The sequence below is a fragment of the Mytilus edulis genome, chromosome 14 (genome assembly GCF_963676685.1).
Source record: "Mytilus edulis chromosome 14, xbMytEdul2.2, whole genome shotgun sequence".
Classification (NCBI taxonomy): Eukaryota; Metazoa; Mollusca; class Bivalvia; order Mytilida; family Mytilidae; genus Mytilus; species Mytilus edulis.
The window spans coordinates 60,851,648-60,995,826 of NC_092357.1; the positions used below are offsets into that span (position 1 = coordinate 60,851,648).

Consider the following 144,179-nt stretch of genomic DNA (forward strand, 5'->3'; position numbering starts at 1 on the left):
AACTTCTGAAGGATTTGCCTTCAACTGCAATTATATTGTATGCTGGCGAAACAAAACTATCCATAGCCGCTGCATGTGTATGCACCTGTCCTGATTGATTGAGGGGCCTGTCGTTCAGCAGTTATTGTTTGTTGCTGACTGCTGTTGTTCATTGGTATTTTCCCGTTTGGATATACATGATATATAAATTAGATCGTTGGTTTTCCTGTTCGAATTGTGTACGCTAATATTTTTGGGGTCCTTTATAGCCTGCTGTTTGGTCTGTATCAAAGCCCTGTGTAAAAGGTCGTACTTTGACCTGTGTTTGTTATTATCAGGTTGAGAACAACCCTCCCTCAGACAAGGGGTCAGTTTACTGATGTAGAAAAGAAAATAGAAATACCAAGGATTTGTATAGTTCTTCTATACAAAATATTTGAAAACTGAGAATTTTGTACTCAAAAAGAGGAGAGTTACATCATATTTTAAACAACTTTTTCTAAAAGAGGGGTCCACTTATTTTGAATAATATTAAACTGTTAAAGTAAATGTGTTAACTTGGTTAAAGTCCAGGAATATTACAAAATTCTTGGACATATTTGACCATTTAATAAAAGATAGATATATAGTTCTTTGAGAAAATATGAGCCCTTTTGTACAAACAAATATATTATAACTTATATTGATCCCTCATAAAACATGTAAAAGGGATATTTATAACATTAAGGGGTTGTCCCCAAACTGATTATGACTTGGATGGAGAACTGTCTCATTGTCGGTCACACATACATAGACCAGATTTAATTATTTCTTGGTGAACAGGGAAAAAATACTTCAGAAATTAAAGAAATGTCAAAGTACAAGTGATAAATCAAGCTTTAATATTGTCAAAACCTACTATTTTATGTTTACAAAAAAAATTTACAATCGCTAGCCTTTACTTTTCAAGCTTCGCCTCAAAAATTTGCAAATTAAATATTTTTTTATTAAAATTTTCAAATCGCTCGCTCGCCCCAAATTTTGGAGTCCAAAAATCCGTAGAACAAGAAATTAAATTGGTGTGGCCTAAAAATAAGGTTTATTAGCTGATAGAAAAAACACTGTCAACCAATCAGAAGACACGTTACACCCCAAATTAAATTATATAAAAGTAGAAAGTCATTCTTGATTACGTGGTCAGTGCTGCATAGTATATATATGAGTTAATCAAAGGTATGGATTTTACTCATTATTTAAGGCCGTATGGTGACCTATAGCTGTTAATGTTTGTGTCAGTTGGTATCTTGCGAAGTGTTGTCTTATTGGCAATCATACCACATCTCCTTATTTCGGGTTTCAAATAGTGTAGAAATTGTATAATATTATATAGTGTCCCAAAAGCCGTCGTTGGCTGGGTATATGTTTGTCTTATTTCGTGACTGCCTATATGATATATATATAATGTAATTCATACGTTAGTTTTGTAGACAAATATATGGCACCTTGATAATATAAACATACTGCTCTTGGAGGTATCTTATGTGATATTTACTCAGGAAGGGGAAAATATCCCCCAAGAGGAAGTTCTTTTTACACCTACTTATACGTACTGGTCACCTTGCTGTTCTTGTGTGTCGGTTTTCTCCTTGAACCGGGGAGTTGGTGTGTACGGCCATTGTCCTGGTCAAATGAAAGACATTACAATTATTGTTGCTGCTCCTTTACGCTGAGCAAAGGCTGTATTTAGATGTATAATCATAAAGAGCGACACCATTGTAGGTCGAGTGATAAGCATCTCATAGCATGTTCTCTCGTGACACATTGAAAGTGTTTGTTCGAAACAATGCAGGGTTCGTATATTAATTTCACATGTTTTTATTCTGATAATGGCTTGTAAATTCCCCGCTGGACATCGATAAACAGTCACACTGACATAGGATAAATTGCTATTGAATATCATACTATATAAATGTGATTATTTTTTTTCATATCAACTAGTGATCTTAACAATTAATTCGAAACAACGAACTTCTAATCATCCCTGACTAAATCAGCAGAGACAATTTGTCATTTTTTTGCTACTAATTTATATTTCCACGTTATGCTGATAACGTTAAAAGATGATTAGAATAAAACTGTCTTTGTATTGTTTAACGATCACAGGGACTTTGTTTATTTATAAATATTCTATTGAAGTAAACTGATTCTGATAATTTCGTCGTGACTTACAATGTAGCCGTAGCCGAAGTGGCACGACGTGGCAAATAATTAAAATCAAGTTCAAGTTTAAAAGCTTTAAAATTATTCATAAATGAAAACACTCATCATAGATAACAGGATTAACATTTTGTTCGTCAAACACGCGTTTCGTCTGCAGAAGACTCATCAATTGCACATTCCAAAAATTAAAAAAAGTAACACTTCTTAGATCTGACCGGTCGGAAGCTAGTTTCTGGGCCTCCCTTCACAAGAACGCTCAATTCAAAATATTTGAATGCCAAGAATAAAATTGAGAATGGAAATGGGGAATATGTCAAAGAGACAACAACCCGACTAAAGAGCAGACAACAGCCGAAGGCTATCAATGGGACTTCAATACAGCGAGAAAATCCTGCACCCGGAGGCGTTCGTCAGCTAGCCCTTAAGAAATTTAATACACCTTTTTAAGCCCTCTCAATCTTTGATTTTTCTATAACAATGTTAAGCGGTCAACGGCGGGGTTTTATAGTGCAATAACTAGAATATAATCAGCTAATACATTCCTCTAAAATAAATTTCTGACTTTCAGGGAGAAAAAAAACACAACTACCCCACATAACCCTTTGACGTTAATTGGTTGCTCACAAAATAAAAATCTTAATTCAATAGAACTTCTAAATTTGTTCACCATTTGTATTGTTACGATTTCCTTATGGCACCCCACCACACTTAAAGAACACAATATAAATGTATACAAGTTTTAGCTTTCTTAAAAGCTGTGGAGTGCTTCGCTCTATCCTAACTTAATGTAATATGTGTGCATATGGTAATTTCTAGACAGTTGATAGAAATAAAATGGATTCAATTTGAGAGTGTGCGTTATGTGCCTCTCCTAGATAAGAAGAAGTTATAAAATACAGGTATTGCTTTTTTGAAAACGTTGTATAGGAACATTGTTTAGCAAAATAAATCGTGCATATTGAAGATTGACAAAGCAATTAAAAGTGTATTAATAATTGATATTTCAATATTGAATTTCAGTGTGCAATATATGCATAATAAAACGAACATGAATTAAAGACAGTTGATCGGAACTGATATACACATAGTTAATTTTCCGGCTCTATAATGACTTATCCTGAACGAGAAAAGTCTGTAAAGGCTGTTGCTGATTCTCGGCCACATCATAAAGGTGTAACACCACTAATTCGGGCCCGGCCAGAAAGCACATACCAGAAAGTAGTACATATTTAACACAAAATAGTTCCTACGCATGAGTGTAACTTTCAAAATATGTAGAATATTTAGGTATTTTTGGTATCAAATGAAAGCTGAAGGACTGGTGATCATTGTAGAACACTTTTTGACTTTTAATTTTGAATATTAAAAAAACTGCATCAAATTTTAAAAAGAGGGTACATTTTGTCTGTTTGTCAGATCTGAAGTATCTGTTTGGGTACATTCGAAGTTCTGGGAACCAGTTTTTTCTTATATGCAATTAAAGGTATGTTGATTTTGTCAGTACAAGACACCATAAAGTGTTGCTTTGCAATGCAATGATTGCCACTTTATTTGAACTTAAAACAAAAGAGGTGTGCCTGCTTGAAACGGAGGAATTTAAAATAGAAAGCAATGGGACCATGAATTAGTGGTGTACTTACTAAAGTAACCAATCAGTGATCAGTAATAATTTCAAGATGGCGTGTATGTCTTCTTCAACTAATAGCTCCACACCGTGATGCGAAGCAAACAGTGTGGGTGCCATATGGAACTCTTTCCTTTTTTTGGTTGCAGAGTTTTATTTCATTTTCTAACAATCTCAAATAATCATATAATTGAAAAGCTTATGATAAAAACGAAAAACAATTTTATACAATGTTTTATTCTTAATCTTAAATCAATGCGCTTAAAAACGAATAAATTTCCATCAAATGTTTTTTAAATTTAGAGTCAAAACTGGAATATAAAAACGGATTAGCTACATTGTTTATCATATAAAGTCTTAATCCTATTAAATAAACAGCATGTTCTACAGTAGTCATACTTTTCTCATAAGACTCATCCGCACTATATAATATCAGTATTACAATGTAAGGCAGAAAACTAACAATAAACAAAACTGTGATTGTAAAAAGCACTATAGTGATGCGTTTTTCTCGGTCAGGAACACTCTTTTCCGGTTTAGATAATAATGGATTCGCCCCGGCCGGGCGACCAGTTACGTTTTTAAAAGCTTTTTTTAATCCTTTCATGTCGCGGGTTTGTAATTTGTTCTGTCCTTTCCAGTTAAGACTTGTTTTTGGTATATGGTTTGGTGATGTGTTCCCAGACGATGTTGGTGCATCCGAGTTTTGTTTTATATTTATAATAGGTAACTCAAGTTTTCTTGCTTTTTTGTTTAACTTATTGTGTTTCATTTCATCTTTTGTAGCAGCCGTACCATTTTCGTTACTTTGCTTAATCGAACGGAAAGAGTCCCGTGCCCTTCGGATCTGGTCGGCAGTTTCCTCTTCTATGACATCGAGTTTTATCGGTTCCTTCATTTGATACTTTGTGCGCATGTTTTTTGACATTTTGTGAGCATGGTCCCACAAATATTTCCCAACTATGCTATAGATCACAACAAGAGCGATCATACACCCAATGACCGTCATCAATGTTTCACCATAGAAAATATATCCAACGTATACTTCAATATGATCGCCCCATGTGCATTCTGTTCCAACAGAATCATATCCCGGTATCTGCGTAGTCTTTATTCCGTATACGTACAACGCCGGAAGTGATGCACCGGAAGCACATATGATGATTCCTATCATTGCATAAATTGATTGTTTCTCTGTTAACTGACTTCCAAATGGTCGACATATTCGTCGATATCTTTCGGATGATATTACCACCAGCATTAATCCTGTTGCAATAGCTAGTGTAAAATTTATAAACCGGAAAACCTTACAAGCAACGTTTGCTTGGAACAGATAAGGATATAATTCATCGTATATTTCAAATGGCATAGAAATTGTACAACTGACGATATCAATGGCCGCTAACGTTAACACAAAATTCCTGTAAGTTGAACGATTAAACTTCCGGTAGTAAATATAAAGCACGTGTAAATTTCCAATTGTTCCCATAAGTATCAAAATGGAAATAAAAACAATTACAGGCAGACGTTTGAATACTTCCTGTGAATTTAGTTCCGAGAGTGAAAGCGATTCTGTTAAATTACTGTCCACACTTTTCAATGATGAATTCAAATATAAAATCGAATAATTCATTTTCTTCGTTATTTCATAAAGTCAACATCACACTGGAACTGTCACGAGAACTGTTAGGATAATTGTCCCGAGAACTGTCACTTATATTTGTTTTTGTTTAATCACACAGATAACAGTTATATCCACTGATGAATTCTATCAATATCACATTATGCAACATAACCAATATAGTTCGTACGCCAATGTCATTAGTAGCAATTGTTTAGACTTTCAGTTGGTGAACAGATTGCATTGTCTGAATGAGATATTGTATTTCCGGTAGTTTTATAATCAGATGCAAAATGTTTTTGACGAACCAATCGCGATTGAACGTACACTTTGAATTGTTTACGTGATGTTCAATGACTTTAATATCTGGCAAAAACAACAACAATTACTTTAGCTGATTTACACATTTGAAGGGAACGTGGTTAGGTACTAATGTCTTTGTCCTTTGTACATCTATAGTTATTTTTGGAACCCTTTAACACAAACAAACAACAAAACATTACATAGAGAATATCGTCAGACGTTTTTGATGTATGCGAAATGATGAAAACAGTTGTAAGAATATTTAAACACATTCCAAAGTAGAAAATAAAGAGGTTGTGATTGCAGCTGCTATATATTCATTTTGTGTACGTCGAATTTACGTAAGTTGCTGGTTAATGAATGGCAATTTTGTACTTTAAGAGTTCAAACTAACTAAAATCTTCCTGGTTACTAATGTTTGAAAACTGTGTCCGGGTATGTTGTACACAATTTATGTCCTTTTCGTAGTATCTCATACTTCCGGTGCACGATGTGTGCCTAATCTGCAAAACAAAAACATATACTTTAATCCGAGTTTGACGATTTTAGTTTTCTTAACCCCGTTGTCACATAATTGTATATCGTGCATTCAATTCTATATAAAATGAAAAGGTAATTTATTTAAGAATATTGAAAACTAAAGACGGAATAACAAACCAATTTTTATAAATGATAAAATCCTTGTTTTTTTTTTTTTGTTGTTGCTTTTTTTGTTGTACATGACTTAATTTGAATAATGACAGGACGAACTGAGACGTAAAGGTGAAACATTTGTTTTTATATTGTATAATCCCCCGATATGAGTAAAATAATTTAGTCAAACATTAACCCATCAATTGTCGCCTTGTGAGTTTTAATAAATGATATTGAAATATTATGTGAAGCATAAACTATTTCCATTCTCAATCTTATCGCCATTATCGAGCCGTTTAGTTTTCAGTTGTTGATCAATTCTTTTTTTAAATTTTGTTGAAATGTATAAAATAAAACTGAGAATGGAAATTGGGAATGTGTCAAAGATCAGGGGCGGATCCAGCCATTTAAAAAAGGGGGGATCCCAACCCAGAGTAAAAGGGGTTAGGTTCCAACTATATGCTCCCATTCAAATGCATTGATCGGCCAAAAAAAGGGGGTTCCAACCCCTGGACCCCCCCCCCCCCTTGGATCCGCCAATGAAAATACAACAACCAAACCACAGAGCAGAAAACAACCGAAAGCTACCAATGAGTCACCAACACCGCACACGGAGGCGGGCTTCAGCTGGCTGTGATTTATCATTTATCTATGAAGATGATAATTATGTTTGTAGGTATTCATATGTCAGTTCGTCAGTAGCATTAAAGTACCAAGAAGGGTTGTGCTTTTGCCTATTCAAACATGTTTTGGCGTTGTCAGTTTATTTTCAATATATGAGTTTGACTATTCTTCTGGTATCTTTCGTCCCTCTTTTCTAGCAATGGTGATATGTCGACACATACTTTTGCTGGTCCTTTATTTATTTCTAATGACGTGATGGTCCCTTTTGAATTGTAACTGTGGTCATTATATTTTAATATAAGTTAATTATGGTAGGAGCAGTCATGTATAGATGTATAGTTATGCTCGGAATATTTCGGTTATAGGTATGATAATGATCTATAAAGCATTCCTGTTATGATTTTTTTAGCTTTCAGGTTGTAGGTTAGATTCATTCGGTCCTGTCGTAAGACTAATGTGAGTCTATGCTCTGAACACTCATGATGTATGTAATAAACTTGAGAATGGGAATGGGGAATGTGCCAAAGAGACAACAACCGGATCAAGAGCAGATAACAGCCGAAGGTCACCAATGGGTCTTCAACGTAGCGAGAAAATCCTGCACCTGGATGTCTTTTTTTATGCTCCATTCGATTCTGTTGAACAGCACGTTTACAATCTATATGTTATTCTTATTAAATAAAATGTAAATCATCTATGTGCCTAGTGTTCCTGTTGTATATAATATCTATTTGATTGCAATGAACATTGCTGTTGTATGTTAGGGACGACATCAAAAGTTCAATGAAGGATAAAAAAAAACTGACCCCCACAACCCCTTCTTAACTTGATTTTGGAAAAATTGATTGACCAATAGGGATATATGTAAAATCGATTTTAGATTAACAAAACTTGCAGCAATGTTGACCCCCCCACCCCCAAACTATTCTATTTAAGTTTTTGTTATCCTACATCGATCTTTTGATGTCGTCCCTTATATTTTTTTAGAAGATTTAGTATCATAGCCAGTGAGACAATTATCCACCAAAGTTCAAATAATGCAATTATAGGCACTTGTTCTGCTTTCAACAATCAGAAAAACCCCATACCGTATAGTCGGCCATAAAAGGCCGCGACAGGAAAAAATGAAACAGTTCAATTGAGAAAACCAACAGCCCAAGTTATAGTAAGGGAGCTACCATTTGATTTTTAGGGGAAGGAGGGGGGGGGGGGGCTAGGAGGAAAATTTTTGTCCTGTTTTTTTTTTACATAAATTGTCATCCTGCCTTTTTTTTTTTACCAATTTGCTCATCTTGCCTTTTCTTTTACTCAAAACCCCTGTCCTGCCTATAATTTTCAAATTTCATCCTAGCCCCCCCCCCCCCCCCCCCCCCCTCATCCACCCCGACCCATAAAAATCAAATGGTAGTTCCTTAAAACAACAAACGAAAAAACAATTATGACAGACATAGAGCAAAGACAATCACTGAATTAACCGAACTCCAGGCTCCTGACTTGGGACAGGCACATTACATTAAAATAAATGTACTCTGGTTGTTCTTTTTTTATGTTAGTATGTTATAAGTGTCCCTGTTGTTCTGAGCATAATTCCCTTCAACAGTGACACTTGCAGCATTATTTTTGTACGTTATTAACATTACTCGTATAGGTATTGTTCATTTAACGTTGCCCCGGGCCATTTGATTCGGTTTTAACATGTTAATGACTTTCGAACAGCGGATACTACTGTTGCCATTATTTATTCATGTAGTGATTTTATGTCATTAATAGATATAAGCATTATCTTTTTTGTACGACCATAGAATTCCTGGTATTGACTCCGTGTTGAAGGCCGTACATTGACCTATAATGGTTTACTTTTTTTAAATTGTTATTTGGATGGAGAGTTGTCTCATTGGCACTCACACCACATCTTCCTATATCTATTGGTATGGTTTATTTGATAAAAGATTGTTTCTTTGTGACTTTGAGATGAAGAACATCAATAAATGCGTTGCCCTTTTGACTCAATTTGTACACGCTCATGTAGTTATATTGTGTCATGAATAGATAAAATTATCTTTTTGTTTCCGCTTTATTTGACAAACTAACCACTTGCGAGAGTGTCATTGAACCCCATATGTCGGATATGATACTCAACATGTATAAGTACCCAGCCATGTCCTATCTGTGTTTTCATTAGATGTATTTCTATTTGTAACTATCTGATGAGTTATGCCTTTTCAACTGATTTTTATAGTTCGTTCTTCTGTTGTACTAGTACAACACTGTCCCAGGTTCAGGGGGATACGGATCCCGCTAACATGTTTAACCCCGACACACACTGTATGTATGTTCCTGTCCCTAATCAGGAGCCTGTCGTTTCGGTCATGTTTTTGTAAACTAATTAGGCCGTTACTTTTCTCGTTTAAATTTTGTGACATTTTTGATTTCGAGGCCTTTTTGTGGTATAGACTTTGCTCATCGTTGAAGACCGTACGCTGACATATAGCTTATATTTCTTTTGTCATTTGGTCTCTTATTGAGAGTTGTCTTATTGGCAATCATACCACTTCTTTTTATATGATTGTATATATTGTACGAATAATATCTAAAATACGCAACATGTAATTTATATCCTAAGAAAGTTGATTAAGTTTTATGAATTGGACAAATTGGATCTTATCTTGTCATATTTGGGAATTTATAAAATAAATGAATTTTATGTATTTGTTAAATGTCCAGTGGCTAATATTACATACATATTCAAACAATTACCATTTACCGAAAAAAAAGCAATAATATATTCTTGGTTTTAATTTTTGAGTGCACATTTTGTATTATACTTGTTAGTGGTAATGTGCGTTACTTATAAGTTTTAAATGTATAAACAATTTTAGTATAAAGTTTATATACTATCGCTTGTTTACCATTCGTCCTACGACGCCATACTGTCGTTTAGAATGTAGCATACACAGATAATGATCTTTACAAGAAAAGTGCGACAAAGAGTGTCATCGATGTAGAATTTTATCCAATTGTGATAAAGTGTTTCAATGGTATAAATCTAAAGTTTTTCATGAAATTATGACATACTTTTCATTGGTGAAAAATCACAAATTAGATTGTGTACTACACAAACCCTGTATAGGCTAGTATGGGATTCTTTTTTGATTCGAAGACAATAGATACAACTGAAGCGAAGAACTTCTGAGGAGATTGACCAATGGTATCATGCTGGGGAACACGATTCGAAAAAGGGGAAAAAGAAAAAAAGGGGGGGGGGGGTGTCACGATTACAATCAGAAAAAATTTCCAAAACATAAATTCAAGTTCATAAGGTGTATCTGGACCAGACTTCCGCTCGTTTTTAAGTTTTGTGAAAGACAGTCGGTCGGGTTGTTGTCTCTTTGACATATTCCCCATTTCCATTCTCAATTTTAGTCTTTTACAAAACCGTATTATTTTCTTTGGGTAGTCAGAAAGAGATAAGGTACTCTGTTCGATATAGATCAACATATGGATACAGACGGCTGATAATCCTAAATCATTACAAGTAAAAGTATCAACTGATATTGCGTTTAATTATGTTTGTACTAATTTGAGATGAATTGCCAGTAACTGGACTTTAGAAGAAGAAAACAAACGCAATTGAGACATTTACTACCAGGCTTACGCACTGAGGGGAGTGGACACAACGCCTGCATAAATATTACTGTTTTATCATTTATATATGATGTTTAATATGTTCATTTTTCCATTGTGTATATTGTATTGTATTGTTTGTATATGCCTTCAACCCCCAGGGGTATAAATGTGCATTTCATGAATAAATAAAGTTAATTATTTGAAAGATCGATCACTGAGTGCGAATTCGAATAAGCTGGTTACTTTGATTGTTTTTAAAAGTATAATTTTCAATGGAAAAGGGGAGTGGTATTTTTATCTGCTACATGTACATACAATCCCAAATGGTATCGGTTTTCAAAATATTGTTTTTTTTTATTGACCCCATTTAAGGGGCATAAGCTGCCACGTTCATGTAAATCGACTTGACTCAAATTCTAAAAAAAAAAGAATTTATAACATACTAAAACGTAAATCCAAATTATAAAAAGTCTAAAATAAACAATTAGAAATTCATTGACTCGGGTAGTATTTATTAGCATCTCGTGTGTATTTTAGTACAGATTTCATCTGAATAACCATTTAGATGACCTCCGAAGACTGCCGACGTTCATGTTAACAAAACATCAGCGATATTTCGGAGCCATATTGATTAGTTAAACTGATTGCTTATGGCGAACTATGATTTCAAAATAACGCTTTTATTTATACTGAAACAAAAATAATCGCATTTTATTTTCTTGTTTAGATCGTAGTTAATGCTCCTTCAACTTTATAATCTTATTCTTGACAGTTTTTCTTGTACAGTGTAATCTGCCTAATTCGACACCTGAGTATTCCAACATGCTGCTTTAACCGACACATTTCAATTGTCCAAATTATGCCTATCCTTGCAGAAAAAAACCTGAGTATTCAGACACCTGCTTAATCCGACATTTTTTCAGTAACCCCAGTGTGTCGGATTACACAGGTTACACTGTATTGGTTTTTAATTGTTAGTCTATGCTCCATAATATTTTTATGTGTATGATATTCCACATGTTCCAAACGTTTGGCAATAAGCCTGTCCGATGAAAGTTATTCACGCAACACGCGCTGTGCTTATCACCTTTACTATCAGATTATTACATGGCATTTTTCATATTGCATGTATTATCAGCCCAAGAGCCGCATGGCTCGAGGGCTGATATTGACCGAGGGCTGATTATACATGCGATATGAAAAATGACATGTTATGATCTTTTTATCATATGCTTCAACAGTAGAGAAAAATAACAGATTCACATATTGATCCTTTTACGTGGTTCCCGAAGTTTAAAGAGTAAAAAAGTTCACGGCCGAACCAAAATTTGATTGATTGATTATTGGTTGCTTTACGCCGCCCAAAATTTGATACATTCAATATGAAATCTTTCTATTATATGCCTCAACAGAGAGAAGTTTTTTTTTAATATGGACGAATCGACAAAAACATAATTCAACATTATACATAATGATCATTGTTTGGAAAAGTCAACTTTTTAAAAAAAATTTCTAAATTATGTTTCAGAAAATTTTTAAAAATGCATTTATTAAATAATTTGTTTGGTTTTTGTTTTAATTTTTTAATTTTTTTTATTATTTTAAACAATATATTTTCCAGTATTCAAATAATTGTTTTGTACACTACTTTGTGATGTTTTTCACTGAAAACGTAGCATTGAGGAGTATTTTCTGGAATTGGCCGAGTATTACCGGAATGCCATGTGATAACGTTACGGAAAGGCATGTGATAACAATCGAAGCATGTGATAAACTTTTCATATCAGCCCGCTAAGCACCAAATCGAAAAATATGGAATTTACGTCAATTTAATGCTATTATCATACGGTAAAATTTATATGTTATTTAGTCTAAGTATATGATAATATCGTTTAATAACGCTGTAGATGTATATCAAGTATGTTATTTTAGTTTACTGTCTTAAGATTCGATCTCAATGCATCCTTGTAGCTGTTCTTTAATTTGTTTCATTTTCCAGTTTAGACACATATGTTTATTACACTTTTCATGATTTGTTTATAGTTAAGGAGGGTGACATGGGGGTGCCTATTTTCAAAATCCAGCTTTTTTGGAATTTTTTTCCTACGTCCCATTTTTTTCATTTTTTTTATCAGCTAGATCCCATTTTTTGTATACCCTATATCCAAAGTATTACCTAGAGCTGAGCAGAGTGAAATAGACAGTTGGAAGACCGCAGTGGCGGATCCAGAACTTTTCCTACGGGGGGCCCGCTGACTGACCTAAGGTGGGGGGCCGCTCCAGTCATGCTTCAATGATTCCCTATATAATCAACCAAATTTTTCCCACGAAAGGGGGGGGGGGGGCGGGCCCCCAAGCTCCCCCTGGATCCGCCTATGAGACCGATAATATACGTTTAGCTGCTGCAGCGAGTATTTCATGGAAGTCATGCATTGTTATTTCTATTGTGTCTGAAACTAAGGGAGCAAACATTTAACTAAAAAAAAGGGGGGTATGTTTTTTTTTGTCTGTCAGAAATTGTTTTTTGCACAATACTTTTTTCATCAAATTGGGGATCAGATTTTTTGCAGGAAAAAAACATACCCCCCTTTATTGAAGTTAAATGGTGGTTCCCTTTATATCACATTAGTTACCATGGTTACTGCAAAAATAATAGTTGGAGTTGACTCAGATGGTCAATTTTAAATGAAGCTGACAGTAAGGTTGTTTTTTCTATAACCTATATATCTTGTTATCGACAACAACCATTTTTAAATAAATAACAAAAAAATAACAAATGAATTAATGACTATTAATAAGTAGATATGTAAATATTCTTTTTGATACTTGAAGAAGCATAAACTTTCAATGAAGTGGTTTTTGGTGAAGGTAATTTTTTGAAATATATAATGTATAAATAATGCAGCTCTTAAGAACTAGTTGAAAGATAAAAAAATACCTACATTTGTACGTACCTGCATGTATATCTATATCTATCTGACATTACACTCCCTCTTTCATGTTGTTTATTTCACACGTACATCCCACACATATCTTTCTAAATATCTCCTCGTGCGAAATCTACACCACTTAGACTTAAATTTAACACGATCTCAATAATTAGCAGCTAAAATGTGAAAATATTGATTTTTATCTCTGATTTTTCTTTGATGAAGATAGATTTAAGTTTAGTTAACATCCCATAATTATATTTTCATCGCCTATTTCACTGCTCTCTATAAAAACACGATGAAAGAATTTTCAGCGCCTAAAACTATTACACTGATTTTTATGAATTAACACATATATTGTTATATCGCCGCGTTGAATGAATCTGAACAACCATTAAACGATCATCATAGACAAACTAATGTTATTCCATCAATATTTGAAGTTTTAATCAAATTTCCATTTGTCGAATCAATTAATAATGGTTCTCGTTGTCTGCTGCTAAAGGCTCGCGCTCTAAAATGATAAATTGTATGCAGAACTTTGATCTGTAAACAAACTTTGTAGTAGGTCGATAGCTTTGTTTACATTGTTTGGCATCTTATGCAAATAACTTGAAAATTTTGGAAGAGCTACTATTGTCTGCTCATCTTTAATATCGTCTGCTAAGCTTCAATATCGTCTGCTCGTATTTAACCGGAGGTAGGCGACGGGATGTTCTTAATATACGCGATGCAATCGACCCTTATTCGCCCCCCTTTTGACACTATTCTGACAATAATTTGGATAACAAATTTTCTGAATCATATAGAAACGAAAATATGCCATTATTAATATCAATTCCATATTCCAATAATGAAAAATGAATTCAAAGGAAAACCCGGTATTCATTAAGTAATCTCTTCAGCTACATCTGCAATTATGAATCTATTGAAGTAAGTATACATGAGATAATTTTATAGAACATAGTCAACTCGGTCTCCCACCTGCTAATGAGACGTGAAGCAATAGGCCCAAGACCACAATTAATTACCCCGCTTTTCGTTGTATATAGTTCCCTTTAATTAGAGTGTATTTTTCCTTAATATATTCTTTCCCCTCCTCACTCATTTCTTAGATTTTTTTTGGTGGAAATGAAAGACGAGAGGTGAAATAAATTTTTGGATGTTGTATTTTAACTAATTTAATTTGGAATGAGTGATTAGGCCAAGTGCAAAAAGGTAATATTTACAGTTTTCGGAACATCTCTTGACTTGTCAATAGGGATATGGATGTGTATTGGCTAAATTTGTAGGATGTGTGACTGCAATCTTTCTGAATTTTGGATATATTTTTGGACTAGTACTGTACATTACACACACACAAAATTTGACAAAAAGATTCGGTGCAATTTTTTTAATGAGACAAAAAGTTATAAAGAACTGATAGAGGTATTAATTGTGGTCTGTGGCCAATAAATGCTGCTAATGTTAGGCAGAGTGTGTGGTTATCAGGTTTGCTTGACAGACAGGAACTAAAAATAGTTAGGATAGAACTCAAAAATACCAATGGTTTCGCGTTTTTATGTTAGACCTGTAGAATATTTTTTGATGGCTGGATGAATGACTAGCTGTTTAACGTCCAGTGGCAATTGCAAACTAAATGCATATTCGGGACGAGAACAATCATGATATGGAAATTCACTCTGCTTTGTATTCGAACGACAGGCTGATCGAACGTTCTATTTTACAAGTTATCAGTCCGCAGGAAGGCATATCATCTAATAAAATACATTATTCTGACTCCAAGCACATCAGCGTTTACTCTTACTTCAAAATACACGTGCTTAGCGACGAATTAGCAATACCAATTTCCAAGTACTAGTATTTGGTTTAACCAAGAACTATCGCACTCGAGATGAATACGCTACCACGACACCCCCGTTAATTTTTTTTTAAAGTCGATGATTAAATCCAGATGTAACTTTTAGCTCCAATCATTTTTATGGACGTTGATTTGTACTCGCATGTTCGACTTAAACTACGCTCAAATTAAGGTTAAAACTCTAAGGAAAGTTGACGTAGAACAGTACGGTCGTACTACAGAAGACGGTTAATTTCAGGGTGGAGTTTTATTTTCAAGCCGTAATAACGACTTATAGCTAAGTTGTTATAACGACTTAACATATTTATCTTGTTAAAACAACTTAGCTAACTCGTTATAACGAGTTAGATTAGCTAAGTCGTTATAACAACTTAAAATAAAACTCCACCCTGACACTAATCGGTTTCCGTTATGGCTGTTTGGTTTTGGTTTTTGGTGTTTCGTTCTGTCTAATGTTTTTATATCTAACCTCACTTGCGTCCTGTTTTCGTGATCTAGATACCAGGAAAGTAGTTTCATACATATATAATTATATTCCCGAGGATGACAGTTTGACTAAGTGCATGTGATTTGCATGGTGGGGGAAGTTTTCGACACATCAGATCTCACTGCCTTTGATGTTTATGCGATTTCTTCGATTTTTATTTTCTCCTTTGATTTGTCTTTTTAAGTCGATTTACGAAAAATTTTGCTTTAATTTTTCGTAGACGTAAATTATAATAAAAGCATTATTAGAAACACAGGGGCGGGTCCAGCAATTTTTAAAAGGGAGTTCCCAACCCAGGAGAAAAAAGGGAGGGAAGTTTCAACTATATGTCCCCATATAAATGCACTGATCGTCCAAAACAAGAAGGGTTCCAACCCCCGGACCCGCCACTGAAACACGTGGTAAGCTGGTACGATTTAAATGGTACACTTTGAATGTTAATTTGGAGTTATAAAATTAGGTCAGATGTTTCCAAAACTAGGCTGCAGCTCCCTAATGCAAAGTTAATATTGGTTAGACAGGTGCAAAATGTGAAACGAGAAGTGTTTACCCTCCCGGAGCACCGGGTTTTTGGTTGCATTGACGTTGATCAAATTTTCTCATTCTATGTAGTTTTCGTATTTGCTATTGCGAAGTCCGACTCCGACATATGATTTGTTTAATGTATACTTGATAAATAACGACTATTTAAAAAAAAAACATTTCTGCTGTTTGATGAATATTTGTAAAATAAAAGCAATCAATGGACAATCCACCAAAATTTGTAAAAAAATAGTGGTCTTCTGTTTGGATAATGGCACTTCCAAAATGATACTCTTTTCCACGTTCACTTTTTGGAAATATAAGACTCCCCTCTTGACCCTCGAATGACATACCTTTACATTTTCACTGCTTGCAGCACATTATATAATTACGCTTCATGTCAGACATATTGAAAAGTAATTAAAGGCATCTGCTCGCTATTAATGTAAATATTACAAACAGCCGATTCTACAAAGAATAAAAGATGGATTTTACCTTTTGGCGTTATAAAGCGTGAAATTTTGCAATTTCTTTTAACCTGGCACGCGGATGACCCCCTTGGCCTCTCCCGAAAAAAGCACGGGCGTAATAATTAGGAGACATTCAGGTAATTATCTCTAAATTGGGCGATTCTAATATTTTTATAATATAAAAGTATATGTACATTTTTAGTTCACCTGGCCCAAAGGGCCAAGTGAGCTTTTCCCATCACTTGGCGTCCGTCGTCCGTCGTCGTTAACTTTTACAAAAATCTTCTTCTCTGAAACTGCTGGGCCAAATTCAACCAAACTTGGCCAAAATCATCACTAGGGTATCTAGTTTAAAAATGTGTCCGTCGACCCGGCAAACCAACCAAGATGGCCGCCATGGCTAAACATAGAACATAGGGGTAAAATGTAGATTTTAGCATATAACTCTGAAACCAAAGCATTTAGAGCAAATCTGTTATTCAGGTCAAGATCTATCTGTCCTGAAATTTTCAGATGAATCGGACAACCGGTTAATGGGTTGCTGCCCCTGAATTGGTAATTTTAAGAGAATTTTGCCGTTTTTGGTTATTATCTTGAATATTATTATAAATAGAGATAAATTGTAACCAGCAAAAATGTTCAGCAAAGTAAGATCTACAAATAAGTTACATGACCAAAATGGTCAGTTGACCCCTAAAGGAGTTATTGCCCTTTATAATATGTTTTATCAATTTTTAATTTTTTGTTATCTTTTACAAAAATCTTCTCTGAAAGTACTGGGTCAAATTCAACCAAACTTAGCCAAAACCATTATTAGGGTATCTAGTTTAAAAAAAAATGTGTGCGGACGGTGACCCAGCCAACCAGTCCAGATGGCTGCCATGGATAAAAATAAAACACAGGGATAAAATGTAGATTTTGGATTATAACTCTGGAACCAAAGCATTTCGAGCAAATCTGACAAAGGGGTTAAATTGTTGATCAAGTCAATATCTCTCTGACCTGAAACTTTCAGATGAATTGGACAACTGGTTGTTGGGTTGCTGCCCCCAATTGGTAATTTTTAAAGAAATTTTGCCGTTTTTGGTTATTATCTTGAATACTACTATAGATGGTCAGTTGACCCCTTAAGGAGTTATTGCCTTTTATAGTCAATTTTTAACAATTTTCATTAATTTGGTAAATATTTGAAAATTTTTACAAAATATGTTCCTCTGTATCTAAAGGGCCAAGTTTATTTCAGAAAGAGAAAATTGTAAGTAGCAAGAATGTTCAGTAAAGTAAGATCTACAAACACATCACCATCACCAAAACAATATTTTGTCATTAATCCATCTGTGTCCTTTGTTTAATATGCACATAGACCAAGGTGAGCGACACAGGCTCTTTAGAGTCTCTAGTTATTTTCATACTGAAAAGGGTTTTATGCCCCATCTACGATAGTTCATTATTGTCTTTAACAGATTCATAAAAAATTCTGAGCCAAAACGTAGAATTTAAGCATTGTATTTAATTACTTGCTGTAATTTCAGTCATTGTCCTTTAAATTATCGATTTTTGATTGGTCTCGACGAGAGGGTAACATTAAAAAAAAATGTCACCTGCTCAGCCATGTGATAGAGTAAATTTACACCCTCGTATTAGCTAATCAAAAGATGGCATTTTAACGTGAAGTATAATAAATATAGTTACAAATGCATCCTTCTACTATTGTAAGTGAAATATTCACATGACAAAAATACTATTATTTCAAGCAGTCGTTGAACCATGAAAATCGAATCAAGAACAGTGGATATACCAGAGACGGGAAATTCTTAACATAAGGTATCAACATATCATCATATATACAAGGTATGTCTTCTGATTGATTCAAACATTTTCCATAGATATTTTATAGTGTGTCATTCTATGTTGTGATGAGAGTTAAGGGTGAAGGTTTGGTACCATTAAAACGTTTATACCCGCTGCAATTAATTGCACTTGTCCTAATTCAGGATTTTGATGTTCAATAGTTGTCGTTTGTTGATGTGGTTCATACGTGTTTCTCATTTCTCGTTTTTTGTTGTTGTTTTTTTTTTATAGAAAAGACCGTTGTTTTCACCGTTTGAATGATTTTACACTTGTCATTTTTTGGTCCTGTAAAGCTTGCTGTGCGGTGTGAGCCAAGGCTTCGTGTTGTATACCTATAATGGTTTATTTTGACTTGGATGGAGAGTTGTCTCATTGGCATATATAGCACATCTTCTTATATCTATGGTGCATCCGGGTCTTCTAAACGATAAAACTTTACACAATGAGTGTACGCTTCCGCCGCTGCTATCGCCGGGTAGTAATACCTATGACTTGCATATGACAGAGTGCATCAAACGACAACCATTGCATTACAGGCTATTAATTTTGCTTAGGTCAAAGAATGCGGCGAGGTTATGATAATCACTCAACGTTTCTTTTAATCATGCAGAGTGGTGTTATAGCACAACATAAGCACTGACTCTTAAGGAGGTCGACCTAGGTTAAGGGAAATAACTCTTAAAATCATCAGTACGTTTGTGTCAACCATTTTCATAAATATAGTCGAAGCTTCTAGGTTACTTAGAATATTTCCGATCTGTTTCACGTAAAACCTTAAAATACATTGATGAATTTTCCTTTTACAAAAGCATCACTGATGTAAAGAAAAAAGTAAAATAACAAAAATAGTTGTATCCCTGAACCAAGGTCTATCCCATTAAATGCAATGGAAAAGTCAAATAAAACAACGAAATGACACAGCAACATTATTTATTCAAAACACTGTTCAACTTGTCATCAAAAATCACATTTTATATGTTAACTTCGAAATCAGGTTTCGTTCTTGTTTTTCTCTCACTTTACTTTGACAATGGTCGCGAGCATGAATTGTCGTTGAACTAATACATCGGTTCCTCGACCAGTAAGGTATTGACGTAGCTGTAGAATAGCTGTTCTGATATATGAATGTGTGCACTTACTCTTATACTCCTTAATGTTTTATGTTTGTAATCAGTCATCTTAATATACAAAAAAAGTAATACCGTAAATGCATTCATATATATTCGATTACTGGTAACCGTTTTTCTGTCCTACTTACATCCCTTAAAATTGATTGCAGTACCAGAAGCATCGTAAATGCATATCACTTTCACACATAGACTGGTTTCCGTATCTTTGGTTCTACTTATATCGCTGAATAGATTTATTTACAGTAACAGTAGTGCCGTAAATGCATATCATGGATACATAAAGACTGGTTCCCATATCTGTTGGTTCTACTTATATCCCCTAAGATATTGAAGTCTTTCTCATTCTGGTGTTCTACGGTTGCTTCAAAAACACCATCACTTGGACTCAGTTGTAAAACTAATAAATAACGCTCCCGAGTATCGTCTTTTGGTTTGTAGAAAAAGTATAAAAGGGGTTTCTTGTTTTGAGTCTGTTGATCGTAAGTTAAGTGCGTGTGTACTCTCTTAGCTGCGAGAATTTTCTTTAATTTTAAATCTGCACAAATATCTTTCGGAAGTTGCTCGTTTATGTGGGATATAACGAACGAAGTAAGTTTTTGTATAACTGGCATTTTTGTTTCAACTTTTTCTGATGAATAACAGACACAGTTATGTTCGTCGATTCCTGCGTTTGCGCAAGATCTGTCTTCCGGTATTGGTCTAAAAAGGCTAATTCCTCTTGGATAAGGTTGTCCAACTTCCTTTGGTTGAAAGTTTTCGTTAAGAATATCAACCATTGTTTTATGAATGTCAAAAGGGGAAGTTAATCGATCTATATTAGTCTCCAAATTTTCATGCAAATTCGGATATTTTTGTTTTATATGTTCTGGAATAACAACAGACATCAATGGTAGTCGTTCTTCTAGCCTTCCGATTGGTGTATTTCTGATTTTATCGACACGTGACCCATGGTCGCTCATGAAGAATAGAAAAGAATCATCTAAAAATCCCTCTGTTTTCATAAAAATAAGAAGATCTAATAGGTCGTCATCTGCAAGTTTGATAAAATTAACATAATTATGACTTAGTTTGTTATTCCACACTTTCGCAAATTTAAAGTCATGACGATATGCTATTAAAAATCTTTTCAAATATTCAATGGCTAATACATGCATTGGGTTATCCCCGTAACACAAATACGAGTTGTCTCGAAGCTTAAAATTCTTATCTTCGAAAAACTGAAGCACGTCTGCTAGTGGAGCTTCAAATAATTTCATTTCGTTAATAGCTAGATAAAATGGTCTCATATAATGATTTGTTGGGGGCTTTGAAAAACCACCTCCACCACTGGTCTCTAAATTATATGTACATAATCGGGGCCAGTCTTCCGAAAAGAACGTGGCGGCACCTAGCGCTGAAAAATTTCGCCAAATGAATGGATGGTTGTCATAAGGCAGATTCGGTATAACTGGAAATTCCTTGGTAAAGGCATAATGTCCGGTCATGACCGGAGCAAGATTAGGTAACGTTGTATCAGCAACCTTCGTATAACCTTTTAAAACATAGCCGCTTAAATTGGTTTCGAGATATTTAAGAGTTTTCGGAAGCTCTCGAATTGCTGCTAACCTGGACACAGAATCTAATCCAAACATGAGAATATTATAATTTTTTCCGCCATTTTTCTTCTTTTTAATAGTTTTGTCTGATCGGTACACTTGTAGATGCAATCGACTGTATATTTTCTTCTTATTAATAAAACAATTCACATTTACAAAATCAGTTTTCACTATCACCGAATTATTAAACCAAACCTCATTTCCAAGTTCTAATGTTTTATCATCTTTATGCCTTTTAATTTCTTGGTAATTGCACGTGACAATCTTTCCACGTGTCCTTGTTTTGTTTATATGCAACGTTGCATTATAGTCGAAATAAACTAAGTCAGTTTCCTTAGAACACACAATTGGATCTGGTTTCCAGTAAAATTTCATAATTTCCTTATCGAATGGGTTAACTTGGGGTATCATACACTTTGCCCAAATATTTCCGTGTACGTAAGACATGTATCCGGGTCCCCAATACAAGTGGTAAATTGAATAACTACTTAACATAAATATTCCACCAATCAAAATTAAACGTTTTAAAAGATTATAGTTCCTTATTAACTGTGCTAGTCGACGTCGAACGACTCTCAATGGAAACATGTTTGATGATACTCAGTACCAGTATACGGATGAAGAATATTCTTGTCTTCCGCCGCCTGTGCAGATTTTTACCTCGACTTCGCCTCTGTGTATTTCTTTACTTTAATGTTAACTGGAAAATAAAATTATCAAATATAAGACATAAAAAAACGAGTGCAATATTATGATAAGATACGATACATCAACTTCGTACTTTATTTGGCCTTTTTAACTTTTTTGGATTCGAGCGTCACTGATGAGTCTTTTGTAGACGAAACACGCGTCTGGCGTATATACTAAATGTAGTCTTGTTTTCTATAATGAGTTTATTTATATACATTGTATTACCAATTAAGGGCCCACAAGGGGCATATATCATGCATATATATTTCAATAATTGTTATAATAATAATAAAAACTACTTGAAAAACAAGTCTTGAGACAATTTTTCCTAGTAAAATAAGTACCAGACATTTTACTAGCTATGGAATTATTTTCATAAGAAAATTTGTCCTAGGACTTACATTCCTAGTAAAATCATGGACATGAACTTTTAATTGCGTTTTGAACATCACCGTATCTAAACCCATTTATGTCTTAAAAGATCAATTTAAACATGCAGGGTCTAGACATGTTTGCTTCCTAATCATTTGACATCATAAACACTATAACGGTGATGTGTCACGACTTTGAATAACCGTGAGGGTCTCGTAAAGTCGGTTCTTAAACATAATCCAAAAGGCCTTGTATTGTAATATTGTCATTCCTTAACCTCCCTCTTTTCTGTAGTAAAAGCAATCATGTTAAAGCAGAACGCACGTTTGCCTCTGAGGGATAAATAAGTGCACACACATGTTAACTCTGATGCCCCGCGTATAGTGCGTGTCACGCTCTGAGTGGCCTTTAGCTTATGGAACAATCATTTAACTTCAAAAGGGGGGAGGGGTTATGTTTTTTTGTCTGAGTCAGAAATTTTTTTTTTTTTTGCGCACGCGAACATATTTCTTTTGAAGTTTTTTGACACTTTCGATCAATTTATTATTTTCAAAATTAAACACTATACGGTATGGGGGAAATCTTTATTTAGAAATTTGTTTGCTATCTGCTTGACCAGAGTACCGGGATAATTTGTTTAGGAAAAAAAAACATACTACCCACCCCCTTTAATTAGAAGTTAACCGTCCGTTCCCTAATCTATCAATAGGCAAGTGGTTTTCCTATCCATGCAACATACCATAATTTTCCAGTGCAACTTCATTTACCCCCCCCCCCCCCTTTTTTTTCCCTCTCTGTCGACTGACCATGCAGAACTTACACGTACATTTTTTATCTGGTAAAAAGATTTTTCCTTGAACCTTCATGATATATACTTGTCACTGGACGTTTAACAATAAGAACGGTCAATCAATCATTCATAGAAACGTTCAGAAATCAAATACAATATTCAAAAGACGAACAACTTGGATGTATACATACTTTATCCATTGAATGATCATGATAAATTGGAATTTAGAAAAAAAGACTGCAATACTAAAATATTTGATTAAAGTTGCAAATATTTACACAAAGCAACTGCGTTTTACATATTTCTGCATGAATCTGATTCCAATATTGAATTCAATGGATGAATGACTGTTAAACGTCCAGTGACAAGTTTTAATAGATATTCAGGACGAGAGTAAGATAATGTGATGTGAAATATAAACCTTGCTTGGAACCAACCCGACACGGTAAGTCTTATGTTTAACGTGTTAGGTATGTGAACTATATAGGTAACAATACGCAGAAAGACAAATCATCCTACCCGTTCTGAATCCCAGCCGACCAGTCTTTGTTCGAACCCACGACCCACCAAAACGGTTGAAAATATCGAATTGATCATAGGTTCTTGGGGAAATGACAATTCCAAGTCTCTGATATACAAATGTAGTGTAATATCTTTATAATGTATCAGTGACCACTGTGGTTAGTAAAGTTGGCATTGATTATAGCAAATATACTTTATTTCTTGTATATTTACAAGTTCATATTACACAATAAAATGGGAAAATAATTGAAATTAATGGAAAAAAAAACAAAAAAAAACTCAACGGATTTTGTAAAAAATGGGAGGGCTAAAATAAATGTGTCCTCTCCCCAAGTACCAAGCTCCAAATAAGCATACTAAAAAATATGATAATCATTCGTCTAGTTGTCTGCCAAATTTAGAGAAATAAATAAATATTTGTTCTGAAACAACCAAAAAACTACTGTTTGAAGTTGATTAAATTTGTTGAATTTATAACTTTATTTAAAATTTATGCCTAATTGTGTGTGACTGTGTTCGCCAACCGATCTACTTGCCTGTAACCGCGCCTATATGCATTTTATGTTTTCTATACTTGGTTATAAAAGATAAGTTTTAAAAATGTCTGTAAAATGAGGTTAAAAGTGTATATTGGATTATCCTTAACTTGTGTTGGCAGTTGATCGAGCCAACACAATTGCAGGTTTGAATATTTAAATCTAGCTTACATTGAAATTCACAATGTTTGCAAACCAAAATTAAATAATAATCTTTTTCATACACAAAATAGTTGTCCTATTGTATACCTAAGTGATTAGCGTACCTTTAAATAATGTGTGTGAATTCGTGGGTCAGACTTACGTTTTTAAACTTGATCAACTAACTGTGAAAGTAAATACGGGTATTTTGCGAGAGTTTTATACACAAAGGTGTATAGGATTTTGTATAGGAAAAAGTATTTGATTACAAAAGGGGGAGTTCAAATATCTTAAAATCTGTTTTCATAAAAAAAGTTCATTTTATTGTTTTAAAAAGTAACGACTATTCTGCGACAGTATGCACAGACGTGTATTTATATAAGATTTTGTATAGGGTAAGGTATTAAATTAGGGGGGGGTGAACTCTCTCTAAAAAAAAACTATTTTATATTATCAAATTATCAATTTCTTTCATATTTAAATTCACAGCGTTTGTTTTTTTGTTTTGCGATAGCTCACACAATCGTGTAAAAGTTTTTGTATAGTATAGAAAAAGGCTTTTGATAATAAAAAGGGGTGTATGTAAAATCTATAATAACATATAAAAACAGGTAAAAGGTCAGGGACAACGTTAGAAGTTATCATTAAGATATTCTAATGTATTTTTTTGTTGTTGTTTAGATTATTTGCTCTAAATGAGGGTCTGAATCGAGTTTACATAATAAAGAATAATGGGCCAAACGTGCAGGATAAAAGGGGGACTTTAGAATAGAGCTAAATAGGCAATTTAGTTAGATCTTTAACTGTACAGATGACATTCATAAGTACTGAATGTACCTTTTCTATGCTTTAACTTATCACACTAATTTAACTTTAATTTTACCTACATAAATATGTTAAGTATTTTAGTTTCAATAAGAATGTAAGTATTACATGTATCAAGAGAATCATAGAATTGAGAATGGAAAAGGGGAATGTGTCGAAAAGAGTGCAACCCAACTAGACCACAAAGAAAAAATCAGCCCAGGGTCACCAATGGGTCTTCAACACAACGAGAAAATCCCCAACCAGGAGGCGGGCTTCAGCTATCCTCTTAACAAAGATGTGTACTAGTTTAAAGAAAATGGACGTCACACTAAACTGCAAAACATATGAATGAACTAACATTAAAAATCATACAAGACTAACAAAGGTCAGAGGCTACTTACTGGCTTGGTACAGACATAAATATGCGGAGGGGTAAAACATGTTTTGTGAGATTTCTACCCTTCTCCTATACCTCTGGCCAATGTAGAATTAAAAACACATACAGCAATACGCACAAATATATAAATTGAAAGTAAATCAAATATTTACAAAACGACTGTTTTTAGACAATTCTTCCGATTTACTCTTGAATGATATACATGATATATAGATGTCGTTTGTGAAGAATGGAGGAAATAGGCATTTTTTGGTCCCTTTTCCCGACTTTTTTTTTAAATATTTTAGCCCAATAATTTCTATTCTAAAAACTAGTTGGGAACAACCCCCCAAATGAGGGTTACCCTTAAATGATGGACTGTCACTCGGACAAAGGGTCATTTTACTGTTGTAGAAAAGAAAAATGAAAAACTTAGATATTTTAACTTGAAAAGGGAAAATTTCATTATATTTGGAATAACTTTTCTAAAAGAGTAGTCACATTATTTTTAATAATAAAGAAGATATAAGGAATATTACAAAAATCTTAGACATTTTATAAGCATGTAATACCAGATAGATGTATAATTCTTTGGGAAAAGTTTCTTCAAATGATATACATATGTGCTCATTTGTACTAAAAAGTGTTTTGTACCAAAAAATATTTGATATGAATTGAAATGTAAAGGGATAGTCATCAAATTGAGGGGTTGTTTCCAACCTGGTAAACTATGATCTACACACTCAAACAACTTACTTTGATTAAAATTGGGTTGCAAGTACACACATTTTAATTCAATAATAGACCAAATTCTTCTGTCCCTATAATGCATATATTTCCTAATTTACATTTGCTTATTATTGCTTTTGCTATTTTCTATTATTTATATATTTATTTCACCCTATAATGCATATATATATTTTCTAATTTACATTTGCTTTTTATTGCTTTTGTTATTTGCTATTATCTATTTTTTTAACACAAAAGAATAAATTAAACAAATATAGAAAATAGCAAAATCGATAAAAAGCAAACATAAATTAGGAAACATGCATTATCATAGGGACAGAAGAATTCTGTCTAATTCAATAAGTATTTCGTTTTTGCTTCAGGTTAAAAATATCAAATCATGCATACATCTATCTTTATTTGACTTTAAAGTAAAAACAAGTCAGAAGATGTCCACACGAACTAGACTGAATAATCGTCCTAAAATTTGCCCTCACAGTATTTTAAAATACTTTCGAAAATCTAGACTTCAAAACATCACTGATGGAAAACGATATGTTCAACTTTAACATGTCAAACTGGTATAAGTTTACTCCAATATAAGAGGGGTGGATAGTAGGGCCATACTTCCCCCTCCCCCTCCCCCTCCCCCCCCCCAAAAAAAACAAAAAAAAACACAAACTTCAAATTCCCTCTACCCTGAATCCCGCTTTCCAGCAGTTTTTTCCCTCGACCCTGTCCACTCCCTCATATATATGATCGTTAAATAATATTACATGTCAATATTATGTTGTCATAACAGTAGATTGCCATAATCAATTGAAGTATTTATATTTCTGTGTGAAATTTACACCGACAAAGTAGATACAACAGTGCCATACTCACTAATTTTTAAATTTTCTAGTTATTCAGAATTTTCATGTAATGCAATATTTTCATCATCAGTCTTGTCATGCAACATTTGATTTGGAAATAATATCAATTCTATTATATTCTAAATATAAATATAATATTTTACCTGTCTCGACTCAGGTATATCTTCTCGGCTACGGTTCACTCAATAAAAAAAATGGCGTATAATTAGTACTGACACCTAAAAGATTTAAATTTCTAAACCGAACGACCAATATTATGATATTATTTAAACAAAAGGTCAAGGAAATCGTGTTCACTTTTTAATGTGAAGGGAGCAATCATTATCGGATACACATGGATCGATATAATGATTTTATATTCACTAGTCTATAATTTTGGCAGAAATGTCTTCAAAGTTCATCAGCCGTGAGTTAAGGTACAGAAAAAATCACATATGGGTCGTTTTCAAAAAATGTCGAATTTTCAGTACACCCATGCTAACTTTTTTATTTCTAATGGAAATTTCAGTTGTAATGGTTTAAATGAAAGCTTGTCGGATTTGTGATTCAGAACATTAATAATAAACACACCTTACATCTATTTTGATAAGATTAAACTGCATTTAAGACCCATTTTGGGGGTATTTGTCTGCGTACAGTGTCAGAAAAACACATTTCAAATGATTTTTTTGCGATTTTCCGATCGCCTTGATATCTGCAAAAGGGACTTTTTAAGAACGTTTAATATTACTCTAACGAAAAATCGTAGCTTCAATATCATTGTATGTAACATATTATCTACAAACTAAATTGAATCTGCGTACAGGAGGTTCATGTCTTTCCTGTTACCGCTACTTAAATCAGCCGTGAAATTATTCTCCCTATGAATATTGAATCAGTCAGTGTTGATCTCAAAAGTGTAAAGTAATCTTTACATTTAAAACGCCTCGTTTCTTGAACGACAGTGTAGAGAAAAGAAATTTCAAGACATATAGTGAAAAAAAATATAGCGTACTTTTTTTCATGTCTATGCTGTTACCACCAATTTTGATTAAATACACCAACAGTATACTTGTAAAAAGTGCAATAACGTGTTGGAAACCAAATTCACAATAGAAAAACGTAATCACTCTACCAAAGGGAGTAGTTCTTTCACAACAGCAATCAAAAACGAAGAAATTTGTCTATCCTGTTATGTCTATCCTGTTACTATTGTTGCTATGGTTACAGTAACAGGATAGACAATTGTAGACAAAAACGTCGTTATTTTTTTTATCTTAACATATAGGTGCAAAACGAATGAAATATTTCGTTGTTTGAAGTCATCTTAAGGTTATAACGTATTAATCTTCCCAATTAAGCATTCGCAGGTGCAATACTGATATCGGTAACAGGATAGACAAAAAGGTAACAGGATAGACTTTTATATAGTAATATATCAGAAACGTACGTTCCTGTTACCAATGAAATATAGAGAAAAGTAAACTAACTTATGAGGGATTTACTTGATGTTGGGTTTATTTGAAAGGGTGAAAAAATGCCGAACAATATAAATTGCTATCTTAGACTTGCATTACTGGTGGTAATTTTTACAACCTTTGAAAACCAATTTTTAGAGGCATTTTTCAGTACAACCTGTTAAATTGGCAAATAATCTATTATATTACAGAATGAATATATATATAAGTTTATTCTCTTTAAAACCATCTAATTGTCTACGTAAAACAAGCTTAACATTTTATCTAAACCTTTTCTTAATAACCCAAAATTTCTTTTGAAAATGGTAACAGGATAGACAAAATAATGTACCACCGATCAAAAAATGTTTCAACATATTTTTGTATGACATCATTAAGATTGCATCTTTTAATATGTTGTTCTTAAAGTACTGTTTGTTTTGATTATCTTATGTAGAGGGTTGTTTGAATAAGTAACTTTTAATAATTTTTTCAATTTCAAAATTCGACATTTTTTGAAAATGACCCATATACAGAATACCGAAAAAACAGTGAAAAGTTCAAAAGTGATCAAAAGTTAAAAGGCTTAAGAGGGAGCGATATGCTTTTTTTGGGATGTGGGCTATACGGGTAAAAAAAAGTTAATATGTGGGATAAAAAAGTGAGAGAAAAAAAACGGAATTTAGGAATTGAGCATCCCCGTGTCACCCCCTTTAAAAGCTGTATAACAGACACTACAGGTCCACACAAAAAGGGACTGTCTTAAAAGGAAAATCATGATGATACAAGACAAGATAACACATTAAACCCTCCCATTTTTTTTTCATTCAAGCGAAGGACATGTGAAAGCGTAAAAAAAGAGAACGGAGGTTATATACCCGAATTGGTCAATCGAAAATTCATTTTGAGCGCTCGCTAGCGAAGTCGAGCGCTCGTCAGCTAATGAGATAGAAATTAAACTGGTTTCTTTGCTATTAAGAGTCTTTGGTAAAACACAAACTTTATCAATTTTCTATAAAATATATATTTATTATGATATTTCGCATACTTCAGGCGCGGTTCCAGGGTTTGATGGTAGAGATGGGTGCTCTGGAGAATTAGAATTAGCGAAGACCTTATTTTGACGCAAAATTGGCTGTAAATTTGGAGTATGTTCGGTAAGGTCCTAAAATGGCCCCCTTTTTTAGCTTAAATTTCAAATTCGGATTTATTAACAAATATCACAATAAATTATAGCTAATACAGTGACTAGATAGGAAATATGCCATTTTGTTGAAAATTTTACGTTTCTGCGTTTCATTATGACGTCACAAATTGTACTCGTATTGATTTTCACGAAAAATTCAATGAAAATGGGTAAATTTCCATAGATTACTGGACAGTAAACATAGAGCGCATACGTCGACAACAAAGATCTTTTAAAATAATGTTTGTGAAGACATTTTAAATGTCTTATTTGAATATTAAGTTTGTCGACGCCTGCGCTCTATGTTTCCTGGTCCTTAATTTGGTTGAAATCCAGCTGATTTTGTAAAATTTCGCCAAAATCCCTTATCTTGACCTTTTTGGGATGAAAAAATCCACGTGTTAGAATTAAACTTTGACAAAAACGGTCCTGTTTTACTTTCTCACATGTCTTTAAGGCATCTTAACATTTATTGTCTTGTAACTATGAACTTTATAATTGGGGCCAAATATGGCCCTTACCGAACGTGCACCCCGCTGAATCAGCACCTGTGGTTAAGGGAGTTCGACCCTCGTTAGCGAGTGAGAAATAAATATTTAACGCCACAAATAGAGCTTTAAATTCTGGAAAAGAAGTAGACATTTTAAGTTATGGTGAAAAAACTCCAATTGAAAAATTACATTAATAATTTTGTAATTGTTTACTTTGAACGAGAAAGAATGAATCTAATCTTGCAACTAGAGGTGTATTGGGGAGACTTCCTATAGAATTTAATATTAAAACACAAACTTTATTTTATTTAAGGATGTTTGCTCCTCTATTTTATCAATTTGAGTCAGATTTTCGGAATCCTCTGGTTTTATCCATGTATTGCCAATAAAAAAAATTGCCTTCTTACCCCTATTTTTCTTTTCATTATTTTATAACATTAAGTTTAAAAAGCCATATTTCAAAATCTTATAAAATCCTTGTTATTTTTTCATAGTTTTTAAAACAAAAAATGTGCCAATGATAAATGTATGGAAAGTCTAGAGAGAATTCATTCCCGCCAAATTTTCAATGGCTTATATCTCGAAAACAAGCACACGGACCCTCCAGTTTTTTCTTCTTTTTTAGTTTCTTTCTTTATATTCTATCAATTCAAAACCGTTTTTTAAAAACCTTGTTATTTATAAAAAGAGTAGCGAACATCCTTAAAGAGATTTGAATGCTGTAAGTTAAACCGTCTTTTGAAAGAAGCTTACATTCTTAGTAAAAATTTAGACACGGAAGGATTTTACTGTAAAAAATTATTCTATGTGAACTTGATTTAGATATAACGCAAATCCAACAAAATACTAGTTCAGACTAAAAATTAAAAAAAATCATGTAAAGGTTATATAAAAACAAGTTCTAAATACTACTTTGAAAATTTGATTCATAATAAGATGCAAAAAAATATGAAAACAGGAAACTTTATTCATATATGAAGCTTAAACCAAATTTATGTTTTGAAGACTATTTAAGAACATCAAACTTTACTTATAGAAAATTATTAACAAAACTAAGAATTAATAACCATAAATTAAATTTAGAAAAAAGAAGACATTTTAATATGCCTAGAGAAGATTATGCATTAAATGTAACATATTAGAAGATGAAAAACATTTTTTTTTAGATTTTAAATTAAATAGGGAACTGAAAAACAACTTTTTGGATTATTTGGAAATAAACTTTACTGTTAAAGATTTGTCTGATCCATCATTACAATCACAAGTAAATAAATTGGGGTCCTATATTGAAAAGTCATTAGAACTGAGGACAGGGGACACTGGACTATTTATTGTTATTAAATAATTGTGTTTATATACTTATTTCGTATTTGTCAAAAAGATATTGTTTAAAGTTTAAATGGCAATAAACATTTGAATTTGAATTTGATTTTTTTATAAAAATTAGAAGATGTGGTATGATTGTCAATGAGACAAATTTCCACCCGATACATAATGGCGAAGAAGTTACTTAAGGATGTTTGCTTGTCATGTTTTGGATTTTTTGTCAAGATTTTCGAAATCCTCTGGTTTTATCCATTTGAATGCCTTAAAAAAATTGTTTGCCCATGAACCCCCATTTTTTTCTTTAAAAATCTTTTACATGTTCAATTATAAGCCATTTGTAAAAGTTTTATAAAATTTCATTTATTTTTTAGTAGTTTTTGAGAACTGTAAGTGATCAATGATAAAGCTATGAAAAATCAAGAGAAAACGTTTTTCCCGCCAAAATTCCAATGGCTAATATCTGACACATTGACCCCTATATTTTTTTTGATTTTTTGATTCCTCAATTGATCCCCTATCAATATATACTAGTTTTATGGAAAGTTATTTATTTTGATACTGAGCAGCAAACATCCTTAACTGTATGTGTTGTTATACTACTGTCTCATGTTAGAGGGATTGTTTATGTTAGGCACGTCACATACATTTTTTGTATCAATCCAAAGCCGATAGAATGTAGTACAGTAGTAGTCTAATGCTGTTCGATAAGATTCGGTAGTAAGTTTCTTCTATTGGCCTGGTTTACATTTTGTTATGCCGGAGCCGTTTATAGTTATATATATGGTATGGTATAAAATTTTGCTCATTGTTGAAGAGGGTACGGTGTACTGTAGTTGTATGAGGATTGGTCAGTGTTTAAGAGCGTACGGTTATCTGTAGTTGTATGAGTTTTGCTCATTGTTTGAGGACGCACGATGATCTGTAGTTGTGTGGGATTTGCTCATCGATGAAGGGCGTACATTGATCTGTAGCTGTATGGGTTTTGCTTATTGTTGGAGGGTGTACGGTGATATGCATGTAGTTGTACATTTTCTTGTCATTTGCAATTATTTTTTTTATTGATAGTTGTCTCAATTTCAATCATACGACATCTACTGGTTTTAATATCGAAAACTGCGCATTCACAATTCCGGTGAAAATAAATTTTCGCGCGGAAAAAAATAAGCATGCAAACCAACAGCTGAAAATAAGTAGCCAATCCGCAAAATATCATCCTGTTCCCCACTTAAATCATATGGTCGTTCCCTAATATACTTTATATCGACAAGAAATATTTTATATATATCTGCAATTAGGTGAAAAAACATACATTTATTTGAAATATTGAAAACTAAACAGATATTTTTATGCCACATCTGTCAGGAGCTTATTGTTCAGTTGTTGTCGTTGGTTCATGTCTGCCATATTTGTTTTTCGTAAATCGTTTTAGTTATGAACTAGGGGACGTTATTTTTTTTCGTTTGAATTGTTTCACATTTTTCATGTCGGGACCTTTTATAATCGACTATACCGGCGGTTATAGGTTTCTCATGGTTGAAGACAGTATGGTAACATTTTATTGCTTACTCTGGTGGATAGTTGTTTCATTTAAAATCATTCCACATTTTTTTTTTTTTTTTTACATAAGTCGGTATACGGGTTCGATCTCGATCCTTCAAAAATGAAAGAATTTAGTGTAAAAGAACTATGACAGATTAAACTAAGAGTCTCCACATCTGTTTATTATAGCGTAAACATATTTTATCTACAGTTTATTTATAAGTAAACTGGGACGCTGGCTAAAAAAACACCTTTCGGACTTTTATTCAGTTTGTCGATGAATCGACTTATACTAAGCATTTGATATTTTTTTCTATCAATTTCAACCACAGGCCTAGGCTTCTATCATATATTTCTCGCATATATATTATTATATCACTATTAAACGAGAAGACCTCATTTTGTGTGCCGCTTCTCTTCTTTCCACAATAAATTAATCAACACAGCTCTGTGTCCTATAGGTACAGTGCATAGTCGCATTTGTCATCCATTCATATGATTATTCAGATTGAGTTATTTTGGGAGAAAAACGAGAAAAAAGGCATCCGGGTATTGTCCCGTCATTGGACGAAATTATAAGTCAGATTAGACTTCCGGTTTGCGTTTTTCTGTATACTTTGAACATACATATACAAAGAATAAAGTGTATTTTCAGAATTCTATCTGCTATCATTTTCAAGTTTACTATCCACGGCGGTCACAGAGTTTATTAAATAGAGACGGTCTGTATACTATATCCATGACCACCATGGATCGATTAGTAAACTTAGAATTGAAAGGACACTATATTTATATAGTAATGAATGTTCATAATATACAGATAAAAATATTCATGTGAACTTTTGATACCTTTTCTGAAATTCTCCAGTCATTAAATCTTTTACAATATCATTGATTACAAAAAAAAAGAAGATGTGGTATGATTGCCATGATGAGACAACTCTCCACAAGAGACCAATATGACACAAAAATTAACAACTATAGGTCACCGTACGACCTTCAACATCGAGCAAAGCCCATACCGCATACTCAGCTTTAAAAGGCCCCGAACTGACAATGTAAAGCAATTCAAACCAGAAAACTAGCGGCCTTATTTATGTACAAAAAATTAACGAAAAACAAATATGTAACACATAAAAAAAACGACAACCACTGCATCACAGGCTCCTTACTTAAATGTTCATAACATACAGTATTACTAAATGTATGTTCATATTGAAATTGATAGAAAACCAAAAATTAGGAGGGATAAAAAAAAACATTTTCCTGTCCCCAATAACCTATCACTTATGATACTTTTGCTGAAATTCTCCAGTCATTCAATATTTTACAAAATTCTTTCAACAACACTTTACATACTTTAAACTACGCTCTGAACATTCACGTATTTGTAAATATGCAAATTATAAATATATGAACCCTTAAATTTTATAGCTTTGATCTATTATACATTGAACATTACATTGACATCAAATTACTGTGACGCACATAAAAACTCTTCACTTCTCCCGTCCTTCCGACATTAAGCCTCGTTCTGAGGACGCGTCCGTTTGTCTGCGTGAGGTGTATGTATATACAGCAACGTCAGCGATGCTTTGCTGGAAAAGTGCCACACTCTTTGCAAGTAAAGGTAAAATGTTGCAACAACTCTTGGGGGATGGGGATCTATAAGGCACTTTTTCAAAGCAAAATTTCAATTCATTACCAACATTCCATTTTTTATCATTAGCACTCCGAATCTCCTTGAGCCTTCGTCCTTACAGGGACAGTCTATACTAACGGGACTGGTCACTTATAACAAAATCTATACACATTTCTCGTCGCTGATGTCACGCGTCTTCATAGCAAATCATTTTATATTTACGAAGTGTTCTTTATAACTATATGTTCAAGTTTAATGAAGTAATTATGAAATTTTATACATTTTGTCATTGCAAAATGCTGTTTTTGAAAAGATTTCTCGGATAGTTTTTAAAATATTGACATTTGAACTTTGAGGTATTTTGTAAGTAAATTTCGAGTGGCCGCCATCTAACTTGTTCAATATGTGACCCCGGCCTTTTGCACGACTGGGGTGTTCTTCAAAACGATATGTCTCAGTTTAATAATTTAACATCATGGGAGGTGTAATTATTTAATTAAAATCAATAGAGACGAGTCCCGTTAGTATAGAAAGTCCTATGTCCTTATCAAGCATTGTAGAACCTACCTAATTGTATTATTTTAGTTCCTCACCAATTCCAAATAATTATGACGTCTTGAAAGTCTTTTTTTTTTTTCTGTAACGCCTTCCTGTGTCAAAGAAAAATAAAATTCAAATATCCTTTCAATACGTTATAATTTTTTGGACTATTCCTGACCTGGCAGCGTAGGCATATTTCAAAATCGGCGTAACCTTAGTATGAATACTTGTATTTATAAGTGCTACCGTCACTTGTCAAAAATCTGCTGCTCATTCTGGTCAGAAGTCTTCAAAAAATAAAGATTGTATTAAAAGGCATGCAATATTAGACTGTTGATGTTAAGCAAATTATAATCATTTAAAACTAAATGAAGGTTTGCAATCTCAATAATATCCTCATTTGTCACATTTAAGTAACAGTTAGCCTTGAACAATATTCCAAGATTGCATTTTCTGTTAAAAAGAAAAAAAATATTTAAGGAGGTAGACCTAGATTAAGGGAAATAAATAACTCTTGAAATCATCAGACTGAGTACGTTTGTGTCAACCATTTTCATAAAAATATTCTAATCTTCTAGGTTACATAGATGATTTCCAATCTGTTTCAGGTAAATGCTTAAAACACATTGATGAAACTTGACTTGTACAAACGCATCATTGATTTAAAGAGTTATCTCCCTGAACCAAGGTCCTTAAGTAGTGTGGAAACACCGAGTTTGCATTTGTATCAAACTGTTCATTGTGGTACCCCCAAATAAAATAAGAAAAACTTAGCCTATTTAACTTAAAAGGGGGAAAATTATTCATATTTTTGGACAACTTTTCTAAAAGAGAGGTCCTCTTATTTTCGATAATAAAGAAGACTGATGTCCACGAATATTCCAAAATTCATCTTAAATACAATATAATTGTTATTACACAGGGAAATTCCTAGAGATTTAAGGCTATATACACATTGTGATGTATTAGATGACAAATTCCATTTTTTTAAAGTTAAATTAAAACAAATTCTTAATCCTGAAACCAAACAGTATAGTAACAAATTATGATTCTTTTTAAAAAAAAAAAGTCACTAAAACTGAGGGCAGGGAGTCCTAGAAAATATTTCAATCTGTGTAATTTTATATATGTAGAGAGATAAAAAAAAGTTTAAACCATGATAATTGTAAAATGATATGTATTGTTTTATTTTCATTGTTTGCTATATGTGTTTTTGTAAGCCACTGGCCCATATGGGCTTTGTAAATACAGTAAAGTTATAAATTATATTAGATTGTTATGTTTTTTAACTTTGTTTGCAAGAGAAAAGAGCCACCAAATCTATATTGGAGTTTTGTCTTATTTATTCTAAGGAATACAGTAAAGAAATACTTTCAATTCGGACGAGCATGGCGAGGGAGAATTTAATGTTCCTTTAAAAAAATGGTGTTGTTCTCAAAGTTTTAAACATACATTGTAAACAGACAGCCTGTAATTTAGTGGTTGTCGTTTTTTGTTGTATCTTATTTGTTTTCGTTCATTATCTATAATACTAAAATTACGAGGTCCAATTTGTCAGCCGTCATCACGTAAAAACGACGAATCAAAGAATTCAGCTTTATATATAACTAATATAGTACAAAGGTGTAGATTAAAAATTACACCACTCCAGGCCCTTTTGTTTTCCACGTAATTAATATTGCCAATAATTAAGAAGTTCCGGGTCAGGTCCGATACCGATACCAAAAGTATATTCACCTGTTACCTATTACCTTATCTGTACGTTCCTCATCTAACAGGTACACCACCAAACGGTGTATTTATGATTATGCTATATACACGGATCATAATCACAGGGTTGACACTACTAAATTCAATCATTGTCAAATTGTTACCTATTGTAGTATTTTAATCAGTAAGACTTTCTAAGATAACAATACGAATACTAAAAATAAGGTGTATATGGGAACCGTTTTCAATTTGTTAGCGGGCTTGACATAAAACAGTGAATCAAAGAATTCAACTTTATTTATAACTAACATACTAGGACAATGCTGTTGATTAAAAAATACTCCATTCCAGGACCTTTTGTTATCCAAATAATTAATATTACCAATAATTGATAAGGTCCAGTTCGACGGGTTCAAACAGAAAGATTTGAAAGCAGAGAAAACTGTGTATCTTATAATCGGCATGAATTTATCAGATATAAAGTAATACTAAAATAAGGCTTGCACATAGTTATATACTTTAATTCAGTCACGGACCCGCGATATCACGGGTGTGTTCTAGTATTGTACATAAATCAGGACGTTAGTTTTCACGTAAAGAGAAAAATGACTTTAAAATTTAATGAATACAGAATTGAAGGACCCCCCCCCCCCTTTTCCACCTCACCCCACCCCACCCCACTCCACCCTCCAATCCAGACCCTCTTTATTCCTAAAATTAGTTGAGAGTTATGATAATTATTACATTATGAATTTCATAGTTAAAAAGTGACACCTAACATCCACGTATTCCAACATCAGTCTGAATTCCGATAGCAAAAAATCTTATTCGGAAGACTCCGTATACATACTATTAGTACTTTATTGTAATTATATTACAAAATATTGATCACATGATGCTAGTATTTCTAGACTTTCAATTGCTTTTCATCAATCCGACATTAATATAATGTTTCGGCGGTTTTTGTATTATATGCTTATGATAAATGTATAACATTTATGAAAGGGTTTAAGCATTGTAGGCCCGCCATCATCAGGGATTTACCTATATCTATTTATTTTAATTTTGTCGTTGTCAATAGATCTGCAATATTTAAATGCTTTTTATAAGCTATTATTGGTTTGCTTGAAAATATTTCGTTGCAAACTGCATCCTGTTTTAGTAGGTCCCAATGTTTACTAATGCATTGTTTTAATTTATGAATGCATGGATTGAATTTCGTTGCCAATACTAAAGGAATTTCCTTTGTGTTTTGTTTGGCCTTTTTTCTTATTAAATCAGATCTATTACATGATCATACCTCAGTTATGTACTTTTCGATTTCAATCTCCTTGTATCCTCTCTTTATTAAGTTCGATCTGAACTGTAACAAAATATATTGTAAATCAACATCATTATTTGTTGTTCTAATGTATCTGATTACTTCGCCCTTGATAAACCCTGCAAACACATGTCTGCTGACAGCTTTTACGATCTAGATAAAGGAAGGCATTTGTCGGTTTAAAGTGTGTTTTCACATCCAAAATATTTTCATTAGAAAATCTAGTTCCTTTGAAAATATTAACATCAAGAAATATTATTTCTTTAGATGAGAATTCTAGTGTGAATTTCAGGAACGGATGATGATTATTTGCTAACTCTAGCAAATCCTTTATTTCCTTCGAATCGCCGTGATATATTAATATAATATCATCACGATACCTTCCATAGAAAAATAAATTTTTTCTATGTTCAAACTTAGAAAGAATTTCTTTCATAATTTTATACATGGTTGCCTTCGGCTGTTGTTTGCTCTATGGTCGGGTGGTTGTCGCTTTGACATATTCACCATTTCCTTTCTCAATTTTATGAGTATATCACAGATTTCTGGGCTGGGCACGGCTCCTATTGCGGCTCCTATTGTTTGCTTACATAGCTGTCCATTAAAATAAAAAATGTTGTTCTCTAAAATTGATCTGAGGAGATCTGCCCATATTGGAATTTTTTTTCGTGGCTCCATATCTGAATTTTGTCTATACCCCTTAATCTTTCACTATACCAAGTTTCATGCTTTTACCATAAAGTGATCAATTATTCTGATATCAGCTGGACTATCAAAGGTCTGTTATGTATTATCTATCCAGTTCATACCGCAAAATGATACCGGGCCAGTTATGTTTTGTTGTCGATGTTTACGTTTTTCGTAGAGTAAAATTACATTGTCAACAGCCTGACATGTGTCTTGAATGATTACGTCATAATCAAAGATTCTTTTTAAGAAATCATTAATAATAAGCTGACCTATAGTTGTTAACTTCTATGTCATTTGGTCTCTGGTGGAGAGTTGTAGCATTGGCAATCATACCACATCTTCGTTTTACTTATCAAAGTTCTGGGTTCTTTACGTTTAATTTAGAAAAGATACAGAAATTAGTGGAATTTTTGCGCAGTTTTGAGAAATTCTAAAATTTTATACAAATAACCGTCAAATACCAAAGAATTCCTGAAAATAGTTATAGGTCCATTCCAGTCTTCTGATTTCTTAGTTTTTTTATTGACTTTCTGGTTTTTGTGTTAATCGATAGACACTTATAGTAGGTTTTCGTTCAAGTAAATTTATGTTCAAAAAACTTTTAAGTTTTAATTCTTCTATCCACCCGCGTCAATGTAGTTTAACAATATGCAGTATAGAACCTAGACTACTCACAATTTCACATAGTTAATCTCAGAAACTCCACAAATTTTAGCAAGAAAATGAAAAGTGCACTTCACATGGGTAATTTCAACCGTTTCGGAAATTTCTCAAACCTAGCATACATGTATATCGCATTATGTGATCATACTTAATGAATCAAAAGAGTTGTGTGATAACAAAATAACGTCAGCCAATCAGAAGACGCGTTACATCCAAAATTAAATATCAATGAGACAGCAAACTAACAACGAAATAATAAAAAGACATGTAGAGGTATTTGGTCTAAGGTGATCATTTGGAGGAAAACGTATGGATTTCGCTTTTGAACTTTATAAGACTAAAAGTTTCAGTACTGAAAAGAATCGATGCGACACCAAATTGTTTAAGTAATGCATAGCCGAATGTTCTAGAAGTGACTTAAGAGAAGTATTGTGTATTGTAACTCACAGGGAAACAAATGGGAAATATGAAGATATGATGTGTTTCGTTTTTAAAGGGGCACTAGCTACGAGATATATAAAAAATCTAAAGTTTGATTTTTTTGGTTCAATCAATAATGAAAGTTAAATAGTGAAATAACAATTCGCTTTTTGCAGCCAAAAAAGTTCAATTTTGTCAAATTACGCTAAGAAACATTGATATTGATAATTAGGTTTTCACTTGAAAGTGAATGAGTCGACCTCTTTAAATCCGTATTCATGTGAACTTCAATTTAACCCCTAGCTAGAGATTGACAACGCATGCAATGTACGTGTACTGGTTATTTAAAGAAAAAGAATGTCAACAATGAAAGTGAAACTACGGCAAATCATTTGATTACTAATTCGATGCACATAAAATCATTCTTATACGGTTGAAAGCAATGAGATACATATTTTTAATCTATAAAATAAAAGCAAACAGACCTATAAAAATCCAATTGCACGTGTTGGTTTAATCTATTCATATCTTTATTTATGTTTACATCGCTGATATGGTCATCTGAGGTCAAATCGATAGTTAATTAGATGGCGTCTGGACTAAAATACATACGAAACGAACCTATATTTTATCTACCCTATGCTCTGTAAACTGTTTATTTTACACTTTTGATAGTGTGGATAAATGTTTTACATATAATTGTTATAAATCAAATATGAGAATTCGAGTCAAATCGGTGACCATGAATTTGACAGCTAGTGCCCCTTTAACGGTACTTAGTATACAAAATGCGACATACACTTATACCGTCCATGTGACGTTTTTCTTACTTGTTTATCAAGGCTGATACTTGTTTGGTTCAGGTAAGATTACGATTTTCAGTTAATGTTGCTTTTGAAAGAAAATTTGTCATAAAAGCTTTCATCATTTTCGTAATATATGACTTTTAGAATTTATGCGTTTTTATAACATCATATTAAGCATGTAATCACGGGGTGGGGGGGGGGGGGGGGGGGGTAACTTCGATATTTCTTTGGTAGGGGTGTGCCATTTTTGCCTCAAAAAACGTACCCATTTTAATATAACATTCACTGAAATTCAGTACCTATAGTTATATAAATATTTAAGAAAGAAACACCTATACTTATATACAATATTTAAAATATGACCCATGCTTGTCATGCTTATATAAGCACTAACTCATCATCACTCATAATTCATAAATATACCAGCTACCCTTAAGTTTTTATATATGACATCGTTTGGTGCACATATCAATAGCATATTTATATATGATATGTAGATCATACTCCAAATCAAAATACAGTTATCAAACGTAAATGCATTTTAATATAGGATGTCATTAAAAAGGAGGGTCATTTTAATATAAAATCTCGCAAAATTATGAACCGTATTTTTGGCACATCCCCGTATAACCAATAATAGGAAGTTACCCCCCCCCCCCGTGCATGTAATACTATATGTTCGTGTATTGTAAAAATAACACAAAACAAAATCAATTGCTGATTTTATAATTATATTAGAATTACTGATTTTATTTGAGTAGATAGATATGATATTATAAGATTTTTATTAACGAAACAACTGTTCTGATAATTTTAAATTCTCGATCATATCGTTAAATATGTAATACGGGCAAGGTCAAAAATGCTATTTATATGTTATACTGAACTAAACAAGTATTGCACTTTTCAAGTTGTTCGATTATTTGTATTTTAATGGTGACTATACAGTTGTATTCGCCTAACTCATGTACTTTCAAATTGTAAGCATTTACTTGCAAGTTTTTATGTTATCAGTATTTGTTTTCCATAATAGTAAAAAGCATTATCGGTAGATAATTGCTTTCTTTTAAAAAAAAAAAAAAGAGAAAAGCAATACGTGAACCAGAGACAGCTGACGCACCAAAAATATGTTGCTCATTTTTTGTGGTTTTTTTTTTGGCTTTAGATTTAAATAATTGACTGAATAGAATAAGGTAATGATGATGTAAGACACCTTTATTGAAATATGTAATTGTGTGTAGATTCTTACACAATTCAATTAAAAGCACGAGTACTGTTGAATATTAGTTGTAAACAGAAAAGTGTATACTATATGAATTTACATTTTAAGGCTTGACTATTTTATTTATTCTTGGGAGTGTACATCAGTTTTTCTTCGTGTTTAATATACAAACAAAGTCCTAATCCTATTCAATTCTTAGTTTTTGCAACTGAATTTCTAAAGCAAATTGCACAGAGCAATCGCAATATAAATTTAAGCACTCAGTTTGGTAAAATAATCTGGATGTATTTATTTCATCTGTCATATCTTCATATTTTGTTTCCTTGATGGCTTCAATTATTCTTATAATCATTATTGAAGCTGTCGTATTTACTCATGGTAGATTCTGTATATAGAAAAATAGAAAGTCCAACTTCCATGTGAAGTGTAACTGTGGCATTCAAGTTATAAGACGGTTTTGAATTTTCTTTTTGAAAGTAACACACCAACTCGACTATGAACTCTTATACTGATAATTATTTTGATCTTTTAAAACATCTCAAATTTTAATGATTTCCTGAAGTTACTTTAATCAATCCAAATATTCTATAGGAAAAACTTAGTTCTGAAGAAGTTTTATGAATACCTGAATATGCTCCCAAAAAATCAATTAGTGTAAAAAAAGATATGTACCCTATGTAGATATATAAAATTGTATAGATACCAGAATTAAAATGTTGTACGCCCGACGCGCATTTCCTCTTCAAAAGACTCACCAGTGACGCTCGAATAAAAAATGTTAAAAAAGCCAAAAAAAAAGTACGAAGTTGAAGAGCATTGAAAAAAAACATCTGCGTTAATCTATTTATTCCTTGGGAAGTAAATCTTTAGTATTTCTAATATTTCAAAGTTTATAATAGGACAGTCGCTCAAAAAAAGAAAAAGTAAAGAGAAACAGCTAGAGGTCAGAATACCTCAACTAATGATGACCATGATTCAACGTCACATGTCCAGCTTTTTCTGCCGTGTCCTGCATTTAGATAAGAAAGGCAAGACTTTACAGTACGCGAGTGAAATTTATATTTATGCATGCACGAGGTTTTCTTGCGCAGCGGAAGGAACAGTAATTGGAAAGCATACGCACTAATACTCTGGATTATAATACGCATTTGCGTCATCACGTTTATTCTATCTATGCTCAAATCTAATGCTAGTTGAATTCGGATATCAATCTACCTACCTCAAGTGTTTTGACTCCGGATTCATGGGCATTTTTAATCCGAGATTTTTGTAAACGCAAAAGGATGTTATATAAAGTAAATAAACCAAGACGGGTGATAGCTGTTCAACACAATGCATACCCAATTTTCAAAATCGCACCATTGAAAAGATTAGGATGCTATTAGATCCAACTATAAAAAAAAAAACAAAAAAAGCATTGAAATTTAATCAACATACATTTCTGTTAATGAATCATTTCCGAAACTTTTTAAAGATAATATCAATAAAAATTAAAAAAGGTCTTTCCACCCGATATATTTGATATGAAAATAATAATATCCAGTTTAACATGTCATTTGATAGATTATTGTATACTGATTCCCAAAAGTTATGGTTTCTATACACTTTTGTTTGAAATACGGGAGATACTATGTTACTTCGGTTTGAAAAATGTAGTTTCCGCTATTACTTGATAGTTTACTTGACACTGATTCCAAAATATATGGTTCTATATACTTTTACATTAAATTAGACATAGCTACTTCCGGTTAACACAAGGTCATTTCCGGTTGGATTTTTCAAAGTCATATGGCTTACAACCTAATGCAAAAGGCTTTATTATGTATACATACGAAGTAAAAGCAAAGGTCAAAATCTAGAACATCAAATTTACCTATGATCATGACCTCAATTTCAAGGTATTTAACCAAGAACCCCAAATCAAAATACTAGGTCTTTATCATATATGGTTAATGAGTTATATCACAATAGGCGTAATTTTAATATAATAGTGGAGAAAACTTAACAATTTAATGTCTGCGTACCCTTTCAACCAAAATGTATGTGTTACAACATTTCGCAACTAACAATTTAGCAAAAAATATGTTGTCGATATCCTGTACAGTTTTTGAAAAGAAGTAAAAATAAGCCCAAATCAAAATTTAGAATATGACCATGACTTTTGACCGTGACCTATTTTGTTATTTTTTTTACCAAGAACCTCAAATCAAAAGTCCCTAGGTCTCTATCACTTACGGTTTACCAGTTAGAAATGCATGTCACTTATATCAAATACATAAGGGGGAATATATTTCGGAAGATTCGGGTGTTGGGGGTTAGTGTTTTCTAATATTACAGAGGAGTCGGGTGTTGATGGTTAGTGTTCTCTAATATTTCGGAGGAGTCGGGTGTTGGTGGTTAGTGTTGTTTAATAATTCGTAGAAGTCGGGTGTTGGTGGTTAGTGTTGTCTAATATTTCGGAGGAGTCGGGTTTTAGTGGTTAGTGTTGTCTAATATTTCGGAGAAGTCGGATGTTGGAGGTTAGTGTTGTCTAATATTTCGGAGGAGTCGGGTGTTGTTTGTTAGTGTTGTTTAATATTTCGAAGGAGTCGGGTGTTGGTGGTTCCTGTTGTTTAATATTTCGGAAAAGTCGGGTGGTGGTGGTTAGTGTGGTCTCATATTTCGAAGGAGTCGGGTGTTGGTGGTTAGTGTTTTCTAATATTTCGGAGGATTTGGGTGTTGGTGGTTAGTGTTCTCTAATATTTCGGAGGAGTCGGGTGTTGGTGGTAAGTGTTGTCTCATATTTCGAAGAAGTCGGGTGTTGGTGGTTAGTGTTTTCTAATATTTCGGAGGATTTGGGTTTTAGTGGTTAGTGTTGTCTAATATTTCGGAGGAATCGGGTTTTAGTGTTGTCTAATATTTCGGAAAAGTCGAGTGTTGGTGGTTAGTGTTGTTTAATAATTCGTAGAAGTCGGGTGTTGGTGGTTAGTGTTGTCTAATATTTCGATGGAGTTGGGTGTGGTTTTGGGTGTTGGTGGTTAGTGTTGTTTAATAATTCGTAGAAGTCGGGTGTTGGTGGTTAGTGTTGTCTAATATTTCGATGGAGTTGGGTGTGGTTTTGGGTGTTGGTGGTTAGTGTTGTTTAATAATTCGTAGAAGTCGGGTGTTGGTGGTTAGTGTTGTCTAATATTTCGGAGGAATCGGGTTTTAGTGGTTAGTGTTATCTAATATTTCGGAGAAGTCGGGTGTTGGAGGTTAGTGGTGGTTCGTTTTGTCTAGTATTTCGGAAGAGTCGGGTGTTTCTGGTTAGTGTTTTCTAATATTTCGGAGAAGTCGGGTGTTGGTGGTGAGTGTTATTTAATATTATGGAGGAGTCGGGTGTTGTTTGTTAGTGTTGTTTAATATTTCGAAGGAGTCGGGTGTGTGTGGTTCGTGTTATCTAATATTTCGGAAGAGTCGGATGTTGGTGGTTAGTGTTTTCTAATAATTTGGAAGAGTTGGGTGTTGGTGGTTATTGTTGTCTAATATTTCGGAGGAGTCGGGTGTTGGTGGTTAGTGTTGTCTCATATTTCGAAGGAGTCGGGTGTTGGTCGTTAGTGTTTTCTAATGTTTTGGAGGATTTGGGTGTTGGTGGTTAGTGTTCTCTTATATTTCGGAGGAGTTGGGTGTTGGTGGTTAGTGTTGTTTAATAATTCGTAGAAGTCGGGTGTTGGTGGTTAGTGTTGTCTAATATTTCGGAGGAGTCGGGTTCTAGTGGTTAGTGTTTTTTAATATTTCGGAGAAGTCGGGTGTTTGTGGTTAGTGTTGTCTAATATTTCGGAGGAGTTGGGTGTCTGTAGTTAGTGTGTTCATATTTTGAAGGAGTCGGGTATCGTTTGTTATTGTAGTCTTATATTTCGGGAAGTTGGGGTTGGTGGTTAGTGTTGTCTAATATTTCGAAGGAGTCGGGTGTTGGTGGTTCGTGTTGTCTAATATTTTGGATGAGTCGGATGTCTGTAGTTAGTGTGTTCAATATTTATGAGGAGTCGGGTGTTGGTGGTTAGTGTTGTCTAATATTTTGGAGGAGTCGGGTGTTGGTTGTTCGTGTTCTCCTGTATTTCGGAGGAGTTGGTAGTTGGTGATTTGTGTTTTCTAATATTTCGGAGGAGTCGGGTGTTGGTGGTTAGTGTTGTTTAATATTTCAAAGGAGTCGGGTGTTGGTGGTTCGTGTTGTCTAATATTTCGGAAGAGTCGAGTGTTGGTGGTTAGTGTATTCATATTTTGAAGGAGTCGGGTGTTGGTGCTTATTGTTGTCTAATATTTCGGAGGAATCGGGTGTTGGTGGTTAGTGTTGTCTCATATGTTGAAGGAGTCGGGTGTTGGTGGTTCGTGTTGTCTAGTTTTCGGAAGAGTCGGGTGTTGGGGGTTAGTGTTGTTTAATATTTCTGAGGAGTTGGGTGTTGGTGGTTAGTGTTGTTTAATATTTCTGAGGAGTCGGGTGTTGGTGGTTAGTGTTGTTTAATATTTCTGAGGAGTCGGGTGTTTGTGGTTAGTGTTGTTAAATATTTCGGAAGAGTCGGGTGTTGGTGGTTAGTGTTGTTCAATATTTCGGAAGAGTCGGATGTTGGTGGTTAGTGTTGTTCAATATTTCGCAGGAGTCGGGTGTTGATGGAGAATGTTGTCGGAGGAGACTGGTGTTGGTGGTTTGTGTTGTCCTGTATTTCGAAGGAGTCGGGTGTTTGTTTTTGTGTTGTCTGATATCTCGGAGGAGTCGGGTGTTAGTGGTTAGTGTTGTTTTATATTTTGGAGGAGTCGGGTGTTGGTTGTTAATGTCGTCGGAGGAGTCAGGTGTTGGTGGTTTATGTCGTCGGAGGAGTTGGGTGTTGGTGGTTAGTGTTTTCTAATATTTTGGAGGAGTCGGGTGTGGTGGTTAGTGTCGTCGGAGGAGTCGGGTGTTGGTGGTTAGTGTTGTGTTATATTTCGAAGGAGTCGGGTGTTGGTGGTAAATGTGTTCAATATTTTGAAGGAGTCGGGTGTTTGTGGTTAGTGTCGTCGGAGGAGTCGGGTGTTGGTGGTTAGTGTTGTGTTATATTTCGGAGGAGTCGGGTGTTGGTGGTAAATGTGTCCAATATTTTGGAGGAGTCGGGTGTTGATGGTCAAGATTGTTCGATATTTCGGAGGAGTCGGGTGTTGGTGGTTAGTGTTGTCTAATATTTTGGAGGAGTCGGGTGTTGGTGGTTGGTGTTCTCCTGTATTTCGGAGGAGTTGGTAGTTGGTGGTTTGTGTTTTCTAATATTTTGGAGGAGTTGGGTGTTGAAGGTTAGTGTTGTCTAATATTTCGGAGGAGTCGGGTGTTGGTTGTGTAAGTGTTAAGTGTTGTAAATAATTCCGGTAATTCTTGTTATTCATGTTATTGTAGTTTATATATCAAAGCTTGTAGCCATGGTAACGAATAAACTCGAATTGCAAATACTCATATAAACACAATATCTTAGGACAAGAATTTTTCGTGGATTACTGAAAAGTTTATAATTTAAAAGTATTTTTCCTCGTAAAATTGTTTGTGAAATTGATCACAGTGAAGCATTCTTATATATGATGTTTTGAATACAAACATGTATTAATACATATTTCAGGTATCACTATGGCTACTAATACCACTCTTTGTGAACCATGTTCAGGGCGAAAGATAACCAAACCATCAACATACTGGTGCTCAGAATGCGAAGAAGCCATTTGTGATGACTGCCAACAACATCATAAAGTATTCAAAGCCACACGAAGTCACGAACTCATACCAATTGCCAAGTACAAATCTATTCCGTCCTTCATTACTGATATACAGCATTTATGTACGTATCACAATGAAAAGTATCAACAATACTGTGTTTCGCATGCGTTACCTATTTGTTTTAAATGCATTAAAGAACACCAGAAATGCAACGTCATTCCTCTTGATGAAGTCACTAATAACGCTAAGACATCCGGACACTTTCAAGATTTAGAAACAAGACTGATGGACTTATTACAAAACATTGATATAATTAGGAAGGACCGAAAGGCTTATTTGGAAAGTATTGAAGAAAGGAAGGAGATACATCTTGCAGAAATTCAACAAATTAGAAACCAAATCAACAAACATTTAGACAAACTTGAAAAAGAAATAATACAAGATCTTCAGAAAAAAGAGTGTCAATGTAAGAAGAGTAATAAGATGATTTTATCAGCAGTTCAAGCAAAAGAAAACTTGATAACAGAATATCAGAAAAATCTCCAAAGCATCAAAGAACATGCTTCCGATCTTCAAACATTTCTAGTCATGAGAGATATTGAGATGGCAGTTTTTGAAAATGAACAATATTTACAATCGTTGGGTGAAACAAACAAATTCGAACCAGTCGACCTGATTTTTAAAGTAGACCCAGGGTTGATAAATATCTTGGACATTTTGAGAAATTTCGGATCATTTGAAATAAAAACGCAGTTTCAAGTGACACCAACGAAGACCATTAATGATTTGAAGTTAAGGCTACAGCAGGAAATTACAACATGTGGTGAAACAGTGAGAGGTTGTTGCATGTCATTTAATGACGAATATCTCTTCACTGATTACTGCTGGAAAAAAAAGCTTAATGTTATCGCGTCAGATGGTACATTTAAATATAATATGTTGCTTAGGCCTAGTGATGGGTTTGACATGATATTTATCGATGAGAAAACAATCGCTATCACATCTGGAGATTCCTATAAGCACATCGGAATTGACATAATATATACCGAGAGCCGAAAGAAAATTAACTTCATCAACCTTCCTGATCGTCCATGGGGAATCACACGTGATCACAACTCATTGTTTGTATGTGTTGAAGGATGTGGTATATATAAAATAAACACTGCGGATTATACTACATCTCACGTGATCAGTTGTAAATTGCCACCATTTTCCTACGTATCTGTATTCGACACCACGATATACTACACTGACTGGTATGATCACAGTGTAGTTTGTTGTGACCGTAATGGATCACGTGTTTGGGCTTTTAAAGATTTTTCAGTTTTGAACTTCCCGAGAGGCATCGCTGTAGATAATGATGGAAACGTGTTTGTTGTCGGGGAGACTTCGTCGAATGTTGTCATGATATCAAACGATGGAAAACACTACAAACAAATTCTCACCATAGATGATGGTCTACGTGAACCGTCAGCTATTTTCTTTGATAAGCAGACCAGGAAACTTCTTGTTGCGAACAATAAAGAAACTGCTTTCCTTTACAGTGTTACTTAAAATGATTGATATTAATAAGTTTTATATGACAATTTGCCTTCTTTTGTTCTATGAGGCATGACATCTTTCAATCTGTAAAAATGATTTTTAACAATGATCGATGGAATCAATTATGTTTGTAAATATTTTAACCTCGGTCTAAATAAAGATATGAAATTCCGATGTTAGTTGTCGAACGGCTTTGCGTATATATAAGTCTGTATTTCAAACGAAGGAAAAAAATTAAAGAACAATCATTAAAACTTTTTATACTTAAATTTTTGATAGATAATTTCAATCTTGTAAAAGTAGACTGCAAATCTAAGAAATGCATTAATCCTGAAATATTACAGTCTCTAAAATTATTCCATACTATTCCAAAAAATATTTAAGTTTATTTTGATTGATTAACAATCAATTGAAATGTATCGTGCTCTTATTTAGTCATTGTTCCTGTAAAATTCAACAAGTTTAGATCGTTAATAATATATTGACTCATGTTTGAGATCAATTCTCTCAAAAAAGAGCACAAACATCCAAACAAACTTGTGTTAGGACTCTTTTAACTTGCGGAAAGCTGTGCACTGTAGGTCTATATTCAAAGCCTCACTGGTGTTTAATAAGTGACAAAGCCAAGTTATGCAAAGATGAATGTTGTGTTTAATGGATTGACGTTTGTACTATACTTTGGGTCCTTTTTGGTTTGATTCGCTCTTTAACAGTGGCCGCGAGCATCTTCGTAGAGACTTAACATCAATTCTCTGTAATAATAGACCAAATATGAAAAATTTTGGCCAGATTAATTTTTTTCGATTACTTTTTTTTAAAGTTGAAATGGTCCAAACTAACAGTCAAATTGAAAAAAAATCTGTATAGTCTGGTTGCCATGGAAACAACGTGACATCATATGTATATATTAGTATAGCAAGGAGAAATGGCTAACATTGTATTTTGTGGTACAAATGAGATAAAGCATAACATTTTTTGTTATTTTCATTGGTATAAGAGACCATTTCAATCATTTAAACTGCTAACTGACACATTTTTTGAATAAAAACAGTTTTTTGATACATAAGGTGGTCCACTTAACACAAAAATCGGCATGATTTTTGCCGATTTTTGGCATTTTTTACCGAAAACGCAGAAATCCTCACATAAAAGACTATAAAATATAAAATTATGGATGTTTTGTCAACAAAATGGTGCAAAAAAAATTTTGGGTAAATGTTGCAGAAAGTTGCCAATAGAGGAATTCTAGTAATTTTTAAAAAATGAGTTATTTCCCCTTTTTTTAAATCTTCGTTCAAGAGATAGAAAAAAACTATATTCCACACATAGTGACATACTAATTATAAATGTTGCCTGTCCATTTTTAAAACAATTTTCGGACATAATTTGTGACATTTATTACACTGAAATATCAAGAGCTATCTGCACAGAAATTTTCAGATGAATTGGATAACCGGTTGTTGGGTTGCTTCCCCTGAATTGGACATTTTTAGGAAATTTTGCCGTTTTTGGTTATTATCTTGAATATTATTATACATAGAGATAATCTGTAAACAGCAATAATGTTCAGCAAAGAAAGATCTACAAATAAGTCACGATGACTAAAATGGTCCGTTGACCCCTTAAGGAGTTATTGCCCTTTATAGTCATTTTTTACCAATTTTTTCGTAATTTTTTGTAATCTTATACAAAAATCTTCTCCTTCAAAACTACTGGGCTAAATTTAACCAATCTTAGCCACAATAATTATTAGGGTATCTAGTTTAAAAAACGTGTGCGATGACCAATTCAACCAACCAAGATGGCCGCCATGGCTAAAAATAGAACATAGGGGTAAAATGTAGATTTTGGCTTGCCCTGTGATATTCAGATGAATTGGTTAACTAGTTGTTGAGTTGCCCCCCCGGCCCAATTTGTAATTTTTAAAGGAATTTTGCCGTTTGTTGTTATATTGAATACTATTATAGATAGAGGTAAACTGTAAAAAGCAATAATGCTCAGCAGAGTAAGATCTACAAATGAGTCAACATGACCAAAATGGTCAGTTGACCCCTTTAGGAGTTGTTGCCCTTTATATTCATTTTTTTTTTAACAATTTCATTAATTTGGTAAAGAGGTAAGGCCAATTTCCCCTCAATTCTTTTCATTTGATAAGATAGGTAAATCATTTTTTAAATAGCCCGATAGATGCTAATTATATTACATTAAAATACGTCACATCATCTATTTCCATACCTTGAACAGGTATTCCTACAAAAAACAAGGCCAAGACTATTGATTTTTTTTATATTGATTTTATCTAATTGTTAGCACCCTACATGCGCATAAGGTACCATACTATGTAACTTGTCAAGACGCCAAATAATATTGAACAAATTCAAATGGGATGTTGTTTTTCTCATTTTGAATATATGTATATCTGTATTTGACCTGGTCTTTTAAGGTTTAATTGTCGATAAGATAAGAGAAGATAAGATAAGATAATATATATTTTAACCGGAGAACATCTTACATCAGCTGGCCATAGAACACCTTGTGTTACTAACAAACGTTATATGGCCTTTTCTGGCATTTTAACAAATCGACCCTTCGTTGTAATACAGATGCAACAGCTTCTTGATGTTTTACCTACTGGCAATCAAGATTTGTATGTAATTGATTTGTTCTGTGGTGTTGTCGTATTTTCTGATGACTTAGGTACCAGTGTAGGGACGGTAGTAAGAATTAAAAAAGGTTATGTACAGGCACGGGTACTTCTTCAGTTTGACGGCAGTTGTTCCTTGCATATATGTTATCAATGTAAACACATGAATATAAATTAAGTCAAGAGTATGGACAGTCATAGGAATGCACGCAATAAGCGGTTTTTTTTAATAAAATGATTTATACTCTATAGTCAAAATGAACCAGAATGCCTCTATAAATTAAACAAACATTCGAAAAAATATGAAAGAAACATTAAAATCTAATATAACAACACAAAAATGCAAAATGTCTTAACGAGATTCGAACCCTAGCTTGAAATCAATCTTTCATTTGTAGTTCTATGCTCTACTGATTGAGCCACCGCGGTTTTTGACCATAAGTTTCTTTATAAGGAGCTATATCGGTACAATTTAGAGATGTTACATTTTCTTTCCATTAAAAAGTTTGTTTTTTTTATTTTTGTGTTTTATGTTTGTTTTTATATAATAAGGACACACTAAACCAATTTCATGTTTGAGAGAAAATGTAGTATAAATTGTCACGAAAAACATAACTATTTTTGGTTTGAAATGTTCTTCTTGGTGGATTCCCTATTTTTCCAACCTAAAAACACCCTAAATTCCGCATATTGAACTCTCATTCTTTTTGAGGGTTAAACTAAATATTTATCACACATATAATATATGTAAATCGAGATATTGATCAAAAAGCATTTTTATTTTTTGTTTTTATAGTAAATTTTACTCTGTTGGCACATTTTGAAATTGGCCCTCCTGTGAAAAAAAATCCGGACAAATTGGCCCTACCTCTTTTTGTAAATTTTTACAAAGTATTTTACTCTGTAACTAAAGGGCCAAGTTTATTATAGATGGAGAAAATTGTAACTAGCAAGAATGTTCAGTAAAGTAAGATCTACAAACACATCACCATCACCAAAACACAATTTTGTCATGAATCCATCTGTGTCCTTTGTTTGATATGTACTCAAGGTGAGCGACATAGGCTCTTAAGAGTCTCTAGTTCTTATTTTTGTTTATAAAATATATTGTTTAAAAATATTTTTACAACTGTATCATGTGTATGATACATATATTGATGTGGAACTAAATGGGTATTGACTCAAACCTTCAATACAAAATGATTTAAAGTTCAAGCAATTTAAAGTTCAAGCAATTTAAAGTTAACACATTTATTAAAAATAACTTAAATACATGCGGAACTTATCATGTTTGGCCAAAGACGATAAGTACAAATGTATCTATAAAGGCAATTATCAATTGTCTATATATATGACAAACAAACAAAAAACACTTAAAAGAAAATATCAAAACCATTTTTCTTTTAAAAATTATTCAAGTATGAATACGAAAGAACACCAGTAGCAAATTAGCATCTGCCTGATGTACACTTCATCCCAAAATTACGGTTTTTCAACAAAGATGTAGTATTTTGTCCTCTTACCTTTACTTTAAATTGAATTGAAGAAAAAAAAATTAACACGTTATAAGTTCAGTCTTGTTTCAAAAGAGTTTTTACTTAATTACTCAAAGTATACCCTGTAAAATAAATTGATTCTCAAAATCCCCAATTTTTAACATAAAACCCAAATTTTCCATAAATATAATGAACCTAGTAATGAACCCATTTTTTTTATCTCTGTATTTAAAGAAAATCATTTGAAGTATCCACACTAAAATTCTTTGATGTTAGTGCCTCTCTATTTCTAATTTTTTTGTGCAAATTTTTTTTTTTTTTATGTCATTACCCCCCCCCCCCCCCTTTTTTTTTGAAGGTTTTCTTGAAGGTTTTTTTTATTGTCAACCATAGGCCAGTCATTTGAACAAACATATTCAACAAACACCAACATCAATATAACATGTAAGTTGGTTTATAAGTTTGAAATTGTCTGGTTTGATAGCAAACATATGAAAAATTGGCCTACATGAACAGTTTACACCCCTAATATGACCCAATGTGAATTATCCGCCATCGATTTAAAATATGTTTACCCAGAGATATTTTTTCATTAATGATTAGCTAAATACCTAATCTTTAAGTGTAGTGAGTCATGTTTTGGCTATATTTCTGCAAAAAAAATGTTTCAGGGACCAAATTTGGTCGAATTTTACTCTTTTTGCTTAAGGTAGCAATAAACAGTTAGGTAAAAATACTAAAATTTGCCCTCATGAATTTTACCATCCCCTTTTCAGTGCTTTCTTGCAATATCAAGCTTACTGTTTGTGTCATATATGGGCATATGCATGTAATCAGAATCTTCCATAGATTTTATATCCAGTATATAAAATGGTTAAATATAATTTCTTTTCGGTGTATCCATGGCATCAATCTGCATGTATTTGTTATAAAATTTTGCAAAAAGGGGGAAAGATGTCACATATTTCCCCAAAATTTGGCTAAAAGTAGAATTTCAATCACTTGAAGTAATACCTTTTCTGAAACTGTGTACATGTATCATTCAGCAAATCCAATGAAAATCATATGTCTTTCGTCTCATTTTTTTGTAAAATTGCGTCAAAAACTTCGTGTAGAAAAAGAGTGTTTGTAAACAGTACATTAATTTCTGGACCGATGTCCGGTCTAGCTATGAAAATACGGATTGTCAAACAAAAAACAGCCCATAAAATATGTAAAAAATAATCTTGGTGCACTTATAAACCATCTTTGAAGGCTAAATTAGCACTCATCTGTCTAAAAATGAATTTTATTACACAATAACTTTCCTATTTGAAAAATCCACAGGGGCCAAAATGCGAAACTAAACTCCTAACTGTGTATTGCTACCTAAGATCCACAGTACCTAAAATAGCTATTAGCTCTGATATTTTATACTGTATTTAACCGTATATGATTTACTTAAATAAATATTTTTTTATAAAGCATATTCTGTTGTTAAAGCTATCTGCCATAATAAATGAGCTGTTCATAATTGAAATTTGGTCATTTTGTGGTACATTTTTCCTTGGTTGCAATATTTGTTCTGTCTATTCGAAATAGCATAAAAAATGAATAACATAAAAAATGTGGTGCACACTGTTAAATAACCCGCTACGCGCGTTATTCAGTGTGCACCAAATTTTTTTATGTTATTTCTTCATAGACAGAAAAAATATTACAGTCATTCCTTAAATAAAAAACATACTTTTGTAAATGTAATGGTTTTTAGTATGATATAATGTGTTTCGTTTTTTATGGTACTTAGTATACATCATATGACATACATTTAAACGATATCATGTGACGTTTTGCTTCCTTGTGATGAAAGCTGATACTTATTTGAAGATTTGATTATGGTAAGAATACGATTTATTTGAAATTGTATATACATTTTTGACATATCGCTTTTAAAAGGAAATTTGTCATTACAGCTTTCCTCATGTGTTAGAGATATGACTAAACTTGGTTTCAAAATTTAAAAATATTTCTAACACGGGGTTTGTTTAACATCTCAAGCATGTAATAACAAAAGCAAATGGTGATTTGATAATTATTTTTAAAATTGCTGATTTTGTTTGACTAGATAAATATACTAATAGTATAATACATTTGTGTTCATAAAGTAACAGTTCTAATTGTGTAAATGTAATGAGGGCAAGGTCATAAAAGGTTATTTGATATGTTATACTGTACTAGATAAGTATTGCACCATTTTTTCGACTCCTCTGATACCATACAAAATCGGAAATATTTGTGATATGATTTATAAATGTGTTTTGTACTTCCCAAATTTGTCTTTGAAACTATCTTTTTTCCACAGAAAACGCAAATTGTTGAGAAAATATCCAAATTCGGAGGCCGTTATCTATCCGTGTTTTATACGCTTTCGCGCATGCTCAGTCGACGTACTGCACACATAATTTAACTTTATATATAAATAATATAGGATAATGGTGTTGATTAAAAATTACACCATTCCAGGCCCTTTTGTTTTCCACATAATTAACATTACCAATAATTAACAAGTTGCGGGCCGAATCCGATACCGATATTTCGGAGGAGTTGGGTGTTGGTGGTTAGTGTTGTCCAATATTTCAGAGTAGTGGGTTGTTTGTGATTAGTGTTGTCCAATATATCCAAGGAGTCGGGTGTTGGTGGTTAGTGTTGTCCAATTTTTTCGGAGAATTCGGGTATTGGTGGTTAGTGTTGTCCTATTTATCCAGGGAGTCGGGTGTTGATGGTTAGTGTTGTCCAATATATCTAAGGAGTCGAGTGTTGGTGATTAGTGTTGTCCTTTATTTCGGAGAAGTCGGGTGTTGGTAGTTAGTGTTGTCCAATATTTCGAAGGAGTCAGGTGTTGATCCTTAGTGTTGTTCAATATATCAGAGAAGTCGGGTGTTGATGGTTAGTGTTGTCCAATATATCCAAGGAGTCGGGTGTTGGTGATAAGTGTTATCCAATATTTCGGAGGAGTCAGGTGTTGGTGGTTAATTTTATCTAGTATTTAGAATTCGGTTGTTGATGGTTAATGTTGTCCAATGTTACGGAGGAATCGGGTATTGATGGTTATTGTTGTACTGTCAAATATTCCCTGTAATTAGGTCTTTCCACTTTTCTGAAGAAAGACCTATTGTATTTGTTCTGATTAGTAGGTCTTTCCACTTTTCTGTGGAAAGACCTATTGTATTTGTTCTGATCATTATTTTTTTTTCTGCCAAGTTTTGTTCTCGCGTAACATTTTTGTTTCGCAATATATCGCTAAGATATTTCTTATATAGTATCATACAGTTTATGCGCTTTTTATTTTCATTCATTCTAAGTCGAACAATTTTCTTTGTAAGAGTTATCTCCCCGAACACTGTTTTCGTTGTGACTACATTTACTCCGTAACCGCAAAAGAAAGCGACAAATTTATTTTATAAAATTGCTCGTAATATCCTTCGCATGAGTTGTCCCATTTTGGTCGAAGCGATATGAAGACTTCATATGAGAGTTATTTCCCCTTTTGCATGTGATATTAGAAATATGCATTTCTAACTGGTAAACCATTAGTGATAGAGACCTAGGGTCTTTTGATTTGAGGTCCTTGGTCCAAAAAAATGAAAATTATGGCAAGGTCAAAGGTCAAGGTCATAGTCTAAATTTTGATATTGGCCTATTTTCACTTACTTTCAAAAACTGTACAAGATATCGACAAAATATTTTTACTATTTTGACCGTAAAAGGGAGTTTTCTCCCTTTTTATATTTTAAATTACATGTATGGTGGTATTACTCATTCACCAAGTATCCAAGTATAAAAAAGACCTAGTAAAATATGAATTGTCCTTGGTGTATGACCTTGAAATTGAGCTCAAGGTCAAAGTTAAATTTGATCTTCTAGATTTTGACCTTTGCTTTAACTTCATATTTAGACACGATAAAGCCATGGGACTTTTTTTATTATGTTGCAATTGACATGACCTTGAAAAGCCAACCTGAAGTGACCTTGTGTAAACCAGAAATAGCTTTGTTTTGTACTTATTTGATGTAAAGTCTATTGAACAATATATTTTTGGAATCAGTGTCAAGAAAACTATCAAATAAAACCGAAAGTGACATATTCCAAACCGGAAGTAACAATTTATCTCCCATATTTAGAAAAAAACTGTATAGAAACCATATATTTTTGGCATCAGTTTACAATAAGCTATCATTTGACGCTTGATATGATATTTCAAACTGAATTTCATGATTTGCATCAAAGTGATTCGATGAAATTTATAGGAGTTATCTACCTTTACGAAATAAATTTGTCGGTTTGATTTTTTAACTCATAAACCGTTATCCGTATAACCCTGGAAAGTTTTTACTTGAGGTCCCAAGGTACTAACTTAGAAATTGAGGTCAAGGTCAAAGGTCAAAGTCAAATTCTAAATTTTGACTTTTGCTTATTTTTGCATTTTCTTTCAAAGATATGTATAAAAGAACAAGCGCAAAATGTTTGCTTTATGATAATGAAGATATGTTACATTTTGTCTGATACAATGTATTGGAATCTTATAGGAGTTAGTGCCCCTGAAATGTCAAATTATAAGGTTAATTGATAATTACTTAAGGTAGCAATACACAGTTAGGAGTTTAGTTTCGCATTTTGGCCCCTGTGGATTTTTCAAATAGGAAAGTTATTGTGTAATAGAATTCATTTTTAGACAGATGAGCGCTAATTCAGCCTTCAAAGATGGTTTATAAGTGCATCAAGATTATTTTTTACATGTTTTATGGGCTGTTTTCTGTTTGACAATCCGTATTTTCATAGCTAGACCGGCCATCGGTCCAGAAATTAATGTACTGTTTACAAAACACTCTTTTTCTACACGAAGTTTGTGACGCAATTTTACAAAAAAATGAGACGAAAGACATATGATTTTCATTGGATTTGCTGAATGATATATGTACACAGTTTCAGAAAAGGTATTACTTCAAGCGATTGAAATTCTACTTTTAGCCAAATTTTGGGGAAATATTTGACATCTTCCCCCCCCCCCTTTTTGCAATATTTTATAACAAATAAATGCAGATTGTTGCCATGGATATACCAAAAAGAAATTATATTTTACCATGTTATATACTGGATATCAAATCTATGGAAGATTCTGATTACATACATATGCCCATATATGACACAAACAGTAAGCTTGGAATTGCAAGAAAGCAATGAAAAGGGAATAGTAAAATTCATAAGGGCAAATTTTAGTATTTTTTCCTAACTGTTTATTGCTACCTAAAATTGGTTCATTATAAAGCCAAATGACCTTTAACAAAAGGTTGGGTGACATATGACCTTGAAAAATGAAAATCGGAAGTAGCCTTTTTTGCTCTTTTTTCTTATAAAAGTACTGAGAATCCATATATTTTGTAATTTTGATACATTTTCTTATCACTTAGGACTAGAACTGACTTTTGATCAACTGAAAGTGGCCAATTATCTTATGGTTTTCAAAGAAAAGTATTATAAACTAGATATTTTTGGAATCAGTGGGGGAAAAGCTATTATATGAGACCGGAAGTGACATTTACTTCACCGGAGTTAGCAAATTTTCTCCCCTATTTCACTGAAAAGTTTATGGAAAACAATTACTTATCCTATCAGTATGAAGAAACTAATCATTGGATGCCATTTTTTACTTTGAGTAAATAGGAACTACCTTCTTTTCAACAGTTTTGTCAAATAATTGTGGAAAGACCTGAAATTGTTCTCTGAACAATTGGCTTTCAATTATTTTCTTTTTTTCTTCTGCCAAATTTTGAAATTTTTCTTTCTCAATATGTCGCTTAGATATTTCTAGTATTGTATCGTACAGTTTATGCGCTTTTAAATTTCACCTTGCTAATCCGAACAATTTCCTTAGTAAGAGTTATCTCCCTATTCACTGTTTATCTTGTGTGTGCATCTCCTTTGTAACAAAAAAATAGATAACGATAAAATTCTTTTTCTGAATTTTTCTTTACATCCTCAGTAATTTTTGGCTAATTTGGATCGAAGCGATCCAGTGAAATCTTATAGGAGTTACCTACTTTTACCAAAAAATTTGGTCGTCTTATTTTTGTAACTCAAAAACCATAAGCCGAATAAGCTTAAAGTCATTGTTGAGGTCCATGGGTCCTAACTTAGAAAATTATGTCAAGGTCAAAGGTCAAGGTCATGTTCTCAATTTTGACTATTGCTTGTTTTTGCATTTTAATGACACTTTTAAAGTTATATATAAAAGATCTATTGCAAAATGTTTGTTTTATTGTGATAAAGATATGATACATTTGGTCTGAAACAATCCAATGACATCTTATAGGAGTTATGGTCCCTGAAATGATTAGATTTAAGGTTAATTTATTATTACTCCAACTTGGTACATAATAAAGCAAAAGGGTCTTATGCAAACGCTTGCTTGACATATGACCTTGAAAAATTTCAACCAGAAGTGACCTTGATTAGAACGGCATTAGCCATTTTTGCACTTATTTCATGGAAAAATACATACAACTATATTTTTTTAAATACGCATACAGGAACATGTCATTTGAGACTGGAAGTGACCTTAGATGAACCCGAAGTACCTAATATCTCCCTTATTACAGGCAAAAGTATATAGAAACGATATATTTATTGAATCAGAATGAAGAAACCTATGCTTGGACGCCAATAGTTACTTTGAATAAACAGAAAGTATCTTCTCATCAATAATTTAGAAAATTGATGTGGGAAGACCTTTAATCTTTCTTTTTTCTTCCACCAAATTTTGTTCTTGCGATAAATTTTTGTTTCTCAATATGTCGCTTAGAAATTTCTCATAATGTTTCGTACAGTTTATATGCTTTTAAATTTGACCCTGCTAAGCCGAACAATTTTCTTTGTAAGAGTTATCTCCCTATTCACTGTTTATCTTGTGTGTGCATCTCCTTTGTAACAAAAAAAGATATCGACAAAAAAGTTATTCTGAATTGTTTGTTACATCCTCAAGAAATTTTGACTAATTTGGATCGAAGCGATCCGGTGACAATCTGTTGATATCTTATAGGAGTCATTGCCCCCGAAGTGACCTTGTGCAAACCGGAAGTAGCTTTTTTGGAGTAATTCACGGGAAAAATACTTAAAAACTACATATGTTTTTAGAATCAACATAGAATAACCTTTTAATGACACCTAAAATCGCCTTTTGAAAACCGGAAAAAGCTAATTATCTCCCTTATTTGAAAAAAATAGATAAAAGTCATATATTTTCAATATCAGAGGAAAGTAAGCTATCATATGAGACCGCAAATGACATTTTTGTAACCGGAAGTAGCAAATGATCTCCCAAGTTTTCGTCAAAAGTATATAGAATCTTTATATTTTTTAATCAGTATGAAGAAAACCTATGATTGGATGCCTATAGTAACTTTGGATTAACCGAAAGTAGCTTCTTATCAATTATTTAGAAATGTAATGTGAAAAGACCTTCAATTGTTCTCTGAACAATTGGTTTTTAATTGTTGTTATCGTAGTTTGTACTATTAAACCATTGAATTATATATCATCGAAACTTTGTAACCATGGTAACGAATAAACTCGTAAAAGAATGACAAATACTCATGGAAACACTCAAAACAGTTCTGTAAATTTAAGTGAACAGGTAACTGAAGACAACGAACGACAGACAATGAGGGACGCAAAGGTATGAGAAAACCATTTTACCTGCTGGCGATTTGAAACATGGACATGTCGTTAAAAACATGCATATTGGTGTTTGACTTTTTGCCAAAAGTATGTTTAGCTATGCCTTTGTCTGTTGTTTTTTTTATTATCATTATAACGATTTTTGATTGACCTTGGTATTGTCTTCCTTTTTTGTGCAGATCGAAGAAAAAAAAACATCAACAAATCAGCGCCCTTTTTCAGATTAAATATTATGACAAAAAGTAAAGTTATATTGAAATGTTCATGACTTAAATTGAGTATTTTTTCTAGTAAGATTTTTTCGTCACAGTAAAGCATTCTTATATAAGATGTTACGAATACATATATGTTTGGTACATATTTCAGGTATCACAATGGATATTAGTACAACTCTTTGTGGTCCATGTTCAGTGCGACACATTACCAAACCATCAACACACTGGTGCTTGGAGTGTGAAGAAGCCGTTTGTGATGACTGCCAAGAACATCATAAAGTACTCAAAGCAACACGAGGTCACGAAATCATACCAATTGACAAGTACAAATCTCTTCCGTCCTTCATTACTGATATACAACAGTCATGTACCTATCACAATGAGAAATATCAACAATACTGCGTTGCGCATGCGTTACCTATTTGTTTCAAATGCATTAAAGAACACCAGAAATGCAATGTCATTCCTCTTGATGAGATCACGAATAACGCTAAGACATCCGGGCAATTACAAGATTTAGAAACGAGACTGATGGACTTACTACATAACATTGATAGAATTAAGATGGACCGAAAGGTCAATTTGGTCAGTATTGAAGAAAGGAAGGAGCTACATCTTGTAGAAATACAACAAACAAGAAACCAAATAAAAAAACGTTTAAATAAACTTGAAAAAGAAATAATACAAGATCTTGAGAAAAAAGAATGTCAATGTAAAAAGAATATTCAGACGATTTTATCATCGGTTAAAGAAAAGGAAAACTTGATTACAGAATATCAGACCAATCTTCATAGCATTAAACAACATGCTTCCGATCTTCAAACATTTCTAGTCATGAGAGATATTGAAATTAAAGTTTTGGAAAATGAACAATATTTACAATCCTTGGTTGAAACTGGCAAATTTGAACCAGTCGACCTGATTTGTAAAGTAGATCCAGGGGTGCTTAGTATCTCGAACAGTGTGATGAATTTTGGATCAATTGAAATAAAAACGACGTCGAGCAGAATTCGTTTAATCAGAGCGAAAGACAAACAAGCACAGTTGCAAGTAACAACGAAGACCATAAACGACTTGAAGTTAATTCTACAAAAGAAAATTTCAACAAATGGGAAGATTACTAGAGGTTGTTGCATGTCAGGTAATGGCGAATATTTCTTCACTGATCATTCCTCAAGGAAAAGGCTTTCTGTCATTGCATCTGATGGTACATTCAAATATAATATGCTGCTTGGTCCTAGTTATGGGTTTGACATAACATTTATCGATGAGAATACTATCGCTATCACATCGGGAAGATCCAATGAGCACATCGGAATTGACATAATAGACACCGAGCGCCGAAAGAAAATAAAGTTCATCAACCTTCCTGGTAGTCCATATGGAATCACATGTGATCACGACTCGCTATTTGTCTGTGTTGAAAGACGTGGTATATATCAAATAAACACTGCGGATCATATTACCTCTCACGTGATCAGGTGTAACTTACCGGGAGGTTCCTTTGTATCTGTATTTACCGACAAGATATACTACACTAACTGGAGGGATCACAGCGTAGTCTGTTGTGACCATGATGGATCACGTGTTTGGAGTTTTGAAGATACTTCAGTTTTGACAATCCCGGGCGGCATCACTGTAGATAATGACGGTAACGTGTTTGTTGTTGGACAAAGTTCGTCAAATGTGGCCATTATATCAAACGATGGAAAACTTCACAGGGAAATTCTGACAGACAAGGATGGTCTACGTGAACCGTCAGCTATTTTCTTTGATACACAGATCAATAAACTGCTTGTTGCGAATAAAAAAGAAACTGCTATCCTTTACAGTGTTACTTAAAATAATTAAAATTAATGTTTTATATGACAATTTGCCTGCTTTTTTATTTTTATGAGGCAAAAAATCATTCATCCAGTAAAAATAATTTGTTTATAATGTTAAAAATTCAAGGAAATTAAGCAGGTTTGCAAATATTTAAACCTTGGTAAATTTTTTGATTAAACATGTTAAAGTCACTTATTTTCAAATGAATTGAAGTAATGTTATGTATCAGAAGACATTGCATTTATATAACTCTGTATTTAAAACGAATTGATAAAAGTTAAAGATAATATGTCTACACCTTTTTTAATAGATAATTAAAAATTTGGTAAAAGTACACAGAAAATGCTAGACATGTAGTAATCCTTTAATGAACGAGACAGTAGTTGAATTTATTTTATGTTTGTTTTCATTTCTCTAAAATAAAACCATATTCAAATACATTTGTATACCATTTAAAGTCTATTGTACAATAAAAAAAATCTATTGCAATCGATTCTTGCTCTTTTTTGGTCATTGTTCCTGTAAAATTCTACGAGTTTGAATCGTCTGTAAATAAAGGCAACAGTAGTTTACCGCTGTTCAAACTCATAAATCCATGGACAAAAAACAAAATCGGGGTAACAAACTAAAACTGAGGGAAACGCATAAATATAAGAGGAGAACAACGACACAACACTACAATGTAACTAACACACACAGAAACGGACCAAGCTTCAGACAAAATCCCACGGGAATAACAAATATAACATCAAAACCAAATACATGAATTTGGGATAGACAAGTACCGTGACACGTCTTATCGCAATGTCAATTTACACTCAAAAATAAGAGAAAATAAACGACGCAACGTTAAATCGTAACACACACAGAAACGAACTATAATATAACAATGGCCATATTCCTGACTTGGTACAGGACATTTTTAAAGGAAAAAATGGTGGGTTGAACCTGGTTTTGTGGCATGCAATACCTCGCACTTTAATGGCAATGTTAAATATAACATAGAAATGACAACATAATATTACAGGACTACAATACAAATAAATAGGAAAACGTATTAGACAAAGAAACACATGATTAATGAATAACAAAAAGCATCAGGTTTAAAATTTAATACGCCAAAAACGCGCCTCGTCCACACAAGACTCACCAGTGACGCCCAGATATAAAAGATCGAAAGCGAAAAAAAGTACAAAGTTGTACAGCACTGAAGATCAAAAGTTGAAAAAGGTTGTGTCAAATACGGCTAAGTTTTTATGCTTGGGATAAGAACATCCTTATTATTTAGAACAATTAATGCTATTGCAAACAGTAAATTTTATCAAATGAATATAACAGATATACATAATGAAACTGAAGTATTAACTCATTACATAAAACAAACACGAATACATAATGAATGACCAACACAGAATAGACACACCCGACTCAGTCCAGGCCTCAACGCAGTAAATTATGATAATGACGTCACATACGATGGTGAAAAGGTATTACAAATTACGTCACATACGATGGTGAAAAGGCATTAAAAATTACGTCACATTTGAATATATGAAATTTCTGAAACAGCAGAAAAATTACGTCACATATGAAAAACTATATCTCAAAAGTAAGATAGAATTAGGATTGAATAAAGATTAAAATAGAACTAAATACTGATATTGCATTTAAACATAATGCATATTGCAATACTTATTAATAGCAATTAACTATAATATATATATATGTGCAGTTTGTTATGAATCCAACTTCAAACGTAAATTATCGTACAGATTATGTTGACCAAAATTAAATCTAATAAATGACGGCGGTGATTAATTTTTGTTTCCATAACACATAAATATAATAGAAAAGACGTCAACACATTTGACAAAATCCGATGAGAATTACAAATATAACATAATACATTTAAACTAAATACATGAATTTGGGATAGACAAGTACCGTAACACGTCTAATAGTAATGCGAATTCACACTCAGCAAAACAGTCACAATCGGGAATAAGTCACGTTTGGTAATTAAAAAATTAGACGACATAATGACAAACCACAATCTACCATGTGGTAAAAATGTCCTTAGCTAGTTTGGTTAAACACACATCGTATGGATCCACCAATTCATGATGGTGTCCATAAAATTTACGGAGTGTCAATTTTAATCTGTCGTCCTCATAACTTTGTTGGAGAAGTTTCTGCGTAAGTAACACACTCCTATATATGAAGTTCGTATAGTGTGAACAAGCACGTGAATAACGTATCAATTGTGATATGTAAACACCATACGAAGGGGCAGATGGTATGTTACTTCTGAGAAATGGGAAATTTATAATTGGGAAGTTGAAATCGTCCCGTTTGTCATAGATTTTCGTGTGAAGTCGTCCATCTACGTCAATATTGAGGAAAAGATCAAGGTATGGAGCAGTCCTTCTAGTATCAGTAGTATCCTTAATTTCAAGTTCACTGGGATATATGAGATGTAAGTATTGGCTGAAGTATGGGTTATTCAATGATAGAACATCATCAATATATCGGAAAGTAAAATTAAAGAATTTCGCAAGGTGCTTTTTCTTTTTGTCTTTTAGAAGGTTTTGAATGAATTGTGCTTCATACGAGTGCAAAAACAAATCAGCCAGCAGGGGTGCACAATTAGTACCCATTGGAATACCGATTGTCTGTTGAAATATAAATCCTCCAAACTCAACAAATATATTGTCGATCAAAAAGTCCAGCATTTTGATAATATCATCTTCAGTATATTTTCTGGAAGATTCAGTGTGATTCTCTACAAAATATGAATTATTGTATCCCAAAACAAAAAAAATTGTATCTACGATTCCCATTTTTATAGAAAAAGCTCTGTTTTATGAGATGGTGAAGTCGATCTTTCAACTGAGCATGGGGAATAGTAGTATATAGCGTAGAAAAATCAAAAGTTTTTATGTTGCTGCAAAATTGCAAAGATTGTGATCGAAGGTTAAGTAGTAGATCTTTGGAATTTTTGACACCACTGGTAGAATATATCTCTTCACAATATTTTTGAAGCCCATCTTTAACTGTTGAAAGAATAGTAGTCAGAAAGTTGTTTAGTCGAACATTTTGAAGAACCAGCTATGTATCGTTCTTTATATGGAGTTTTGTGTAATTTTGGTTTCTTCGTTTTCTTTGATGTTGATACCAAAAGAAAAAAGGACAGATTTATGATTTTGTAAAATTTCGTCCTTGGTAAATGATGTTAAAGAATATGTAGGATTACCAGTAGTTTTATCAATTCCAAGCTCTGTAGTGAGACATTGCAAATAATGTTTTTTACATATGAAGACAATATTATTAGAGGCTTTTATCTGCTGGAACAACGACATATTTGTCATGCAAAGAGGATAAAGCATCCACAACCTCCGGATTCTTGAAAGGGTTAAAAACTCTAGTACTCATATTACATCGTAGTTTATGTATGCGCCTCTGAATGCATGATCGAATAGCTTTGATCTATTCAGACAAAGTGTCCAGTTCTGGTTCGTCTGGTTCGCGCTTTACCCATTTTCTTGCATAGTCCTCAACTGCATCCATCAGTAACTTGAAATTCTTTTTCCAGTTGATGGGCTGGGGAATTCTATATTTTGGTCGCTTGGCTAACAACGATCTTAGTTGTTCATTGGTAACGATGCCAAGGTCACCAGTAATGATATGACCAGCTGGACTGTAATTGTATTGTGACGATGTACATGAGCAATCCGGAGGCTTGGATTTTGTATCTTTGAGGTTAAAAGCCTCTAAAACTTTCTTGTGGTTGAAAATCTTGGATGCAATAGACTTGGTGTAAGTTAAGTATAAGAAATAACAGGTGTAGCTTTATTTTTGAAGTAATCAGGTATAGTTTTTTGTACAGATTTTTTATGGAAAATATTGCTAATATTTACAGCATCTAAACCTTTATTGGCGAATTCTACCTTAAAAAATATATTGACTCATGTTTGAAACAAATTCTCTATAAAAACACAAACTTCCGATCAAACGTGTGCTATAGGACTCCTATACAATTGCGGGAAGATGTGAGATGTAGGTCAATGTTCAAAGTCACACTGATGTGTAACAAGGGACAAAGCCACGTCTCGCAAAGATAAATGTTATGTTTAACATGTTTAATTGTTTAACGTTTTTACTTTACTTTATCATTTGAGTTCTTTTAAGTTTGACCCCTTAATCAACATTTGTATTAGATTTTGTATATTCAAATATGTTGGCCTTGATTATCATTGAAGAGAATTTAATTGTCGAAATACGTATCTGGTACATTAAAATTGGTACCGTTCATGTTATTTTATAGATATTACTTTTAATCGGAACAAAAGTATGGGTGTGCTTTTCTCACAATATCATGGCATTATTTGTTCTTTATCATGTGTAGGCTAATAGAAATTAAGGAGATGTGGTAGGATTGCAAATAAGACAATTATTCATTAGGAAGGGTCTGGATGGGGTTTACAGATTAGATAACTATGGGCAAAAAGTGGAGAATAAAGGGCAGAATATAAACAGAATAGAGAAAAATAGGCAAAAAAATTAAGAAAATATAGAGAATAATGGAGTGTTGAAATAAACAAAAGAGAAAATTGTTCAAAATCTATACAGAAGTGAGAAAAATGTCTAAAATAAAAATAAAAATTGAAGGACACCACATGGACTTCCTCATTAGAGGCAAACAAATGTGGATTTAAGTAATTATATGTGAATTCGTACGTAAAAACCAGACCGTACTGGTCACCATAAAGCCAGGTTCAACCCACCTTTTTTTCTTAAAATGTCCTGTAACAGTTCAGGAATGTTGCAGTTGTTGTCACACAGTCTGTTTGCAAGTTGGCGTTTGTTTTTGTCGTAGTTCAGTGTTTCTGTTGTTCCGTTGTTTTTCTCTTATAATTAATGTGTTTCCCTCGGTTTTAGTTTGTTCCCTCGATTTATTTTTGCTTAATCGAGTTATGACTATTGGATAGCGGTATACCATAATTGCCTTTATTTACCGGAACTGTGAATACATCAAATCATGTACTGCCTATCTGAGTAACAGGCAATATATGCCCTCAATTTGAGAATTCATTCATACATTTTTGTTTCAGTAAAAATATGGCAAAACAATAAATGAAAAACAGATCTAACAAAAAATAGCAAATAAAGACAACAGCTGAATTGCAAGCTTTTGACTTGGGACAGGCACAACCCTCATCCCTTCCCTTACCCGGGACAACATGAAGAACAAAAATCAATGTATGAGTAAATATAAAAAATTACAAAAAAATCTTATTTTATTCTAAATGTTTTTATAACTGTTTTTTGTGATTGTTAACTGTAACTCTAAATCTATATGTATATTCATATTTTAACACTTAAAATGTATGTTCCTTTCAGCATTATTTAATTAACAGTTTTATCACGTAGAAAAATCTGCAAGTTCCGTAATGTTCTATGAAGATTACTTCACACAATTTTAACCCCAGACTGCCTGTAAATTTATACATTTTGTCCAACTATCGGTCGAATAAGGAGAACTGAAAACCAAATATGTACAGTCAAAAATTTACCTTAAATGTTATCTTTTAATTTATAAATGGAAAATTATATTAGCCTCTGACACATCGTATAGCCTTTAGATATCTTAATTGAGACGTTACGCTCGTGCATGCTCCCACTAAATAATATTATTAGGAGGGGTGTTCACCTTACACTAAAACTGCTCCAACATAGTTTGAATGTTGAAAAAGACACTTAATTTAAATGTATAGATACGTGTATTTAAATACCAGAATAGTTGTTTATACTCTTCCCCCATTGTTTTTTTTAATTTTTACCTTGATTTGTCTTTTAATCGATTAAAGAGATTTTAAAATTGTCAAACTTCTGTTGCCTTAATATGAGGGGTCCTTCTGTATTCTTTAATTATTTTTTATCCAATTTTTACTATTTTCTGTCCTTTATTCTGCACTGTGTGCCCCTTATTCTGCAGACCCCATCCAGACCATCCATACCTCTAATGTTTTGAATGAAAAAGTAAAAGTCATAGTTTGAGCAATTTTATTGTGTGATGAAATTCAGTTTCTTTTACACCAGATACTAAATGACGTAGATGTTAGTAACTATAGGCCACCGTGCGGCCATAAACAATGAACGAGCTATAAAAATATTCAGACAAAATGTAAAACAATTCATATGAGAAAATCAACGACCTGATTATTGAACAAAACAACAAATGAAAAACAAATCAGATCATCAGATCAATACAAAGCAGAAAAACATATAACAAAAGCACATACTGGACGTGGTATAGTATCTATACATCTCTAAAACAACAAAGACACAAAATACATATGACAAAAGCACATACCGGACGTGGTATAGTATCTATACATCTCTAAAACAACAAAGACACAAAATACATATAACAAAAGCACATACCGGACGTAGTATAGTATCTATACATCTCTAAAACAACAAAGAAACAAAATACATATAACAAAAGCACATACTGGACGTGGTATAGTATCTATACATCTCTAAAACAAGAAAGACACAAAATACATATAACAAAAGCACATACCGGACGTGGTATAGTATCTATACATTTCTAAAACAAGAAAGACACAAAATACATATAACAAAAGCACATACCGGACGTGGTATAGTATCTATACATCTCTAAAACAACAAAGACACAAAATACATATAACAAAAGCACATACCGGACGTGGTATAGTATCTATACATCTCTAAAACAAGAAAGACACAAAATACATATAACAAAAGCACATACCGGACGTGGTATAGTATCTATACATCTCTAAAACAACAAAGACACAAAATACATATAACAAAAGCACATACCGGACGTGGTATAGTATCTATACATCTCTAAAACAAGAAAGACACAAAATACATATAACAAAAGCACATACCGGACGTGGTATAGTATTTATACATCTCTAAAACAACAAAGACACAAAATACATATAACAAAAGCACATACCGGACGTGGTATAGTATCTATACATCTCTAAAACAACAAAGACACAAAATACATATAACAAAAGCACATACGGGACGTGATATAGTATCTATACATCTCTAAAACAACAAAGACACAAAATACATATAACAAAAGCACATACCGGACGTGGTATAGTATCTATACATCTCTAAAACAACAAAGCAGAAAAACATATAACAAAAGCACATACCGGACGTGGTATAGTATCTATACATCTCTAAAACAAGAAAGACACAAAATACATATAACAAAAGCACATACCGGACGTGGTATAGTATTTATACATCTCTAAAACAACAAAGACACAAAATACATATAACAAAAGCACATACCGGACGTGGTATAGTATCTATACATCTCTAAAACAACAAAGACACAAAATACATATACCAAAAGCACATACGGGACGTGATATAGTATCTATACATCTCTAAAACAACAAAGACACAAAATACATATAACAAAAGCACATACCGGACGTGGTATAGTATCTATACATCTCTAAAACAACAAAGCAGAAAAACATATAACAAAAGCACATACCGGACGTGGTATAGTATCTATACAGCTCTAAAACAAGAAAGCAGAAAAACATATAACAAAAGCACATACGGGACGTGGTATAGTATCTATACATCTCTAAAACAACAAAGACACAAAATACAGATCTGCGAGTACTCCCAGTTACTGTCAACAAGTTCAAAGCCAATAATAACAATAACTAATAAAAAATATCATGTATTTTAGACAAAAATATCAATCAGTACACATCCAACATCGAATGGATTTAGTGTAAGGACGTCATTGATATTCAGAGAAAAACATGACCTTGTGCAATGCGAAAAATACAGGTATCGACAGATTGTAGTACCAGGAGGGTGCATATGTGTATAACAATAACAGTTAGTATTGTTTTAATTTACTGATAACATAATCAATAGATATAACAATAAAACAATATTCAAATATCTTATTACAGTGTGGAGTTTTTATGTTCCAAACTTTTATGTTTCCGGGATTGTCTATAATTAAAATTATTTCATGTGAAGATATAATTCATGGGAGGAAAATCTCTGTATCCGGCTGAATTTTTATTTTAAGAGAATGAAGACAATTTTTGCATTATTTCATATTTGTATTCTTGTCTTTGATATGTTTTTTACACCTCATTATAAACCCTTTAAACTCAAAATGATCCGTGTAAACTCATCGAACCTTTAAAAACTTATTAGTAAAGGTTATCTTACCACAGTCGGACAACCGGAAGTCCCTTTTAGGGCAAAATGTGATCCGTCTCTAATCAGTGACCTTCCGCCGTTTGAGATCTATTTCGTGCACTTTGTAAGGAAAAGAAGGTAGCCGCGAAAAGTAACCTGTTATCTTTTTGTTACGAATGGAGGCTACTCGTGTCGTTATTTGCAGAGAAAATTAAAATGATCAATATTTATATTCTCAATAATCTCCTCGTTGCACAAAAGCATAAACAAATTAAAATAAATTATTTTCCAGAGCATTTTTTTGCCGAGGACATGAAATAAAAATGTGACTATAGGCGGTTCCATGTTCAATGCGCGAAATAGGTACAAAAAAATGTTATCTTATGAAACTCTATGACAATACACATATAGAAACTACAGAATCTGGGCGATAATTTAAGATATGTTTCTATGTGTCTCTAGCATGAACAAAAAAGTGTACCTGTTTTTTATTGGGGGTGAAATATGTGTTGACATTTTACGCAAATGACTCGCATCTTTTCCGATTTTATTTCCTTCGTTATTTTCTTATTTGAAAACTTTTTGTTGTGAATTTTTAATGCCTATTAAATCTTGATTTACAGATTGGGATTTTATAAAGTTTTATGAAAATATTTTGAAAAAATATAACAAAAAACCTATATTCTGAAGACGATGACCATCAGCCATTGCGTTCTTTTCTTCCGGGGCGGGCTCAGCGTACAGACGTACATCCCATTTCTGCAGTGAAATCAAGAAAATTTGAAGGAAATATAAGTTTCAATAGTACAGAATTGTATAAACATTGAATAACTTGTCACATTTTCCAATATCTTCTACTTTTTAGGGCTATTTTGTCGATTATTTCCCCCGGTATTAAATTTTGATCGAAGAAGATTCCAGAAAAATATAACTGCTTCTTTATAAATAATTCATAATGTCAGTGTTCAAGTATGAAGAAGAATTTCCACTGCTATCAAGCCCAATTAGGGGGGGCCTTGAAATAAAACAGTTGTTGAGTAGGCCGTCGCTTCAACAACATCTACAAATTTCAGGTTTGAAAAAGCCATCTGACATGTCTGAGCAAGTGAGGAGTAGTGAGGCCTCTCAAGTGTCTGTTCATTGCAGACCCCTGGGTAAAACATACAAGGACAAAAGTTCACACAAAAAGGATTCCACACCTCTTACAAGCCCCTTGGTACACAATGGTAGCATCTCCTGCAAGAAATCGGTGTATACAGGCAAACGAGTCTTAAATAACATGGCTGCACACCTCAGTACAAATATGTTTTCAGTATTGGCTAACTTGGACAAGACATCTTGTAGAAAAAAACACAATAAAAAGCAAGACACAGCTATGCCATCAAACAAAGGTTTACAAGAAGAATGCATAAGTAAACAATGTAAAAATGATGAGATTTTACAACTCCTAAAAGTTCATATACATGTTTTTGGTAAGTCATTTACTTTTATTTCTAAAACAATGCAGGTTAAAGTAAAAGAACTAAAACAGTTTATTGAAAAGGTTTCAGGTATTAAACAGAATATGCAGTATTTACAGACCAGAGCTGGAACATGTTTGTCAACCAATGATGTGATAGAATGTACAGATAATGATATCCTGAAATTGTACCAACCAGGCCTAGGAGGAGTAAGAGAAAGCCCAGTTCATCCTGGTGATTATTGTGGACCATGTTCTCTCTGCAAAAAGGACAGTAATTATGGTTACTTGCACCTAGGTTCTAAATCTTATCAATTAGAATTTGTTGACTTTGTTAAATCTAAACACAAAATAAGTGAAAAAGACTGCATATGCAAGTAATGTATGTTAAAACTTAATAGGAATTTTTCACATAAAGCTCTGGCAGAGGAAAGCTTACAGACTGCCAAAAAACCAAAACTGGAATGTGCACTTGCTCTGTGCAACTCCTGTACAAATACATCTGTAACAAGAAATTCACCATTAGATACTGATGAATTAAACACTTGCTTTTCAGTCAGTCTTCAGGAAGCTCAAATTGAATCCATATTTCTTTGTGATGGCCATTACTTAAAAGCATACAATTATTATAAAAGTTGTAAAGCTAAATACAAAATGTGCAATTTATCATTATTCAAGAAATATTATGCTAATTTTGACCAAATTTATTTGCAGCAATATATGTATGAACAAGGCACAACTGACAAAATATTGACAAGAGGTGATGTCATATGCAAAAAATGTCATTCAATTCTTTACAGATATACAGGCCAACAGCAACATGATAAAAAGGTAGAATGTGTTAGTCCTAGAGAGTATGTATCATTAATTTTGAAGCAAGCAGTAAGTGGTACTTTAGATATTGATATACCAGCTATCAATAAACTTGCTTTAACTCAACTTATCAAATTTGTGTGTACTGAATTAATGCAGGACAAAGCTTTGCTTCTTTCAGAAATTGTTGACAAGTTTCAAGAGTTTGGAGGTTGTTTTTCATCAAATCTGAGACAAAACCAGACCAGATTTATACTTGACAAACTACAGTTAATTTTCAGTTCAAACATTGACACAGACAAAATCGATAAAATTACTATGGTGAAACTGCATGGAGTTGAGGACCGCAGATGCTTAGTCTTGGCACTGCAAGGACACCAAAAAGAGAAGTTATGTAATGCAAAGTCAGAAGTTGTCAGTTGTCAGTCTAAACAGGGAAATGATAATACACTTGAAAAAGCCTGTGTAATTCTTAAACAAATGATTAAAGACTGCATAAAAAAATTGAATTTTGACTTTAAAACTGTAGATGATGCTAAATTGGTTGACATTGTGAAAAATAGTTGTCCTCCTGATCTTTGGGAATTTATTACATCTCTAACATCATCTAATAAATTTAAATCTGCTGCAGAAGTAGATAAAACTTTTGAAAATATTGATTTTAAACTTATTAACATATTGTTTTCATTACTGTTCAAGTTTGATACAAAATGCAATACTTTCCAATTAATCATTTCAGATATAATTGATAAGTTCACCACATCTTCCAGTGATTGCATTAATATTCTTAACAAATTTGGTATCTGTGTTTCAAAACAAACTTTGGAACGCAATCAAACAATGGTAGTTGAAAATAAGGTAAATAAGCCTGTTGACAAAATACCATCAACACTTACAATTGCTTCAATTGATAATGTCAATAAAAGATCTAGTTATGCTGCAGTAAAGTCTACTGATGTGCACCGTGGATTTGATGGGACATCAGTTCAGCTAGTAGAGCCGAAACCACAAAGTATTTCCTTAAATCTAGACGAAAGACTTGTTGTCCGACTGCCAATGTTGTAATTAGATCGTTCAATATAGTTTACATTGGCACAAATATCGATTTTGTCATCAGCAAATTAAAACATAACAAAATTTGTATTCCTTTCAAACGTTTATATAAACATCCACGTTCATTTTCTATATAGAGATTACTCTATCTATATATAACATTATACTTATTTATTTAAAGGTTAACTCCTAACAATCCTCCTGTCTGTCGATACTTTTATTTTGGCATTGCACAAGTCATGTCTTCTTTGATTGTCCACACACTAAATCCCTGGGATGTGTTTTAGTTGGTTTTAGTCTCTAATGCATGAGTTTTTATCAATAATTGTTTTTGGCTTTTAACTAGCGTTCAGTAACTGCTAGTACTGTCAAATCGTACTTTCGTGTTAATTTGACCTTTTGATACAATTGTAATGTATTTTTGTTATTTACTGTTTACTTATTTATATATCTCGTCTCACTATTTTTGATATTTTGCACCTTTGATAAGTGTTTGGTATGACGTTAAATTCTCACTTCTGTTATCGTACTATGAACAACAAAATATTCATTTTGTAATATATATTTCCGTACTCCATTGTATACCTTACTACTAAACTATTTTTATTTACCTGTGAACGTTATTTTCCTTGGCAGTATTTTGTCCAAGGCTATGGTTGTCTTTCTGATATTGTTTTACATCTAACCCCCTTGTTTTATTATTTTTTTATTTGCATTGTGTCATAGATCAAATTTATTCGTTCAGTGTATGTTCACTTGTTTTTGATAATATGTCTTTTGAATGAGTTAAGCCATTTCCATTGATACTTTATAGTGTGTCTTTCTATGTTGTGATGTTACACTGTTGTTTCAGGTTGGCTGAAGGTTGGCGCTCACTGCAATGTTTAAACCCGCCGCATTTGTTTGCACCTGTCCTAAGTCAGGAACCTGATGTTCAGTGGTTGTCGTTTGTTGATGTGGTTAATAAGTGTTTCTTGTATCTCGTTTTACATTGATTAGTCCGTTGGTTTTCCTGTTTAAATGGTTTTACACTTTTGATTTTTGGGGCCCTTTATAGCTTGCTGTTCGGTATGAGCCAAGGCTCTGTGTTGAAGACCGTACTTTGACCTATAATGGTTTACTTTTACAAATTATGACTTGGATGGAGAGTTGTCTCATTGGCTCTCATACCACATCTTTTTGTATCTATGGACTTATAATTTGATATGTCAGCCATGTGATGTCTTCACAAAACTCGTTAGTGGCACTCAAATCAAACAATAGGAAATCTAAATAAATGATAAAGTGGAAGAGCATTGAAAACCAAAATCCCAGCACAGCATCCGAATGATCCGTATGTCCTGGGGAGGGAGAGGGGTATATATCTTCAGTGTTTTGAATGATTTCAAATATTTAGGAAGTAAGATCATTTAAAAAATTACCGTATTGATGACAAGAGTGCATACTCTGAGCTTGTGATAACTAGTCTAATATTACAAACGCAACTATTTTACTTTTCCTGCTGTCAACTTCTTTTTTGTCATTGATAACATGCCATCTATGTCTTCAATATATCTTATTTGATTAAATGTACCAAAAGGTATTCTCCAAAGGACCATATTCACTTAAGGTGAACAAATATATGGCACGCTACATGTAGGTTGAACATGTTTTTCATAGAATCGTTCTATTAATCATACGGTAAACAAAAAGTCTAGTATCAACAAACTAGTAAGAAGGTAGCCGGCGTTAACATTGATGTGTCTAGCCCTAAATAGTATTCATTAAATGAGACTACATTCAATGAAGTGGTGTTGGTAGTATAAAATCTTAAATCAATAGGTAGGTGTCTCCCGCAAGGTACGTGCCTTTTAACACCATTTAAAATGAAAATAAATAGAAAGGTTAATGCTCTTTCAACAAATGTAGTCGGTATCATGCAAAACCCATCAAAAGACTTAGATTGGTTACCACTTAATAACCTGGTCAACTGGGCCAATATCTCCAATGTACAACACATTTGGCACTACAGAAGATATAGAACATGTACTAAAAACTGTAATAAACGTTCAAAACCTAGGCAAACGTTAAATATAAGCTTGAATAATTATATACTCATCACCAATACCAGAATTAAAATTATGTCGCCAGATGTGTGCGTTTCATCTACAAAAGACTCATCAGTGAAGCTCAAATCAAACAAGTCAAATAGGCTAAATAATGCACGAAGTTAATGAGTATTGTAAACCCAAGTTTCCAAAAGGTTTGGCAAATTATCTTTTAGAGTACATACAATCTAACTCTCTTTCATCTTGTAACAGTATTAAAACATTTGACTTTTCTACCCTGTACACAAGTATTCCACATTTCAAACTAAAAGACAAATTGAAAGAGTTGATATTACTTTGCTTCATAAAAAAGAATGGCCAACGTAGATACAAGTATCTTGTCTTAGGGAGGGATAAATCCTACTTTGTAAAGAATCACTCTGATTCAAACAAAAAATTCTCTGAAACTGATATTATCAAGATGCTTGATTTCTTGATTGACAACATATTTGTTACGTTCGGAGGACGTGTTTTTCAACAGACTGTCGGCATTCCAATGGGAACAAACTGTGCTCCTCTACTCGCCGACTTGTTTCTTTATTATTATGAGGCTGACTTCATGCAGGAACTTCTTAGGAAGAAAGATAAGAAGTTAGCAATATCCTTTAACTCTACTTTCCGCTATATAGATGATGTTCTTTCACTAAACAATTCAAAATTTGGTGACTATGTGGAACGCATCTATCCAATCGAACTAGAGATAAAGGATACTACAGATACAGTTAAGTCGGCTTCATATCTTGACTTACATCTAGAAATTGACAATGAGGGTCGGTTGAAAACAAAACTTTACGACAAAAGAGATGATTTCAGCTTTCCAATTGTGAACTTTCCATTTCTAAGTAGCAACATTCCAGCAGCACCTGCATACGGGGTATATATCTCCCAATTGATACGATATTCCCGTGCTTGCATTTCCTATCATGATTTTCTTGATAGAGGTTTGCTGCTCACAAGGAAGCTATTAAACCAAGAGTTCCAAATGGTAAAGTTGAAATCATCCCTTCGTAAATTTTACGGACGCCATCACGAGTTGGTTGACCGTTATGGAATAACCGTTTCACAAATGATATCGGATATGTTCCTTACGTCGTAACTACAATCCCCTTCCCTTTCATGAATATGACCTACCGAATTAGACTATTTACCGGATTTGTAATCACTTAAGCAACACGACGGGTGCCACATGTGGAGCAGGATCTGCTTACCCTTCCGGAGCACCTGAGATCACCCCTAGTTTTTGGTGGGGTTCGTGTTGTTTATTCTTTAGTTTTCTATGTTGTGTCGTGTGTACTATTGTTTGTCTTTTTTATTTTTGGCCATGGCGTTGTCAGTTTGTTTTAGATTTATGAGTTTGACTGTCCCTTTGGTATCTTTCGTCCCTCTTTTATAATCAGATAAGGAATTCTATTCCTAGGATAGAACATCCATAGAATTTCGAAAACTTCAAAGTTTTGATAACAGCTAATTTATGATTATGACCATATTAATGATAATTCATGTAAACACAGTGCCAAAAAGAAACCTATTCATACTGCATATCTAGCTATAAAAAGCATCGACGTGACATTATGTAAAATAATGTTAACAACAAAACCGACGGCCTGATCTCTGCACAAAAACAATAAAAAAAAACATTAATATGATGTTTACATGCACATGAGCAACGCGGCGGACGCAAAATGGGAGCAGTTAATTTGTAACCTTCCAAGTTTAAATTAATTTCCGTTTTGTTTTATTTTTTTGCGCACGTTCCTGTTGTCTTTGTTGGGTTTTGTTTGGTCAGTATTATGTTTCGTCATGATGTTTTTTTTTATGTATTCCACTTAAGATTTAGTATTTTTGGCTCTCCTTCTAAAAGTAAGCTACTTGTGAAAAGATTCTTAGTTGTAAAGTTGGGCTAGTAATCCCACCGAACATTTTACAGACGCCAATTTCATTTGGTTCACTACATACTGAATATCTGTATCAAAGATGACCACGTATTTTACACTTGTAGCCATACTCATGTCATATTTTGATAAGTTTTTACATTGTTAAATTTAATTATTATATGATTTTTACTAGCAATACTTACTCAACTTGTGCCACTAGTAGAGCACATAGGTTCACCCGTTGTCATAAATGAAGTTTGTATAGACTAGCGGGTACCATCCCATGGCATGATACCTATATTTTTAGAGAGAGGGGTTTCAAATTGAACTTCGACCATATTGATTTTTTTAAACATGCAAATAAATCGCACATTTAATTAGACAGAACAAGGATGTATGAAATATATATCCTTGGACAGAATAACTTTCGTTTCTTATCATGGTTTTATTAATTGTCGGTTTTTTTTTTTTTTTTTTTACCTCTGTATTTTTCTTTTCAGGACCATTGGGTGAGTGGAATAGTTTCCCTTTTTTTAAACTGTCGTTTTTCTTTTTTTTACCTCTGTATTTTTCTTTTTCTTTTTAGGACCATTGGGTGAGTGGGATAGTTACTCTTTTTTAATTTTAGTTGTTTTTTGTTATTGTTAACGATCGTATTGTCTATTATGATCAATAACAATTTTTGTTAGTTTTTTATGTGCCTTTTCATTATACTCGCAGTCCTTTTGTATTGATTTTTGGTGACACAGATAGGTAGGTGATTAGAAACCAGTAATAATAATTATAACGGCAATAAACTTTATCACACACGTCTCCAAATATACTGTCCTTTTGCAAATTAAAGAAAAACATAATACCAGAATTAAAATTGTGTAGATCCGTCACGAGTTTCGCCTACAAAGATCCATGAGTGACGTTTTAATAAAACAAAATTAAACAGGCAATATAAAGTGCAAAGTCTAATTTGTTCAATTCATACAAGACCAGCTATGATGGTTGTTATCAGTTTTAACGTAGGCTTAGGCTGGCATTGTATGGTCAATAACTGGACATAACGTCATAGTAACAGATTCCTTTTACGAAGTCACTAATTATAAACTCCTTTTGTATCGTTGATAACATGTCTTTATATATATTTTTTTCACTTCACAACATTCTCTGTTCTTTACGTTTAATGTAGTAAAGCTGCCGAAATTAATGGATATTTTTCGTTAAATTCTATAATTACCCAATTAATGGATATTTTCGTTAAATTCCATAATTACCCAATTAATGGATATTTTTCGTAAAATTCTATAATTACCCAATTTTATACAAATAACCGTCAAATACCGAAAATGTCTTGAAAATGTTTATAGGCCCATTCCGGTCTTCCGATGTCTTAGTTTTTATATTCAATTTCTGGTTTTAGTGTTAATTGATAGCTCTAATTCCACGCACTAAAGAAAGAAGTAAATATGTGTTTGAAAAAACTTAGTAGGCTTTAGTATTAGTAAATATAATATGAGGATGGACTGTCCTTCAAATCCGTATTTTGTTATTTAATAAACATTTTTCTCTATTCTTTATAATCTTTGCTCAATATTCTCTTTTTTTTATGTTCTAGTATCCAAATGTTTTCTATTATCTATTTGTTTGGCCTTTTTTCATTCTTTAAATTGTTTACTCTTTACTCTTCATATTTTGTCTATAACTTTCCACTCTGTAAACTGCATTAAGACCTAATAATATGTTCGACCAGGAAGTTTTAAAATATTCTATATACCTGCATTGGTAGACAAGTTCGAACAACAATCTGTTGTAGTATATAGCACAAACTGTTTACTCTCACATATTTCGCAAACGGGTCTCAAAAATGAAAAGCGCACTTCGCATTCGAAATTTAAACCGTTTAAGTAATTTCCAAAAACGTTTTAAATATTATCATATTAAAAGTGTTGCATTATCATGATAAAACTTAATAAATAAATGGAGATGAATGGTAAACAGCAATGCGACAGCAAACAAAAGACATTTAGAGGTAGCTAGGTCAATGTGATAATTTGGAGGAAAACATTTGTATTTCGCTTTTGAACTTTACAAGACAAAAAGTTTTAGTACTGAACAGAATCGATGCAGCACAAATTGATCGAGTAACATGAGTAATGCATTGTCAATTTTCAAAGAATTTCTCAAGAGAAGGATGTTGTATTGTAACTCACATAGGGACCAAAGTTGAAATATAAAGATTTGATGTGTTGCGTTTTTAAAGGTACTTAGTATACATCATGTGACATACACTTCATGTGACGTGTTTCTTTTTTGTTATGAAGGTGGATATTTTGTTCAGGTAAGATTATGATTTTCTGTTAATATTGTATATACATTTTTGACATATTGCATTCGAAAACTTAATAAAAGCTTTCATCATTTTCTAGAGATATGACTATTGACTTGAACTTATTTCAAAATGTTTGTCTTTATAAGCATGACTGGAACATGTATGGTCATGTATTATTAAAAACTAACATAAAATATAAAGCAATGGATGATTTGTTAACTGTTTAAAAGCAATTGATTTTATTTGAGCCGATATATATGATATCATTAGATTTTTGTTTATAGTAAAACTGATTTAATTTTAAATTCTTGATCATGTCGATATAAATCTGTAAATGTAATACGGGCAAGGTTAAAAATGCTGTTGATATGTTATACTTAACACAGAAAATTTTGCACCATTTTTTACGATTAATTGTTTTTCAATGCTGACAGTACAATTTCGTTTTATGCATTTTCTTTTACGTCTGCATGTAATTAGTATTTCTTTTCTCTAAAATAAAAAGGTAAAAAGTGCAGAATTAACTGCAATTAATATAAAGAATAGAGTCAATATATCTGGTTATAAAGGCAAAAGTCAAAAGATATATGATCTGTTATACTGAACTAAGAAAATGTTGCACCGTTTGTTTACGATAAATTGTTTTTCAATTGTCACTGTTCACTTGTATTGGCCTTTGAATTTTAAGCATTTTCTACCAAGCCATCTTAAAATCAGTCTTCATGAAAAAAGTGCCGAGTAAACAGAAAACAATATAAAGAATAGAGTCGAGATATCTGTTATAAAGTCATAGTAAAATTAATGATCTGTTATACTGAACTAAGCAAGTGTGTCATTTTTACAATTAATAGTTTTCAATGGTGACTGTACAATTGGCCTTCCGCATGTTACTATAAAATAAATAAAAACGGAAAGATGTAGAGCAAACAATATAAAGAATAGAGACAAATAGGTAAAATAAAGTAGAGATTTAATGGGGTGCTGAAATATATAAGAAAATTAAAAAATGGTCTAAAAAGTTGAAAATAAAGTAATGAAGGACCCCCATCCCGACCCTAGTAGACTAACTGACTGACCGAAAGTGTGTTACCTTTAATTATTTACTAAATTTGGTTGCCATTTTGAGCATAGTGCTTACAATTCAGGTTCGATTTGAAGGTGGACCATTAGATATTCGGTGGAGTTGGGTTGTGTAACGATTTTTGCAATGAGCATCATGAATTATCTAGCCTGGTAAAAAAATGAAGAAGAACAAAATTACAGTCAATATTTTGTCCAATAAAAAGTAGGACAATCTCGAATAGTTGTGTACGTGAGTGAAAACAATTTTTCGCGCGACAGAGCCTCACGAAAAAGATAATACATATAATAGCAACAAATAAAATAAGTGCACAAAAATGAATAACTTACTACAAAACAAAAAAACTGTCTTCACGTCACCCGATGAAATCAATTGATCGTTCAATACGTTTGAATAACAATTTTCTTGAAAATTGAATTCAAATCTTCAATTCTAGTTAGAGACGTATTGATTTTTTAGCTGACGTCCAATCAAGTAGAAAACATCCTGTAGCGGCGAGTAGACTTACCCCCGTTTTATTAATCATTTGTTAACTCTAGTGTCCATCTTCTGTGTAGTGGTCACCCTGTTTCAACCTCGATAATAAAGGTTTAGTGTCTAAATGTTTGTCCGGACTTTGATTGTCTCGTTTTTTGTTTGTTTAGTCGTCTAATTTCTCGAAAGAGTTGGGTGTCAGATGTTGGTGGTAAACGTTGTCTAATTATTCGAAGAAATCGGGCGTTGGGGGTTTGTGTTGTCGTCTAATTTTAAGTGGTAAGTGATATCCAATATTTAGGTGTTGATTGTTAAGGATGACTAACATTTCGGTGGAGCCGGGTATTAGTAGTTATTGCTGTCAGAGAAGTCTCGTGTTGATGGTTATCGTCCAATATACTGTCCAATAGTTCATGCATTTCTTGTTATTGAAGTTTGTACTTTTAAATCTTTAAATTATATATCGAAACTTTGTAACCATAGTAACGAATAAACTCGTAATCGAATGACGAATACTCATTGAAACTCTCAAACTAGCTCTGTAAAATTCAGTTAACCGAGATTACACATGTTACAGGCGACAACGAACGACAAAAGATGAGGGACGCAAATATATGAGGAAATCTTACATTTTCCTTGCAGGTAATATGAGGCATAAACATGTCGTTAAAAACATGCATATTGTTGTTTGACTTCTCGCCATTAGTATGTTTTGCTATCTCGTTGTCAGTTTTTTTTTTTTTTTTTTTTTTTTTTACCTTAGTGTCGTCTTTCTTTTTTGTGCAGCTTGATATAAAAAAACATAAATAAAAACCCGAAAACCTATCAGCGCCCTTTTTCACACAAAAAAGTTGCGACAAAAATAATCATAAGTTATACATGTTATACTGAAATGTTCATGACTTACTCTTTTTCGTAAGATTTTTTTGTGAAATTGATCGCAGAAAAACATTATAAGTAAGTTGTTACGAATACTTAATATTTGATACATATTTGATACATATTTGATACATATTTGATACATATTTCAGGCATCACTATGGCTACTAGTACAACTATTTGTGGTCCATGTTCAGAACGATATACGACCAAACCATCAGCATACTGGTGCTCGGATTGTCAAGAAGCCATTTGTGATGACTGTCAAGAACATCATAAAGTACTCAAAGTCACACGAAGTCACGAACTCATACCAATTGACAAGTACAAATCTCTTCCGTCCTTCATTACTGATATACAGCAGTCATGTACCTATCACAATGAAAAGTATCAACAATACTGTGTTGCGCATTTGTTACCTATTTGTTTCAAATGCATTAAAGAACACCAAAAATGCAACGTCATACCTCTTGACGAAGTTACTAATAACGCTAAGACATCCGGGCATTTACAAGATTTAGAAACAAGACTGGTGGACTTATTACAAAACATTGATAGAATCAAAAAGGACCGAAAGGCTAATTTGTACAGCATTCAGGAAAAGAAGGAGCGGTATCTTGCAGAAATTCAACAAAGAAGAAATCAAATAAACAAACATTTGGACAAACTTGAAACAGAAATAATACAAGATCTTGAGGAAAAAGAGTGTCAATGTAAGGAGAATATTCAGAAGATTTTGTCAGAAGTTGAAGAAAAGAAAAACTTGATAATTGAAAATCAGACCAATCTCCAATCAATCAAACAACATGCTTCCGATCTTCAAACATTTCTTGCGATGAGAAATATTGAAGTGAAGGTTTTGGAAAATGAACAATATTTACAGTCGTTGGTTGAAACTAACAAATTGGACCTAGTAGACCTGACTTGTAATGTAGACCCAGGGGTGCTTAGTATCTTAGACAGTTTGAAAACTTTTGGATCAATTGAAATTGACAAGAAGTCGAGTAGTATTCGTTTAATCAGAGAGAAAGATAAACAAGCACAGTTACAAGTAACGCCAACGAAGTCCCTAGACGACTTGAAGCTGATTCTACAAAAGACAATAACAACAGGAGGGATGAAAATTAGAGGTTGTTGCATATCAGTTAATGGCGAATTTTTCTTCACCGACTATAACTTACGGAAAAGGCTAAATGTTATTGCGTCGGATGGAAAATTCAAATTTGATATGTTGCTAGATCCTAGTTATGGGTATGACATAACAATTATCAATGAGAAAACAATCGCTATCACATCTGGATCTTCTAGTGAGCACATCGGTATTGACATTATAGACATCGAGAGCCGAAAGAAAATCAAATTCATCAGCCTTCCTGATCGTCCATGGGGAATCACACGTGATCAAGACTCGCTGTTTGTTTGTGTTGAAAGACGTGGTATATATAGAGTAAACACCTTGGATTATACTACCTCTCACTTGATTAGCTGTAAATTATCAGGATCGACTTACATATCTGTATTCGCCGAGAAGATATACTACACTGACTGGTTAAATCACACTGTAGATTGTTGTGATCGTAAAGGATCAAGTGTTTGGAGGTTTAAAAAAGAATCAGTTTTGAGAAATCCGAGAGGCATTACTGTAGATAATGAAGGAAACGTGTTTGTTGTCGGAGAGCACTCGTCGAATGTGGTCATGATATCAAACGATGGAAAACACTACAAACAAATTCTCACCATAGATGATGGTCTACGTAAACCGTCAGCTATTTTCTTTGATAAGCAGACCAGGAAACTTCTTGTTGCGAATAAACAAGAAACTGCTTTCCTTTACAGTGTTACTTAAAATGATTGATATTAATAAGTTTTATATGACAATTTGACTTCTTTTGTTCTTTTGTTCTATGAGGCATGACATCTTTCAATCTGTAAAAATGATTTTTAACAATGATCGATGGAATCAATTATGTTTGTAATGTAAATATTTTAACCTCGGTCTAATTAAAGATATGAAATTCAGACTTGTTTCAAATAAATTTAAGTTATGTTAGTTATCGAACGGCTTTGCGTATATATAAGTCTGTATTTCAAACGAAGGAAAAAAATTAAAGAACAATCATCAAAACTTTTTATACTTTAATTTTTGATAGATAATTTCAATCTTGTAAAAGTAGACTAAAAATCTAATAAATGCCTTAATCCTGAAATAAATATTACAGTCGTTATTTTTTTAATTTTATTTCTCTAAAATTATTCCATACTATTCAAAAATATATTTTAGGTTCTTTTGATTGATTAACAATCAATTGAAATGTATCGTGCACTTATTTAGTCATTGTTCCTGTAAAATTCAACAAGTTTAGATCGACAATAATATATTGACTCATGTTTGAGATCAATTCTCCCAAAAAAGTGCACAAACTTCCAAACAAACTTGTGCTAGAGGACTCCTTCAACTTGCGGAAAGCTGTGCACTGTAGGTCTATATTCAAAGCCTCACTGGTGTTTAATAAGTGACAAAGCCAAGTTATGCAAAGGTGATTGTTGTGTTTAATTGATTGACGTTTTTACTATACTTTAGGTCCTTTTTGGTTTGATCCGCTCTTTAACAGTGGCCTCGAGCATTTTCGTAGAGACTTAAATTGTCAAATGAGCAACTGGTATCTAAAATTGGTACCGTTTATAAATTTCACACACATTACATTTGATCGCAACAAAAGCGCAGTGTATTTTTTTCACAATATCATTGCATTACTTGTTCATTTTAGTCCAAGAGAAAATAGGGAAATATAATATGATTTCAATAAGAACAATTATCCATTAGAGAAGGTATGGATAGGATTTACTTAGAATAGAATAGAGGGCAGAAAAAAATCTGAGAAAAATACGCCGAAAATATAAAAAGTAGATAATAACGGGGTGCTTAAATGTAAAGAATAGAGGATGTTAGACACAAATTATAAAGAATAGAGAAAAATGACTTAAACAATTAAAGAATTTAAAAATTGGAGGACCCTCATTAGAGGCAAACTAATGTGGATTTAAGTTATTGTGAAACAATTAATACGTAAAACCCAACGGTCAGATCTATTACAGAACAATAATAGGTTTAACAAACATCATCTAAGGATAAAAGCTGAATATTTATTTCATTAACAGGAAATTTGTATTTACGTTTGTAAATTTAAAACTAACATGAATAAAAATAAAAAGCAACCAAAACTTCAAAATTGTGCTAATTTTTTTAAATTATAAATGACCAACCGGATTCTCTTTGATATTAACCTGTCGGCTGTGCTGCTCCTGATACCGTTATAATGAAACTAATATTATTCATTTCCGCAACAAATGTACAACGCAATGTAAATTGATATTTTTTTCTGTATACCTTTGTTCAACTTAGGTGATAACAAAATAACATGATGTAATAATAACAATCTCATGGCTTTGGACAAACACAACCCTTCTCTTACCCGGGCCTATAAGAAAAACAAAGCTCAAAGTATGAGTAAAATACGAAAAATGGATATAAAGAAGCTTTAAAAACTGTTCTCGGATGATTTATATTCTATCTACTGTAACCCCTAATTGTATCTAATATATTCATTTATATTTTAACACTTAAAAAAGCTTGTCCATTTATCATCTAGTCTATTTTTCAATGACTATTTTTATTAGGTAGAAGTTCAATGAAGGTTACTTCACACCTCAATCATCCTGTAAAGGTTAACAGGTTGGTCCATCCATCAGTTGAATAAAAGACGGGCCAAAGATACCAGAGGAACGTTCAAACTCATACACTGACAACACCATATACGGGAGAATGAAAAACAAATATGTATTTTCTGAATTTTACCTTAAATCTTATCTTTTAATTCATATATCGAAAATCATATTACCCTCTGACACATCACACAGCTTTAAAATATCCCAATTGAAACGTTCCGCTCCTGCATGCTATAAAAAGCACATAAGCAGGGGTGTGAAACTTACACAAACATTGCTCCAACAGAGTTATCGAAAAGAATATTAGAAAATACACTTAATGCTCCATCACGAATCGGTTGACCGATATGACATGTTGTGTCTCATTTTACTAGCGACAAAGTTTCTCAGCCTTTAGATACCAGAATAGTCATGCATCCTATTCTCCAATTTTTGTCTTCAATTTTACCTTGATTTTTCTTCTGAATCGATTTATGAGATTTTAAAATTTGTAAACTACTGTTGCCTCAATATGTCTAATATCTTCCCCATCTGAATAAAAAACATACTTTACAAGTCAGGAGCCTCTGGCCTTTGTTAGTCTTGTATTTTTTTAATTTTAGTTTCTTGTGTACAATTCGGAAATTAGTATGGCGTTCATTATCACTGAACTAGTATATATTTGTTTAGGGGCCAGCTGAAAGACGCCTCCGGGTGCGGGAATGTCTCTCTACATTGAAGACCTGTTGGTGACCTTCTGCTGTTGGTTTTTCTATGGTCGGGTTGTTGTCTCTTTGACACATTCCCCATTTCCATTCCCAATTTTATTTTGTAAATGTAATGGTTTTTAGTATGATATAATGTGTTTCGTTTTTTATGGTACTTAGTGTACATCATATGACATCCATTTAAACGATATCATGTGACGTTTTGCTTCCTTGTGATGAAAGCTGATACTTATTTGAAGATTTGATTCTGGTAAGAATACGATTTATTTGAAATTGTATATTTTTGGCATATCGCTTTTAAAAGGAAATTTGTCATTACAGCTTTCCTCATGTTTTAGAGATATGACTAAACTTGGTTTCAAAATTTTAAAATATTTCTAACACGGGGTTTGTTTAACATCTCAAGCATGTAATAACAAAAGCAAATGTTGATTTGATAATTATTTTTAAAATTGCTGATTTTGTTTGACTAGATATTAGATATACTAATAGTATAATACATTTGTGTTCATAAAGCAACAGTTCTAATTGTGTAAATGTAATGAGGGCAAGGTCATAAAATGCTATTTGATATGTTATACTGTACTAGATAAGTATTGCACCATTTTTTCGTCTGTTTAATTGTGTTACAAAAAAAAATGTAACCTTACTCATGTAACTTTAAATTAAAAGCATTGACTTTATTGTTATAGTAAGCATCTATACTACTAAAGTAAGAGACCGATTTCATTGAGCGACAACATCTCTGATACAAAGTCGGAAATATTTGTGATATGATTTATAAATGTAGTGTTTTGTAATTCCTAAATTTGTCTTTGAAACAATCTTTTTTCCACAGAAAACGCAAATTGTTGAGAAAATATCCAAATTCGGAGACCGTTATCGATCCATGTCTTATACGCTTTCGCGAATGCTCAGTCGACGTATTGCACGCAAAATTTAACTTTATATATAAATACTATAGGACAATGGTGTGGATTAAAATTACACCATTCCAGGCCCTTTAGTTTTCCAAATAATTAATATTACCAATAATTAACAAGTCGCCGGTCGAATCCGATACCGATTCCAATAGTATTTGTAGCCTGGGATCCTGGCTCACTGCTCCACGAATATATGGAGAACAATGAGTAAAAGGTGCAGAATAAAGGGGGAAAACATAAAAGTGGATGCCAGCTTGAGTCAGGTTAGATTTGATGTTTACGGGTGGCCAGTGGATGCCAGCTTGAGTCAGGTTAGATTTGAGGTTTACGGGTGGCCAGTGGATGCCAGCTTGAGTCAGGTTAGATTTGAGGTTTACGGGTGGCCAGTGGATGCCAGCTTGAGTCAGGTTAGATTTGAGGTTTACGGGTGGCCAATTGATATCAGATGGTGTTGGGGTGTAAGGATTTTGTAAATTAATATTCTAGCCTGGTAAAAACTAAAATAAATATATGTTTCTCATCGATAGGATGAACATCAATTTTCTGTTTAATAATATGTAGGAAAATGTTTGACATAGTTTTGTGCGTGAATGAAAACAATTATTTGCACGACAGCGCCTCGTACAATAGATAAACCGCATTAGCAACAGCTTAATCAAGTAAAAATAAAATATTTAACCCCAAGCAAGTCCTGTCCTTACGTCCACCTATAAAATCATAACATACGTTCGAATAATCTTTTTACTCGGAAATTGAATTTAAAGTTTTAATTCGAGTAAGAGCCTCACTGATTTTTAATTAACGTCTAGTTAGTTAACCTGTAAGTTTTTCTCATCTCTTGGCGTCGGTCGTCGTCCGTGGTCAGTCGTCGTCTGTTAAATTTTACAAAAAAAAATCTCCTCTGAAACTACTGGGTACAATTTATCTAAACTTGGTCACAATAATCATTGGGGTTTCTTGTTTAAAAATGTGTCCGATGATCCTGAATGCCAATCAAGATGGCCGACATGGCTAAAAATAGAAAATATGGATTAAATACAAGTTCTGCCTACTATTTTGATAACATCTATAGATAATGAAAATCTGACTAAGTCGAAAATGTTTTGAATTTTGAGCTACTTGGAGACGACTTTTTATAGGAGTTATTGTCCTTGAATGATGAATTTTACCATTTAAAATTTTTTTTTGCCTATTGTCACGGAGATCATAAAATATAAATATTACCCTTAAAGGATGTGTTTTACTAAAAGATGGCCAGTGTTAAAGATGCAGGTGAGCGACACATGCTCTTTCATAACGCTTATTCTTACTAAATTGCATTTGAAGCTTTCAATTGATAAAAATGGATCAAAGAAACCAGGCTGGTACAAAAAATGTAATTTTGATCCCACACGCGCGTTTCGTCTTCAAAAGACACTCTAAAGTGACGCTAAAAAAAGTGTATATTTTTTGTAAAACACCAAATAAAAACAAGGATGAAGGATTCCAAAGTTTTGCTACCATTTCAATGATAAATCATGTCAAAATGATACTGTGGATTAATCTGTTTTCGTGAATACCAATTTTCGTGGATAATTAATTTCGGGGTTTTGCCGAAGTCAGCGTACAAGTCTATAGAATATTTGTCAATCGTTGATCATTGAATTTCGTAGTTCACCTGTACCCACGAAATCCACGAAAATTGGTATCCAACGAATAATAATGAATTCACAGTAATCTAACATCTAGACAAATGACATGTAAGTGGAATGTTCTTATTACATTTCCCACTCTTCAGATTTTAAAACTCCTCTGCATTGACCTACGGATTCATATAGTGAACTGAATAGTTACGTGCTGTCAAAGTACAACGAGATAAAATTTCGACCTGGTTTACTTCCTTAAATCATCTCTCATATGATACAATATCAAAACAAATACATTTGTAAATAATTGTTTATCACTTCGACTATATTTGAAGGGTGAGATACAAAAAATTGTAAACTCATAATTTATTCTTTAGACTATTTTTTATATAAGCTTTGGATTTCAAATATTTTGGCCACGAGCATCACTGAAGAGACATGTATTGTCGAAATTTGCTGTTACAAAATGATAGAAATTATTATAAATTAAGGAATGTATCTCCCTCATGCAAAGCTCTGATTCCTTTCACGGATTTGACTATACTTTTTGGACCTTTTGGATTATAGCTCTTCATTTTTTATATAAGCTTTGGATTTCAAATATTTTGGCCACGAGCATCACTGAAGAGACATGTATTGTCGAAATGCGCATCTGGTGCAAGAAAATTGATACCGTTAATTTTATTACTATCACTGGGTTGATGCCTCTGCTGGTGGACTATTAGTCCCCGATGGTATCACCAGCCCAGTAGCCAGTACTTCGGTACTGGCATGAAAATACGGATTTGTTTTGTGTTATTAAAATTTGCTGTTACAAAATGATAGAAATTATTATAAATTAAGGAAAGTATCTCCCTCATGCAAAGCTCTGATTCCTTTCACGGATTTGACTATACTTTTTGGACCTTTTGGATTATAGCTCTTCATTTTTTATATAAGCTTTGGATTTCAAATATTTTGGCCACGAGCATCACTGAAGAGACATATATTGTCGAAATGCGCATCTGGTGCAAGAAAATTGATACCGTTAATTTTATTACTATCACTGGGTCGATGCCTCTGCTGGTGGACTATTAGTCCCCGAGGGTATCACCAGCCCAGTAACCAGTACTTCGGTACTGGCATGACAATACGGATTTGTTTTGTGTTATTAAAATTTGCTGTTACAAAATGATAGAAATTATTATAAATTAAGGAATGTATCTCCCTCATGCAAAGCTCTGATTCCTTTCACGGATTTGACTATACTTTTTGGACCTTTTGGATTATAGCTCTTCATTTTTTATATAAGCTTTGGATTTCAAATATTTTGGCCACGAGCATCACTCTGTGTTTTTTTTCGATTAATACACATCTTCACAAAATTGAAGCTTGACATTGTATTGTCTGATTGTATAAGCCGAAGAACAGAAAAGTCGGATGGAGAGTGTTGTCAGATAATTGTATGCATGGCCTGTTTTTAGTCTGATTAGAATTGCAGTAAACTTTTACCGTAAAAGTCATTTTAGATAACATTAATGTGATTTTTTTTGTAAAAAAAGGACAAGGAGTTTTATCTTCGAATATCATAAGATTTCACCAATAAACTAATCGTTGTAACGTTTGTGGGTCATCGTAATTTCCCCTTTTTCTATTTTTAGATACTATATATAACTATAGTTGTCCGGTCATTTTTTCGCGGGGATCGTTTATCTCGTGCTTGAACTCAATGTCCAGACTTGGATATTTAAACCTCGTCAGGGCAGTATTTCTTTAGATTGGGGAAAACCTTCGTACTGGTAAGTTGTACTTTAAAATTTCATTTTATTTTGTATTTTGATGTTTGACATAAATATTTATTTCTTCTCATTTGATATATTTCTTTTCGGTCTTGTAGTCAAACAGTTCTAAAATATTAAATTACGTTTCCGTTTCAGAATAAATAGAGGGAATTGTACACTAGCTAGAGATTTTATGATTTCGGGTTTATAAAGAGAAGGAGTTCATTTTGATAGCGATATTTAAACAGATGGCTAATCCGAGGGGTATTTTGGAGTAACGGTCGTCAATCTACGGAATTGTTCGTGCCTTGCTCTGAAATAGAATTTTGTATTATCGCATGTTTTAGTTTTGGATCTTGAACTGGTCAATGATATTGAAAAACGTTTTCAGACATTGCTCTGGTTGGATTGAAAATTAAACGGGTATAGAGAAATGCGATGTTTTTTTTTACTGGATCGATTTTTGTTCCCTAGTCATAGAATAATGTGATTCATGATCTAGTCTAACAAAGTCGGTGGGAACCAGTGGGTATATTTTTTTTTGTCTCGGAAGGTTGACGTCACAGCTTGATTGATTGGATAATATTTTAGTTAAAGACGACTAGTGTACAGCTCTCAATATTTTAAGAAAACGGACACCTCAAAATTCTAGTATTATATTATTTTATTCCATTAGATAGCACTTAGGCCAAACGCTTCTTTGAATTGGTAAACTTGTAATGGGTATTTTTCACCGCATCGTTTGTTCTAAAAAAAAAGGGGAAGTTCGACAATGTATTGAAATTCTGAATTGATATTTTCACATGGAGATACCGCGATATTTATGTATTTATATTGTCTTTGTCTATTAAATATGAAACTGTTTTATGAATTTTGGTCATTTGTTATATGAGCAAATACATTGCTTGGCAAATCGTCATCACTGTCATATTTTAGGTTTCATATGACTGTCACTTATTGAATTTATTGTTTCGTTGTATTGTCAGTATGCTGTCAGAAGTCCTGGAGCGAAAGCACAGGCCGAACCCTCTCTACCAGTAACGTAAACGGCTGAGCTAACGGGGTATAATGTCATGAGACAGATTATGAATGAAAAATACGTTTACACACGAAAACCCATTTACGTTGCAATACCAAGATTCAAATTTTGTACACTAGAACGACCTTTTTGTCTACAACAAACAACTCGAAATCAAATAATTAATTGACCAAACGTTACAAAGTACTATTATTGAAGAGCATTTAGGACCAAAAAATCCTGAATGTTTTGACCAATTTTGACTAAGCTTATCTATTCCTTGGATAGAAATCATTAGCATTTCGAAGAATTCATTTTTTTTTGTATAAAGTTAATCTATAAAAAAGCAAGAAAATGTAAATATAAATTGGTCTATTTCATTCATTTAAGTTAAATTGTAAAGGAATAAAGGAAAGCAGTTTCGTCTTTGTTCGCAACAAGAAGTTTCCTGGTTTGTTTATCAAAGAAAATGGCAGACGGAAGACGTAGACCATCTTTGTATGTCAGAATTTGTCTGTGGTCTTTTCCATTGTTTGATATAAAGACCACACTCGCCGACGATCTTCCGACAACAAACGCGTTACCGTCATTATCTACAGTGATGCCGCTCGGATATTTCAAAACTGAAGTATCTTTAAAATTCCAAATACGTGATCCATTACGGTCACAACAAACTACACTGTCATCAGACCAGTCAGTGTAGTATATCTTGTTGTCGAATACAGATACATAAGAAGATACCGATAAATTGCAACTGATCACACGAGAAGAAGTATAATTCAAAGTGTTTACTTTATATATACCACGTTCGCAAACACAGACAAACAGCGAGTCTGTACCAATAATTTCTTATACCTATACCAAACCTATTGCAACTAAAATTTTCAATTACAAACGCGTTTTGCAGGATCTCGATATTGACGACTTCAAGTCTAAACCTCCTGATTGCACTTGTGCTTGTTCCAAATTCACATATAATCCTGCTGGCCACGTTATTACCGGTGACCTTAACATTGTTAATAACACTTCTCTACGAAATGTGTTATCGAAAGGTCCCAAATATCGTGAGCCTAAATCCATCAATTGGAAATACAACTTTAAAATTTTGATGGATTCAGTCGAGGATTATGCCAGGCAATGGGCTAAGCGCGAGAAGGAAGACGTAGACACTCTCTCCGAATGGATTAAGGCAGTGAGGTCGTTGATACAAATCAGAATTAAGAAACTGAATGGGTCCATCAATGCCCATGCTACGTCAATCTTTAAAGACCCAAATGTTGCAAAACACCTATCCGACCTCCATGACAAATATGTTGTTGTCCCTGCAGATAAAGCCCCAAATAACATCGTTTTTGTGTGTAAAAGTCACTACATCAACTGCTTGATAAACGAATTAGGTATTGACAATTCACTTGGTAACTCAACATATACCCTCACGACACTTACCAAAGAGGAAATCCTGGATAATCATAGGTCTGTTCTATGTTCCTTTGGAATTTCAACCAAAGATGAAGAACTGGATCTTCCATCACTGTATTGGATACCTAAACTACATAAGTGTCCTTACAAACAACGGTATATTGCTGGGTCTTCCAAGTGCTCCACGAAACCTCTTTCTAAATTATTAACATCTATTTTATCAGCAATCAAAGACGGGCTTCAAAGTTATTGTGAAACTGCCTATTCCAGAGGTGGCGTGAATCAGATGTGGATACTTAAAAATTCAAAAGATCTTTTAGAGTACATACAATCTAACTCTCTTTCATCTTGTAACAGTATTAAAACATTTGACTTTTCTACCCTGTACACAAGTATTCCACATTCCAAACTAAAAGACAAATTGAAAAAGTTGATATTACTTTGTTTCATAAAAAAGAATGGCCAACGTAGATACAAGTATCTTGTCTTAGGGAGGGATAAATCCTACTTTGTAAAGAATCACTCTGATTCAAACAAAAAATTCTCTGAAACTGATATTATCAAGATGCTTGATTTCTTGATTGACAACATATTTGTTACGTTCGGAGGACGTGTTTTTCAACAGACTGTCGGCATTCCAATGGGAACAAACTGTGCCCCTCTACTCGCCGACTTGTTTCTTTATTATTATGAGGCTGACTTCATGCAGGAACTTCTTATGAAGAAAGATAAGAAGTTAGCAATATCCTTTAACTCTACTTTCCGCTATATAGATGATGTTCTTTCACTAAACAATTCAAAATTTGGTGACTATGTGGAACGCATCTATCCAATCGAACTAGAGATAAAGGATACTACAGATACAGTTAAGTCGGCTTCATATCTTGACTTACATCTAGAAATTGACAATGAGGGTCGGTTGAAAACAAAACTTTACGACAAAAGAGATGATTTCAGCTTTCCAATTGTGAACTTTCCATTTCTTAGTAGCAACATTCCAGCAGCACCTGCATACGGGGTATATATCTCCCAATTGATACGATATTCCCGTGCTTGCATTTCCTATCATGATTTTCTTGATAGAGGTTTGCTGCTCACAAGGAAGCTATTAAACCAAGAGTTCCAAATGGTGAAGTTGAAATCATCCCTTCGTAAATTTTACGGACGCCATCACGAGTTGGTTGACCGTTATGGAATAACCGTTTCACAAATGATATCGGATATGTTCCTTACGTCGTAACTACAATCCCCTTCCCTTTCATGAATATGACCTACCGAATTAGACTATTTACCGGATTTGTAATCACTTAAGCAACACGACGGGTGCCACATGTGGAGCAGGATCTGCTTACCCTTCCGGAGCACCTGAGATCACCCCTAGTTTTTGGTGGGGTTCGTGTTGTTTATTCTTTAGTTTTCTATGTTGTGTCGTGTGTACTATTGTTTTTCTGTTTGTCTTTTTTATTTTTAGCCATGGCGTTGTCAGTTTGTTTTAGATTTATGAGTTTGACTGTCCCTTTGGTATCTTTCGTCCCTCTTTGATCACGTTTGATTCCGTAGGTTCGACCAGGAAGGCTAATGAATTTTATTTTCTTTCGGCTCTCGGTGTCGATTATGTCAATTCCAATGTGCTCATTTGAATCTCCAGATGTGACAGCGACAGTTTTATCATCGATTAATATCATGTCAAAGCCATAACTAGGACCAAGGAACATGTTATATTTGAATGTACCATCTGATGCAATAACAGAAAGAGTTTTTCTTGAGTAGTGATCACTGAACAAATATTCGCCCTTCACTGACATGCAACAACCTCTAATATTCACCCCTCTTGTTGTAATTTTCTTTTGTAGAATCATCTGCAAGTTGTCTATGGTCTTCGTTGGTGTTACTTGCAACTGTGCTTGTTTGTCTTTCATTCTGATTAAATTAATGGTGCTCGACGTCTTTTTAATTTCAATTGATCCAAAAGTCTTCAAACTGTTCGAGAGACTAAGCAACTCAGAATCAACTTTAATAACCAGATCGACCTGATCGATTTGTTTAGTTTCTATCAGCGACTGCAAAAACTGTTCATTTTCAAAAACCTTCACTTCAATATCTCTCATTACTAGAAATGTTTGAAGATTGGAAGCATGTTGTTTTGTGCTTTGGAGATTGTTCTTGTATTCTTTAATCAAGATTTTCTTTTCTTTAACTGATGATAGAATACTCTGAATAAACTCCTTGCATTGACCCTCTTTTTTCTCAAGATCTTGTTTTATTTCTTTTTCAAGTTTGTCTAAATGTTTGTTTATTTGATTTCTTATTTGTTTAATTTCTGCAAGTTGTCCATCCTTTCTTTCTTCAATACTTTTCAAATTAGCCTTTCGGTCCTTCTTAATTCTATCAATGTTGTGTAATAGGTCTATCAGTCTTGATTGTAAATCTTGAAAGTGCCCAGATGTCTTAGCGTTATTGGTGACTTCGTCAAGAGGAATGACGTTGCATTTCTGGTGTTCTTTAATGCATTTGAAACAAATAGGTAACGCATGCGCAACGCAGTATTGTTGATACTTTTCATTGTGATAGGCGCATGCCTGCTGAATATCAGTTATAAAAGACGGAAGAGATTAGTACTTGTCAATTGGTTTAAGTTCGTGACTTCGTGTGGCTTTGAGTACTTTATGATGTTCTTTGCAGTCATCACAAATGGCTTCTTCACACTCCGAGCACCAGTGTTTTGATGCTTTGGTTATATGTCGCTCTGAACAAGGACCACAAAGACTTGTACCAGTAGCCATGGTGAAACCTGTAATATGTTTTAATTTATATTGAAGAAAATGTAAAACTAGTTGTAATGCGAGCTATTACTCCTGCTTCGAGGTGAGTACACATAAAGTTGCTAAGCTGATATTAAAAGACAATAAATAGTTATTGTTTTTATCCTGCAATTAATTTTGTACATTTTTTAAATCCAAATTGTTGAATTTGTTTTTGAATGAAATCACAGACCGCAATATAGACCACAACCTGTGAAATAAACAGTAATTTGATATAGTCGCTCGCAACAGGACCAGGATACCAGAACCCTACTAGTATAGGTTTATAGCTCTGTACATCTGTATTAGTTTAGTAGAATAAATTAGAATGCTGCCACCAATTTCACAAACATTCTACGAGAAAAAAAGTATTCATAAGTCATGAACATTTTAGTATAACTTACGACCAATTTTTATCGTAAATTTTATTGTATAAAAAAGGACGCTATTGGGTTGGTAATCTTTTTTGTCGATTTTCACAAAAAACGGAGATCAATACCATATTGCCATTAAAAATCGTTTTCTAATTAAAACAGATAAGAATAATGCTAAGCATATTTGTAAACTTTGGATTCGTTATTAGTTGTTGGATATCAATTTTCGTTAATTTCGTTGTACAAGTGAACCCCGAATTGAAATGAAGAAAAAAATAAAAAAAATACAAATTTGTCATAGGCTTTGCATGGAGAAATTGCTAAAACCGCGACATCAAATCTCCAGGAACATGCAAGTTTTCCTCGAACGTAGGAAATTGATACCTATGGAAATGAATGAGTCCATAATACGTAAACCTCAGAACTGATTTGAGCGATTTTTGAGCATATGTCATTCTTTTTTGAGTTTATTCGTTACAAAGCTAAGTTTACAAAGTATCGATAAATAATTCAATAATTAAAAACTACAACAACATGAATAAAATGGAATACCGAAATTGAACTATAATAACCACCAGACTCCAACGCCAACACTAACCACCAACATCGGACTCCGTCGTAGACACTAACCTCCAACACCCGACTCATTCGACAACACTAAAAACCAAAACCCGATTCCGCCGACTGCAATAACCTCCAACACCCGACTCATCGGACAACACTTACCACCAACACCCGACAACACTTACCACCAACACCTGACTCCGTCGACTACGTTGCCGACCAACACCTGACTCCATCGACAATAATAACGACCAAGACCCAACTCCGCCGACAACACTAGCCACACGAATTCGATTCCGTGGAAAACATTTGCTACCAACACACGATTCCGCCAACAACGTTGAGTTCCAACAGCCGACTACACCAAAATACTTACCTCCAACACCTGACCCTTCCGAAAACACTAACCACCAACACTTGGTTTCACCGAAATACTAGACAACACTTAACACCAATATATTGATTGCTGTTGATGCATCAATTCTACCGATTTATTAAAAAAAAAAATGAATACTGATTGTAAGATAGCTTAGATGTATATGCTCAAAATCTTAAGTTACATGATGAAAGACAATCCAATTGCACAGTCACTATGGAAAGACAATTAATCGTTAACAATAAAAAAAAATGGTGCAACTCTTACTTTGTTCATTATAACAGATCAAAAGCATTTTAACTTTGCTTTTATAACCAGATACATACTAACATGTTTAATCCCGCAACCTTATGTATGTATCTGCCTGTCCAGGAAGTCAGGAGCCTGTAATTCAGTGGTTGTCGTTTGTTTATGTGTTACATATTTGTTTTTTGTTCATTTTTTAAAAAATATATGAGGCCGTTGGTTTTCTTGTTTGAATTGATTAACATTGTCATTTCGGTATCTTTTATAGCTGTTTATGCGGTATGGGCTTTACTCATTATGGAAGGCCGTACAGTGACATATAGTTGATAATTTATGTGTCATTTTGGTCTCTTTTGGAGAGTTGTCTCATTGACAATCATACCACATCTTCTATTTTATATCAAATCTTTATATTATACTAATTGCAATTTTCCAATTTTTATTGAAGAGTAAAAAACCATTAACTTCATGCAGACATTAATGTAAATGCTTAAAGAAGTCCAAAGAATTGTGCTGTCAGCATTTAAAAACAGTTAATCTTAAAAAATGGTGCAATACTTGGTTAGTTCAGTATAACATATCAATAGCATTTTTGACCTTGCCCGTATTACATTTGTATAGATACGATCGATAATTTATAATTGAAGCAGTTTTACTATTTAAACAAAATTCTAACGTATTATATTTGTCTGCTCAAATAAAATCAATTGTTTTAACATGTTTAAAACAATTATCAAATAATGTATTGCTGATATTTATATGTTATTACTATTACAATGCATGACCATACATGTATTTTCCCTAAATGCTTATCAGGACAAACATTTTTGAATAAATTTTAAGTCAATATAGTCAAATCACTAGAAGATAATAATGAAGCGTTCGAATGCAATACATCAAAAATATATACAAAATCTTAATCAAAAATCATAATCTTACCTGAACCAAATATCAACATTCATAACAAAGACGAAAACGTAATTTAATATCTTCTAAGTGTATGTCACATGAATATACTAAGTATCCTTAACAACGAAACAATTCAAATCTTCGTATTTCACCTTTAGTCCATGTGAGTTAATATACAGTAAACTTCTCTTGAAACATTCCTAAAAAGATTTACAACTAATTTCTCATGTTGTGGGTTTATTTTTTTTGGAATTAATTTTGTTTAGTTCTGAAATGTTTCGTCTGATAATGTTCAAAATCGAAATCCCATTGTTTTCCTCCAAATTATCACATTGGAAAAAATACCTCTTTTTTATATTTTTTCTTACTGTCTCATTGACGTTTAGCATATAACTTTTTTAATCATCAAATAAGTATTTTTACATATTTACGAGACTGTTTTGATGGCCTTTGATAGAATTAGAAAACTTCCGAAACGGTTGAAATTTTAATGTCAAGTGCACTTTTGATTTTATCACTAAGATAAGAGATCTTTAAGAGAGTAACAATAGTCATGATAGTAGATTTTTAAAGACCTCGAATAATCTTGTGTGTCTACAGGAATTATTAAAACCTGCCAGTCAAACGTTTTATATTTACTTTTTACAAAACCTTCAAATATATACTAGTCAACAAAAGAAACAATTTACCAGTTTGAACTCCAATCATAAATGAGGGACGAAAGATACCAGAGGGACAGTCAAACTCATTAATCGAAAAATAAACTGACAACGCCATGGCTAAAAATGAAAAGGGACAAACAGACAAACAATAGTACACAAGACACAACATAGAAAACTAAAGAATGAACAACACAAACCCCACCAAAAACTAGGGGTGATCTCAGGTGCTCCGGAAGGGTAAGCATATCCTGCTCCACATGTGGCACCAGTCGTGTTGCTTATGAGATAACAAATCCAGTAAATAGTCTAATTCGGTAGGTCACATTTATGAAACATGTGAAAGGGAAGGGCATTTATGAAACATGTGAAAGGGATTGTAGTTAAGACGTAAGGAACATATCCGATATCATTTGTGAAACGGTTATTTCATAACGGTCAACCAACTCGTGATGGCGTCCGTAATATTTACGAAGAGATGATTTCAACTTCACCATTTGGAACTCTTGATTTAATAGCTTCCTTGTGAGCAACAACCCTCTATCAAGAAAATCATGATAGGAAATGCAAGAACGGAAATATCGTATCAATTTCGAGATATATACACCGTTTGCAGGTGCTGCTGGAATGTTGCTACTTAGAAATGGAAAGTTCACAATTGGAAAGCTGAAATCATCTCTTTTGTCGTAAAGTCATAAAATATAACAGACAGCGAAAACTGTTAGATTATTCACAAAAACTTGCATTTACAAAGCAAATGGGCATGCTTAAAATAATTTGACCAAATTGGAAAGAGTTATGGAACACGATAAAAAGAGTTGAACAATTGATTGGTTAACTGCAAGTGATGGTAAATTTCTTATATGCAATGAAATTCCTTGAGTTATAGCGTTCCCCAAGCGTATACCTCTGAATTTCGACGTACTTCTAACTTATGCAACGCGCGTCTAACGATTTCTTAGATTTTCTTTTGCGTGCACATAACGTATACAGACTTAGTAAATTTTCTCTGTATGTCTGGTGCATGTCAGTATATACGACAATGTGTGACGCCAGCTCTAAGAAAATTTATATTAGCACTTATTCATGTATTGTATGTCTCTTGTGTATATTATGTTTGTATTTTAACCTGGTAGGATCTTTACTGTTTTGCAATGAATATGATATAAATGTATGATTTTTACCTACACATCAATAGTAAACCTGTATATGTCTTTAATCAACTGAATGTATATGAGCTCTCAAGGTACAATGAGATAAAACTTTCGACTGTATATCTCTATATAAAAATCACCTGATATTTACGTATAAGTCTAAGTAAATACGTTATACATATCATATAAATGATAGATAATCGCCGCGATTAGAATTATGAAAGATTGTATTGTAGTATGAGTAGGAAACGCATAAATTTTTGATCGGAAAACTTTGTTGATACCAATACTGAATTACATCAGTCATGTAACCAATATTGTTTATCAGCGTTTCACAATAGAGTCTTATTTCTCATTACCATTTGTTACTTAAGGAAATATGCATGGTCGTAAATTGTCCTACACGACTGTTTGTGGAACAGAGACTGGACAACTGGTTTCAAGAAGGCAACCAATTTGTAAATTTTTTTTGAATATAGTGTCAATCATAAATCTTTATTCCCTCAGGAATTCTTTTTTTCTTCATACAAACATATAGTGTTTCATTAAAATTGAGAATGGAAATGGGGAATGTGCCAAAGAGACAACAACCCGACCATAGAAAAAAACAAAACAGCAGAAGGTCACCAACAGGTCTTCAATGTAGCGAGAAATTCACGCACCCGGAGGCTTCCTTCAGCTGGCCCCTAAACAAATATATACTAGTTCAGTGATAATGAACGCCATACTAATTTCCAAATTGTACACAAGAAACTAAAATTAAAATAATACAAGACTAACAAAGGCCAGAGGCTCCTGACTTGGGACAGGCGCAAAAATGCGGTGGGGTTAAACATGTTTGTGGGATCTCAACCCTTCCCCTATACCTCTAGCCAATGTAGAAAAGTAAACACATAACAATACGCACATTAAAATTCAGTTCAAGAGAAGTCCGAGTCTGATGTCAGAAGATGACACTAAAGTAAATAAACAAAATGACAATAATACATAAATAACAACAGACTACTAGCAGTTAACTGACATGCCAGCTCCAGACTTCAATTAAACTGACTGAAAGATTATGATTTCATCATATGAACATCAGGCACACTCCTTCCCATTAGGGGTTTAGTATCATACCATCATAACATATATGAGAAGAACATAACTCGTGTCATGCCAACAACTGGTTTTTGAATAAATGTGTTTAGTTCCGATGCATAGACCCTATAAGTGAATCAATATTAACGCCAAAATATGCAATCTTTAATGATCTGACAACGGTATCGTAACTATATCCCTTCTTAATAAGTCTATTCAAAGGTTATTTATATATGCACTTAAATAATGTTTTGAAAATAATTACGTTGATTGACGCGACTGTCATACAAGTGAGAGGTTTAGCGCTATAAAACCAGGTTCAATGCACAATTATCTACATCTGAAAATGTCTGTATCAAGTCAGAGATTTGGCACTTGTCGTCCATTCGTTCAATGTGCTTTATCATTTGGTTTTGCCATTTGATTAGGGCTTTTCCGTTTCGAATTTTTCTCGTTGTTTTAGTAGTTTTGTAATTTTACTTTTCCCTGGTTGATTTCCTTGATCTATCTAGTTAGTCACAAACAACCATATCTATTTAGCATAATTGTGTCGTCCAACATACCACAGAAGATGATCGTTTGTAATTGTAACAAGATTGCACACGATGAAATGTCTGGCCTTCCTTACTTACCGATTATATTATGTTGATAGTCCTAAATATATAGCTTTACTACAACTATCACCTCAATTTACCATGATCCAATAAAATAAGGTCAAGGTCAGAAAAGCCTACAGGAAATACATGTTCACCATACAATTATTCCATGGACCAAATATGCTTGACATATAGTTCACCTATTGCACATCGAAGAAACAGACTAAATCAGGAAAACTTAACATTGATCAATGAACCAAGGTCAGATAAACGCTTGCAGACCTTACAATCATTACAAGTTTTAGATATAATTGACATTTTGCATATAGTATTCATGGAGCAAACAAAATCAGGAAATTTAAGATTGATAAATGAACAATGAAAATAAGGTAATGGTCAGTTGAAAATTATCAGACAGACATATACACCTTATAATCATTCCATATACCAAATATGATCATAGACGGATCCAAGGGGGAGGGGGCACCCTTTTGTTAGAAAAAAATGTTAGATTATATAGGGAATCACTGAAGCATGACTGAAGAGCCCCCTTAGGTCAGTCATCGCCCCACCCCCCTTTCATGAAAAGTTCTGGATCCGCCACTGATGATTGATCTATTGCTAATAGTATTAGAAAAATACTAACGAACAATGCATTGTTCAGATAATAAAATATTATGGTTAACAAGGTTACTGTCAAGTATTAGCCGCTGTACATTTACTAAGTAACTAACGTCACTAACGTTACCTATTGTTTACGTTGCCTATTGTTTACGTAACGTTGCCTTGTACATAACTTGAATACAATTTGATATGAACACAACGCCTTTCATTACTAACCCTAAAGCGAAGTACTAACCACAAGAAACACGATACACGATATCGGTGCCGTGACCCATAGAGAAATTAAAAGCAATTCGTGGTGGTCACCGTAGTGCAGTTACAAGATTAATTAATAGAACAAAGGAAAGAGTTTCGCAAGATGATATTGGACGTGAAGAACTTTCGGCTGCCACAGACAACCTTACAAAAAAGAGGAATCTGCTTGAATCTTTAGACTCACAGATCTTAGATGGAACCGAACTAGAAGACATGGAACAAGAAATTCTTGACGCGGACGATTATGCAATGAATATGGAAGTCGCCATTCGCCGATTCAAGGACATAGTTTTTGGAAACAAAACAACTCCATTTAAGCAAACGGTGAGTGAAACAACTTATGTTCCAATAGCCAATACACTTGATTCATCAAATTTTCCGTCAACAAGTATTGCAAATCATAATTCAAACCATTCAGAAAATGTATTTTCCGTAGATAATAACTCCGTTTATACGAATGCAAACCCAACAACAGCAACACACTTCTATCACAAGCTACCGAAGCTTGATCTACCGAACTTTACGGGAGACATATTAACATGGCAGACATTTTGGGAATCGTTTGAGACAACCATTCATCACAATCCCTCTTTGACAAATATACAAAAGTTCAGCTATCTCAAATCTCAGGTACACAGTGAAGCCGCACAATGCATATCCGGTTTATCTCTATCAAACGCCAACTATGAACACGCAATCATATTGTTAAAGGAGAGGTATGGACAGACACAAACCATTATAAACGCATACATGCAGAATCTACTTGAACTTACGCATCCGTCACTTATGCCGCACAGCATAAGAGTATTTTACGATAAAATGGAATCGTGCATAAGGAGATTAGAGTCGCTCGGACAATCGCAAGACACATTCGGATCACTGTTAGTACCAATCATATTTGGAAAGTTGCCCGACGAAATGAAAAAACTCATGACCAGAGAACACGGAAAACGGAATTGGGATATAAGGTCCCATAGGGAAGCAATCGGCAAAGAGATGTACGTACAGGAAACTGGTAATTCACCCACAGCGTCATTTCACACAACAGTTGAACCCAAAATCACTGCAAGACCTCAATATGTAATAAATCAGTTTAAACCCAAAACCTGTATTTATTGCAAACAATCGCATTTGTCAGTCGAATGTACCAGTGTTGTAGACAGAAAGAGCCGCTTAGCTATCATTGAACAGAAAAAAAGTATGTTACAGTTGCTTTGGAAGTCATAAAGTTTCAGAATGCCGCTCGCGTTTTAGATGTAGAAAATGTGATAACAAGCACCACACTAGTCTTTGTGACAGTAATAAGAATCAAGAAAAGGAAAGCGTAAGTACAGCAAAATCTTTACCGCAAAATACCATAGTAAGTACAGTAGAGAGCGAAAATGATACATTAACATGTTACACGTCGACATTGAACATTAAACCAAGGACAGACGTTTTATTAAAGACAGCCATTTCACCAGTTTGGGTAGATGACAGGTCAGCTACCGCTTATATTCTTTTAGATGAAGGATCTCATAAGTCGTTTATTAGCGAGGAATTAGCCGCTGAATTACAATTAAAACCGAATGGAACCTCGACAGTTAGCCTAGAAGCATTTGGAGATGAAAACAGAAATATACGCCATTTGGACATTGCCGTAATAGATTTACAAACTCAGAATGGGAAGAAAACACCAATGGAAGTATTTATTGTCCCTACTATCGCAGCCCCATTACACAATCGCATGCCATACAATGTTGCTAAACTGCCGTACCTCAGTGGACTTACATTAGCGCACCCTGTTAGCGACATGGATAAATTCAGGATTTCATTTTTAATAGGTTCGGATTACTACTGGGATATCGTAGAAGACACAGTGATCCGAGGACCAGGCCCGACCGCAGTAGAATCAAAACTCGGATACCTACTTTCTGGACCAATGAAAGACTCAGCTGGACCCACATCCTCATCTTTCATGTTACAACACAAGACAGAAGAAGTCGATTTGAAACGTTTTGGGAAAATCGAATCAATGGGAGAAGTATCTAACAATTCAATGAAATTTAACAAAGACTATTTTGAGACGTATCATTCAAAAAGCAACACAATGAAGAACAATGGTAGGATTCACACATTTAGCAGGGAACCAGGAATGATGAGAATCCACAGAGACAGAGCACCGAGTAAAACTGAAGCCAAGCTAAAGATTCAAACATGGACTTAATACTTTCATGACAATATACTTACTGGTATCAAGTGCGCCGTAATTTTGATAATGATCATAGTGAATAGACAGTTTAACAATTTCTATTTATTTACATGGACTTTAAATAGTTAATTATCATTTCACACTTTGTATGTTAATTTCTTTTTCATAATTTTAGATTAATTTTCACTTTTCGGCGCCCCCAGTGTCAAGTATTAGCCGCTGTACATTTACTAAGTAACTAACGTCACTAACGTTACCTATTGTTTACGTTGCCTATTGTTTACGTAACGTTGCCTTGTACATAACTTGAATACAATTTAATATGAACACAACGCCTTTCATTACTAACCCTAAAGCGAAGTACTAACCACAAGAAACACGATACACGATAGTTACAATTAAAGTTTCTTTAAAAGACACATCCGCATTACAGAACAAATTCAGATTAATTAATTAAAATGTGTCATAATTAATGACATCTTTCTTGATAAACCTTCCATACAATTTATCTTGTTCGATATCAAAATTTGTAAAGGAAATCATTAACAAGGCTTTTTCATTTTAATTATATCATCAAATACATACAGTATATGCGAAACAATCAAGATTTGTCAAAACACTTGCATATTGATAGGTGTGTGATTATATCATAAGAAAGAAAACACGTCCTTCAGTCGTGTGTGTTTCTGCGAGTATGAATTCATAGTATCTGACGTGATTTTCGATGAAGATTTTAATTGCAAATAATTATTTCGGGCCCTGTTCTTGAAGATATTAAAACAAGATAAAAATAAAATATCACTGAACGTAAAACTTGACAATTATCTTAATAAAAGACCTAACCATACACTCAATTGGAATTGTAACCTTTGAAAGTTGGCAAGCTTTAATAACGTTGTATCAATTTCAAGATGGAAAACTCACTAATAAGTGTTTTGTTGACGAAACGCGCGTCTGGTGCAAATAATAAATTTCAATTCTTGAATCAATGATGAGTTTATCAACTATCTCATATATTCGTTAAGTAAAGATTGACCAAACATTTATATACCTACTTATTCTGTATTGAACTGAAAGATCACGAGCTGTCATAGTACAATGAGAAAAAATTCGAAATGGTTTATCTCCTCAAGTCACCTACTGGTATCATATGATACACTATCAAAACAAATATATATTATACATTTGTAAGTGCTAGTATATCTCTTCGACTATAAACTTGAAGGATGAGGTACAAAAGATTGTAAACTCATTATGTATTCTTTAATTTTTGTGTTTTTGATTGATTTTGTTACTGCTTTGTCAATGCTCTAATTAGAATAGCCATTTTATGTCAGCTGTTTCTATTGTTTGCTCTTGTGTTGTTATGTAACTCTCCTAGGAATATGTGAGGTTTGTGCACCAGCAAACATATCTAACACCGCCACATTCTGTAAGTATTTGTCCCTTGAAAGTCAGGAGCCTGTTATTTATTAGTCGTTTGTTGCTGTGTATCACTTATGCTTTTATTTTATTGTTTTGTACATCAATCAGGCCGAGAGTTTCTGATTAATGGATCTGCATTTATTTCTGTTCCATTTATATCTTACTATAATTGAATGGTGCACTGGGCAAGTTACAACCTTGAAGAAAAAACTCTACCAGTACTGACATGTAAGCACAATGAAGACAGCAAACCAGTGATTTTAATCAACGAAACGACATGTTGAATGCATTAAGTGCCTATCTATTTCTACTATTACTTAACTAAATAGTTCAAAGGAACCAGGATTATGATTGAATACGTCAGACACGCTTTTCGTCTACATAAGATTAATCAGTGACACTCAGATCAAAACAGTTATAAACTTAATTATATAACCCTAGCCGTATAGGGCACAGCTTTTTTGAACTTTGAACTTGTTTTGGCTTTCAAACTTTTGTATGTGGGCGTCACTAGTTAGTCTTGTGCGGACGGGGCACACTTCTGGTGTATTAAATTTTAAACCTTGTGCCTTTTGTTCGCTATCATACGTGTTTTTCTTTGTCCAAATAGATCTCCTTTTTATTTGTATTGTAGTCATTTTAATGTTATATTTATATTGTCATTAAAGCGGGGGTTAGCATGCCACAAAACCAGGTTCAACCCACCATTTAAAACAAAATGTCCTGTACCAAGTCAGGAATATAGCCATTGTTATATTATAGTTCGTTTCTGTGTGTGTTACATTTTAGCGTTGTGTTTCTCTTGTGTCGTTTGTTTCCTCTTATATTTGAGTTTGAATTCATGTATTTAGTTTTGATGTTATATTTGTTATTATCATCGGATTTTGTCTAATGCCTAGCTCGTTTCTGTGTGTGTTACTTTTAATGTTGTGTCGTTATTCTCCTCTTATATTTATGTGTTTCCCTCAGCTTTAGTTTGTAACCTGGATTTGTTTTTTTCTATCGATTTATGAGTTTCGAACAGCGGTATGCTACTGTTGCCTTTATTTATATAGATTATCTATATTATTCATTGTATTTTTATTACCTGTTCATTTATTAAGTGAATACCAAATTGTTTGTATTCAGAACAAACAAAATATCCTAAGAATGTTCGCTCTTTTTGATTTGAATGCTTGTAATATATTTGGAATCCGCTGGTAAAATCCATGCAGTGCCATCGAAATGATTGCCCACTAACCCCTACTTTTGTTTCATAATTTGATTACAAATAGTATAAAATGCCATCTTTGAAAATGTTATTAAATTTTTGTTATTTTTCATAGCATTTGCTAGAATAACGGTGCCATGTTAAATGTATGAAAAACATAGAGAGAATTATTTGGCGCTAAATTTTCAATGTCTTATATTCGGAGACAAACACACTGACCTCTAATTTTTTTCTGCTTTTCTAGTTCCTTAATTCATATATGTTTTTTGGTATGCAACCGGATGTGACATTCTATGGTTTGGTGGTATTACACCTTATACACCTAAGCATGTATACAAAATCATATAATTGAATAAATTTGATCTTTGATTTCAATTCCATTGATCATGTTGATATAACTTAGTTAGAATAACACAAATTGAGATTTTTACTTAATTATTAATGAGTTTTTTTATTATTAATTTTATTATCCTGATTGGCGAATTAGGTAGATTTTTTTTTCAAATTTTATTTCATTACCACATTTTTTTAAATTGGTTCAGTAATAAAGATTTGATGAAGGTTAGCAATTGATATTGAAACGCGACAAAAAGTGATTAAAAAACATGCTTGATTATAGTTTGACAATTTTTAGTATTTGAAAGCAGTTATAGATCAATTTTGCTTTAAATAGCATACCATACCTTGTTTTAGAAACTCTCAAGCAAAGTATAAATTTCTAACAATACTGGCATCATTAAATTAAATTAATGCCAAATTATCATATATAACCTGCTAAAAATGTTCATTTGACTCATTCGCTTTCAAAAATATATAAAACACAATATTTGGTTACAAGAGCGACGCTAATGGAACACAAATTTAAGACCGCATTTTATCCCTTCAGAACTAAAACAAGAACCTAAAAAATAAATATTTGTGGTTAAAATCTAACAAAGTGCATTTCTGTGTCTTCAAATGTGCCATTAGGTAGCACTCCACAGTTAGAAAATAAGATTAAAGTTGAAACACAAAATGATTATCATCTTCTATTCCTGGCTTTATAATAAATTTACCTAACTGTTCGTGTTGTACATATGCATATATATGTAATCAAAATCTTCCATACATTTGATTTTGAAAAGTTAAAAGGGTGAAATATAATTCCTTTTATGTGTATCCATGGCAACATTCTCCTTTTATTTACCAAAAAATATTGATTGCAAAAAAAGGGAGGAGGGTGAAAATGTCACAATTTCCCCCTAAAATTTGGATCAAACTAGAATTTCAATGCCATTGAGTGATACCTATTTTAAGAATTTGTTGACATTAATCTACCCAATGATCAAACAAAAAATGAGTGTCTTTTGCCTAATTTATTCGTAAGATTTAATCACAAAGTTCGTGCGACAAAAAGTTGGAAACACATTGCAATAATTACAGGACCAATGTTTGGTATGGATAAGCAAATACGGACTGTCATACCGAAAACATTCTATATCACATACATAACACAATGTTGATGTTCATATAAACCCAATATTAGGGCCATTTTAATCCTCAGATATCAAAAAATGAATTTTATTTCTAAATTATTAACATCCATTTTATCAGCAATCAAAGACGGGCTTCAAAGTTATTGTGAAACTGCCTATTCTAGAGGTGGCGTGAATCAGATGTGGATACTTAAAAATTCCAAAGATCTTTTAGAGTACATACAATCTAACTCTCTTTCATCTTGTAACAGTATTAAAACATTTGACTTCTCTACTCTTTACACAAGTATTCCACATTCCAAACTTAAAGACAAATTAAAAGAGTTGGTATTACTTTGCTTCATAAAAAAGAATGGCCAACGTAGATACAAGTATCTTGTCTTAGGGAGGGATAAATCCTACTTTGTAAAGAATCACTCTGATTCAAACAAAAAATTCTCTGAAACCGATATTATCAAGATGCTTGATTTCTTGATTGACAATATATTTGTTACGTTCGGAGGACGTGTTTTTCAACAGACTGTCGGCATACCAATGGGAACAAACTGTGCCCCTCTACTTGCTGACTTGTTTCTTTATTATTATGAGGCTGACTTCATGCAGGATCTTCTTAGGAAGAAAGATAAGAAGTTAGCAATATCCTTTAACTCTACTTTCCGCTATATAGATGACGTTCTTTCACTAAACAATTCAAAATTTGGTGACTATGTGGAACGCATCTATCCCATCGAATTGGAGATAAAGGATACTACAGATACAGTTAAGTCAGCTTCATATCTTGACTTACATCTAGAAATTGACAATGAGGGTCGGTTGAAGACAAAACTTTACGACAAAAGAGATGATTTCAGCTTTCCAATTGTGAACTTTCCATTTCTAAGTAGCAACATTCCAGCAGCACCTGCATACGGGGTATATATCTCTCAATTGATACGATATTCCCGTGCTTGCATTTCCTATCATGATTTTCTTGATAGAGGGTTACTGCTCACAAGGAAGCTATTAAATCAAGAGTTCCAAATGGTGAAGTTGAAATCATCCCTTCGTAAATTTTACGGACGCCATCACGAGTTGGTTGACCGTTATGGAATAACCATTTCACAAATGATATCGGATATGTTCCTCACGTCGTAACTACAATCCCCTTCCCTTTCATGAATTTGACCTACCGAATTAGACTATTTACCGGATTTGTAATCACATAAGCAACACGACGGGTGCCGCATGTGGAGCAGGATCTGCTTACCCTTCCGGAGCACCTGAGATCACCCCTAGTTTTTGGTGGGGTTCGTGTTGTTTATTCTTTAGTTTTCTATGTTGTGTCATGTGTACTATTGTTTTTCTGTTTGTCTTTTTCATTTTTAGCCATGGCGTTGTCAGTTTGTTTTAGATTTATGAGTTTGACTGTCCCTTTGGTATCTTTCGTCCCTCTTTTATTGCACACTAGCTCGTATATTTAAAATATCTACAGGGGCAAAAATGCGAAACTACATACATAACTCTGGAGTGCTTACCCTTCCGGAGCACCTGAGATCACTTTAAGTTTTAGGTGGGGTTCGTGTTACTTTGTCTTAAGTTTTCTTAATGTGTTTTTGTGTACTATTATTTGTTTGTTTGTCTTTTTCATTTTTAGCCAGGGCGTTGTCAGTTTATTTTCGATTTACGAGTTTGGCTGTTCCTCTGGTATCTTTCGTCCCTCTTTTTTGGTCCATGCATAAGATATGTTGACGACACAGATGGTACGTTATCAGTTATAATAGTTATCAAAGGTACCAGGATTATAATTTAGTACACCAGACGCGTGTTTTGTCTACACAAGACTCATCAGTGACGATGAGTGCGAAGTTGAAGAGCATTGAGTATCCAAAATTCCAAAAAGTTGTGCCAAATACGGCTAAGGTAATCTATGCCTGGGATAAGAAAATCCTTAGTTTTTTGAAAAATTCTAAGTTTTGTAAAACAGGAAATTTATAAAAAGGGCCACACTATTGATATTCATGTCAACACCGAAATGTTGACTATTGGGCTGGTGATACCCTCGGGGTACCCTATTTACATGGATCATTCGAATGCTGATATGGAAGTTCGTTCTCAGTGCTCCTCCAATTTATAATTTCATTCAGCTTTTCTATTGTTTGATTGAAGTGCCACTTATGAGTCTTGTGGAGACATCAAATTGGTATGATGTACTAAGTTATCTTCAGATTGCTCGAGTTTTTTAGGTCAACAAATTTCATGAAAATATGTAGATATGAATCACACTTCTTGTAATTAGTATATGTTCTAAAAAAAATGATTCACAAGTGACGCTAGGATAAAAAAAAAAGTAAAAACGCCAAACCAAGAATGATGATGCATTGAGGGTCTAAAATTCCGAAAGGTTTCGTCTAATTGTTTCTTGTCATGTTTTATAAATATTTATTTGGATGGAGAGTTGTCTCATACCACATCTTTTTATATCTATATATAGCTAAAATCAGATTTTCATCGTCGAAATTGTTTGAGTGTATAAAACATTGGGAATATTGGCCTAGTTTATCAGGTTCTTAAGGGGTGCATACTTTAAAGATTTTCTTGATACCTACTACATTTGTTAAAACTAAGTTTTTGTTTCACAATATGATTGATTTAACTAGTTAATGAAAAAATGGTCAAATCTGTCATCTCATTTTTTTTTACTCTAGTTAATAATACCCCTAACAGAATTCCCCTTTGTAGATTCAAGCAAGTAATAAGCCAAATATGACATGCTGAAAAAAACAGTGGACAGTTAAAAAAGATTAAAGATGTTGCGTTTGTACCAATTCAGGAATATGACAATTGTTGTTCATTCGTTTGATGTGTTTGAGCTTTTGTTTTTGCCATTTGATTGGGGAATTTCCGTTTAAAATTTTCTGCGGAGTTCAGTATTTTTGTGATTTTACTGTGACAAGTTATAACAAATTCAGGAAATACACTTCTGTCATCAAAACTGTTAAAATGGTTCAACTCTTAGAAATACTTGTAATCATTAGAAACATTAAGATTATTATAATCCAAGGCATAAACCTCTTCATCCTTATTTTTTAATAAGGATTTTTTTCAGTACGCTTTCATAAAAAGACAAAAGAATCCAGATCATTTAATTTCCATCTTCAGAAACTAGTATATTAATTATGTTCTTTGCATGTTTAATATTCATTCACAACCAAAAAATGTCTGATTTGGTTCCACTCATTTATCAACAAAAAATAAAAAAAAAACCAAATAAACAAAATAAACAAAACACACGGCCTCCCCTTCATTTATAAACTTAAATCTACTTTTTCTAAAAAAAATGTTCTTCGAAAGATATTGAGACCTTTTTGATAAATATTCCGTATCAACTTCACAAATAATGCATGATGGTCGTGATGTATAGATTTCTAGTACTGACGCTATTAATCATCTTTACTACGGATGTCATATTTGTTTGTTTTATAGTGATTATGATTATAACACTATGTTAACTATTGAATATCAATAATGTGGTCATTTTCATAAATTTCCTGTATACAAAACTTTGAACTTTTTGAAAAACTAAGGATTTTCTTATCCCAGGCATAGATTACCTTTGCCGTATTTGGCACAACTTTTTGGAATTTTGGATCCTTAATGCTCTTCAACTTTGTACTTGTTCGGGTTTATGAATATTTTTGATTTGAGCGTCACTGATGAGTTTTATGTAGACGAAACGCGCGTCTAGTGTACTAAATTATAATCCTGGTACCTTTGATAACGATTGTGCCTACAATTTTCAGTTTTTCAACTTATTATGTCTGTTGGTTTTATCACACATTGTTGTCAATTTAATGAAATTTCATGCAAATGTCACATACAAATGAAAGGTTAACTAGCTTTAAAACCAGGTTTACTTCACAATGTTCTACATGAAGTAATGTCTTTATTAAGTCTGAAATATAACAGATATGTTTTATTCGTTTGATGTGTTTGAGCTCTTGAATTTGCCAATTGATAAGCGACTTTCAGTTATGAATTTCCCTTGGAGTTCTGTATTATTGATATTGTATGTTAACTTTTCAAAACACTAGTTTATATTGATAGGGGATTAATAAAAAAATCCAAAGAGCAAACAAAAAATATATAGGTCACTGTGCTTGTTTTCGAGATATTAGCCATTGAAATGTTGACGGGAAAATAATCCCTCTTGACTTTTCATAGCTTTATCATTGACAAGTTGATGTCTTTAAAACTGTAAAAAATAATTAAAATATTATAAGACGTTAACAGATGTCATTTCATTATACATGTAAAAGATTTATAAGAAAAAAATTGGGGATCAATAGTCAAATTGTTTTGAGTCATTAAAATGTATGACACCAGAGGATTTCGGAAATCTGACAAAAATCCAAAAACATGACAAGCTAACTTCCTTGGAAAAAAAATATGCTTGAGATTTTTGGTGCTTAATAATATAGACTGTTCTTAGAGACCTCAAATAGTTGGTGCCAACTTGTTTTAGTTTACAAATTGTACAAAGAGGTACCTGTTATATTTCATTAAAACAAGTGTCGTGTTTTGTAAGATATTTGTAAAGCATTTCTTTAAACTTATAAGTAAATTATATGGCAAATAAAGACTGTACAACAACACAATCTAATATAATTGATCTCTTAACTTTTATGTCATATCAAAATATTTTGTAACTTGAGTAAGCATCATAAGTCATCGATGAGTTAGAGAGTTTATTTAAATAATCATTGATTTATGTTTTAATCGTTTCTTAAATATATTCAAACATGCCTGACTTCAAACAGAAAGTGATAAGAAATAGCATATTTCTTCAATCTTCATTTCTATAGCAAAACGTTTTTATTGGTTTTTAGATAACATTACAGAAAGAAAATGTTACGAGAAATTGTGATTTTCATCATTTTATTTTTCAACAGTTAGGTCACATTGTAGAGAAAATCAGTGTTTTCTTTGTCCGCAGCAATACGTTTACTTGTCTTTTTATCAAAGAAAATAGCTGACGGTTGACGTCAGAATTTGTTTGTGAAGTTTTCCATCATTTGATATAATGACCAGATTCCACGACGTATCTCCGACAACAAACAGAGTATCATCAATATCTACAGTGTTGCCTCTCATGTATTTCCTAACTTGAAGATATTTAAAAGATATTAGTTTCAATAATTTTAAGTAACATTGTAAAATAGTTTCTTTTCCGTTCGCAACAAGAAGTGTATTGGTCTGTTTATCTAAGAAAATGGCATACGGGTCTCAGAAACTATGATCTTCGGTCAAAATTTGTCTGTGGAGATTTCCATCATCTGAAATAATGACCACACTCGACGAGATATCGTCCAAAACAAATACGTTACCATCACTATCTACAATAATGCCTCTCGGGTATACCAATAACGAATAATCTTTAAAAGTCCAAACAAGCGACCCATTAGGATCACAACAAACTACACTGTGATCAAATATGTTAGTGCAGTATATGTTGTTGTCGAACAAAAATATATAGGAATACCACTCCAAGTTACAAATGATCACGTGAGAGGTAGTATAATCAATTATGTTAACGTTTACTTTATATATACCATGGCCTTCAACACAGACAAACAGCGAGTCGTGATCACTAGTGATTCCCCAGGCACGACAGGAAGGCTGATGAATTTAATTTTCTTTCGTCTCTCGGTATCTATAACGTCAATTCTGATATGCTTACTAGAATATCCAGATGTGATAGCGACAGCTTTTCATCGATTAATGTTATGTCAAACCCATAACTAGGATCTTGCAACATATCAAATTTGAATGTGCCATCTGACGTAATGACATTTAACATTTTCTTGAATGGTAGTCGGTGAAGAGACATTCGCCGTTCACTAACATGCAACAACCTCTAATATTCACCCCGCCTGTCATAATTCTCTTTTGTAGAATCAACTTCAAGTCGTCTATGGTTTCGTTTGCGTTACTTGTAACTGTGTTTGTTTATCTTTTTCTCTGATTAAACAAATGATACACGACGTAGTCTGTATATCAATTGATCCAAAAAGTTTCAAAATGTCTAAGATACTAAGCACCCCATGGTCTACTTTATAAGTCACGTCTACATGGTCCAATTTGTTTGTTTCGACCAACGGTTGTACATATTGTTCATTTTCAAAAACCTTCACTTCAATATTTCTCATCACAAGAAATGTTTGAAGATCGGAAGCATGTTGTTTGATTGATTGGAGATTGGTCTGATTTTCAATTATCAAGTTTTTCTTTTCTTTAACTTCTGACAAAATCTTCTGAATATTCTTTTTACACTGACACTCTTTTTCCTCAAGATCTTGTATTATTTCTGTTTCAAGTTTGTCTAAAAGAGAGACAAAAGATACCAAAGGGACAGTCAAACTCATAAATCTAAAACAAACTGACAACGCCATGGCTAAAAATGAAAAAGACAAACAAACAACAGCACACATTACACAACACAGAAAACTAAAGAATAAACAACACGAACCCCACCAAAAAACTGGGGGTGATCTCAGGTGCTCCGGAAGGGTAAGCAGATCCTGCTCCACATGCGTCACCCGTCGTGTTGCTTATGTGATAACGAATCCGGTAAATGGTCTAATTCGGTAGGTCACATTCATGAAAGGGAAGGGGATTGTAGTTACGACGTAAGGAACATATCCGATATCATTTGTGAAACGGTTATTCCATAACGGTCAACCAACTCGTGATGGTGTCCGTAAAATTTACGAAGGGATGATTTCAACTTCACCATTTGGAACTCTTGGTTTAATAGCTTCCTTGTGAGCAGCAACCCTCTATCAAGAAAATCATGATAGGAAATGCAAGCACGGGAATATCGTATCAATTGGGAGATATATACCCCGTATGCAGGTGCTGCTGGAATGTTGCTACTTAGAAATGGAAATGTTTGTATATTTGATTTCTTCTTTTCTTTTCCTGAATGCTGTCCAAATTAGCCATTCGATCTTTTCCAATTCTATCAATGTTTTGTAATAAGTCCACCAGTCTTGTTTCTAAATCTTGTAAATGCCCGGATGTCTTAGCGTTATGAGTGACTTCGTCAAGAGGTATGAAGCTGCATTTCTGGTGTTCTTTGGCGCATTTAAAACAAATAGGTAACGCATGTACAGCGAACTCTGTCTGATCAAACAGCATAGACCATCACAAGTCTCGTAAAAACCGGATTTTGCAAAGATTTAGGTAACTCAAAGTAGAGAAGAGAATATGTATTAGGAGCAGAAATGTTTAGCATGTCAAAAGTGACTAATACATATTTAAACAAAACATATCCTTATTCGATATATTTCCCTTAAATTATATTTTGAAATTTAGGTTACTCTCTTGAAAGCTAATAAAGATAAGAAATTAGCGATCTCATTTGACTTTACATTCTGCTATATAGATGATGTTCACTCACTAAATAATTCAAAACTTGGTGACTATGTTGAATGCATCTATCCAATCGAACTAGAGATAAAGGATAAACAGATACTTACATCTAGACATTGACAATGAGGGCCGGTTGAAAACAAAACTTTACGACAAAAGAGATGATTTCAGCTTTCCAATTGTGAACTCTCCATTTTTAAGTAGCAACATTTAATCAGCACCTACAAACGGGATATATATCTCCCAAATGATACGATATTCCCGTGTTTGCATTTTCTATCATGATTTCCTTGTAGAGGAGTGCTGCTCACAGGGAAGCTATTAAACAAAGAGTTCCAAATGGTAAAGTTGAAATCAGCCCTTCGTAAATTTTAGGACGCTATCACGAATTGGTTGACCGCTATAGAATAACTATTTCACAAATGATATCTGATATGTTCCTACCGAATTAGACTATTTACCAGATTTGTTATTACACAAGCAACACGACGGATGCCTCATGTGGAGTAGGATCTATTACCCTTCCAGAGCACCTGAGGTCACCTCTAATTTTTGTTGGGGTTCGTGTTGCTTTATCGTTACTTTTAGTTTTCTATGTTGGGTCATGTGTACTATTGTTTGTCTATTTGTCTGTTTCATTTTTAGCCATGGTGTTGTCAGTTTATTTTCGATTTATGGGTTTGACTGTCCATCTGGTATCTTTTGTCCCTCTTCTTAAATAATGTTGTTCTAAGCATTATAAAATTCGGGTAACTCATTCCTTTTACTGAACTGCTCAAGACTTAAAAAAAACAATACTTAGCTTTGAACTAATCCTCTTTTGTTAAATCATCATTTATAAAACAACTATCTACAGGTGTGATTCCCGATGTAAAAGATCACAATCGCTAACGGAGATAACTGTATTGTATTTAAAAGGCTCAAGCGATCTGATGGTCGAAAATTTAAATTTACTAGCAAACCTCCCAATATGGAGTTAGTTCATTGTTGAAGGCAATACGCTTGCATATAATTGCATAAACAAACGTAATATGAAATGTTGTCTTATTAGCAATTATACCAGACCTGTTATTTTTTATTTTATATTAGAATTAACAACTCTTTTTAGAAGCGCTTCTTTTTGTTATTGCAACATTTGTACAATTAAACGTTATACCATTAAACTGTTAGAGAGTACATAAACTTTTAATATGACTCTTTTCTGAAACGTATTAACGAATTAAAGGTCAAATTGGGTCAAAGGCACAGAGTTAATGATATGTTCTAGAAGGTTAATACATAAGCATTAAATACATTAATTACTCTTTCGAAAGCAAATATTTATAGTTAACTCATGATAATATATAGATACAGTACTACCTGTGACTTTATCTTATTAATGGTGGCCATAAAAAATATGTTCACCATGGTGGCCCTATATGTTCATCATCATACCCCCTGTTGCTTTTTTAATACACAAGGTATTAATCAAAAACTAGTCAAGGATAAAGGGAAATCTTGAATGCATTGAAGTGTTAAAATTATATAACTTACAGGTCAGGTGTCTCAGGTAAAATATACATGTATGTGTTTGTCAAATTTAATAACTGTGATTATGACAAGAAATTCAAAAATAAAATGAAACAATAAAACTAGTTGAACAAACAGCTTAATTAAAAAATAATTGTCTCCTGACTATTAGTTTTGATATTATACCTTTTAAATAATTTTTGATCAATTTAAGTTATTTTTTATATTAAGTCTATTTTTTGGTAGTGAAGAATAAATGAATCTCATTTTCAAATATACTGCAAACATTTACAATGCCTGCCTTTTTCTATTGACTATGTGTTTCTCAAATTAATTTTCTAAAATCAAAATGGTTTATTATTGTAAATAGACTGATCTTAACATATGTTTAAGATTGTCTTTAGGACTTACGCTAAATAAAATTTAGGCAATTCATTATTTCTTTATTGAATAAAATATTTATTATAAGTATTAGAAATATTCAGTACAGCAAAATTTGATAATATTTTTATTGTCATATGATATTTTAAACATGATCCATGTTTTAGAGGTTAAGCATTTTTTTTACTTTTTGTTCTTGGGTTAGAGACATTTTATTGAGAAGGTAAATAATTTTCAAATAGATTTATATCTCAAAGTTGTTTTGTTAATTTTACAATCAAGGAATAGGTGTTCTTCATTGACCTACAAGAGGCACAGTTTACACATTCTATCCTTTCTGGGAATTTTATATTGTCCACTATTTTCTATTTTTAAATTATGATAAAAAATTCTCTACTTTAATTGACACAATCAAGTTAACTTTACAGTTTTTATCATAAGTTATTATTTTTAGATTTTTCTTTAAATTCATTTTTTATTAAGGACTTTAAAAGTCTTAATTCATTCAAGTCCCTGCAATTATTAACTTCATCTAAAAGGCCTAGGTTGATTGAAATATTCTTTGTAAATGTATACCAAGAATATGTATCATGCCAGTCCAGCACTATCAACAATATAATACACTGAAAAAAAAATGATTTAATTAATAGACCATTAAAGTGTCACCATCTTTAGAAGTGCACTTTATTTTTTCTGAAGAGTCTGACAAATTTTGAAAGAAATTAACCAAACTGAAGATAACATATTTAATAAGTTTCAAGACAATTTCTTTAAATAATTTCTTTTCATTAAAGATTCACTTTATTCAGATATAAGAACATTTTTCATTATGATTAGCATTTTTAATGAACATTTATCAAAATTTTATGATAACTAGGTGGACATTTGGAAAATAAGTCTTTTCGGTGATTGTTTGTGCACAACTCTCGTTTTGAGATTTGAAGAAAATTTAGAAAAACAAAATTAGTTTTTTCCTAAACCATATAATGGTACTTGTAGTTTTCCTGAATAATATTAGATGTTATCAAAATCTATTGTAAAAGGATTGATGTTTATCATCTTATTTTGTTAAGAAACCAAATTGTTTAATTACTTTCATTTTTTTTATTTAAAATATCACTTGCATGATTATTAGTTATTATTAATAGTAATAACTCATTAAATAATGTTAACAAACAATTGAATACAATGTACATCATGTACATTTATATAAACCTTTTATTTAAAAAACAATTATTAAAAGTCCGTTTATCATGTTTATTTCAAATGCTAGTCAATAACTTTGGCTTTGACTTTTTGCCATTTCAACTCAAGATTCTTACTAAGAAGAAATTAAAAGAATAAGAAACAAAACAAACAAAAATGAAAAAAAAACCAATTAAAAAATAAAAAATTTAAATAACAAGACAAAAAATAATAATAAATGAACAGAGTAAAACAATACTTTATTCTACATTTTCAAAAAAAGGTGAAATGTCAATTTTAAAAGAAACCCAAGTTACCTGTACAGGTAAATTTTAATGAAACATACCAGCTGAAAACTTCAACCCTGATTGATTTTAACAGGTAACATAATTAGATAAAAAATCTGCCCATGATTTATGACCCCTAATAAATGGCCAACATCTCAAGATTGAATACCCCAATAAATGTTCACCATTGGATGTTGACCATGCAAGAGGGTGGACATAACTAAGAGGAAGTCACAGGCTGTACTGTATAAGACAGTTATCAATCCCGTTGCAATTTGTAAAAGTAAAACATAATAGCTCAAAGTACGCTCTTCAGCAAAGAACCTTGGCTCACCCTTAACAGCAAGTTATAAAGGGCCCCAAACATGACTAGTGTAAAACGACTCAGACGGAACAACCAACTGTTTAAAAAACGGGAAACTAGAAACATTTATGCATTGAACCACATCAACAAACGACAACTACTGAACATAAGATTCCTGCATGATATAGAACCTTAACCCGCGCAAGGACTGGACAAGTGAACAATCACCTTCAATTGAATTTAATCACATAATAGTGATGCAGTTATATATGTATTTTCGATATGGTGTAAAATATATATCAAGGTTGAAATTCATTGCAAACAATACAAAAAAGATATAAATGAGTTTAAAGAATTTCCAGTGTTGACAAAAAAGTCATGATCAACATTTCGGAACAGCACATGCATATTCATTCCTATTAATATAATTTGTATTCTGTTGAATTAGAAAAAAAACTTATTGTATAGTGTTGTGGACTATAAATAGGAATGCGAAAATAAGGTCCGCATTGGTCAGTTATATATATATGTAGGACTCTAAAGTGCGATGGTACTCTAAAGTGTGATGGTCACGCTGAAGTGCGATGATAGACGCTATATATAAAGTACGATGGTGCTTCACGCTAAATTGCCATGGTTGTTTGTTTGCTAGAGTATGATGGTATAGCACGCTAAAGAGCGGTGGAACAATAGGAAAATATTTAAGGACTAAAACATTAAAATACATGGATGTTAAAAAACAAGTCGTTTTGCAAAAGCTAGTAGACCTATGCTTAGGTATACACACAATGTTATAGCCTTGATGATTTGCGCCTTAATTTTATCTAAATTTAAAGGGGTGACCACGTTATAATTTGCTAAAAAGGTAATGTACGTGTCACAAAAAACTATATTTCCTGTAAATGAGTTTTTTTACAATTAGGGCGTATTAGATAATTGATGTAGCTTGTCGTTCAAGCAATCACCCAATACAGTCGGCATTACAAATACCAAATTGGGCCAATGTCGGAATAATTATGAACATTTATTTGTACAAACTTTAATCCAAGTGCGAGAAAACGGCGGTGTTCGCCTAGCTTTATCCTTTTTCGTAGCGTGAACAAATACATGTATTAATTTCCTACAATGTACAAACGGATGTTATAGTCCACAATTTATGATATTTACGCTTTAAAACATGTCTCTTTATTTTACCGACCTTACAATAAAAGCGATAATATTTAAACGGGGACCGCAAAAAAAACTACAACGCAAACAATGACTTAATGAATTCGTTCGCTTCCAATAATAGCAAGATATAGGATATTTATGCGAATGCTACTTTATATCTAAATAGTTAAATGGTAGACAGGAGTATACAAGTCTTTTTTCCAGCATAAAAGAATACATTTGCTTCAGACAAAGCACGGTTATGTTTTGATTGATTTAGTCATTGACATTGTAAAACAATATTTGTAAGTCATCTTCCGGCATATTCATTTTTAGAATGTATAAACGACTGTCAATTAATGTCATAAGCCAACTACGTTTCTGACGTCTATACTTTTCGCAAACCATCGGACTTTAGCGTACGGAAGCATCGTAATTTATCGTTTACCATCGCACTCTTGTCTGTCGTACTTTAGCGCCCCCATCCCACTTTAGAGTCTACATATATATTTACATATATAGACTTGACTTTTTTGCATTTTTATGTATTGCATTTCTATTGTGTATATTATGTTTGTATTTTTGCAATACATATAATATAAATATATGATTCTTACCTACACATCAATAGTGAATTTGCATATGTCTATAACAAACTGAATGAACGTAGACTTATCTATCTATACAAATCACCGATAATTTACTTCTAAGAACAAGTAAATAAAAATCCTACATTTTGCAATTGATAGATTATAGCAGCGATTGAAAAATATTATGTTTGGACACACATACTTTTTAATTCGGAAATCCGTGTTGGTTCCAATGCTGCAATTATATGGCATATAACCAATGTCATTTTTCAACATTAAACCAAAAAACCGTGTTGGTATTTCTTTGACGTGGCTCTTTATTTATACATTCTGTCATTGTATTATCAGTTATTGTGTTATTGCGTCATCGGAAATGTTTAATAGTATTTAGATAATAAGGCCACACCAATTTAATTTCTTGTTCTACGGATTTTTGGACTCCAAAATTTGGGGCGAGCGAGCGATTTGAAAATTTTAATAAAAAAATATTTAATTTGCAAATTTTTGAGGCGAAGCTTGAAAAGTAAAGGCGTGCGATTATAATTTTTTTTTGTAAACATAAAAAAGTAGGTTTTGACAATATTAAAACTTGATTTATCACTTGTACTTTGACATTTCTTTAATTTCTGAAGTATTTTTTCCCTGTTCACCAAGAAATAATTAAATCTGGTCTATGTATGTGTAACTGACAATGAGACAATTCTCCATCCAAGTCATAATCAGTTTGGGGGCAACCCCTTAATGTTATAAATATCCCTTTTACATGTTTTATGAGGGATCAATATAAGTTATAACATATTTGTTTGTACAAAAGGGCTCATATAAGTAAGGGGAAAAGAAAACAATTTTTTGTTCTTTACAGGTATTTCCGCTGTTATAAATTTATATCGGAGCACCACTTTGGATAAATAGGTTTCATGCTGAAACAAATATTCTCACAGATATTTACACAGTGTGGTGGGGTGCTTTTATGTTTAAAATCGTTATATACAGGCTAGACTGTGATTTTAATAACAAATGTTGACATCTTTTTATAATATTTAGAACAACAAAAAAACGGTGCGGGAAATGGACATGATTACATTTCCGGATACAGGAAGCGGGAATATAAAAAAAGATAAAAAAATTCTGTTTTGAAAAAAAATAGGTGCAGGCGGGTCCGTCGAACAAGGAATCAAATTGGTGTGGCCTTAGGTCTTTTCATAATCGGGGAGCCGTGAACAATACCGTTGATTGTGCATGGCATTGCTGCCGATGTAACGGCAGGCCGCGATCGACAGACATCTTCAAGTTTCAAAAATCAAACTTTTAAATAAAAATAAGAGAAATCATAAAAACAAAAAAGGACGCAAAACGGTTACAAACAACAATAAAGTAAAACAATTATATTCAATCATTTCCATAATAGAAAACAATAAATATTTTGATAAAACTTCATGGATGAAAACTTTTGATTATATTTATTATAGTTTGACTTGATTAGAAATATTTTACATAAAATCATAAATAATTTTAAAATCATGACTTACATTAAAATTCAAAATTCAGACTTTGAGTGCATACTGTCTTATGTTTCATTTATTAGGTTATGTCTGCATATTCGCAGTATCGTCTGATTGTTTTGAACGTTGTATTGTAACTTATAAATATGTTTTGTTCCCAGTGCTTTGTCTTTAAGATGATCCATGGAATTATAATATTTTGCACGTACTTTTCAGACATTTCAAAGATTCTAGACAGTCAGTGTATGTGGTACTTAGACGCTTTTGTTTCATTATAACCAATAAAAAAAAAATTGATCAGGAACACTAATGTTTCTAACATTGTGAAAAATATATTGTATAGGCTAAATGCTGAAGGTCCAAATGTGTATAAAACAAAAGAAATACCTCATTATTTTCAACTCCTGTGTAAAAATGCAATCCAGCTGTTTCGTTTCTGCACATTTCTTTTTCATTTATTATTGTGTCATAATAATTAATATATTTTAATCGATTTGTAACCTGGGTATTGACATATAATTATATTCTGTCCGGTTAGAATATATCAAATACCATCAGTTATATTTTAAGGACACCGGACACATGGCCTGCAACATACCTTTAATTGTAATGCCATTCCTTATCTACTTTCTTAATTGTATACTGTGTTATTTTGCCGAAGCCAAGTACGCTTCACATTCATGTGTTAACGTTAATTGTATGCGGTCTGGGAAATAGATGTTTGTCTTGTTTACATTTTGCATGGTTGTAATGGCGATCGCTACTACAACGACACCTTGGAATTGCGTCACAATGCAAATCAAAAGGCGTATTACCTCAAAGACACCGCTTTAACGATTCTAAGTTTTGTCTCAACTTGATAAGATACTATCAATTATGCATTTATTTCTATCAATAGTTATATTTGCTTGGTGTGTAGATGTCTAAGAGAACATCGATAAATCTACAGATTCAAGATTTGCAATGTTATTGATTTGCCGTGTAAAATCATCAATAATCCAAACACAATTAATTTAATTAACTTTGTATATTGAGCAGTCTTAGTTTTATATTCCGACTTAGATTGTATGCCAAATTTAAGTAAATTTAAGTAATATTGTTTAAACATGGACAGATTTTTGTTATACATATAACTAAAATAGAAGTTACATACTAGATATTTTTCTTCAAGTCTACCAAGACAATATATGAAAGCCACCAATAGCCTAGTCAATATAGCGTTAAAAACACTCAACCTCCAACTAATTGCAACACAAGTTTTTTTTAGTGCATATTAGAGTTTGTGTGTTACGTTTCGGTGTTATGTCGTTGTTCTCCTCTTATATTTGATGCGTTTCCCTCGGTTTTGGTTTGTTGCCCCGGTTTTGTTTTTTGTCCATGGATTTATGAGTTTTGAACAGCAGTATACTACTGTTGCCTTTATTTGGGCTAGTACTAACATAAAAAAAAATTATACACAAATATAATATGCGGAAAGGTCATTTTTGGGGTGATTTCAGTGGTTTTTAGAGAAAAATGACTAAAAACTGGAAATGAAGAAAAACGGCTATCTATGGTTTTAGTTAGAGAACTTTATTTGTGTTAAAGTTATAATTTGTAGGTTATAAAGTCACTATATATTTTTGACAACAAAAACTGTTGAATTTGAGGTAAAAATGTATTTTTTAGAGAAAAAATGCAAAAATCTGGAGACGTCTACACCATTCCATTCATTCATGCGTTCATTCAGATGATACATGTAATTTTATCCAAGGAATTATCAGCTAATTTACCTACCAATTAAGTAAACTGACAATAATCTAAAAACCAATTTATTGCACTCCTGTGTTGACACTCAGAAAATTATTTAAAGCATCAGTAAGTTCCAATATCACCCCTTTGCTTTTTACGGTTCACTACATCCGAAATGCTTGTACCAAGTCAGGAATAGGACAGTTGTTATCCATTCATTTGATGTGTTTGAGCTACAGATGTTGCCATTTGATAAGGGACTTTCCTTTTTAAATTTTCGATGAACTTCAGTATTTTGGTTATTTTACTTTTAATTGCAAAACAATACGAAAATAAAATAACTGACTTTGCATCAAGAATCAGTGGTGGACCCAGAACTTTTTGTAAGGGTGTTCAAATCTGCAAATAAGGCTAAATTTTTGTATATACATTTATTAAAATGTGTAAAGAAATAATATGCCTCTTCTTATATTTATAGCAAAAATTTTTGTGAATCAAAGAAAACAGCAGACAAATGAGTCATTTCAATTCCAATCACCTTAAGTAACACTGTAAAGGAAAGCATTTTTTCTGGTGTTTGCAACAAGTAGTTTCCCCATCTGTTTATCAAAGAAAATAGCAGACAGTTCCGATAGACCTTGTTCTTTGGTCAAAATGTGTCTGTGGTGTTTTCCGTCGTTTGATATAATGACCACATTCGACGACAACTCTCCAACAACGAACACGTGACCATCATTATCTACAGTGATGCCTCTCGGATTTCTCAATACTGATTCTTCTTTAAACCTCCAAACACTTGATCCATTACGATCACAACAATCTACAGTGTGATTTGACCAGTCAGTGTAGTATATCTTCTCGGCGAATACAGATATGTAAGTCGCTCCTGATAAGTTACAACTTATCAAGTGAGAGGTAGTATAATCCAAGGTGTTTACTCTATATATACCACGTCTTTTAACACAGACAAACAGCGAGTCTTGATCACGTGTGATTCCCCATGGACGATCAGGAAGGCTGATGAATTTAATTTTCTTTCGGCTCTCGATGTTTATTATGTCAATACCAATGTGCTCATTAGAATCTCCGGATGTGATAGCAATTGTTTTCTCATTGATAAATGTTATGTCGAACCCACAACTAGGATCAAGCAACATAAAAAATTTAAATTTACCATCTGACGCAACGACATTTAGCTGTTTCCGTATGTCATAGTCGGTGAAGAAATATTCGCCATTAACTGACATGCAACAACCTCTAACATTCACCCCACCTGTTGTAATTGTCTTTTGTAGAATCAACTTCAAGTCGTCTATGGACTTCGTTGGTGTTACTTGTAACTGTGCTTGTTTGTCTTTCGCTCTGATTAAACGAATGTTACTCGACGTCGTTTTTATTTCAATTGATCCAAAATTCATCACACTGTTCGAGATACTAAGCACCCCCGGATCTACTTTACAAATCAGGTCGACTGGTTCAAATTTGCCAGTTTCAACCAAGTATTGTAAATATTGTTCATTTTCCAAAACTTTAATTTCAATATCTCTCATGACTAGAAATGTTTGAAGATCGGAAGCATGTTGTTTAATGCTTTGAAGATTGGTCTGATATTCTGTAATCAAGTTTTCCTTTTCTTTAACCGATGATAAAATCGTCTGAATATTCTTTTTACATTGACATTCTTTTTTCTCAAGATCTTGTATTATTTCTTTTTCAAGTTTATTTAAACGTTTTTTTATTTGGTTTCTTGTTTGTTGTATTTCTACAAGATGTAGCTCCTTCCTTTCTTCAATACTGACCAAATTGACCTTTCGGTCCATCTTAATTCTATCAATGTTATGTAGTAAGTCCTTCAGTCTCGTTTCTAAATCTTGTAATTGCCCGGATGTCTTAGCGTTATTCGTGATCTCATCAAGAGGAATGACATTGCATTTCTGGTGTTCTTTAATGCATTTGAAACAAATAGGTAACGCATGCGCAACGCAGTATTGTTGATATTTCTCATTATGATAGGTACATGACTGTTGTATATCAGTAATGAAGGACGGAAGAGATTTGTACTTGTCAATTGGTATGATTTCGTGACCTCGTGTTGCTTTGAGTACTTTATGATGTTCTTGGCAGTCATCACAAACGGCTTCTTCACACTCCAAGCACCAGTGTGTTGATGGTTTGGTAATGTGTCGCACTGAACATGGACCACAAAGAGTTGTACTAATATCCATTGTGATACCTGAAATATGTACCAAATATATATGTATTCGTAACATCTTATATAAGAATGCTTTACTGTGACCAATTTCACGAAAAAATCTTACTAGAAAAAATACTCAATTTAAGTCATGAACATTTCAATATAACTTTACTTTTTGTCATAATATTTAATCTGAAAAAGGGCGCTGATTTGTTGATGTTTTTTTTCTTCGATCTGCACAAAAAAGGAAGACAATACCAAGGTCAATCAAAAATCGTTATAATGATAATAAAAAAAACAACAGACAAAGGCATAGCTAAACATACTTTTGGCAAAAAGTCAAACACCAATATGCATGTTTTTAACGACATGTCCATGTTTCAAATCGCCAGCAGGTAAAATGGTTTTCTCATACCTTTGCGTCCCTCATTGTCTGTCGTTCGTTGTCTTCCGTTACTTGTTCACTTAAATTTACAGAACTGTTTTGAGTGTTTCCATGAGTATTCTTTTACGAGTTTATTCGTTACCATGGTTACAAAGTTTCGATGATATATAATTCAATGGTTTAATAGTACAAACTACGATAACAACAATTAAAAACCAATAGTTCAGAGAACAATTGAAGGTCTTTTCACATTACATTTCTAAATAATTGATAAGAAGCTACTTTCGGTTAATCCAAAGTTACTATAGTCATCCAATCATAGGTTTTCTTCATACTGATTAAAAGATATAAAGATTCTATATACTTTTGACGAAAACTTGGGAGATCATTTGCTACTTCCGGTTACGAAAATGTCATTTGCGGTATCATATGATAGCTTACTTTCCTCTGATATTGAAAATATATGGTTTTTATCTATTTTTCTTTCAAATAAGGGAGATACTTTGCTATTTCTTGTTTTCAAAAGGCGATTTTAGGTGTCATTAAAAGGTTATTGTATGAAAATATGTAGTTTTTAAGTATTTTTCCCGTGAATTACTCCAAAAAAAGCTACTTCCGGTTTGCACAAGGCAAATATATAGAAACCATATATTTATTGAATCAGAATGAAGCTTGGACGCCAAGTTACTTTGAGTAAACAGGAAGTATCTTCTCATCAATAATTTCGAAAATTGATGTGGAAAGACCTTTAATCTTTTTTTTTTCTTCCACCAAATTTTGTTCTTGCGATAAATTTTTGTTTCTCAATATGTCGCTTAGAAATTTCTCATAATGTATTGTACAGTCTATATGCTTTTAAATTTGACCCTGCTAAGCCGAACAATTTTCTTTGTAAGAGTTATCTCCCTATTCACTGTTATTCTTGTGTATGCATCTCCTTTGTAACAAAAAAAGATACCAACAAAAAATTTGTTCTGAATTGTTTGTTACATCCTCAGAAATGTTTGGATAATTTGGATCGAAGCGATCCAGTGACATTCTGATGATATCTTATAGGAGTCACGCGACGTGACCTTGTGCAAACCGGAAGTAGCTTTTTTTGGAGTAATTCACGGGAAAAATACTTAAAAACTACATATTTTCATACAATAACCTTTTAATGACACCTAAAATCGCCTTTTGAAAACAAGAAATAGCAAAGTATCTCCCTTATTTGAAAGAAAAATAGATAAAAACCATATATTTTCAATATCAGAGGAAAGTAAGCTATCATATGATACCGCAAATGACATTTTCGTAACCGGAAGTAGCAAATGATCTCCCAAGTTTTCGTCAAAAGTATATAGAATCTTTATATCTTTTAATCAGTATGAAGAAAACCTATGATTGGATGACTATAGTAACTTTGGATTAACCGAAAGTAGCTTCTTATCAATTATTTAGAAATGTAATGTGAAAAGACCTTCAATTGTTCTCTGAACTATTGGTTTTTAATTGTTGTTATCGTAGTTTGTACTATTAAACCATTGAATTATATATCATCGAAACTTTGTAACCATGGTAACGAATAAACTCGTAAAAGAATACTCATGGAAACACTCAAAACAGTTCTGTAAATTTAAGTGAACAAGTAACGGAAGACAACGAACGACAGACAATGAGGGACGCAAAGGTATGAGAAAACCATTTTACCTGCTGGCGATTTGAAACATGGACATGTCGTTAAAAACATGCATATTGGTGTTTGACTTTTTGCCAAAAGTATGTTTAGCTATGCCTTTGTCTGTTGTTTTTTTTATTATCATTATAACGATTTTTGATTGACCTTGGTATTGTCTTCCTTTTTTGTGCAGATCGAAGAAAAAAAAACATCAACAAATCAGCGCCCTTTTTCAGATTAAATATTATGACAAAAAGTAAAGTTATATTGAAATGTTCATGACTTAAATTGAGTATTTTTTCTAGTAAGATTTTTTCGTGAAATTGGTCACAGTAAAGCATTCTTATATAAGATGTTACGAATACATATATATTTGGTACATATTTCAGGTATCACAATGGATATTAGTACAACTCTTTGTGGTCCATGTTCAGTGCGACACATTACCAAACCATCAACACACTGGTGCTTGGAGTGTGAAGAAGCCGTTTGTGATGACTGCCAAGAACATCATAAAGTACTCAAAGCAACACGAGGTCACGAAATCATACCAATTGACAAGTACAAATCTCTTCCGTCCTTCATTACTGATATACAACAGTCATGTACCTATCATAATGAGAAATATCAACAATACTGCGTTGCGCATGCGTTACCTATTTGTTTCAAATGCATTAAAGAACACCAGAAATGCAATGTCATTCCTCTTGATGAGATCACGAATAACGCTAAGACATCCGGGCAATTACAAGATTTAGAAACGAGACTGAAGGACTTACTACATAACATTGATAGAATTAAGATGGACCGAAAGGTCAATTTGGTCAGTATTGAAGAAAGGAAGGAGCTACATCTTGTAGAAATACAACAAACAAGAAACCAAATAAAAAAACGTTTAAATAAACTTGAAAAAGAAATAATACAAGATCTTGAGAAAAAAGAATGTCAATGTAAAAAGAATATTCAGACGATTTTATCATCGGTTAAAGAAAAGGAAAACTTGATTACAGAATATCAGACCAATCTTCAAAGCATTAAACAACATGCTTCCGATCTTCAAACATTTCTAGTCATGAGAGATATTGAAATTAAAGTTTTGGAAAATGAACAATATTTACAATACTTGGTTGAAACTGGCAAATTTGAACCAGTCGACCTGATTTGTAAAGTAGATCCGGGGGTGCTTAGTATCTCGAACAGTGTGATGAATTTTGGATCAATTGAAATAAAAACGACGTCGAGTAACATTCGTTTAATCAGAGCGAAAGACAAACAAGCACAGTTACAAGTAACACCAACGAAGTCCATAGACGACTTGAAGTTGATTCTACAAAAGACAATTACAACAGGTGGGGTGAATGTTAGAGGTTGTTGCATGTCAGTTAATGGCGAATATTTCTTCACCGACTATGACATACGGAAACAGCTAAATGTCGTTGCGTCAGATGGTAAATTTAAATTTTTTATGTTGCTTGATCCTAGTTGTGGGTTCGACATAACATTTATCAATGAGAAAACAATTGCTATCACATCCGGAGATTCTAATGAGCACATTGGTATTGACATAATAAACATCGAGAGCCGAAAGAAAATTAAATTCATCAGCCTTCCTGATCGTCCATGGGGAATCACACGTGATCAAGACTCGCTGTTTGTCTGTGTTAAAAGACGTGGTATATATAGAGTAAACACCTTGGATTATACTACCTCTCACTTGATAAGTTGTAACTTATCAGGAGCGACTTACATATCTGTATTCGCCGAGAAGATATACTACACTGACTGGTCAAATCACACTGTAGATTGTTGTGATCGTAATGGATCAAGTGTTTGGAGGTTTAAAGAAGAATCAGTATTGAGAAATCCGAGAGGCATCACTGTAGATAATGATGGTCACGTGTTCGTTGTTGGAGAGTTGTCGTCGAATGTGGTCATTATATCAAACGACGGAAAACACCACAGACACATTTTGACCAAAGAACAAGGTCTATCGGAACTGTCTGCTATTTTCTTTGATAAACAGATGGGGAAACTACTTGTTGCAAACACCAGAAAAAATGCTTTCCTTTACAGTGTTACTTAAGGTGATTGGAATTGAAATGACTCATTTGTCTGCTGTTTTCTTTGATTCACAAAAATTTTTGCTATAAATATAAGAAGAGGCATATTATTTCTTTACACATTTTAATAAATGTATATACAAAAATTTAGCCTTATTTGCAGATTTGAACACCCTTACAAAAAGTTCTGGGTCCACCACTGATTCTTGATGCAAAGTCAGTTATTTTATTTTCGTATTGTTTTGCAATTAAAAGTAAAATAACCAAAATACTGAAGTTCATCGAAAATTTAAAAAGGAAAGTCCCTTATCAAATGGCAACATCTGTAGCTCAAACACATCAAATGAATGGATAACAACTGTCCTATTCCTGACTTGGTACAAGCATTTCGGATGTAGTGAACCGTAAAAAGCAAAGGGGTGATATTGGAACTTACTGATGCTTTAAATAATTTTCTGAGTGTCAACACAGGAGTGCAATAAATTGGTTTTTAGATTATTGTCAGTTTACTTAATTGGTAGGTAAATTAGCTGATAATTCCTTGGATAAAATTACATGTATCATCTGAATGAACGCATGAATGAATGGAATGGTGTAGACGTCTCCAGATTTTTGCATTTTTTCTCTAAAAAATACATTTTTACCTCAAATTCAACAGTTTTTGTTGTCAAAAATATATAGTGACTTTATAACCTACAAATTATAACTTTAACACAAATAAAGTTCTCTAACTAAAACCATAGATAGCCGTTTTTCTTCATTTCCAGTTTTTAGTCATTTTTCTCTAAAAACCACTGAAATCACCCCAAAAATGACCTTTCCGCATATTATATTTGTGTATAATTTTTTTTTATGTTAGTACTAGCCCAAATAAAGGCAACAGTAGTATACTGCTGTTCAAAACTCATAAATCCATGGACAAAAAACAAAACCGGGGCAACAAACCAAAACCGAGGGAAACGCATCAAATATAAGAGGAGAACAACGACATAACACCGAAACGTAACACACAAACTCTAATATGCACTAAAAAAAACTTGTGTTGCAATTAGTTGGAGGTTGAGTGTTTTTAACGCTATATTGACTAGGCTATTGGTGGCTTTCATATATTGTCTTGGTAGACTTGAAGAAAAATATCTAGTATGTAACTTCTATTTTAGTTATATGTATAACAAAAATCTGTCCATGTTTAAACAATATTACTTAAATTTACTTAAATTTGGCATACAATCTAAGTCGGAATATAAAACTAAGACTGCTCAATATACAAAGTTAATTAAATTAATTGTGTTTGGATTATTGATGATTTTACACGGCAAATCAATAACATTGCAAATCTTGAATCTGTAGATTTATCGATGTTCTCTTAGACATCTACACACCAAGCAAATATAACTATTGATAGAAATAAATGCATAATTGATAGTATCTTATCAAGTTGAGACAAAACTTAGAATCGTTAAAGCGGTGTCTTTGAGGTAATACGCCTTTTGATTTGCATTGTGACGCAATTCCAAGGTGTCGTTGTAGTAGCGATCGCCATTACAACCATGCAAAATGTAAACAAGACAAACATCTATTTCCCAGACCGCATACAATTAACGTTAACACATGAATGTGAAGCGTACTTGGCTTCGGCAAAATAACACAGTATACAATTAAGAAAGTAGATAAGGAATGGCATTACAATTAAAGGTATGTTGCAGGCCATGTGTCCGGTGTCCTTAAAATATAACTGATGGTATTTGATATATTCTAACCGGACAGAATATAATTATATGTCAATACCCAGGTTACAAATCGATTAAAATATATTAATTATTATGACACAATAATAAATGAAAAAGAAATGTGCAGAAACGAAACAGCTGGATTGCATTTTTACACAGGAGTTGAAAATAATGAGGTATTTCTTTTGTTTTATACACATTTGGACCTTCAGCATTTAGCCTATACAATATATTTTTCACAATGTTAGAAACATTAGTGTTCCTGATCAATTTTTTTTTTATTGGTTATAATGAAACAAAAGCGTCTAAGTACCACATACACTGACTGTCTAGAATCTTTGAAATGTCTGAAAAGTACGTGCAAAATATTATAATTCCATGGATCATCTTAAAGACAAAGCACTGGGAACAAAACATATTTATAAGTTACAATACAACGTTCAAAACAATCAGACGATACTGCGAATATGCAGACATAACCTAATAAATGAAACATAAGACAGTATGCACTCAAAGTCTGAATTTTGAATTTTAATGTAAGTCATGATTTTAAAATTATTTATGATTTTATGTAAAATATTTCTAATCAAGTCAAACTATAATAAATATAATCAAAAGTTTTCATCCATGAAGTTTTATCAAAATATTTATTGTTTTCTATTATGGAAATGATTGAATATAATTGTTTTACTTTATTGTTGTTTGTAACCGTTTTGCGTCCTTTTTTGTTTTTATGATTTCTCTTATTTTTATTTAAAAGTTTGATTTTTGAAACTTGAAGATGTCTGTCGATCGCGGCCTGCCGTTACATCGGCAGCAATGCCATGCACAATCAACGGTATTGTTCACGGCTCCCCGATTATGAAAAGACCTAAGGCCACACCAATTTGATTCCTTGTTCGACGGACCCGCCTGCACCTATTTTTTTTCAAAACAGAATTTTTTTATCTTTTTTTATATTCCCGCTTCCTGTATCCGGAAATGTAATCATGTCCATTTCCCGCACCGTTTTTTTGTTGTTCTAAATATTATAAAAAGATGTCAACATTTGTTATTAAAATCACAGTCTAGCCTGTATATAACGATTTTAAACATAAAAGCACCCCACCACACTGTGTAAATATCTGTGAGAATATTTGTTTCAGCATGAAACCTATTTATCCAAAGTGGTGCTCCGATATAAATTTATAACAGCGGAAATACCTGTAAAGAACAAAAAATTGTTTTCTTTTCCCCTTACTTATATGAGCCCTTTTGTACAAACAAATATGTTATAACTTATATTGATCCCTCATAAAACATGTAAAAGGGATATTTATAACATTAAGGGGTTGCCCCCAAACTGATTATGACTTGGATGGAGAATTGTCTCATTGTCAGTTACACATACATAGACCAGATTTAATTATTTCTTGGTGAACAGGGAAAAAATACTTCAGAAATTAAAGAAATGTCAAAGTACAAGTGATAAATCAAGTTTTAATATTGTCAAAACCTACTTTTTTATGTTTACAAAAAAAAATTATAATCGCACGCCTTTACTTTTCAAGCTTCGCCTCAAAAATTTGCAAATTAAATATTTTTTTATTAAAATTTTCAAATCGCTCGCTCGCCCCAAATTTTGGAGTCCAAAAATCCGTAGAACAAGAAATTAAATTGGTGTGGCCTTATTATCTAAATACTATTAAACATTTCCGATGACGCAATAACACAATAACTGATAATACAATGACAGAATGTATAAATAAAGAGCCACGTCAAAGAAATACCAACACGGTGTTTTGGTTTAATGTTGAAAAATGACATTGGTTATATGCCATATAATTGCAGCATTGGAACCAACACGGATTTCCGAATTAAAAAGTATGTGTGTCCAAACATAATATTTTTCAATCGCTGCTATAATCTATCAATTGCAAAATGTAGGATTTTTATTTACTTGTTCTTAGAAGTAAATTATCGGTGATTTGTATAGATAGATAAGTCTACGTTCATTCAGTTTGTTATAGACATATGCAAATTCACTATTGATGTGTAGGTAAGAATCATATATTTATATTATATGTATTGCAAAAATACAAACATAATATACACAATAGAAATGCAATACATAAAAATGCAAAAAAGTCAAGTCTATATATGTAAATATATATGTAGACTCTAAAGTGGGATGGGGGCGCTAAAGTACGACAGACAAGAGTGCGATGGTAAACGATAAATTACGATGCTTCCGTACGCTAAAGTCCGATGGTTTGCGAAAAGTATAGACGTCAGAAACGTAGTTGGCTTATGACATTAATTGACAGTCGTTTATACATTCTAAAAATGAATATGCCGGAAGATGAATTACAAATATTGTTTTACAATGTCAATGACTAAATCAATCAAAACATAACCGTGCTTTGTCTGAAGCAAATGTATTCTTTTATGCTGGAAAAAAGACTTGTATACTCCTGTCTACCATTTAACTATTTAGATATAAAGTAGCATTCGCATAAATATCCTATATCTTGCTATTATTGGAAGCGAACGAATTCATTAAGTCATTGTTTGCGTTGTAGTTTTTTTTGCGGTCCCCGTTTAAATATTATCGCTTTTATTGTAAGGTCGGTAAAATAAAGAGACATGTTTTAAAGCGTAAATATCATAAATTGTGGACTATAACATCCGTTTGTACATTGTAGGAAATTAATACATGTATTTGTTCACGCTACGAAAAAGGATAAAGCTAGGCGAACACCGCCGTTTTCTCGCACTTGGATTAAAGTTTGTACAAATAAATGTTCATAATTATTCCGACATTGGCCCAATTTGGTATTTGTAATGCCGACTGTATTGGGTGATTGCTTGAACGACAAGCTACATCAATTATCTAATACGCCCTAATTGTAAAAAAACTCATTTACAGGAAATATAGTTTTTTGTGACACGTACATTACCTTTTTAGCAAATTATAACGTGGTCACCCCTTTAAATTTAGATAAAATTAAGGCGCAAATCATCAAGGCTATAACATTGTGTGTATACCTAAGCATAGGTCTACTAGCTTTTGCAAAACGACTTGTTTTTTAACATCCATGTATTTTAATGTTTTAGTCCTTAAATATTTTCCTATTGTTCCACCGCTCTTTAGCGTGCTATACCATCATACTCTAGCAAACAAACAACCATGGCAATTTAGCGTGAAGCACCATCGTACTTTATATATAGCGTCTATCATCGCACTTCAGCGTGACCATCACACTTTAGAGTACCATCGCACTTTAGAGTCCTACATATATATATAACTGACCAATGCGGACCTTATTTTCGCATTCCTATTTATAGTCCACAACACTATACAATAAGTTTTTTTTCTAATTCAACAGAATACAAATTATATTAATAGGAATGAATATGCATGTGCTGTTCCGAAATGTTGATCATGACTTTTTTGTCAACACTGGAAATTCTTTAAACTCATTTATATCTTTTTTGTATTGTTTGCAATGAATTTCAACCTTGATATATATTTTACACCATATCGAAAATACATATATAACTGCATCACTATTATGTGATTAAATTCAATTGAAGGTGATTGTTCACTTGTCCAGTCCTTGCGCGGGTTAAGGTTCTATATCATGCAGGAATCTTATGTTCAGTAGTTGTCGTTTGTTGATGTGGTTCAATGCATAAATGTTTCTAGTTTCCCGTTTTTTAAACAGTTGGTTGTTCCGTCTGAGTCGTTTTACACTAGTCATGTTTGGGGCCCTTTATAACTTGCTGTTAAGGGTGAGCCAAGGTTCTTTGCTGAAGAGCGTACTTTGAGCTATTATGTTTTACTTTTACAAATTGCAACGGGATTGATAACTGTCTTATACAGTACAGCCTGTGACTTCCTCTTAGTTATGTCCACCCTCTTGCATGGTCAACATCCAATGGTGAACATTTATTGGGGTATTCAATCTTGAGATGTTGGCCATTTATTAGGGGTCATAAATCATGGGCAGATTTTTTATCTAATTATGTTACCTGTTAAAATCAATCAGGGTTGAAGTTTTCAGCTGGTATGTTTCATTAAAATTTACCTGTACAGGTAACTTGGGTTTCTTTTAAAATTGACATTTCACCTTTTTTTGAAAATGTAGAATAAAGTATTGTTTTACTCTGTTCATTTATTATTATTTTTTGTCTTGTTATTTAAATTTTTTATTTTTTAATTGGTTTTTTTTTCATTTTTGTTTGTTTTGTTTCTTATTCTTTTAATTTCTTCTTAGTAAGAATCTTGAGTTGAAATGGCAAAAAGTCAAAGCCAAAGTTATTGACTAGCATTTGAAATAAACATGATAAACGGACTTTTAATAATTGTTTTTTAAATAAAAGGTTTATATAAATGTACATGATGTACATTGTATTCAATTGTTTGTTAACATTATTTAATGAGTTATTACTATTAATAATAACTAATAATCATGCAAGTGATATTTTAAATAAAAAAAATGAAAGTAATTAAACAATTTGGTTTCTTAACAAAATAAGATGATAAACATCAATCCTTTTACAATAGATTTTGATAACATCTAATATTATTCAGGAAAACTACAAGTACCATTATATGGTTTAGGAAAAAACTAATTTTGTTTTTCTAAATTTTCTTCAAATCTCAAAACGAGAGTTGTGCACAAACAATCACCGAAAAGACTTATTTTCCAAATGTCCACCTAGTTATCATAAAATTTTGATAAATGTTCATTAAAAATGCTAATCATAATGAAAAATGTTCTTATATCTGAATAAAGTGAATCTTTAATGAAAAGAAATTATTTAAAGAAATTGTCTTGAAACTTATTAAATATGTTATCTTCAGTTTGGTTAATTTCTTTCAAAATTTGTCAGACTCTTCAGAAAAAATAAAGTGCACTTCTAAAGATGGTGACACTTTAATGGTCTATTAATTAAATCATTTTTTTTTCAGTGTATTATATTGTTGATAGTGCTGGACTGGCATGATACATATTCTTGGTATACATTTACAAAGAATATTTCAATCAACCTAGGCCTTTTAGATGAAGTTAATAATTGCAGGGACTTGAATGAATTAAGACTTTTAAAGTCCTTAATAAAAAATGAATTTAAAGAAAAATCTAAAAATAATAACTTATGATAAAAACTGTAAAGTTAACTTGATTGTGTCAATTAAAGTAGAGAATTTTTTATCATAATTTAAAAATAGAAAATAGTGGACAATATAAAATTCCCAGAAAGGATAGAATGTGTAAACTGTGCCTCTTGTAGGTCAATGAAGAACACCTATTCCTTGATTGTAAAATTAACAAAACAACTTTGAGATATAAATCTATTTGAAAATTATTTACCTTCTCAATAAAATGTCTCTAACCCAAGAACAAAAAGTAAAAAAAATGCTTAACCTCTAAAACATGGATCATGTTTAAAATATCATATGACAATAAAAATATTATCAAATTTTGCTGTACTGAATATTTCTAATACTTATAATAAATATTTTATTCAATAAAGAAATAATGAATTGCCTAAATTTTATTTAGCGTAAGTCCTAAAGACAATCTTAAACATATGTTAAGATCAGTCTATTTACAATAATAAACCATTTTGATTTTAGAAAATTAATTTGAGAAACACATAGTCAATAGAAAAAGGCAGGCATTGTAAATGTTTGCAGTATATTTGAAAATGAGATTCATTTATTCTTCACTACCAAAAAATAGACTTAATATAAAAAATAACTTAAATTGATCAAAAATTATTTAAAAGGTATAATATCAAAACTAATAGTCAGGAGACAATTATTTTTTAATTAAGCTGTTTGTTCAACTAGTTTTATTGTTTCATTTTATTTTTGAATTTCTTGTCATAATCACAGTTATTAAATTTGACAAACACATACATGTATATTTTACCTGAGACACCTGACCTGTAAGTTATATAATTTTAACACTTCAATGCATTCAAGATTTCCCTTTATCCTTGACTAGTTTTTGATTAATACCTTGTGTATTAAAAAAGCAACAGGGGGTATGATGATGAACATATAGGGCCACCATGGTGAACATATTTTTTATGGCCACCATTAATAAGATAAAGTCACAGGTAGTACTGTATCTATATATTATCATGAGTTAACTATAAATATTTGCTTTCGAAAGAGTAATTAATGTATTTAATGCTTATGTATTAACCTTCTAGAACATATCATTAACTCTGTGCCTTTGACCCAATTTGACCTTTAATTCGTTAATACGTTTCAGAAAAGAGTCATATTAAAAGTTTATGTACTCTCTAACAGTTTAATGGTATAACGTTTAATTGTACAAATGTTGCAATAACAAAAAGAAGCGCTTCTAAAAAGAGTTGTTAATTCTAATATAAAATAAAAAATAACAGGTCTGGTATAATTGCTAATAAGACAACATTTCATATTACGTTTGTTTATGCAATTATATGCAAGCGTATTGCCTTCAACAATGAACTAACTCCATATTGGGAGGTTTGCTAGTAAATTTAAATTTTCGACCATCAGATCGCTTGAGCCTTTTAAATACAATACAGTTATCTCCGTTAGCGATTGTGATCTTTTACATCGGGAATCACACCTGTAGATAGTTGTTTTATAAATGATGATTTAACAAAAGAGGATTAGTTCAAAGCTAAGTATTGTTTTTTTTAAGTCTTGAGCAGTTCAGTAAAAGGAATGAGTTACCCGAATTTTATAATGCTTAGAACAACATTATTTAAGAAGAGGGACAAAAGATACCAGATGGACAGTCAAACCCATAAATCGAAAATAAACTGACAACACCATGGCTAAAAATGAAACAGACAAATAGACAAACAATAGTACACATGACCCAACATAGAAAACTAAAAGTAACGATAAAGCAACACGAACCCCAACAAAAATTAGAGGTGACCTCAGGTGCTCTGGAAGGGTAATAGATCCTACTCCACATGAGGCATCCGTCGTGTTGCTTGTGTAATAACAAATCTGGTAAATAGTCTAATTCGGTAGGAACATATCAGATATCATTTGTGAAATAGTTATTCTATAGCGGTCAACCAATTCGTGATAGCGTCCTAAAATTTACGAAGGGCTGATTTCAACTTTACCATTTGGAACTCTTTGTTTAATAGCTTCCCTGTGAGCAGCACTCCTCTACAAGGAAATCATGATAGAAAATGCAAACACGGGAATATCGTATCATTTGGGAGATATATATCCCGTTTGTAGGTGCTGATTAAATGTTGCTACTTAAAAATGGAGAGTTCACAATTGGAAAGCTGAAATCATCTCTTTTGTCGTAAAGTTTTGTTTTCAACCGGCCCTCATTGTCAATGTCTAGATGTAAGTATCTGTTTATCCTTTATCTCTAGTTCGATTGGATAGATGCATTCAACATAGTCACCAAGTTTTGAATTATTTAGTGAGTGAACATCATCTATATAGCAGAATGTAAAGTCAAATGAGATCGCTAATTTCTTATCTTTATTAGCTTTCAAGAGAGTAACCTAAATTTCAAAATATAATTTAAGGGAAATATATCGAATAAGGATATGTTTTGTTTAAATATGTATTAGTCACTTTTGACATGCTAAACATTTCTGCTCCTAATACATATTCTCTTCTCTACTTTGAGTTACCTAAATCTTTGCAAAATCCGGTTTTTACGAGACTTGTGATGGTCTATGCTGTTTGATCAGACAGAGTTCGCTGTACATGCGTTACCTATTTGTTTTAAATGCGCCAAAGAACACCAGAAATGCAGCTTCATACCTCTTGACGAAGTCACTCATAACGCTAAGACATCCGGGCATTTACAAGATTTAGAAACAAGACTGGTGGACTTATTACAAAACATTGATAGAATTGGAAAAGATCGAATGGCTAATTTGGACAGCATTCAGGAAAAGAAAAGAAGAAATCAAATATACAAACATTTCCATTTCTAAGTAGCAACATTCCAGCAGCACCTGCATACGGGGTATATATCTCCCAATTGATACGATATTCCCGTGCTTGCATTTCCTATCATGATTTTCTTGATAGAGGGTTGCTGCTCACAAGGAAGCTATTAAACCAAGAGTTCCAAATGGTGAAGTTGAAATCATCCCTTCGTAAATTTTACGGACACCATCACGAGTTGGTTGACCGTTATGGAATAACCGTTTCACAAATGATATCGGATATGTTCCTTACGTCGTAACTACAATCCCCTTCCCTTTCATGAATGTGACCTACCGAATTAGACCATTTACCGGATTCGTTATCACATAAGCAACACGACGGGTGACGCATGTGGAGCAGGATCTGCTTACCCTTCCGGAGCACCTGAGATCACCCCCAGTTTTTTGGTGGGGTTCGTGTTGTTTATTCTTTAGTTTTCTGTGTTGTGTAATGTGTGCTGTTGTTTGTTTGTCTTTTTCATTTTTAGCCATGGCGTTGTCAGTTTGTTTTAGATTTATGAGTTTGACTGTCCCTTTGGTATCTTTTGTCTCTCTTTTAGACAAACTTGAAACAGAAATAATACAAGATCTTGAGGAAAAAGAGTGTCAGTGTAAAAAGAATATTCAGAAGATTTTGTCAGAAGTTAAAGAAAAGAAAAACTTGATAATTGAAAATCAGACCAATCTCCAATCAATCAAACAACATGCTTCCGATCTTCAAACATTTCTTGTGATGAGAAATATTGAAGTGAAGGTTTTTGAAAATGAACAATATGTACAACCGTTGGTCGAAACAAACAAATTGGACCATGTAGACGTGACTTATAAAGTAGACCATGGGGTGCTTAGTATCTTAGACATTTTGAAACTTTTTGGATCAATTGATATACAGACTACGTCGTGTATCATTTGTTTAATCAGAGAAAAAGATAAACAAACACAGTTACAAGTAACGCAAACGAAACCATAGACGACTTGAAGTTGATTCTACAAAAGAGAATTATGACAGGCGGGGTGAATATTAGAGGTTGTTGCATGTTAGTGAACGGCGAATGTCTCTTCACCGACTACCATTCAAGAAAATGTTAAATGTCATTACGTCAGATGGCACATTCAAATTTGATATGTTGCAAGATCCTAGTTATGGGTTTGACATAACATTAATCGATGAAAAGCTGTCGCTATCACATCTGGATATTCTAGTAAGCATATCAGAATTGACGTTATAGATACCGAGAGACGAAAGAAAATTAAATTCATCAGCCTTCCTGTCGTGCCTGGGGAATCACTAGTGATCACGACTCGCTGTTTGTCTGTGTTG

General features: G+C 32.9%; 7 protein-coding genes across 9 annotated transcripts; 4 read left to right on the forward strand and 3 right to left on the reverse strand.

Annotated features, from left to right (window-relative positions):
- Nucleotides 1-4,023: 4,023 nt before the first annotated feature.
- On the reverse strand, nucleotides 4,024-14,204 carry LOC139502500 (alpha-2C adrenergic receptor-like). Of its 2 annotated transcripts, none has more exons than XM_071291982.1 (2): nucleotides 13,565-14,204; nucleotides 4,024-6,229 (listed from the first exon to the last, which is right to left on the reverse strand). In XM_071291982.1, exon 2 carries the CDS (start codon nucleotides 5,433-5,435, stop codon nucleotides 4,050-4,052), a length of 1,386 nt encoding a protein of 461 aa, XP_071148083.1. In that variant the 5' UTR covers nucleotides 5,436-6,229; nucleotides 13,565-14,204; the 3' UTR covers nucleotides 4,024-4,049. The 2 variants fall into 2 exon arrangements, with proteins under 2 accessions (XP_071148083.1, XP_071148084.1); XM_071291983.1 differs by having other exon boundaries at nucleotides 13,553-14,202.
- Nucleotides 14,205-19,647: 5,443 nt separating this feature from the next.
- Nucleotides 19,648-27,552, reverse strand: LOC139503309 (uncharacterized). Of its 2 annotated transcripts, none has more exons than XM_071293072.1 (2): nucleotides 27,438-27,552; nucleotides 19,648-22,156 (listed from the first exon to the last, which is right to left on the reverse strand). In XM_071293072.1, the coding sequence occupies exon 2, from the start codon at nucleotides 22,042-22,044 to the stop codon at nucleotides 20,095-20,097; it is 1,950 nt and encodes a 649-aa protein (XP_071149173.1). In that variant the 5' UTR covers nucleotides 22,045-22,156; nucleotides 27,438-27,552; the 3' UTR covers nucleotides 19,648-20,094. The 2 variants fall into 2 exon arrangements, with proteins under 2 accessions (XP_071149173.1, XP_071149174.1); XM_071293073.1 differs by having other exon boundaries at nucleotides 27,305-27,461.
- A 13,474-nt stretch (nucleotides 27,553-41,026) lies between these two features.
- On the forward strand, nucleotides 41,027-49,685 carry LOC139502660 (uncharacterized). Its single transcript, XM_071292186.1, has 2 exons — nucleotides 41,027-41,121; nucleotides 47,881-49,685. Exon 2 carries the CDS (start codon nucleotides 47,889-47,891, stop codon nucleotides 49,527-49,529), a length of 1,641 nt encoding a protein of 546 aa, XP_071148287.1. The 5' UTR covers nucleotides 41,027-41,121; nucleotides 47,881-47,888; the 3' UTR covers nucleotides 49,530-49,685.
- A 5,759-nt stretch (nucleotides 49,686-55,444) lies between these two features.
- LOC139503311 (uncharacterized) lies at nucleotides 55,445-63,707 on the forward strand. Its single transcript, XM_071293074.1, has 2 exons — nucleotides 55,445-55,534; nucleotides 61,737-63,707. The coding sequence occupies exon 2, from the start codon at nucleotides 61,745-61,747 to the stop codon at nucleotides 63,425-63,427; it is 1,683 nt and encodes a 560-aa protein (XP_071149175.1). The 5' UTR covers nucleotides 55,445-55,534; nucleotides 61,737-61,744; the 3' UTR covers nucleotides 63,428-63,707.
- A 17,505-nt stretch (nucleotides 63,708-81,212) lies between these two features.
- LOC139503313 (E3 ubiquitin-protein ligase TRIM71-like) lies at nucleotides 81,213-85,913 on the forward strand. The gene is made up of 2 exons (XM_071293077.1): nucleotides 81,213-81,277; nucleotides 83,855-85,913. The coding sequence occupies exon 2, from the start codon at nucleotides 83,863-83,865 to the stop codon at nucleotides 85,546-85,548; it is 1,686 nt and encodes a 561-aa protein (XP_071149178.1). The 5' UTR covers nucleotides 81,213-81,277; nucleotides 83,855-83,862; the 3' UTR covers nucleotides 85,549-85,913.
- Nucleotides 85,914-88,280: 2,367 nt separating this feature from the next.
- On the forward strand, nucleotides 88,281-133,312 carry LOC139503312 (E3 ubiquitin-protein ligase TRIM71-like). The gene is made up of 2 exons (XM_071293075.1): nucleotides 88,281-88,385; nucleotides 131,496-133,312. The coding sequence occupies exon 2, from the start codon at nucleotides 131,504-131,506 to the stop codon at nucleotides 133,187-133,189; it is 1,686 nt and encodes a 561-aa protein (XP_071149176.1). The 5' UTR covers nucleotides 88,281-88,385; nucleotides 131,496-131,503; the 3' UTR covers nucleotides 133,190-133,312.
- LOC139504358 (E3 ubiquitin-protein ligase TRIM71-like) lies at nucleotides 127,407-129,092 on the reverse strand. Its single transcript, XM_071294432.1, has one exon. The coding sequence runs from the start codon at nucleotides 129,090-129,092 to the stop codon at nucleotides 127,407-127,409; it is 1,686 nt and encodes a 561-aa protein (XP_071150533.1).
- Nucleotides 133,313-144,179: the final 10,867 nt, after the last annotated feature.

Bases quoted from the DNA above. Each gene is read 5' to 3' on its own strand.
- LOC139502660 (XM_071292186.1), top strand. From the start codon at position 47,889: ATGGCTACTAATACCACTCTTTGTGAACCATGTTCAGGGCGAAAGATA.
- LOC139502500 (XM_071291982.1), bottom strand. From the start codon at position 5,435: ATGAATTATTCGATTTTATATTTGAATTCATCATTGAAAAGTGTGGAC.
- LOC139503311 (XM_071293074.1), top strand. From the start codon at position 61,745: ATGGATATTAGTACAACTCTTTGTGGTCCATGTTCAGTGCGACACATT.
- LOC139503313 (XM_071293077.1), top strand. From the start codon at position 83,863: ATGGCTACTAGTACAACTATTTGTGGTCCATGTTCAGAACGATATACG.
- LOC139503309 (XM_071293072.1), bottom strand. From the start codon at position 22,044: ATGTTTCCATTGAGAGTCGTTCGACGTCGACTAGCACAGTTAATAAGG.
- LOC139504358 (XM_071294432.1), bottom strand. From the start codon at position 129,092: ATGGATATTAGTACAACTCTTTGTGGTCCATGTTCAGTGCGACACATT.
- LOC139503312 (XM_071293075.1), top strand. From the start codon at position 131,504: ATGGATATTAGTACAACTCTTTGTGGTCCATGTTCAGTGCGACACATT.